The following is a 141,253-nucleotide window of genomic DNA, read 5'->3' as shown; positions in this document are numbered from 1 at the left end:
GACTAAGGTCAGCCACCCAGGTGCTCCCTGCCTGTGTGATCAACCCAGAATAAAAGTCCTGCTCACTGACGCTCAGGTGAGCTTCCCTGGTTGGCAATACTCTGTATGTGTTGTCACACACTGTTGCTGGGAGGATTAATTGCTGTCCCTATGGCTCCACTGGGAGGGGAAAACTGGAAGCTTGTGTCTGGTCTCTCCTGGACTCTCTCTGTGCACCTTTTCCCTTGGCTGGTTTTAATCTGTATCCTTTTTCTGTAATGAACTATAACTGTGAGTACAATAATTTTTCAGAGTCCCATGAAACGTCCTAGCAAATCATTGAACCTGAGGGTCTTGGGGACCCTTGACACAGCATCTCAAACTCAACATGGCCCAAATTAAATTTCTGATTCACTCCCTCCCCTCTTCTCTGAATCTGTTCTCCATCAAACCTTCCCCGTGAAAATAAGTGGCATCATCTTCCTTCTAGTTGCTCATTCCAAAAACCTAGGGGTTACACTTGCTGAGTTTCCCTTGCATCTCAGATCCAACCCATCAGCAAAACAGCAAAGGCTGTTGCTGCAGTATAAAATATTTACCGAAAAGTGCACATATCACAGGCATACAGTGTGCTGGGTTTCACAGTCTGAACACACCTGTAACTAACACCTAGAACAAGAAACAGAACTTTACCAGCTCTCCCTCCCCCGGGAGTCCTGCATTTCAAGTCATTAGACATTACTCAGGAAACCACGACCTCAACATCTAACAGCATAGATTATTTTTCCCTGTTCTTTGTACTTCATATAAATGGAATCATCCCGTATGTGCTCTTGTGTATCTGGCTTCTTTTGCTCAACATTTTGCAAGATTCATCTACATTGCTGCGTGTAGTTGTAGATAATGCATTCCAATTGTGATGTGTATTTTGTGGTGTGAACACGCCACAATTTATCCATTCTCCTGCTGAGTGTCAGCTGGGTAGAATTTAGATTTTGACTATTATGAATGGTGCTGCAATGAATATCCTTGCCCATGGCTTTTGGTGAACACATTTCTGTTGGGTATTTATATCTACACGTGGAGTTCCTAAGTTGTAGGGTTTGTATATGTTTTGCTTTAGTAGATACAGCCAAAGAGATTTCCCGAATGGTTGTACTGATTTACACTGCCAGCATCCACGTACGTGCACAAGAGGTCTAGTTGCTCTTCCCATCAACACTTGTTACTTTTTACTTTCTAATTTTATCCATTCTCAATCAGCAAATTTACAACAGCTTCCTGTGCTAGCACTAGATTTTAGTACAAGTTGCCACAATCTTCTAACAAGAACATCCCATTTGGCAGCAATTATGCCACACCTTCTTGTTACTTTCCTGGACCCAATGGTTCAACCATCCCAGAACAAACTCTGGGTCACTGGAAAGATGGTGCAAGCAGAATGCTCAGCAATGGGAAGGCTCCTTGGAACTCTTGCCTTTACAATATTAATAACAGCTTACTACGCATCAGGACCAAACACACATTTGACCAAATATTGAATGGCTGAGTATTTGGTCACAGGCAAAAATCACCATCATAGAATGAACTTTAGAAAATATAAGAATAAATCTAAAGTTCTACCAGAACCTTTAAATTTGTATCACAATTTTATTTTTTAAAAATTTAGTAGCCAGTATAATTTAGTAGCACAGTCAGCTACTAGCTTGCTTCTCTGGCTACTCCATTGCCCATTTATGATACCAAATGGCCAATGAAGGAACAAGACTTTTTTTTTTTGGCTGAGGAATATTCGCCCTGAGCCAACATCTCTGCCAATCTTCCTCTATTTTGTGTGTGGGTCGCCACCACAGCATGGCTACTGACAAGCGGTGTAGGTTTGCACTTGGAACCAAACCCAGGCTGCCGAAGCAGAGTATTCCGAATTTAACCACTAGGCCACGGGGCTGGTCCTGGGAACAAGACATTTTTGACCAGCTCTGCGGATGGTGATATGTCACCAAAATATCAAGCTTTTGTTCCTTGCTAAAAGTAATTGACTAAAGCAGAAGATTTCTCTCCTCTTCAACTCACAAGCTGAAAGATCTGGTTGGTGGTGATGATGCTATTTCATTGAAATGATCCCACAAAATGAAACTTTGAGCACTGCTAGAAAAAGCTGCTTTTGGGAATCTTTTCAGTGGCTGGCTTACGATTGATGCTCTCCGTTTTCTGTTGTGGTCACGCTTTGTCAATCATCACCAATTCTTGCTGCATTCTGCTTTTGCAATAGCTTCCCGTTATCCGTTGCTGAATAATAAGCCATCCAAAATGTAGTGGCATAGAACAACAGCTGTTTTGTGATACTCATAGATTCTACAGCTCAGGAATTCACACAGGGTAAAGGAGGGATGGTTTGTTTCTGCTACACCAAGTCTGGGCCTCCACTGGGATGATATAAATGGTTGGGGAGTGACTCAAGTGGTTGAAGGCTAGAATCATCTAGAAGTTTCTTTACTTATATGTCTGGTGCCTGGGCTGAGGTCATTTGAAGGCTGGGTTCAGCTGGGGACTGTTGACGGGAGTGCGCACACGTGGCTTCTGCACATGGCTTGGGCTTCCTCACAGCGTGGCAGCTGGAGGATAGCTCTTATTTGGAAGCTCAGGGATCCAAGAATGGAAGCGTCCCATGAAAAGGAAGAAGTTGCATGGGTTTTTATAGCCTAGCCTGAGAAGTCACCCAGCTTCCCTTCCACGATGCTCCCTTGGTTCAATCATTTCCCTTGTACGACACTTTTTATTGGTCAAAGCAGTTACAAGTCTTCTTGGATTCAAGAGGAGGGCACGTAGTAGGTCCATACTTCTCAATACGAGTGTCAAAGAATTTATGGCCGTGTTTAAAAACCACTGCATAATATATATTTTCATTCTTCAGCTGATTCACAGAATTTCAACGTGTAAAACACATTGTATTTTTAAACTCTAGTTATAGCTCAAGTGTTTATCGGAATGTGAATATTCAGACGACAATTTGAATGACGTCTGAAATACGATGGGAACTTGGGCAATCAATATTTGTTGATTGGGCAATCAACAAATATTGATCACTCCCAAGTTCAGAGACGCCAGAAACGACAGGGAAATAGGCAATCAGCTATTTGGTTTTGCAAAGGCCAATTCCAAAATGAAATCCAAATAACAGATTGTGGTGGGATACCCAGGCCAAAATTGTACATCCGTGCATCTTCCATACGAGATCTCCCTGAATCTTCAAGATTTCAAGATCAGGAAGGTTTTCATCGGTATTCCTATTGTGGAGAACAGGAAGTTGCTCAGAGAGCTAAAATTACTTGTCTAAGACTGCACAGTTAGGGCCGGCCCCGCGGCTTGGTGGTTAAGTACACGCGCTCCGCTGCTGGCGGCCCGGGGTTCGGATCCCGGGCGCGCACCGACACACTGCTTCTCTGGCCATGCTGAGGCCGCATCCCACATACAGCAACTAGAAGGCTGTGCAACTATGACATACAACTATCTACTGGGGCTTTGGGGGAAAAAATAAATAAATAAAATTAAAAAAAAAAAAAAGACTGCACAGTTAGGACAGGACGTTGTTAGGTGTACCAGTGAGGGCCTGACAGGAAATAGATGGCAACTCAAACTGAGTCACTGAGGAGCCTTTCATTAGCTATTAACAAAGGCGTTGCCTGTAGGCAGCAAATTGAGGAAACCAGCAAGAAAAGATGAGGCAGTGTCCCCAGGCTTGAATGCCGGGGAGGGGGTGGCAGAAAAAGGGGGAAGGGGAGTTTCTAGAAGCTTCTGGAAATTTCTGGAACCCGGAAACTATAGCTGAAGGAGAGGGCTCCCCACAGAAGCTATGGCTTTGTTAGAAGAACTCAGGGGGCTTAAAGCTGCTCTTTCCTCTCGCCAGCTGATTTCTGAGGTCTCCCGGGAGTCCGGTTGGCTGAACCCAACAGAAAGGCCGAGAATAGGAGGACTCGATGCAACCATGGAAGTCAGGACACCCCACCCCCGTCCCCGAGGCCCACGTTGGGTAGAGAAGGGTGGAAAGAGCGGGTCTGGAGTGGCAATCAGAGAACATGCAGACCCCCTGCACGGACACAGCTGAAGACCCGGCTCCCCAGGCCCAACTGCAGAGCCCGCGCGCCAGCGCGCCCCGGGCGGTTGCCATGGAGACGGGCGCGCTGCGCGGCCCGGCGGCGCGCGAACAAGTGCGCACGCGCGCGCTGCACCGCCCCCCTCGGCCCCGCGCAGCTGCCGGGATCCGGGCGACGCCGGCGCGGGCGGAGGGGGGCGGCCGCCCACCCCGCTCTCGGCCCGGGCAGCCGCGCCCCGGTGGCCCGAGCTGGCGCCTGGCGGGCGGCTGCGTCCCCGCGGCCTCTCCTTGGCCCGCCCGGGCGGTCGGAGGCGGGGCTGCCGGATCCCTGCCGGGCGGCCGAGAGCCAGGCCCGGGGAGGGGCCGAGCGCGGTTGTCGCCGGTTCCAGGACACGTGTGAGCGGCGCGGCCCGCGGTGGGGAGGAGGGGTAGGGAGTGCGCGAGGCCTCGTGCAGCCCAGCCGCGGAGGGCGCCGCACAGGGCTCTGAGTCTGGCCACCTTCCCGGGACTCTGACCTCCTTCTGCTGTCACCTTGCAGGGTTAATATCTGGGGACCGATGCAGCCCGGGTCCACCGCACAGACTCCTTACTACACGTGGGATATTACAGCCACCCGGTGTCCGCAGCCATGGCCATGAACCTTCTGGAAGACTGGTGCCGGGGGATGGAGGTGGACGTCCACAGGTCCCTGTTGGTCACCGGCATCCCGGAGGACTGTGGCCAGGCGGAGATCGAGGAGACCCTGAATCGGGTCCTCTCCCCGCTGGGCCCATACCTCGTGCTCAACAAGATCTTTTTGAGGGAGGAGAATGCCAAAGCTGTGCTCATTGAGGTCAGCGAGGGTGTGAATCTGAGGGCCATCCCCCGGGAATTCCCAGGAAGGGGGGGCGTCTGGAGGGTGGTCTGCAGAGATCCCACCCAGGATGCTGAGTTTTTAAAAAATCTGAATGAATTCCTGGATGCCGAGGGGCGCACCCGGGAGGATGTGGTGCGCCTGCTCCAACTCAGCCACTCGCCAGCCCCCCAGAACCGGAATCAGCCCCCGGAGAGCTGGGCGCAAGCTTTGGGGGTGCTCCTGGGGGCTGTAGTGCAAGTCGTCTTCTACATGGATGCTGAGATCCGCAGCCGGGAGGAAGCTAGGGCTCAGGAGGCCGCTGAGGCCAAGGTGGTAGCAGCCTTGGCTTCAGCAGCAAGGAGGAAAGTGAAGAAGGAAGCAAGGCGGGCTGCTGAGGTGGGCTCTGCCTTGAAGATGGAGAACGGGGACAGCTGGAAAGACGTGGAAGATGAGGGTGACCCTCCCAAACCTTTGGTTTGCAAGGCTGGAGCTAAGACTCGCTCCAGGAGAAAGCAGCAAAAAAACTCCCCCAAGCAGGAACCAGGGCCCTGCAAGAAAGCCAAAGGCAATCGCTGCAACAGCTCGGCCTCCTCGGGGGATCCTAAGGCTGATGGCGCTGCAAATATGGAGATCTCAGAAGATATCAGGAGCAGCAGAAAGCCCTGTGTGAAGCAGGAGGAGTCGGCTTTGAGGAAGCCAGTGGTGAAGTGTGCCTCGAAGGCTCCCAGCAACCCACCTCGGGATGCCCGGTCAGAAGCTGCGAGCCCTGGAGTTGCCTCTGAGTCAGAGCAACATGGTGGTCCGGAGGGCCCACCAAAGAAGAAGGCGGTGGGCTGGGCCTCGGCGAAGAGCCCTGCCCCCGTGAAGAAGAAAAAGAAGGTGAGCTTGGGCCGTGCGTCTTATGTCCTTGTCGATTCAGAAGACACCGAGAAGAAGCCAGGGATTACAAAGAAAGGGCCGGGCTTGAGAAGGGATGCGCCAGCTCAGAAGGCCCCGCGAGACCCACAGCCTGCCAGGTCGCCAGCCTCAACGTCACAGGGTCTGAAGGCCAAGCCAGAAGGCTCTCCTCATGCCTCCAGTGGTGAGAATGACAACAGAAGTCGTTTGGGTTGTGTCAACAGGTGCATGAGGGGGAACGAGCAGAAGTGGCAGGTGGAGCCCAAGGAAGTGGAGGGTCAGGTGGTCAATGAGGAAGACCCCAGTGCAGTGGAGGAAGCAGATGGCACATCAGTTGAGGTTGTAGAGAGCGAGAGCCCTGACCTCGCTCCTAGGAGCCCCTGAAGGCCGACATTGGGGACACCTGTGGGGGCAATTGGCAAAGCAAATGCACCAACCTATGTTATGTTGATGAATGGTTGGGGGGTTGAATGGTTTGGGGTTATATTGTTTGTCAGAGTAGGTGGCTTTGAGGGTGTGGAGTTTTCTGGAGGCCTGGTCAGGGGATAGAAATGTTCAAGGACTTATAAAGTCCAAGGAAGTAAAAAAAATTTCCAAGTGACACCTTTCCTTGCTTCCCCTCTTGAGCTGTTCTAATTTATCCACAGCACCCAGAAAGCTTTGACTGGGGGGACCACCTATACCTGAGGAGTTGGAAGAAGAACAAGGAAGAAATTCCAAGTTGGGAACAAAGTCCTCTCTTGTCATTGAGTGAACCAAGGCTCTTGACTCTTTGAGGGACCCAGTTTGGAGAGATCTGGCTCTCAGAGGTAAATGATACACCAGATCTTAGGTGGAGGAATTAAGGGAAAAGGGCGTATCTCTGTGCTTTTTTCTCTGCCGGGCTGGCTTTTTCTGCTGCCTCCCAGACCCACCTGCAGATGTTTGAAAGTCACTAAGCAGGTTGGGAAAGTTCTAGAATGTTCATCATTATCCATGGGCAGGGTTGCTCTTAGGCTCATCCGTGTTCGGCCTTTCTCCCCCATTCCCTGCTTCCTCTTCTGGATGGTCAGCTGACCTCTGCAGGGCCTGGCATCTTAAAGAGCCGGGGGGGCGGATTTCTCCCTTCCGCCTTCTCTGCGTTTTGACCACAGAGAAGTTAAGCCAAGAGCATCAACGTGGACCTGGCTTCCTTGCTCCTTCTGGTCTTCAGTTTCCCTCCTCCAGTTATCTCACCAGAGGGTAGGAAGGTCCAAGAGTTAGTTTTGGGGAAAAAGCATGTACGCTTAGGCCTTGACATACTTGAGTTTTAGGTTGTGTTGATAAAAATGGTCCTTGCATTCCCATTTGGGGTAAAACCCTCGCAGGACGCCTGCGGGGAAGAGGGGTGATCGGTAGGGCAGGACTCGGGCATTCCTGGCTTCCCAGCTCTATTTCCATCCTGTGGCACCATGCTCTCAACATCTTGGAGGCTGAAGACACTTCTCACATAATAAGAGAGGGAAAAAATTCTAAAACAATTAGCTGGTAATTTCTGTCCTCTGAATAGACCAGAAAATCACATCTCCTGTGTGTGTGTGTGTGTGTGTGTGTGTGCAGGGGGAGGGGTAGGATACCCCAAAATCAGTGGTTTCCAGACTATCCTAGGGAGGCCCAAGCTGTGCTCAGATGTGTAATCAGAATCTATTTTTTCACGTATATAAAAAAAAAAACTGAAAAATGACTATTCAGATATATAAGCCAAACCAGTTGCATAGGAGACTCTCAAAATATTACCTTGTGTTCATAAGTTAACTTGTTTTTGTACAGGTCTCGAATTAATTGTTTCTGCCATCTGTTTTCACATAATGAATTTCTTGTAAATGTGACTGATGAGAAAGGTTAGAAGTGGGAGAATTTCAGTCCCTGCATACCCTGTAACTAACAGTCCGAAAGCAGTTCCCTTTGTAATTCACATGCTCTTGTTATATTGTGATTTTCAGTTGTGTGATAGCAAATAAATGTATTAACATGGCGCCCAGTAATAAGATTCTATCCTAGAGAGTTGTGGCCCTTTATGTTCTAGAATCTCTCTTCTGACTTCAGTTTTTGTGGTAAAGAATGTGAACAGTTGTTAGATGTTGTTAGTGATTCAACTTTGAAAACACATTTCTTGTGACAATTCGTTTCAAGAGCCTGGGTGTGTCCAACTGAAGATGCAGAAAAAAAGAAAATGGTCTCTATGTGCAGCTGTTCATCTGTGCATCATGGTTTTCCTTGGGTTTGTGCAAAACAAAACAGGAATGAATTGGACTCTCAAGATGACGAAAGTCTGCAACTCTCAGCACCTAATTGCAAAATCAGGTCCATAAGGGCTTCATTGTGTTAACAAATTGACACCACGATTCGTAAATGTAAATGTGTATGTTATAAAATAAAGTTCAGCAGATTAAGTATCTCTTGAGTCTCTTTATTTTAGATGGAGATGGCGTGGACTATTTAATTTGAGAAAAGCATTCCCCTGCTGAACAATACACATTGTCCTAGACCCCCAACCTCATGTGGGCTGTTGTCAGATCTGGGTTCAAGCTTGGAGGATTGTCAGTTTTCCCTGAGAGAAGCAGCCACGAAGATGTCTTTCCTCTTTGCCGTATGCCCTTCCACCAATGTGAAAGCCTCTCCCATAGATATTGGGATTTCTAGAAGTTTCTAGAACAGGTAACTGGTGATGTGAATTGTCTGAAAAGGCTAGTTTATTTTTAAAAGCAGCTGGAAGATGAAAACCCTTTCCTCCCCTCCCCTCAGACAGAAGCTGAGGTCTTTTAGCTAAAAAGTCAGTTTTCTCTTGCCCGACCTCCTCTCCTGCTGGGAGCTCCTGAACCAGCGTGGCCACTTCATTGGGTCACCTGGGGACTTGGTTGAAAATGCCATTTTCAGGCACCACCTGCTGAGTCAGGATCCCTTGGGGGTTGTATCTGTACTGGGAATCTGTACCTTGAACAATTTCTCCTGAGAATTCTGATGCGCCCATAGGTTGGAGAGCTCTAGAGGGAATAATTCACACTTGAGGAAAGGGAAGGATCCTTAGGGGCCAAGACTGGGGTTGATTGAAAAGTGAAAGGAGATTGTCAGGGCGGGAAGATGCACAAGAGACCAAAAGGGAAGCTGGAGTTTGAGGACAGGGTTTGCTCATCGAGTCCTGGGGTACCGCATGTAAGGACCAGGTAAAGGCTTACTTAACGGGTCCTCCCCCCCCCGGCCCCTTCTGTGGGAAAAGCTGGATTTGGCCAAGATCTTTAAGTACCTCTCAGGATGTAGTCACTCCCTCTGGTTACACCTGATCCCTCAAGAAAGTCTGAAAGGCTCATATGTAAGCAGTGATGAGGACTGTGATGGAATATAAAGCAGGAGAGGGGCAAGGTGAGTGTGGGTGTGTCTGTGAGAGACAGAGCTGGCCATTTTATAGAGTGGTCAGGGAGGGCCTCTGGGAGGAGGTGACATTTGAACAGACTTGGAGGAGGTAAGGGAGTGAGACAAGCAGCTGGCTGGTGGCACAGCATCCGAGGCAGAGGGAACAGTCAGCACGAAGGGCGGCAGGAGGATGCCTGGTCTGTTTGAGAGAGTGAGGAGGCCGGTGTGGCTGGAGCAGAGGGAAGTGAGGAGGAGCTGGAGAGATGAGGTCAGGGCGATTTTGGAGGCTGATCGTGCAGGGCCTCGTGGGCTTCAGAAAGGATGGCTTTGGGCTTGAATCTGAGTGAGCTGGGAGCCATGGGAGGGTTCTGAGCAGAGAGTCCTGAGCCGCTTAGGTTTTCAGAGGCTCCTTCTGGCTGCTGGTGGGGAGGAGGTGAGAGCAGAGTTGGGAGCCCAGAGAGGAGGTGCCTGTCATAGTCCAGGCCGGAGGTGATGGTGGCTACACCAGGGGGCCCTCGGAACCTCTAGAAAAAACTGCCCATTATGGTTGCTGGGTAGCATATAGGTCTAGAATAAAGACGAGGTTTTATTGATTTATTTATCCGCCTTTTTTCCATAAAAAAATAAAAATTTTATATGCTATAAAATGCACAAATCTTTAAGTGAATTGTTTGATGAGTTTTGACATAGCACCTGTATTACCCACATCCTTAACAAGATAGAGAACAATACCATCATTCCAGAAAGTTCCTTCATGCCCCTTCCCAGTCAGTCCCTGTCCCCACCTCTCAGAGGTAACCACTGTAATGACTTTTTCCACCAAAGCTTATTTTTGCCTGTTCTGGGACTTCATATATAGGGAGTCATACAGTGTATAGTTTCTTGTGTCTGGTTTCTTTCCCTCCGCATAACGTTTTTAAGATTCATGCGTGTTGTATGTATATTTAATTATTTTTTGAGTTCACTACTCTTTAAAGTAAAAAAGTAATACACGTCTATGTTAAAAAAATTAAACAGCAATGAAGAAGAAGCCTCTTGGTTCTGCTCTCCCCGCATCCGTTCCCTTTTCTTCCGGTAATTTCACCCATTTCCCTCTGGAGACCAGCACCTCCCTGCCTCAGACCTTCCATCTGACACCATCACCCCAGTAAGGTCCAGGGGTGTCACGCGGTCAGGCCAGCCAATCAGAGCATCCCATCTGCCAAACCACAGCCATTTGTCCAATGAGACTTCTAGAAATTTTTTCTGGAACTCTTGGGAATAAAAGCTCTCTTTCTTCTATACGCTGGAATGTAAGCTTGATGCTGATGGAGGCCATCTTGCCTCCACATGGCAGGAGATGCAAAGGCCCTGAGGAAGGAGTATTTCTGGTGTGTGGGAGGCCACTGTAGCTGGAGCAGAGTGAGCGGGAGGAGAAATATCAGGAGATGAGGTCAGAGAGGGTAGGCTTTCTGAACCCAAGGCAATACGGAGGAAAGCAGAGCCAGAAGAGAGAAAGAGAATATTTCTGTTTTTTTTATATTTTTTATATTTATATTACATGAGAACCTGGATCCAGCCATGCCTGAAAGCCAAAACTCTTGGACTTTTTGGTTACATGAATCAATAAATACTTTATTTTTTCTTTTCTTTCTTTTGCCCCATCCACCTCTTTACAGCAATCTGAATTAGCTAATTTCATACCTGAAATAGTTCTGATTAATGAAACTACGGAAAGGAGTACAGTGAAAACTAAATCACCTTTCCATCCCAGACTCCAAAGTTTTAGTGGTTTCTTTTGTATCCTTCCAGAGATGCTCTGTGTAGATAAAACATTTACACTCAGATAAATTCCTTTTTCACACAAATGGAAGAATGCAATACACATCTTTCTTAACCTTGTTTACTCAACATATCTTGGAGAGTGTTCCATTTTTCATCATCTGGCTGCAAAGTGTCAGGGGTAATGGCTGCCCAGATGTTTGCATCCAGCTGCTCAAAGAAAAGCCTCTGGAATCTGGCTCCCCTGCCACTCTAAGCTCTGTTCTCTCTGTGTTGGTTTTATTCTCAGGCCAGCCTCTCCTGGTGACAAAAGTCACTGCAAGCACAGTAAAGCTGTTTGATCCTTAGAGTTCCTAGTAAAAATGGACGTGTTTTCTGATGGTTCTAGTCAATATCCCAGGGAAGACTTCTGATAGGCCCAGTCTGGATCACATGTCTAGCTCCAAACCAGAATGGCTAGGGGAGCATATGACCTGATTGGCCAGCCTGGGTCACATGTCCCTGTCAGAGTGGGTGTAAACCCCTTGATTGACAGCCAGCCCCTCCAGACTTAAGTGGAAGAAGGGAGGGGCTGGTCTCCAAGAGGAAGGGGTAAAGAGAGCACAAAGCAGTTACCGAATGACTGCTGTAGAGCCTCGGGACAAACCTTTAGTCCCCCAGCTTGGAGTGGAGGCTTGGAGAGACCCTAAAGGGCATCCCCAGAAGACGGGCTCGGGGGGGAAACAGCCTAGGGTAGTGGTGCCAACCTGCTGAGGTTGAATCCCAGCTCCTTTCTCTGATTGTGTGACCTTGGGCAAGTCCCTTCCCCTCAGTTTCTTCATCTGTAAAATGGGGCTTATTATGTATCAACATCACTGAGTCCCTCAAGGTGGGGAGACACAGTCTACAGTAATGGGTAAGGGTGTGGAGTCTTTAAAATCTTTTATGACAAGCACCATAGCTAGAAGGAAAAAAAAAGAAATGTTGTAAACAGGGGTTGGCATTGGGGACAGGGCCTAGGAGGTGGGGCAAGACAAGAATTTATTTTATTTTTCAGTTTGCTCCTTTTTGGTATCTTTTTCATTTTTCACCATGGACATGAATTCTTTTTTTCTTCTGTAAAATTTCAGTAGAGCTGTTATCTGAGAGGTGGGGTTATAAGCCATCATTTTTCCTCCTCAATATTTGTCTTCTATAACCTAAAGAACATTGGCTAAGGTTGCCAAGATAACTCATTTTTCTAGAGGCTTGGGATAAAGATTCTGCTTTGAGATGTGAACATATATTTGATATTGTGTTAAATGTGTGTGAATTAGTAAATTAGTAGCTTTATGATACCTTGATTTTTAAAAAATTGCAGTAAAATACACATAACTTAAAACTTACCATCTTAACCATTTTTAAGTATACAATTCAGTGGTATTAAGTACATTCACATTGTTGTGCAACCATCACCACCATCCGTCCACAGAACTCTTCATCTCGTAAAACTAAAACTCTAAACAATAACCATTATTCCTCATTCTCCTCTCCTCCCAGCCCCTGGAAACCACCATTCTCCTTTCTGTCTCTATAAATCTGACTACTCTAAGTACCTCCTATAAGCAGAATCATACAGTATTTGTCCTTCTGTGACTGGCTGGTTTCCCTTAGGATAATATCCTCAAGGTTCATTTCTGTTGTAGCATGTGTCAGAATTTCCTTCCTTTTCAAGGCTGAGTAATATTCCATTGTATGCGTATACCACATTTTGTTTATCCATTCATCCATTAATGGGCATTTGGGTTGCTTCCACCTTTTGGTTATTGCAAATAGTGCTGCTATGAACTTGGGGGTACAAATATCTCTTTGAGTTTCCTGCTTTCAATTCTCTTGGGTAAATACCCAAAGTACAATTGCTGGATCATACGGTAATTCTATTTATAATTTTTTGAGGCACTGCCATACTGTTTTCCATTGTGAGGCCTTGATTTTAAAATCCCAGCCTAAGTGTGCCCTCTTCTGCAAGACTGTAGAAGCATTGGAGCTGGACGGTGGCAGAAATTCTGCAGCCCATCTGCTGCCCACCTACTCCCCTTTCACTGTGATGATTATGAGTGAACCAGGAATAAATTTTGCTGGTATAATCTGGCATTAAAGATGACTTTTGTGCTTACTGTAAATTTGAGATGTTCTCCAAATACCCTTTGTTTGTGGGAAAGAATGTGAGCAGTTGTTAGATAATGTTAAAAATCCAACACTGAAACCATAATCTACCACTATTTTCCAACCCTTAAGATCTGTTAAATTTAAGCATTTCCTGTGATTGTAGGGCAAACGGTTTAACATTCTTATGCTGGAGTAGCCAAGAAAATTCTAGAACAGACCAGAAAAGAGGATGGGCCTTGTGGGTTATTAAAAGATATGATAAAAATATGTTATGAATCTACAATAACAGAGCAGTAGAACAGAAGAGCAGATCCAGAAATAGACAGATTTGGGAAATTTTGTTTGGTGGTTTTGCAAATCAGTGGGAAAAGAGAGATGATTGAACAGATGGTGTTGTGGCAGCAGGGAGAAGGGGGCTAGTTTTCCTTATAAGAGATAAATTATAAATAGAGCAAAGAATAAAATATAAAAAATAAAATTATAAAAGTTGTAGAAGAAAATATACATGAAGTCATTCATCATTCTGGTGTGAGAAAGGCCTCTCTTTCTGTTTTTTTTTTTGCTGATGGAGATTCGCCCTGAGCTAACACCTGTGCCAATCTTCCTCTTTTTTTTGCTTGAGGAATATTAGCCCTGAGCTAACATCTGTGCCAGTCTTCCTCTATTTTGTATGTGGGTCACCACCACAGCAAGGCTGACGAGTGGTGTAGGTCCGTGCTAGGGATCCAAACCTGAGAACTTGGGCCGCCAATGTGCAGCACCCCAGACTTAATCACTAGGCCATGGGGCCAGCCCCCAAAAGGCCTTTCCTTTTTTTTTTTTTTTTTTGTGAGGAGATTAGCCCTGAGCTAACATCTGCCAATCCTGCTCTTTTTGCTGAGGAAGACTGGCCCTGGGCTAACATCCGTGCCCGTCTTCCTCCACTTTATATGGGACACCGCCACAGCATGGCTTGCCAAGCAGTGCGTGGGTGAGCGCCTGGGATCCAAACCGGTGAATCCCGGGCCACCGCAGCGCAGCGTGTGCACTTAACCGCTTGTGCCACCGGGCTGGCCCCAACAGGCCTTTCTAAGCAGAATACAAAACCTAGAGGCCAAACCAAGGAAGAAAATTAATTCATCAACATAAAAATTAAAAATCCTCTTGCGGCAAATGTTACTATAAAGAAAAAGACAAATGACACACTTGCAAAATATTTCCAATATGTATCATAGCAAAGAGCTCATTTTTTAACTTGATTAAGAGCCAACTCAAATTAACAACCAAAAGATGAACAACCTAGCGGGAAAATGGGCAAAGCAAGGGAACAGACAATTCACCGGAAAACTATTATGAATGACTGATAAATTACGTGAAAAGTAAGCCAACCATCCTCATCCTGCAATCAACGCAAACAAAAGGAGATTGCATTTGCCACCCGATGGGCAAACCTTTTCACACTGTGCACCCTCCCTGCTGGCAAAGTGTTAGGGAAAGGCACCTTCACAGAGCATATTCATTTGCTTAAATTGATGCCAATTTTCTGGAGTTTTTATTGATATTTGCCAATTACAACTAACATTTTCAAAGAACACCGTGAACGCGTGTTACTTTTACAAAATATCAATTTGGTGGTGCTGCTTGGGTAATGAGAGTATGCCACGTATTTTTTTAATTTGCTTTTTTATATCCCCCCACCTTAAAAAATACAGCACTGCAGGCATTTAAAAGCACCCAAACAAATTCGTTATTCAGTCCAAACAACGTTAGCCGGTGTGGTGGGGTTAAGTCATTCTCCCGCAGATAATGCAGGAATTTTTCCTATCCGTCTCTGCTTATCGATTTGCACTTTTTGTGACAGAAGGAGTCATTGGGAAGATTAGAGAGCTGGGCTGGTCTGTGCTGCAGCTCACCACAGGACGCGTCCCGGGCTGTGAAATTGCCCCAGGAGTCCTGGGTCTACCCGGAGCATCTGTCCCATTCAATTAAACCTCAGGCGCGCGGCTCTCACAGATCCCTTTGGTCCTGGCTCTGGTCTAGGCCTAACGGCCATGTAATAGCAAGAGAATGCATGGCAGGTCTCAGCGTGACAACATGGTATTAGGGATCGTCTCAGTGCTCAGTGTAAGATTTGGCGCCTCTCCTGCAATTTCTGCAATTTTGATGACCCAAGTCAGGAGTTGTTAGATTTTAGTGGTTCTGTTATGAGACCACGTTTCCTGCATCTTCACTTTCAAGCTTCCGGCTCCATTTACTTTAAGTGTATCCTGGGTTTGCAAAACGAGCTGTTGAAAAATTGTTACCATCTGAGAGATATGGAAATTTCTGGAAAAAATTGTACTGGGTAGGGGTTACCCCATAATCCAAAACAATGTATGTAACACATAAAAGTGTAAACATACTTTACATATTTTAATTCATTTAGAAGTAGGGAGTCTGTGCTTGTAGCCCCTGAAAAGAAAGTGGGGAAAAAAAAAAGATAAACCAAACTGGGGAAAAAAAAGATAAAGCAAAAAAAGATAAAGCAAACTGGGAAAAATATGAACAGCATCTATAGCAGACATGGGCTAATTTCTTTAATTTACCAAAAGCTAATACGAAATAATAATAAGAAAAAGACAATCTGGCAGAAAATTATACAAAGGGAGGCAGTTTAGAGAAAACAAATCAAAATGGCTAATGAGTGTGTGAAAAGAATGATGCTCAACCCCATTCCTATTTCAAGAGTTAAAATTAAAAGCAATGAATTATAGTTTTTCACCAATCGGAAATTTCAAAGTTGGGTAAAAACTCACAGCTGGTGAGGCTGTGGAGGAATGGGCAATCTCATCCATGGTTGGTAGGAAGGTGAATTTGTCCAATTTAGAAATAATCTAAATGACTGTGATTTCAGGACTGAGTAAATCAATTATTGGACACTCTTATGATGAAACACCATGTGCTGATGTGAAAGGATTCCTAAGCTATCCTATTAATTTAAGGAAAAATTCAGAAGCATGCACATTAAGATCACATTTGTCTAAAGATGAAAAAGATTTGTACATAAATGCTGGTATAGGAATAATTTATTTCTCTGGAAGTAACAAGTAAATAAACAGTGATAAGAAACTGTCGCTGTTGTTACTTTGGGGAGAGGGACTGTGGGAGGAGCAGCGATGAGGAGAGTCTCATTTTTATATTGTGTCTATAAATACTCTTTGAATATTCCAGTCATGAACAATAAATAAATTTATTATTAAACTATTAAATTATTATGTAATTAATTGATTAAAGTAACTAGAGATATTACACCACTTTGGAGAACTATTTGAAAGTTTCTTAAAAAGTTAGACACACCCTTGCCATATGACCCAGACATTCTCCTAAGTATATCCTTTTTTTTTTCTGCTGAGGAAAATTCACCCTGAGCTAACATCTGTGCCAATCTTCCTCTATTTTGTATGTGGGTCGCCGCCACAGCATGGCTTGATGAGTGGTGTAGGTCCACACCTGGGATCCAAACCTGTGAACCCAGGCTGCCAAAGTGGAGTGTGCAAACTCAACCACTACGCCCCTGGGCCGGCCCCACTCCTCCTAAGTATTTACCCAAGAGAAATGAAAACATATGTCCACCAAAGATGTGTACCTGAAGGTTCATAGCAGCATCTTGCTCATAATAGCCTGAATCTGGACACAATCCAAGTGTTGCACCACATTTTAGTTATCTATCCATCAGTTGATGGACATCTGGGTTGTGTCCACTTTTTGGCTGTTATGAACAACACTGCTATGAACATTTGTGCACAAGTGTGTGAGGACATATGTTTTAATTCCCCTTGGATAGAAACTTGGGAGTGGTACATCCATTCACTGGAATATTACTCAATAGTACAAGGGAATGAAGTATTGAAACCCACAACAATATGGATGAATCTCGAAGGATTTCCACTAAGAGGAAGAAGCCAGACACAAAATACACCTACGTACTTGGTCAGTTCAGGCTGCTCCAACACAGTACCATAGACTGGAGGCTTATAAACAACAGAATTTATTTCTCACAGTTCTGCAGGTTGGAAGTCTGAGATCAGGGTGCCAGCATGGTTCCAGGGAGGGCCCTCTCTGGGTTGCACACGGCTGACATCTTGTATCCTCATACAGCAGAAAGAGGACTAGGCTCTCTTTTATAACAGCACTAACCCCATTCATGAGGGGCCCACCCTCATGACCTAATCATCTCCCCAGGGCCACACCTCCCAATACCATCACATTGGGGCTTAGGATTTCAACATATGAATTTTGGAGGGACACAAACGGTCAATCCATAACATTACTGTGTGATTCCATTTATGAGAAGTTTTAGCACAGGAAAAGCTAATCTACAGTGAAAAAAATCAGAACCATGCCTGCTTCAGTTGGGGAATGGGTTTGACTCTGAGGGGGAGTGGTGGAACGTTCTGCGTCTGGGGTTGAGCAACAACCCCAGTGTACGAATGTGTACAAATTCACTGAATCATAGAATGGGTGCTTTTCACTGCATGTAATTATACGTCAATAAAAATAATTTTAAAAAACTAACCAGGGGGCGATTTTATTTTCCTTTACAATTCTGTGCACTGAATAATTAACAGTCAAAACCAGAGCAATGTTATTACTATGTTTATAGTAATATAGACACTAAAGCCACATCACTGATGGGGCCAGTTTAATGCATTTTGGGTGCGATTATAGATCTTGTGGTAAGCCAGCTTCAGCCTGCTCTGCGACCTCTGATCAGTGTGCTGTGGATTAGGACCGTTGTAGCCAAGCATGGGTCTGTGTTTAAAATTCAAGCCAGATGCATCTGTTCTCGTAAAATGACTGGCATGTGATTTATGTCTCAAGTGTGTGGCTGACACATTCAGTTCAAGGTCAGGGAACTTAGACGGGGTGTATCGGGGAGGCTGCTGGGTCCGAGGTGAGGGTACAGCAACTCTCCACCTCAGAGAAGCTCTTGAAGTGGGTTTTCCTATTGGAATCTGTGACCTTTGTGAGGGGAATGTATTCATTTGTTGGAGGATGTTAATGATTCAAGATGAACCAAATTCCCCATACTTGACTTGCAAGTGTCTAGATTGGTTTAATCCAACCACATCCTGACATGAAAAGGCAAACCATTTAAAATCTGCTACCTTCTGAGAATGGCCAGAACACTCAGGAAAACGGAAATTAACGGGGGTGGGTTAGCCCTAGCAGAAAATGAAGTGGGTTCTGAAGCTGCAAATCACTGTAGTTTGCTCGTGAGGAAGAAAGAGGCCAACAAGACAGGGGGGCAGAAAAGTGAGTCCAGAAATAGAACTTCATACATCCGAGAATCTAGACTCTGACTGTGGTGCTATTTATTTTAAATTAGTAGGGAGGAAAAGGGATTTTCTAAACATAGCTGGTGCTTAGAAAACTGGCCAGCCATTTGGAAAAAAGGACCAAAGTCGGCTTCTGTATCTCTTTCTCTGTATCCTCAAAACACCTTTCAGATGGATTCGAAGATGTAAATGTAAGAATGAAATCAATAAACGTTTAGATAAAAACAGGAGTGACTTTACTCATAATTGCAGAAGCAGAAGGCATTTCTAAGAATCCAAAGCCCAGAGATCATAAAGAATGAGGTGAATCAACCTGATTCTATAAACATTTAAATCCTCATAAAGAAAAAAATCCAGAAAGTCAAAGACAGATTACAAACTAGGGAATATATTTACCACACGGACAATGACTCGAGATGAATTTCTTCAATTTATGAAGATCTCGTAAACATAGAATAATTTGGCAGGGATCTCAATAGGGAATTCGCAGAAAAAAAAAAAAGAACAAACAATCGACAAAGGGTTTACTTGTTTAATTTATCAAACGTTTCTATAATACGATGAGCTAAGCACTCTTCTAAGCATTTTCCTAATATTTACTTATTTAAGCCTAAAATAAAATGGAGAGGGAGGTGCTATTATGCTCCCTATTTTTATAAACGAAGAAACTCATCTGTAAACTCATAGCCCTAAGAAGTCAGTAACCAGTCCAAGGTCAAGCTGTTGGAAAACGGTAGAGGCGAGATTTGGACCCCGGCCTGCAAGCCAGGCTCTTAACCAGGACGCCACACTCCTTCTCCAGCTCTCTCATGATTAAAACAAGTGCAAAGCCAAACAGCTATGCGATCTCATCATTCACATATCAACTTGGCAAAAATGGAAACATCCAGGGACGCCCAGAGCTGGTGGGGGTTTGGGACACCCGGCTATTCTTAGCAGGTGTAAAAATTGGTACATCCTTTGGAGGGCGACGTGGTTCTAGCCATCAAGGTTTAAAATATACCCGTCAAAAGGTGCTGAGACGTGCCAGGGATGCTCGTTAGAGCATTTTTGTGAAACAGGAGGAAACTGGAAACTGTCTGGTTAACTGATTTATGAGACACCTTAGAAAGAAATACCATGCAGTCATCAGAATGAAACGGATCTCTGAGTGCTGATTTCCAGGCCGTATTTTGAAAACCTTTTATTGAAAAGTAAGTGTATCCTAAGTGTTCAGCTGGATGCGTTTTCACAAACGAAACACACCTGTGCAACCGGCCTCCGGATGAAAAACCAGAACACGCCTAACGCTCCTACCACCAACCTCTATTCAGCGCCCTGCCCCTCCCCCACCCTAGCCCCCATCCCCGCCGGACTTGCAGAGGTAAGTTCTGGCCAAGCCATACATTTCGGTGAACAAACCATATTGCAAAAAAGAGATGTGATCCCTTTTGTTGACTACTTTAAAAAGGAATAATAATACATTGATATCTGTTAATAAATGCATGCAGATATATTTGTTTCAGGAAGGTACAGGTATTTTTTTTTTACAGTGATTGCCCTTGGGTAGGCTGGGTAGGGTGGAAGGCAGGTGGAGGGAGTGCAAGGTTGGGGGGGGAGCTTCAGGGTTTATTTTGGTTTCCTGTACTTTGTCAGTTTCTAACTATGGACTCATACTATTTTTATTCTTTGAGTCGTAAATATTCAGCCATAAAAAGGAATGAAGTACTGATACACGCTACGACCTGGCTGAACCTCAAAAGCATTAAGCCAGGCACAAAAGGCAACAGATTGTATGATTCTATTTACATGAAATGCCCAGAATAGGGAAATCTATAGAGATAGAAAGTAGATGAGTGGCTGCCAGGGGCTGCATGGAGGGAGGATGGGGAGCGACTGCTTAATGGACATTTTCTGGGGGCGCGGGTAAAGTAGGGGTTCTTCTTTATACCTTCCCTTGCATAAAAAAAGCCACCAAGCCAAAGACGTGTGTTAGATGTGGAAACCACATTACCTCCCCTGCCAGCTAAATTAGCTCTGCCGCTGATCTTGAAAGAAAGCTTTTCTTGTCATCTTTAGATGTGTATTTGAGTTTTTTAATCAACGTGTTTTTGGTTACGAGAGTTTTTAGCATCCCAAGGGTCAATTTAAAAAATTCCAGCCTGGGCTCATCCATTCTTTCAAAACTGGAAAAACAAGAAGACTTGCAGGGTGTACAAGTCTGGACACACTCAAGTTAAAGCAGGGCCGTGGGGCTCCAGCCTTGGGGGGAATGTTCTGGAACAACTGTGAATGTCAATGATTACAGTCCACTTTCATGCTTGAGGCGAATTCCAATGTTTCTCTTGTGACTTTCACACTTACACAAAAAATGTGAGCAATTAGAATGTTCAAGATCAAAACTATGGAGCAAAAATTTCCTGCCACTGTTTTTTCAAGACTCTGCACGTGCTTAACTGAAGCCTTTATTATGAGTGCAAGGTGAGCTGTCTTAAAAACTGTCAACAGGTGAGAATAGAGAGGAAAAAATCTTAAATAAACAACCAGGAAGCAGAGAGATAGGTCAATAATGAAAGGGGATAGGCTCTGATAAACATTAAAATGTACGATGAAACTACAATAATTAAAACAGTACAGTACCGACTGAAGCGTGGGAGACTATCAAGTCTGGAAACAGAGCTACATAAATATACAAATACAGTTTACGATATAGGTGCATGGGAAAGATGAATTATTCAGAAAATGATGTTGGGACAACAAGATACCTATTTGGGGAAACAGAAGCCATCCTTGCGTCAAAATCAATTCCAGACAATCAAAAATTTATACAATGAAATGAGGAGCTGCAGAGGGAAAGATGGGTGGATAATTGAGCATCTTGGAGGAAAGGAAGCCCTTCAAAGCTTGCGTGGACTTTCAGAGTGGAAAGATCTGGTCACCCTCCTATAAATTTAGGCCAAAGCTGGGACCCAGGGCAGGGGTCCAGTCTCATGTAACCCAAAACCGTCAAAGGAAACCGGCTTCTTAGCTACTGTGACCACAGAAAAGTTAAATTTTTGATACGAGAAAAAAAATCACGTGAGGTCAAAAGATAGTGACAAGCTGGGGAAAAAGACAAAGGCTTCATACCTCCCCTTACAAAAAGCTCATATCAGTGATCAAGAAAAAGAGGAACAACTCCTGAGAAAAATGGTCAGAGACACGAATAGGATGTTTACAGAAAAACTATTATCAACAGCCAGTCAACACAGAAAAAGATGCTAAACCTCACACTTAATTAAAGAAACGCACAGCAAAACCAGTCATCAGATAAGGATGGACGTAGAGATCAATGGGATAGAGCTGAGATTCTAGAAAACAACCACGAGATACTATGTTCCAGGTATCTGATTGGCAAAAGTTCTAAAAAGGTTTAAAACCCAGTGCTGGCAAGGACGTGATGAAACAGTCCTACCCACTATGGTTGGGAGTGTGAACTGGTCCGAGGGCAATTCGGCAACAGTTGTCACATTTTCAAAATGACTTTTGTTTGGGGTCCCAGTTTTCTCTAACAATATACTCTCAAATATACACCATGGTACACGTTCGAGAAATATTAACGGTGAGCATTTGTAAGAGTGAAAAATGAAAGACCTCCAAGGGTCCATCGATAAGAAACTGGTTAAATGAACGGTGGTACAAGTGTGGGAGGATGGGACCCTCTATAGACATTAAAAAGAAAGGTTTAGATGTCTATGGCTGGTGTAGAACAACCTGGAAAATATTTTAAGTGAAAAATACCAAGGCACAGTAGGGTACATGGGATCATCTTTGTATAATTGAAAAGCATTATGCAGTTACAAATGGCAGTATATGCATCAATTTTTTTTCTAGAAGGAAAACCAACAAACACCAATGAAAACATTGAACAACAAAGAAACCATCAACAACAATGAAAACATTGCTTGAGGGGCGGGGAACTGGGTGGGAAATGAGGGAGAGGAAATTTATTACTGTCTCTCTCTGCAACTCTCACGTTTGCTAACATTATTTTCTTAGAATGCCAACGTGGCGAGATAGTAGGACATTTCTCACTTTCTCTGTACTTCTTTGCATTAAAAAACAACGCTGTACTTAAAGAAGAGTTAAATTACCCCCAAACCACACTCACAGATATTGCTAAGTTCACCAGGTTTTTTTCTGCCATTCCTGGAAGCGTTTCCTGCCATTTCTGAACAAATGTTTGCACTTATAAAGCGTCTTTGTTTTGGAAGGTGTCCCTCTGTGGAGGCTGGTTAGTTTTAAAAAACTTTTGGTATGGGCATGTCTGTGCCTGAGAAACTCTCCCAGCTATTTCTGCAAAGCAGATGCACTGTCACGCTCAACTCGATGACAAGTAAACCTGGGGCCCAGCTGCCGTGGAAAAGCTCCAATTCCTGCAGAATAGTTCTATTAAAGCCAGTGAATGTGTAACAACTGGGGGCGTGATCATGTGCCATGGGGGACGCAGGCTGAGTGCCTCACCGTGACTTTGACATTCAGGTTAGGAGATGCGAACAGCTGTGGGTAGCCTCAGTAACCTAACTAAGAAACAAAAACTCCCCACCACCCCTTTGTCCAGCTCCTGGAGATGAACATAGGAGTCCAAAATAAACTGTTGCAAAATTGTTACCATCTGAGATCAACAGAGAAACTTGTACAAAGAAGTGTAATTCGTGGTGGGGGCAAGAGTAAGCCCTATCAGACAGTAAAATGCATTATAAACGTATACTATTCCTTACAGTTTGGCGCCCCCAATACGAGAGATTTTCGGTTTTGATGAAGGCAACGTTGCAAATTCGCAGACAAGCTAAAGACCAAGCAGCCAAACCTTTCTTTGGAGAGCGAGGGAATAAAGCTGGATTCCTATGTTCCTTTCACCGAGATAAATTCCAGATGGATCAAAAATTTAAATGCAAACCATGAAGCCATCAAGCGTAAAAAGAAAATGGTGAATTAATATATGCTCGTAGGAGTGGAGGAAATATTTTTCTAAGGAGAAAACACTCAGAAGCTATGAGGGGCAAGCTTGATACATTTGAATTTTAAAGCTTGTATATAAACAAAGAATCATAAAGAAAGTTTAAAAAGCTGACAAACTGTGAAGGCACATATTTGAAATCATTCCATGAGTGTGTTCCTTTCTTCCTCTGTTTCCCCAACCTTTTAATTATTGTATTTTTCTTGAACATTATTGTATATTTCTTGAACATTGTTAAATGTGCTGATCTTTCTTTTCAACAATGTTTTGGCTCGTGTGACCTGGTAACAGTTTTTAAACAGCTGCCTGTTCTAATCTCAGTTATGAAGATCCAGAAGGATTCAAAGTGGTGCAGTGGGGGAATTTTTTTTTTTTTAATTTCTGAACGGAACTGTGAAACTCTTGTCATTTCTTGCCACAAATGAGAAAGTCACAAGGGAAATACCCTGAATTTGCCAGCACGAAGCCATCGAGAACAGCAAACCCTTGTGTTCACACTGGTTACCTGGTCATTTGTTGTTATTAAGCTCTTATGTCACCAAGGCTGAATAAATCCTTGGCAGGTGCTCCATCATTTCTTGGAGCCTGAGGAATGTGAGTGGTGGCAGCTGCCGAATTGGGCAATCTTACGTGCAAGGACGTGCCCGGGCCAGGATGTTCGGATAACAGCTATAAGTGTCTCCTTCAGCAACAGATTTACAAGAGCAATCAAACCTGCAGAAAAAGAAAAAAAAAAAAAAGAAAGAAAGAAAAAAGAATTACTGTGACTGCAGCCAACAATGCAGTCTTGGCTTCTAACGCATTTTATTTTTAGGTCGTGGTGGTGTGGTTTTTATTTAATAAGGACCCATATAAAGAAGAAAATCGGAGATGACCCATAACCTCACTGCCAAAATAGCCCTGTGGACATTTTAAAATAAGGTATGCACAGTGGTAGACATTCAAATGGTGCAGAATTGAAAATAGAAAGGCCACCCCACCCCACTTCTCCTCTGCCTCCCCACAAAGCTGATGACCATAACAGGGTCTCACTTTTCCTTCCGAAAGAGAAAAAATATTTATGTATATGCCAGCACATCTCTATGTATATATGTGCATGTATTTGTGTGTATGTATATGTGTCTACGTGTGTATATGTTTGTGCATATATGTGTCTAAATGTATGTATTATGTGTGTATATGTGCGTGCCTGTATGTGTGTATTTATTTATTTATTTATTTTTGTGAGGAAGATCAGCCCTGAGCTAACATCCGTGCTAATCCTCCTCTTTTTGCTGAGGAAGACCGGCTCTGAGCTAACATCTATTGCCAATCCTCCTCCTCTTTTTCCCCCAAAGCCCCAATAGATAGTTGTACGTCATAGTTGCACATCCTTCTAGTTGCTGTATGAGGGACGTGGCCTCAGCATGGCCGGAGAAGCAGTGCGTCGGTGTGCGCCCGGGATCCGAACCGGGGCCGCCAGTAGTGGAGCGAGCGCACTTAACCACTAAGCCACAGGGCCAGCCCCTAGTATGTGTGTATTTAAATGTATATCCATGGGTGGATATATGCACATGTAATGTGTGTGTGCATACATGTGTATATGAATGTATGTATATATATGTATGCATGTGTGTATATGATTGTGTATATACTGTATGTGCATATATGTGTGTTCAATAAGAGCAGAAGCAGCAAAGTCTCCCTCAACTTAGCCTCGGAAGTTACACTACGTCACTTCCGCATGCTGCTATTGGTCAAAACAACCACAAGCCCCGCCCAGAGTCAGGAGGTGGGAAACAGACTCGCCTCCTAATGGGCGAGGTCACGTGGCAAAGGGGCGTGGGCCTGGGAAGCGCAATTCATCAAAGGCCATTATTTTAACAATCTACTCCAATTAATTGTTGTAACATTGTCAGTGCCTGACAAAGTCGAGTGATAGATTCAAGAGTGTTTATTATAAACGAAACAAATGGACGAAGTGCATACATAAAACAGAAACGAGAGAGTGCCAATGATGAGAGTAGATCCCAGAGGGGGTTCATGAATAACTGAGTTCTCTGCATCAACGTCCAAAATTAAAAACAAAATTCTCTATTTCTCTTTCATACTTCATATACCTGGATCAAAGATGATTTATCATGGATGGTATGGTTGATTTTGAAGTATTTCCTCCCAATTTGTTTTTTGAATTTTTTTTCTTGTGAAATTTTTGTTGTACATTATTGTTTTTCAGTAACCATAGAAATGCATCCCTCCACCCCTTGTGCCCACCCCCTTTCCTCCAAATTTTGAAGTAACAAACGACATTCTGCTGATAATTTCTAATAATTTTTCTTGAATAACTCGTGGCTTAAATGCAATGAAATAACTAAATATTAAATACAATTCTTAATGGTTTTTATTTTATATAATGTTTTGAATGCTAGGACACAATAATTCTAAAAGATGAGAGTCGTAATAGATCACAATAAAATCCAATCTCTGTTATTTGTTCTTTTATTATTTTAAAAATTAGTTTCAGCTTTGGTTGGCTCAAAAAGGGTATAATGTTCTTCTTTAATGTGTATGGCCACCACATTTCTAATACTCGCACCTACTTCTCTCTTTAAATATGTGTAAGCCTTATATAGTTGTTTTGGTCACAAAATCAGCAGCTTTCACAATAATTGTTTATTATTTCAGCATTTTGCTCTTGAAGTATAAATTATTCTTTTATATTTCAGCTGCAAAAAATTTCAACATTTAAAGAACATAAGGAGATATTTGCTCCTAGTTACTCCAAGAACGCAGTTATAAATTGGACAGTGTGTATTCAGATAATTATGGCAGGTGGAAATGATCTGCCTGGTCCCTATCAATGATGGGGTTGGGTGGATGGTCACCCACTCAACCACAGCATCTCTGATGCCACTGGGTTCGGGGAGGCAGAGATGGCTCCTTGGCTCTCCAAATAGTGAACCCAAAGGCTAAGGCCAAATCTTCACAACTTCCTGAAATAGACCATGCTGATCCTGTTGTAAATCTCATTGTTTTCTACCCTTTCCCCAAGGGGTTTTGTCTCTGAGCTCTGTCTCTGTTGTTATGTGGAAATCTCATTTTTTAATTTTCAAATTCTGGAAAGCATTGTGAAAGAGAAAGAAATGACTTTCTTTGTCTCTTCCTCTTTCTTGATGATTGGAGTTCAAATGTGATGACTGGAGCTCACGCAGCCATCTTGGGCCATGAGGGGGAAGCCACCTGATAGAGAATGGCAGAACCACAAGTTAGAAGGAGCCTGGATCCCTCATGATTACGGAGCCACTTAGCAGCCCTGAACTGCCAGTCTTCAGCTCTCTCTCTCTCTCTCTTTCTCTGATACATTAAGTATTCATATCTTTCACTTGAATAGTGAACTAAATGCGTTTTCTTGCCATGTTCAAGGACTTTTATAGTTTCCAAAAGAAACATGAAAAGGCATTATTTGGGCTGTGGGATAATTTGCAAATTTCTTTATACTTCTCTATATTAAAAATGAAACTAGCAACTTGATATCAACAATCCAAAGAGGCTTATGCACCCCTACGTTTATTGCAGCATTATTCACTATAGCCAAGAAGTGGAATCAACCCAAGTGTCCATCAACTGATGAGTGGATAAAGAAGATGTGGTGTATACACACAATGGAATACTACTCAGCCATAAAAAAAAAGACAAAATAGTCCCATTTGCAACAACATGGATGGACTTGGAGGGTATTATGTTAAGTGAAATAAACCAGACAGAGAAAGACAAACACTGTATGGCTTCACCCATATATGGAATATAAACTAACAGACAGAGAGAACAGTTTGGTGGTTACCAGGGGGAAGGGAGGTGAGGAGTGGGCACAAGGGGTGAAAGGGCACATTTATATGGTGACTGACAAACAATAATGTACAACTGGAATCTCACAATGTTATAAACTAGTATGACATCAATTAAAAACAAATGAAGCTAGCATTTAAAAAACATTTTGATGGGGCCGGCCTGATGGTGTAGTGGTTAAGTTTGCGCACTCCGCTTCTGTGGCTCGGGGTTCTCAGGTTCGGATCCCGGGCGCGCACTGACACACCGCTTGTCAGGCCACGCTGTGGCGGCGTCCTGTGTAAAGTGGAGGAAGACAAGCATGGATGTTAGCCCAGGGCCAGTCTTCCTCAGCAAAAAGAGGAGGATTGGCAACAGATGTCAGCTCAGGGCTGATCTTCCTCACACACACAAAAAAATACACATTTTGATTACTTATCTTGGAAGTCAGTAGACAAACAACACAAACACCAAAATTAATTGAATGCTGAGGTTCGCATGAGATCACAACTGTCGTCCGTACCCCTGGCTTCCAAATCATGCTCATCAGAACTCCTCATTGTGCTCATTGATTGTTATGTCTAAGGGTCAAAATTGTGAATGTTCAATAAATTCAGAGAACCGCACTAATGCTTCCAGGCCTTAAAAAAACTGATTGTTGGATAATGGCTGTCTATTGTTTTGAAAACAATTGGAATGTCTTAACCCTAAGGCAGCCCACTAGGAATCCAGTAGATTGTCCGGGTACAAGGAGTGGGTCTTATGAAATGCTTATGGCTAAGTGGGCAGACAGACCTATGGGGTCTACCGTTGTGAAAAATTTCCCCAAGAATTCTCAGCAGCCCAGTTTTCCTTCCAGAGGATGATGGAAGGAACTGGGTCTGTGAACCATCAGGAAGGCTTGTCTAGGTCAAGGGGTTGGCAAACTTTTTTTTGTGATGGGCCAGATAGTAACTATTTTAGGCTTCGGGGACCATACGGTTTCTGTCGCAATTACTCATTTCTGCCCTTGTAGTGCAAAAGCAGCCACAGACAACGATATGTAAACAAATGAGTGTTCCAATAAAACTTTATTTATAAAGACAAGCAGTGGCCCATAGCCTACCAACTACTGGCCTAGGCAATGCTTTAATGGAGTTTGGCAAGACCTTGGAGGAGCAGAAGAAAGGTTTCCACAAGGATCTGGTCCATGCTGGAGAGGCCAGACTGGCTGAGCTCGTCTCTCAACCAATGGCCGTCCTGCTGCCCTTGGTGACCAGTATGGGGTGGACGGTGTCACACAGAGGGGACTGTAAGCTACTCAGTCACACCTGCTGGCTACACCGCCCCAATGATCAGGTTCAAGGCCTTTCTTGGTTATGGCTGTGGAGAAGGTTCCAGGTCACCAAACTCACAATGACCTCCCTCAAGGACCAGGTATCGAGAAGGGCCCTAACCAAGAAGAGCACCTCCCAGGGGTATTAGTTTCCTGGGGCTGCCATAACAAAGTACCGTAAACTGGGTGGCTAAAAACAACAGATTTATTCTCTCACAGCTCTGGGGGCCAGAAGTCTGGAATCAGAGTGCCGGCAGAGCCGTGCTCCCTCTGATGGCTCTGGGGGAGAATCCTTCCTGCTGTCTTCCAGCTCCTGGTGTTTGCCTGCCCTCCTTGGCTGTGGCTGCGTCACTCCAGTCGCAGGGCCGTCTTCTCCCTGTGTGTCTTCACATCGTCTTTCCTCTGAGCCTGTCTGTGTCTGTGTCCAAATTTCCCCCCTTTATAAGGAGGCCAGTCATACTGGACTAGGGCCCACCCACATAACCTCATCTTAACTTGGTTAAACCTGCAAAGACCCTGTTTCCAAATGAGGTCACATTCTGTGGGACTGGGGGTTAGGACTTCAATATACATTTTTTGGTGGGCACCATTCAACCCGTGACAGCAGGGAAGTAGCAAAGCCATTTCCTCTGTTTCCTTGTTCCAGGCAGGACGGCTTGGGGAGGCCGTCAAGACCTTCTAGGTCTTAGCTGCAGCCACTGATCACCCCTCATCCTTCACCTCGCAGGGCGAGGCTGACCTGGAAGTCTGAGGAGGCAGCCTGGCGCTGTGATTAGGACTTATTTCCTAAATTCCAGACTTGTAGGTTCCACTGGCTTCTCATCAGCCCCGTCTGGGTACCTAACGGACATGTCACACCCAACAGTCCAAAGGGAACACATTATGTTTCTCCCTAAACCTGCCCTCTCTCACCTTTCCCACGTCAGTCTATGGCAACCCCACCCTTTGGGCTCAGGCCCAAAATACGGGAGTTATTTGACTCCTTGCGTCCTCCTGTATGTCACACAGGATCCGTTAATATCATCAGCTCTACCTTCCAGATGGACCCAGAATCCATCCACTGTTTACCCTGCTTGGCCTCCCTCACTTCCCACCTCCCTGCCTGCTCATTGGCAACCCTGATTCCACCCCACGGCGTGGGACGGCCACATAAAACACAAGATGCCCAGAGAAATTTGAATTTCAGACAAACAATTTTGTTTGGTATAAGTATGTCCCAAATATTGCAGGGGATGTACTTATCACTAAAACGTTATTCATTGTTTATCTGAAATTTAAATTTCACTGGTCATCCTGTACTTTTATTTAGTATATCTGGCAACCTCTGGCCCCTCTGTGGAAGATTCCCCACCAGCAGTCAGAGGACTCCTGTTAGCACCTAAGTCAGATCACAGCCCTCTCTGTTCAGAACCCTGGCTCCTAACTCCCTCAGAGTAAAAGCCCAAGTTCTCATCATGGCTTCCTCACTCTGCCTTCTGTTTAACAGAGTGGCCCAGCTATTTAACAAAAGGCCCAGCTACCCTGGCCTTTTGTTTTCCTTGATCGCAATAGACACAGTCCTGCCTCAGGGCCTTTGCACTGGCTGTTCCCTCTGCCTGAACTGCTCTTGCCTCAGATAGTTCCATGACTTACCCTTTCATTCTCTTTAAGTCTTTGCTGAAATATCACCTTCTCAATAAGACATACTCTGACCACTCTACCAAAAAATACCCCCCTTCTCTCCACCTCTTACATCCTTACCACTTCTCACTTTCTCACTTACTGTATCATTTACATATTTCCGTTTTTTGCTTATTTGTCTCCTTCTACTAGAATACAAGCTCCATGAGGGCAGGAATTTTCGTTTAGTTTCTGTTCACTGCTGTATCATAAGTGGCCTAGAACAATATCTGGCTTGTAGTTCAATAAATATTTTGTGTGTGTATAATTAATAAACGGAGCTAAGACTCCTTGAGTTTGGATTCAAGTTCTTGCTCACTACCGGTATGACAATTGCCAGTTTCTCTTAACCTCTCTGAGCCTCAGTATCCTCTGCTGTAAAATGGGGATAACAGCACGACCCTCATAGAGTTGTCATGGAGATTAAATAAGTTAATTCAGGTCAAATGGCTTGTATGTAGTAAGCATTATGTAACTTTTTATTATTATAATCAGTAGTAGCATTGGAAATGCCAACAGATTTAGTAATTAGGCATCATTTGGTGGCAAATAATAGAACTACAGTTCAAATTGGCTTAAGTCAAATAAAATTTTTTTTATAAAGGATTTTATTGGCTAAGGTAACTTGGGGATGGTTGGCTTCAGGCATGGCTAGATAATGTCCTCAGAATCTGTCTCCTTCTGTCTCTAGACTTTCTTCTGTGTTGGCTTTATTCACAGGCAGGTTCCCAGCAGCTCAGGGCTCCTGTCTTCCCAGATTCATCCAGTATAAAGAGGAAAGACAGCCTCCCTCTCAGTCCCTCTAGGGTGAGTCTCAGGTTGAGTTCTGCTTGACTGTGAGGGGGTCATGTGCTGACTCTGGGACCAGAGATGGAGTCAGTGCCATGGGAATCCCGTGGAAGAGATGGAGAGAGGCATGGCTTCCTGAGGAACACGAAGGTAGTGTTGCTAGAAGAGGGATGTTGGCTAGCTGAACATCACATTTCACCACATCATCACCATTAGTCTATTATTTGCAGTTGTGTCTTATATTATTATTTCAGGATTATGAAGCACAGCAGAGACTAGTAGTTCTGCAAATCTGTTTCCTTGTTTTGCTCTTCACACCTTTGGATGACACTTCCCAGCCTTTTTTTTTTTTTGGTGAGGAAGATTGGCCCTGAGCTAAAACCTGTTGCTAATCTTCCCCGTCCCTTTTTTTTTTTGCTTGAGGAAGATTGGCCCTGAGCTAACATCTGTGCACATCTTCCTCTATTTTATATGTGGGTCACGGCCACAGCATGGCTTGACGAGTGCTGTAGGTCCGTGCCTGGGATCCAAATCCGCATACCTGGGCCACTGAAGTAGAATGCATGAACTTAACCACTGCAACACCGGGCTGGCCCACTTCCCAGCCTCTCTTGCATGTAGGTGTGACCATGTGACTGAGTTCGAAGCAGTGGGACATGAGTGGAAGGGAAATGCACCACTACCTGGGCTGGCCGATTAAAACTTCCCACCCATGGCCCTCTATTCTCTTTCCTCTTTCAAGCCCACTGGACAGAGATGACCCTGGGATAACCTTAGAAGCCAAGTATTGAAGATGGGAGAGCCAGAAGGTGGAAGGAACCCAGGTTCCTGAATCACACCTTGAAGAAAACCACCTGCAGATCAAGAACAACCATGACTTTACTTGAGCAAGAATCAACTTCTATCATTGTTTGAGCCATTTGACATTTGGGGGCTTGCTTGTTACAGCAGCTAACGTGACCCTGACTGACTAATACACTGGAGACATGAGGTCTCTGGTTTCCCCAGGCAAAGTCTGCCTGATAGAGAGACACGCACTCCTTCCCCAGCTCTGGACAGTGTAGCCACAGGCACGTTCTGGTGTAAAATTCACGGAGTGTCTTTCCAGGGAAGACTGACAGCAACCACCTTCCCTGTGTACTGATCACATCAAGTTAAGAGGCTGCCTTTATTGGGCTGTTTTACTTTTAAACTACAGAAGCTCAGGCTTCTGTAAAAAGAAGGAGAATTGGCTCTTGGGAATACAGTGTGGGCAGAGCCGTGTGGTTTTACTGTTTGTCTGTTTGTTTTGGCACCCAAAGGGCAACTGGGAATTCAGATGCTTCTCTGAGTCTGTCCTCCCTGCGTGTCTCTGCCTGTTGGTTTTATTTTTTGAATCTGAGACCAACTTTGTCTTCAGGAGGAGATCCTGGCACATTCTAAGCTCACATTCCCCAAATTCTTATTTTTCCAAAGAAGAATTGAGGCTGTCTCTCTCTGGTCTTAAGGTCTGAGATCTCACACCCGTCCCCTCCTGTAATCCCGTCCTGATACCTCCGACAACTGTCTGTGCAATGTTGAGTATCATCCCATGTTTCTCTGGGCCCAGTTTCCCCTCTGGAAGTAAACCAGCAAAGAATGTGTTTGACCGCAAGTAACAGGAAACAATGATGCAAAAAAATAGGTACTAATTTTTCTTAAGTAACAAAAATCTGGAAGAAGGAGGTTTCAGATATTAGTTCAATGACATCTGACGTCTCAGGTTCTTTCTGTCTCTCTGCCTCACCACCCTTAGCATGTTGACTTTCATACCTGTCACCTCATGACCACAGAATGGCTGCCACAACTCTGACCATCACACCCACACTCAAGGCAGGAAGAAGGGAAAAGCCACAAAGGTTTACCAGAAGCCTCCCAGCTGACTTCTGCTTTCATCTCACTGGCCATCATGATGTCATGTGACTGTCACCAGTAGTAAAGGATGCTGGGAAAATGAGTCCCTGACTTTCAGCCTTGGAGGCAGAGGTGGGTGGTAAAGAAGAGGGCTGGGACTGGCGGTTGAGTTACCATAGTAACCACTGGAGTTCAGTGTCATGAACGAGATGAAGAAGGGGAGAGTCTGAGACCAGGAGGAAACAGAAGGTCCTGGGGGGATGAGGTTGATTCCTCTTCCTGGGGTGCGGAACTCACAGCCTGGGGGACAGCCTGTGGTAAGCTGTGACTCTGGAATCTTCTACGACTGGGGGAAATAACAGCAATAATAATGACAACAGTAATAATTAGCATCCAACATACATGCCAGGCACTTGCTCTACAAACACAGACTCATTTATTGCTCCAACCAACCCTACTATTATTCCTATGATTAGACCCACTCTTACTCCCACAGTGCATGCCTGACTCAGCAGCCAGAGGGAACCTGTTAAAACAGAAGTCAAGTTATGTCCTGCCACGGCTCCTGCCTCCCTCCGAATAAAAGACAGAATCCTTGCCATGGCCCCAAAGGCCTCAGAAAATTTGTCCCTCCTACATTTGCCACCTCTCTGACCACATTTCCCCCCCTTCTCACTCCTCCAGCCACACTAGTCTCCTTGCTTTTTTCTTAAAAACTCCAGGCAAGCTCCTGCCCCAGGGCCTTTGCACTTGCTAAACCTTCTGCCTGGAAGGCTCTTCCCCTCACATCCACAGGACTTGCTCCCTCGCCTCCTTCAGGTCTCTGCTGAAATGTCCCCTTCTCCACGAGATCTCCATGACTCAGTCCACCAGCTCTCTTGGTTCCCATTTGTTTGCTACACAGCACTTACCACCGTCTGAAACCACATAGAATTTACTCATTTCTTTTGTTCTCTCTCTCTAGAATGGAAGCTCCCTGAGGCCGGAGTGTTTGCCTGTCTTGTTCATGCTGCATCTCCAGCACTTAGAACACTGCCTGCAACATCGTAGATGGTCAACGAATATTGTTGGATAAACGAATGGTTTATCTCCATTTTGAAGGCAATGAGAGCTGACGTCTCTCAAGCACTCACTGGGTGCCAGCCACTGTCCCAAGCACAGCCAGTGTATCCATGCATCAAATCCTCATTATGACGCTGTGAGGATTTAGTTAGCCCCAATTTACAGATTGAGAAATTGAGCCTCAGCGAGATGAAGAAACTTACTCTACCAAGTTTCTGCTACTGTAACAAATTACCACAAACTAAGTGGCTTAAAACAACCCGCATTTACGGGGCCCTGTGGCGAAGTGGTTAAGCTCGCACACTTTGCTTTGGCAGCCCTGGCTTCACAGGTTCGGATCCCTGGTGCAGATGGACGCACCACTTGTCAGGCCATGCTGTGGCAGCGTCGCATATAAAGTAGAGGAAGAAGGGCATGGATGTTAGCCCAGGGCCAATCTTCCTCAGCAAAAAGAGGAGGATTGCATCAGGTGTTAGCTCAGGGCTAATCTTCCTCACAAAAAAAACCCAAAAAACAAAACAAAAAAACCCCACACATTTATCGTCTTAAGTTCTGGAGGTGAGAAGCCTAAAATGGTTCCTTCTGGAGGCTCCAGGAAAGAATCCGTTTTCTTGCCTTTTCCAGCTTCCAGAGGCCGCCTGTATTCCTGGCTTGTGGCCCTTTCTTGCATCACTCAATCTCTGCTTCCCTCCTCACATCTCCTCTGACTCTGCCCTCCTGCCTCCCTCTTTTCTTTAAGGACCCTTTGGATTGCATTGGGCCCGCCCAGATAATCTAGGATCAGCTCCCCATCTCAGGATCCTTAACTTGATCACGCCTGTGAAGTTCCTTTTGCCACATGAAGCCACATCTTCCGAGGATTAGTAGGGAGCTGTCTTTGGGGGCCCTTATTCAGCCAATCACAGCTCCTAAGGTTACCTCCAGCAGAGAAACCACAGCGCGTGGATTCAAACTCAGGTCCTGCTGACTGCAGAGCCCCCGTCTATCCGTTACGGCCACGACTGCAGGAGGGGACCCGCCACAGGCCCTGCCGTCTGTGTTGCTCTGAGGGAAACTTCCCGTGCAGCCTGGGAGGCCCTCCAAATTCCCTCCGGCCCCATAGCTCCCCACTCCCGCCACTGGGCTCCCGTTCCTGGAATGGAACTTGTTTCCTTTGGACCTTGGCCTGCGAACACCCTTCCAGGCCTTTCCCTCCCCCTCAGCCTGGGGACATGCTCGGTTCCCCGAGCTGAGCCCATGCCGTTCCAGGTGGTCAGTTGGAAGGACAGACAGACCTGTGAGCGCCAGTTTCCAGAGCTCAGACGGCACGGAGGATTTGCAGATGGACTGTGGGCTGGGCATGGGACCACCTTCTCCTTCTCTTCGCGCAAAAGCCATTCCTTGCCACGAGGCAGGAAAAAGTCGAACAGCCAGCCTCTTGGATTTCACAGAAAACCCAACACCGCAAACCTCAAGCGCGTAACCCTCCTGTTTTTCTAGAAAGTTTTCCTCTCCAACTGCCCCCACTCAGCCCCAATCCCCAACTGCTGATCTCACGTCTTCCTTTACTAAGAACAGAGGCCGGAAGGACGGGGAGCACAGACAAGGGTCATGGGGTGGAGTTTAAGAGCGTGGATTCTGCAGCCCCGCTGCCCAACTTCAAGAGGCCTTGCCCTTGCCGTGTGACCTTGGGGAGGCCGCCTCCCCTCTCTGTGCCTCAGTTTCCTCCTCTGCAAGATTGGGATGATAATCATAAGAGTACCTACCTCGGAGGACTGTCATGCAAATAAAATGAGTTATATTTGCAAAGTGCTTAGAACAGGGCCTGGCATGTAAGTTTTTCTTAAAAAATAAAATAAAATAAAACTGTTTGCTTTTTTAGCATCCTACTGTGAAATCCATGTCTGCCAGAGTACACTTGGCCTCTCTCCTCCCCTGAAGGAGGTGTTTATTCTCCCATCAAGAGCCAGTCCCTTCTCTGCCCTGGGACCCCATCTTCCTTCCTGGGGTGATGGTTCTGTCTCTCCCGCATCTGGTCCGTTTCACTGTCTCTCTTGCATCATTTCTCGTTTTTTAGAAGCCCTCCCTGACCCCACCTCCAGCTACCACCTGATTCTTCCCTCTCCTCTTTGCAGCAAAACACCCCTAGAGAATTGTCATCCTCGGGTTTCCGCGGACACGCTGTGGTCTGATTTCTGTCCCCACCTCTCAAACGGGTGGCCCTTGTCAAGGTACCAGGGCCTCCATCTTGTAAACCCAACACAACGGCCGCTCCTCTGCCTCCGTCTACCTGCTGCCCCCTCCCTGTAACCCTCTCCTCTCTGTGCTGCTTAATTTCTTATTTCGAAATGATTTCAAACTTAACAGCCACATTGCAAGTCCAGGCCCAAGAACTCCTGTAAACCTGCAACATTCTGCCACATCTGTTTGACCATTTCTCCTCCTCTCTCTCTCTTTTCTCTTTCTCCCTCTGTTATGGGCTGTCTCTCCTCCAAAAAAGATGTATTGAAGTCCTAACCCCCAGTACCTCAGAATGTGACCTTAGCCGGAAATAGGGTCATTGCAGACGTAATTAGTTAAGATGAGGTTATCCTGGAGCATGGTGGGCCCCTACTCCAGTATGACTGGTGCCCTCATAAGATGATGGCCACGTGGTGACAGGGATCGCAGCTGTGCAGCTGCGAGCCGAGGCACACCGGGATTGTCAGCAAACCAGCAGAGCTAGGACGAGGCCCGGAGGATTCCCCTAGAGGGTTCAGAGGGAGCAAATTGATTTCAGACTTCTGGCCTCCAGAACTGTGAGAGAGTAAATTTCTGTTGTTTTAAGCCACCCAGTCTGTGGTACTTTAAATCAGCAGCCCCAGGAAAGGGATACACCCCACCCCCACGCCTCTCTCTCTCTGTATATGTATATATACATATATATATTTTTTTCTGAACCATTTGAAAGTGAGTTGCATGCATCATGCTCCTTTACCCCTAAATATGTCAGTGTTTACTTCTTAAAAAAAGACGGACATTCTCTTACACAGCCCCAGTAGTCATCAAAATCAGGAAATTGAACATTAACACCACACGGTTATCTAATTTTCACAGTCTATCCTCAGTATCGTGATAGCCCCATTCACTGTTTTTCCAGCAGCTGTATTTTTCTCGCCTGGGATTTAACTTGGGATCATAATTCACATGTAGTCGTGGAATATTTCTCCTCTCCTTCACTCCGGAGCCGTTCCCCATCTTTCCTTGACTTTTGTGACCCTGACACTTTGACGAGTCCAGGCCAGTTATTTTCTAGAATGACCCTGGAGATGTGAGTTCGTTTGATGTCTTCTTGCGATGAGATTCGGGGGCGGTGCTTGTGGCGGGAATTCTCCAGAAGGGATGCTGGGTCCCCCTCGGTGCATCGTGACAGAGGCCACGCTTTCAACTATGTCGCATCGCCGGGGGTGTTCCCTCTGATCACTTGATTAAAGTGGGGTCTGCCAGGCTTCTCTGCTGTGACTCACTACTTTTCTCTTTGTAAAACCTTTCTTTGCTTAAAAACAAAAGAAATCATACACCTTGCTTTATTATGTCAGCAATATGTCTTGAGAATTTCCACATAGCATTTCATAGAAAGGGATTCTTTCCACATTGGCACAGACAGAACTCTCTCCTGATCTTCTCTTACACGTGCATATGTTCCATTATGTGGTTGCACCACGATTTGCTGAACAGTCCTCTGTAAATAGGTATCTGGTCTAATTCCAATCTTTTGCTGTTACTCTCTTTGCTTTTCAAACACATGCCCTTGGGGTTCTCCCGCCCCCTCCCCTCCTGTGCAATCTCTTTCCTTGAGTCCTCCTCTTCTGCCTGACACTGATCCTCCATGAGGCCTAGGGGCTTGGTCCTGGGCCATTCTCTGCCCTCCCTCCACACCCTCTCTCTAAATGATCTCATCCATCCCCACGGCTTAAAATGCCTCCCGTGTGCCAATGACTTCTAAATTTATATCTCCACCCCATCGCTCCCCTGAACTCCAGGCTTGCGTGTCTAACTCTGGATGTCTGCTAGGCGTCACAAATTTAAGACCTCCAAAAATGGAATTCCTAATCTCCTGGCTCGTTCCTCCCTAAAGTTTCCCCATCACAGTGACTGGACCCACCATTGTTCTCGTTGGAACCAGAAACAGAGTCATTAAAAAATTTTTTTTATTGAGACGGAATTCACATAAAATTCACCATTTTAAAGTGTACATAAGTGTCATTTAATACACCCACGATGTTGTGCAACCATCACCTTCATCTAGTTCCAAGAATTTTCATTACCCGCAAAGGAAATCTTGTACTCATTAAGCAGTCACCACCCACCCCCCAATTCCCTTTTCCCTCAGAACCTAGCAACCACTAATCCACTTTCCATCTCCATGGAGTTATCTATTTTGGATATTTAATACGAATGGAATCCTACAACATATGGCCTTGTTATCTGGCTTCCTCCACTCAGCATCGTGTTTTCAAGGTTTACCATCTTGGACAGGGAGTTCAGTGAGCCTTCAGGTAGCCATAGTCTCATCCAGCACTTTCTGCCACCGCATGGGGGATCCCAAGGACTTGCCGACTGAGCCCTTCTCAAATTCTTGACTTGCAAAGTCGTAACCCAAATGAAACAATTGTTTTAAGCTGCTCGTTTTGGGAGGAATTTGTTGCACAGCAAGAGTAACCAGAACAAGAGTGCTACGTGGTGCTTAAGCAGTCGACTAAACAACTGTCTGCTCTTTTTCAGGACTCAGACAACTTGCCTAGTTGTCTACTTGCCTGATGGTGACTGGAGACTGAGGGAGCAGGGTAGACAAACGCCATCATTTCTCATGACCTTCAGCAAGGCACCAGCCCCAGGATGGCTAGAACCCTGTCCCAGACAACCTTCCTGCAGAGCAGATGCGGAACATCAAGGAATGTATATAACCTTGCTAACAATGCCCTTTTCACTCTGAGCCAGTGACCTGAGACCACGAAGTGTCAGATCATAACGAGTCTTCCCGACAGCCAAGAAGCAGAAACTTTGAGTGCCAGGCCCAGACTCCAGGAGCACGACTTATGTAATTAGATGGAAGGAAGAAATGAGAGCATAAACGTTAGAAAGGAGGAGGTGAAACTACTATTTAGAGATGATCTGCTTGTGTACCTGCAAAGGGAATCAACCCGTAATTAATTCAGTTCAATATCAGTTCAATTCATATCAATATCAATTGATATCAATCGAATCAAAATTGATTCAACGAAATAGGTTGCCAACATACAAAGAACTGTTTTAGAAAATAATGGAAGAAAAGACCTTCACATTTATGCTAGCAATCACAAAAATATAACAAAAATATCTTGGAATAAGCTTAGCAAGAATAGCACAGGATCTAGTCAAAGCAAAATGTAAAATGCTACTAGGGGTGGGTATAAAAATGATTTGAATAAGTGCTTTTGGATGGGAAGATTCAATATGGAAAAATTGAATCCAATTTCTCCCCAAATCGGTCAATTTAATCCAGTCTTAATTAAAACACTAAAAGGCTTTTTAAAATTAGACAGGTTGATTTAAAAGTTCATAAGACAAAAATATGAAAAAGTCCAAAAAAATTCTGAGAAATTAAATGAGGACCTCTTTTGTATATGAAAACAGATAATAAAAGTATAGTTTTCAAACAGTTTGTCTGTTGACAGAAGGTTCAACAGGACAGATTAGGGAGGCCAGAAATACATATGGGCATTTATATCAGAACAGCAGAACTTCATTTATTTGAAGAAAAGATGGACTTTTATCCATAAACATAGGACAGATGAATAGACATCTGGAAACCTATAAAGTTGGATCCCTACTAAAATACTAAAATACAGTCCAGGTAGATTGAAGATTTAAGTGTTAAAAAATGACACATTAACAGAAGGAAAAAACGGTGAATTTATTTGTAATCTTAGAACAGCAGAAGTTTTGCTAAGCGTGACACAAACCCCAGAGGCCATGAAAGAAAAGATTGATATATTCAATCACAGAAAACTTAAAATTACCTACAAGGCATAACGTACCCTAAACAAAACCCCAAAACAACAAACTTGAAAAAACACTCTTGACGTGTGGTTTCAAGCAATACGTTAATTTCCTTTGCTTGTAAAGCTCTCTAGCCTTCAGTGAGAAAAAGAAACCCTAATTTAAAAAAAATGGGTGAAAGATCCAAACAGGAACTTCACAGAAAAAATAAAATATTCAATAAATATTGGAAATGATGCTCAATCTTGTGATTAAAGAAATGTCAATTACAAACTAAAATTTTAGCCTGTCAGATTGCAAAGATTAAAAAATTAATAATGCTATACTGTTGAGAGTGGGGAACAGGCATCTTCCTACTCCTGCCAAAGGCAGATTTGGATGCAACCTTTCAGGAGCACAATTTAGCGAGAGGGGTTCTGTGTGGGGGTGCCGGAGCAGGGCTGCCTGGGTTGGAGTTCTAGATTTGCTACTTATTAGCTATGTGGCCTTGAGCAAGTTGATTGTTCCTTACGTGCCTCAGTTTCCTCATCTGTAAAATGGGATAATAATAGTACCTCCCTAAAGGCTTATTGCGAAGATTAAATGAGTTAATAGGATCAGGAGCCTGGGGCCCTGATGGAGCAGGGATTGTGGAAATGGAGAGGGAGTGAATTTAGTTGCATATTTAGCCAAATTGTGTTGAGTGAGCATCTGCTATAAGCAGGACCTTGTTCTAGATCCTGGAGACACAGCATCCAGCAGGATAGACCCCCCAGCATGGTTTCAGGCCCCCTTATCCACTCCCAGAGTTCCCAGCACTACCTTTTATATATATATATATATAGACAGGATTAGTTGCTTGGAGCCCAAAAACATATATTCAGAAATCTGTGTTTTCCAACTCTGGCATTCTTACCTGACCAGCAGTCTCCTACAAATTCTCTGACCTTCAGTTATCTCATTAAACCTCCCCTCCCTGGGGGTCCCATCTCACCCAGAGAAAAGTCCCAAGTCCCCACCAGGAGCTACAGAGTCCTGCCATCACCTCCCCTCTCCTGCCACCTGCTTTTCCTCCAACTTTCTCCTTAAAGCTCCCTTGTTCCCTCTGTCCCAGTCACACTGGCATCTTTGCTATTCCTGAAACACACCAGGCAGGCTCCAGCCTCAGGGCCTTTGCACTGGCTGTTCTTTCTCCTTGGAACACTGTTCTCTGGAATATTCACATGGTCACTCTCTCATCTCCTTCAGGTCTTTGCTCAAATGTCTCCTCCGTGGAGCCTTACCTCAGCACAATGTAAAAAATTACAACACCCCCCCATACACCCACACCTGTGCCACACACACTTCTTCTCTCTGTCCCCCTTTCCTGCTTTATGTTCCCCCCAAACCACTCATTATCAGCACGGTGACATATTATTTTTGTTGACTTGAAAAGCCTCAAAACAGGTTTATTCGGGAGTAGCTAGAAGAATTGCAATTCAGGATGTGCACGCTATGGCTAAACCACAGGCAAATCCAGGAAACAAAGGAGAAGAGCTGCTTTTAATGAGAAAAAGGGGGAGCAGGGAGGAGCTGTTCTAAATGAAAGTCCACTGGGGGAAAGTGGGTTCAGGGTGGCAATGGCTTCTCATTGGCTGAGCTGTGGCATTTCTCATTGGCTGAGCTGTGGCGTTTCTCATTGGCTGAGCTGTGGCGTTTCTCATTGGCTGAGTTGTGACATTTCTCATTGGCTGGGCTGTTGCTGGGTGGGGAGAGAAATCTTCCTTCAGTAGTAAAGTAGTTTTACTTCCTGTTGGTGTAATTGATGATGTGTGATAGGGGTGAGAACTCCCCCTACAGGCCTTCTCATCTCCAATTTAGTTAAGGTTTCTTTTATTAATTTCCACAATATCTTTCTTGTCTATTTTGTCTCTTCTCTGTCTGCCCAACAGAATGTCAGCTCTTAGAGGGCAGGGAATTTTGCCTATCTCTTTCATTGCTGTATCCCCAGCGCCTAGAATCCAACTAACAAGTAATTTATTCATGACATGTGGTGCAGCTAGTATACGAATTTCCTTTATTTGTAAAGCTTTCTTACTTCTCAGCAAAAAAGAAACCTCAAATTTTAAAAAAATGGGTAAAATATGTGAGCAGAAAATTCACAGGAAAAAATTAAATTAAATTAAAAAACTCACTAGCTGTGTGGCCCTAGGTAAATGATTTAACCTCTCTGGTTCTCCATTTTCCTGACTATAAAATACAGGAGCTGTTCAATAAATATTTGTTGAATGAATGAGCAACTGAATCAATAAAACAATATCTAGCTCATGGACTGTTGTAAAAATTAAATGACTTAGTACAGATATAGGGCATAGAATATTGCCTGGTGCATAGCATGCCCTATGTAAGTGATAGTAATGGATGCTTTAAAAAATAGTATTACTGTTGTGGTTATTATATACATCCTTCAAGATTCCTTCCAGTATCACCTCCTCCAGGAAGGCTTCCCTGATGAGGCCAGACAAGATCAGTTGCTCAGGGCCCCCAAAGCACTTTATCAGTTCTCAACTTAAACTTCCCAAAATATGTCCCAATTAGCATGCTCTGTATTCTACCCCCTACACCAGGGATCAGAACCCACCCTTGTGATAATTATAGGGTTGCTCTCCCTGGCTGTAAACAAGCTGGCCTGGCCTAACCACTGGAGTGAGCACCTAAAAGCAGAGCCTGTTTCACTCACTCAAGTATGCCCAGCACGTCGCCTGGAGCCTGGAACAAGGAAACTTCTGAGTCAACACTGGTGGTTCGAATAAATGAACCTTTCTGCCGCCTGCTTCTCAAGTTGGCATGTGCATATGCCCAGGGGTATGCAATGGAGCCCCAAGGATTCATAAATCCACGGCAAATTATTTTTTTCTTGGCAAGGAACTTGCTAGAAATATCTTTATTACAAGTCTTTTTTTCCACAGTTTTATTGAAAAATAATTGACATACATCACTGTATTAGTTTAAGGCTTACAGCATGATGGTTTGATTTACATATATAGTGAAATGATTACCACAATAAGTTCAGCTAACATTTATCTTCTCATATAGATACAATAAAAAGAGAAAAGGGAAAAAAGTTTCTCCTTATGGTGAGAACTCTTAGGATTTATTTTCTTAACAGCTTTCCTATATATCATACAGCAGTGTTAGCTATAGTCATCATGGTGTACATTACATCCCTAATGTTTATTTATCTTATAACTGGAAATTTGTATCTTTTGACCATCTTCCTCCAATTTCCCCTCCCCCCACCCTCCACCTCTGGTAACAAGTCTGATCACTTTTTCTGTGAGTTTTTTTTTTTTAAGATTCCACATGTAAGTGACATCATACAATATTGTCTTTCTCTGTCTGACTTATTTCACTTAGCATAATGCCCTGAAGGTTCATCCATGTTGTCCCAAGTGATAGGATTTCCTCGTTGTTTATGGCTGAATAATATTCCACTGTATATATATACCACATCTTCTTTATCCATTCATCCATTGATGGACACTTAGGTTGTTTCCATGTCTTGGCTATTGTGAATAATGCTGCAACGAACGTGGAGGTGCAGATATCTTTTCGAGCTAGTGTTTTCACTTCCTTTGGATATATTCCCAGAAGTAGAATTGCTGGTTCACGTGTAGTTCTATTGTTAATTTTTTGAGGATCCCCCATACTGTTTTCCATAGTGGCTGCACCAATTTATAATCCCACCAACAGTCATGGCAAATTTCTTTGAACACCCATCACCACACATACATAGCCACCAGATCTTTTTTTCTTGTGAAGAGAACTTTTAAGATGTACTCTCTTAGCAACTTTCAAATATACAATACAGTATTATTAACTATTGTCACCATTCTATACATTGCATCCCCAGGACTCATTTATGTTGTAACCAGAAGTTTGTACCTTTCGACCACTTTCATCCATTTTGCCCATCCCTCACTCCCCACCTCTGACAACTACCAATTTGTTTTCCATGAGTTAGAGTTTTTTTTTTTTTTTTTAAGATTCCACATATAAGTGAGATCATACAGTATTTGTCTTTCTCTGTCTGACTTACGTCACTTAGCATAATGCCCTCAAGGTCCATCCACATTGTCGCAAATGGCAGGATTTCTTTCTTTTTTATGGCTGAATAATATTCCATTGCATATATATACACCACATTTTCTTTATCCATTCATTGACTGATGGACGCTTAGGCTGTTTCCGTGTCTTGGCTATTGTAAATAATGCTGCTATGAACACGAGGGTGTAGATATCTTTTCAAGTTAGTGTTTTTGTTTCCTTCAAATACTCAGCTGTGAATTGTTGGATCATATGGTAGTTCTATTTCTCATTCTTTGAGGAACCTTCATACCGTTTTCCGTCGTAGCTGCACCAATTTACGTTCCCCGTGGCAAATATTTTTGATCGCCAATTTTACTTCACCTTTTGAGGGAAAACTTATCTTTGTATTAAAATGGACAGTGTTAAGTTATGGAGTCGAATGCAAAATTTTACTGTCAAAATAAGACTTCAAAGAAATCTCTATCAAAAAGCTGCTTCCTAATACCGCTAGATGGGAGGGCACGTCTTCCTTCTGTTCTCTCTACTGGAAAACGTGAAAAGCAATGGTTAGTCGAAGGCTGTTGTTTTGTAAAGAAGAGTTATGGTTGTTTATGACCCGTCAGTGCTCAATAGGGAAGCAGGTCCCCTGCGAGTGACACGGGACTAGGAACTTATTATGGGGATCGGACCTCAGGCAATTGTGGGGGAAGCTGGGGGAAGTGCAGACTCAGAAAGGGGTGATGGGGACATCAAAAAAAGTTACTAAGCCAGGTGCACGAGGGTTGAAGGAGGAAAAGTATACGCAAGGTCGGTGTCTCTGTAACTAGTGTTGGGTTTTAAGTCTCTGTAGGCCAGTTGGCTGGGTAGTCGGGGAACTGGAACCTACAAGAACAACCTGGAACCTGTGAGAACAAACTGGAAGCCCCATTGTCTCTTACCACCTCCAGCCTCCATTCCATGCATGGCTTGCAGGACCAGCTGGTGCCCTTCCCCCAGGTCACTGCTCAGGCAGCCGGCCCCATATTCACAGAAGCCGGAAAAGGAGATCCGGTGGGAGCGGGTGGAGCTGAGGTCTGATGCTGCCAACAAAGTGAGCCAACAGGTTGGTGACAACACGCATGAGCCATTGTGGCACCCGGGTCCTGCGCAGACCTTCCCACCGTAATGGCTGTTGATTCATCTCTGCTGTCTAAATCTCGTGAAAATGTCTCTTTTAGACAACGCTAACCCAGAGCCACCCAGGGAAAGGTACTCTGGGCCACATAGGCCCAGCTTAGCTAAGTTGGACAGAACAAAATCACCACACAGCCCAGAGTGGGAAAGCGGCCTGTCCAAGGTCACACAGCAGCTGCATGACAGAACAGGAACTAAGCCAGGTGACCCAATAAGGCACCTTCTTCTCAGGGAACGGCGTGGTGTTTATGAGGTTAAATGTTGGCGCCTAGGAGTCAGGGTGCTGAGGAAGGAAGTCTAGCTTTGCCCTTCACTATCTGTGTGACCTTAGGCAATTAAATCAACCTCTCTGATCCCCAGTTTTCTTGACTATAAAATTGGGGACATTAATAGTACCCATGTCATAGGGTTGTTGTAAAATGAAATGTGTGTGCAGAGCTTTGGTTAGATAACCTAACTTATCGCGACTGATACAGGAGTTAACCAGTAAATGTTAAAACCATTATTCTTAGTAGTAGTATTTGTGGTTGTATTATTATTATCAACATGAATATTGTTAGAAAGCCCCAACCTGGCATCAAAGAGACCAAAACTATTCCCTACTTCCTTCCACATCCGAAAGTAATTTAACTTCGCTAATTGAGGAATCATTGTACACACAGGCTGAAGAAAGGAAGAAATGACATAGGGGAGAAATGACATAAGAGGATCTAGAACATGACACCTGATGGGGAAGGGAGACAAGAAACGGAGTCTGAAGGGAGTTCCCACTAGACTGGGACATCAGTTAGCTGTGAGGGAGCTTGATACAGAAGTGAAGGTTCTGTGTGCTGGGCCCAGGGTGACCTGCTTTCTCCACCATGAGTCAGTGTTTAATTCCTTTATGGAGAATTACTCAAAGATGTTGAAGGGCGAATTAACAAAAGCAGTTCATGGTGACAGTTAATAGTGTAAATTAGGCATCTCAAATTCTAATACCTACAGAGACAAGGCAGGTAATATAGATGCATAAATGGAGCTGACTGTGGGGCAATAGGGGCTGGTGGGGTCTGTGGAAAACTAGAGAGCAGTTGCTCCATCTAAAGGGAGGCAGAAACTTCTCAGCCCCAACAGATTTTTAATTAGGTGAGAATGAGGGTCCATTTTGACAAATTCCCTCATTTTTAAGGGAAACTAGAAATCTGCATTTTCTTGTAAATTTGGAATGTGAAAGTTGGCTATTGATTCAAATTTTTGAAAAGTAGAGTTGGCCAAATAAAACATATCTGAAGATCACTTTCCAGTGTTTAAGTTTGCAGTTGGTGGCCTCTGACAAATATTTCCCTCCAACTAACAATGGACATTCCCCAAGACATTGTCCAGGGCCACTCTATCACCACCCACTCTTTCTCTGACACTGCCCATATTCTCACTGATGTAACACACCTGTCATTCGGTGCTGGCACTCGTGGATGGATGGGGGTGTCATTCTCAGGTGCTGGATGAAAGGTCTCATACAGAGGTCAAATTTGGAGTTCAGGTTGATTCCCAGTTGAAGGACTTTTCACATCCTGGGTCACCCCCAGGTTCCTGCTGGTCCTGCCCTCAAGTCCAAGCATTCCACTCGTCCAGTCTGCTCTCAGGATGACCCAGAGGAGGAAATACTTTGAAAGTTGGGAAAAGTGTCTTTGAAATTTAAAAGAGAGGGAGAAGTTTCTCAATAGATGCTAGGCCAATATTGTGCTGCCTCTGTCGTAAAAATAATCAGTTTATAGCCATGACAATTACAAGGTGTGAAAAAGACAGAGGAAAATGTCGGACACGGTACATACTCATGAGTCTTTCCGTGTAATTGGGCTGTGTTAGATACAAGTTACAGAAAATCCAACTCAGATCAGCTTAAAATAATCAAAGTAATACCCAGATTACATAAAGAATTACAAATCAATAAGACAAAGAAGACAACCTAATAGAAAAACAAGTAAAAGACTTTCACAGATTCTTCACAAAATAGGATATCCAAGTGGCCAATACGCATCTGAAAAAAATTCTTGATGGCATCGGTCATTAGTAATATTCAAATTAAAAACACAACAAGATTCCTCTCTGGTGACACCACAATGAGATACATAGCAGAACTGCCAAAGTGGAAAAGTCTGGCAATAACTAATCCTGGTGAGGATGTGAAGGAACTGAAACCCTCAGATGCTACTGGTGGGAGTGCAAAATGGTACAACTACGTTGGGAAGCTGGGAATCTGACATTATCTACTAAAGCTTACCATTTACCTAGGTTTATAACTGACAGATAGGTACACATGTGGACACCAAGAAACACAGAGCACATAATAGGTGATTCCATTTATATAAAATACAAAACCAGAAAAAACTCATCTATGCTGTTGGAAGTCAGTTTGGTGGCCACCCTTGAGAGGATATAGTGACTTAGGGAAAGCATAGGGCACCCTTCTAGAGGTCCTGATGATTTTCATTTATTGATTTGGATGCAGGTTATCCAACGTGCTCAGTTTACAGATTTTTATTTACAGTTTGTTCACTTCTCATTATATATGTTGTATTTCAATTAAAAAAAAAATTTCAGACTGAGTAAGCTTCAGGGATGGTTTGATCCAGAGGTTCATGATGTCATTCAGGATAGTGGCATGGTTTCTCTGTGGTTCTCTGAGCTCTGCCTTCCAGAATTCACCCTTAAAATGACTTCTCTTATGGTTCCAAGATGGCTTCCTGGAGCTCCCATCTTTATTCCATTACATCTAGGGAGAAAGAGAGAGTACTCCTCCTCATAACCAGTCACAAAAGTCTTCAGCTACGTTCCCGCGTCCAGCCCTTAAAACGATCTCTTGACTTGGGAGATGGAATGCACTGATTGGCTTAGCCTCCAGTTACCTAGGCGACCATTTCTGAGCCAATCGCTGTGGCAAAGGGGCGGGATTATGCGGATTAGTTCAAGCCGTTCAGTGCCCATCCCCAGAGCTGGGAGCTTGGAGGGTGTCAATCCAACCCAAACTTTATGGCTTTTATTCCTGGGGTAGGGAGGGGAGGAACAGACATTGTGAAGGGGATCACATGTGCAGGACATTTCTTTTTAAAAAATTTTGAAACAATCACAAACTTACAGGAGAGTTGCAAGTATGGTGCAAAGAACTCTTGTCCCTCTGAACCATTTTGAGAGTAAATTGCTAACCTGACGCATCATCCTCAATATAATCCATGAATATTACAGTGGGTGTGTCCTACAAACGAGGACTTTCCACAAAATATACTTTTGTTCCCTTTGATTCATAAGTTTTAGATGAGACAAGTCATAAGCCACATTCCTCCACCAAACTTTCCAATTATCTCTTTTTTTTTTAGTTTTATTTATTTATTTTTTTCCCCCAAAGCCCCAGTAGATAGTTGTATGTCATAGTTGCACACCCTTCTAGTTGCTGTATGTGGGACGCGGCCTCAGCATGGCCAGAGAAGCGGTGCGTCAGTTGGTGCCCGGGATCCGAACCAGGACCGCCAGCAGTGGAGCGCGTTCACCTAACCGCCAAGCCACGGGGTCGGCCCTCCAATTATCTCTTTACTTATATCTACATGGACTCATGGATTCGCAGTTTATTCCAGGGGTTAGGATCTGTTACTCCCGTTTTTAACATTGATGCTCAAATTGTCCCAGATTTGGTCAGCGGGAGCCCTTCAAGCTGGCTCCTGTGTCTTTCCACCTGTTCTCATCATTCTTTGAGCATTTCCTTACTTTCTGATCCCAAAAGATGTTCCAGGCTCATTGCGTATCTTCCCTGTCCCCCTTCCCCTGGAATAGGCCATTTTCTCAAAGAAGGGGGGACACTTTTGATGGGGGGTGGCTGACCCCTCACCTCTGAATGACCCCCTCCGACTTTGATTTCGATGCGGCTGGGCCGGGCCACTGACAAAGGCGATGTTCTAGTGGTTGCCATGGAGACGGCTGGGCCGCAGAGGGCTGGAAGCAGTGACGTCACTGCCAGAGCAAGTGCAGCGGCCACGTCCTCTTAGCCCCCCACAGGGCGCTGAGGGCAGCCTCCGGGCCAGTGTCGAGGGACAAGTTGCCCTGCCTGTGGGGTCCCCACCCACGACACCCTGGTGGCAGCAGCCCCAGGGAGATAGTCTCAGATCTGCGGAGATTGCCAGGGCCTGTGAGACCTTTGGAGGCAAGAAACGGGAAGCAGCATCTTCACACCCTTCCTGGTGTGGCCTTGCCCAGGACTCGGGAGCCACAAGCCCGCTGCCAGACGCTCACCTCGGCTTCACTCACGAGTCCCTGGGGATTCCCAAGAGGCCTCTCAGGGGGAGGCTACAGAAGGCTGGACACTGTGCAGCCCTGCCGGCAGGGCCGGGGGCATCCCTGACGGAGCTGGACAAATTGGGCCCTCGAGCCTCTCTCTCACTCAGCCTTCGGGAAGGGATCGTGGCATCCTGGCTAATCTTTTGGATTCCCGAGGCAGCGCAGGTGTCCACGAGTGGGCATACTGCTGCCTCAGAGAGCTGGGCAAGATGCTGTTCGGCGTTGAGGGACATTGCGCTGTTGGAGCGCGGGTGCAAGGCTCTCGAGGTGGACAGTTACAAGTCCCTGATGATCCTGGGTATCCCGGAGGACTGCAACCACGAGGAATTCAAAGAGATCATCCGCGTCCCGCTAAAACCCCTGGGCAAGTTCGAAGTGGCTGGGAAGGCCTTTCTGGAAGAAGAGAGATCCAAGGCAGCCGTCATTAGGCTGGTGGAGGACATCAATTACGCCGTGATCCCCAGGGAGATCAAGGGCAAGGGCGGCACGTGGAGAGTGGTCTACATGCCCCGGAAGCAGGACATTGAGTTCCTGACCAAGCTGAACCTCTTCCTGCAGAGCGAGGGCAGGACGGTGGAGGATGTGGCCCGGGGCCTGAGGCGGGAGCTGTGCCGGACGGTGACGGGCCCCACAGAGCTGCCTGCCTCAAAGTGCTGTGTGCCCGGGCCGGGGGAGAAGCTGGGGCCTGGGGCCACCGCCCGGGGGGACGGGGTGCCACCTCTGGACCTGGCAGAGAAAGAGAGCAAGGCTGGAGATGGCAAGAAGGGCAAACAGAAGCGCAGGAAAAACCGACGACGACACCACGCGCCTGACAAGAAGCCGTGAGTTGACGTGGGGTGGGCGTGGGGGCGGCTGAGTGAGGATGGGAGTCAGCTGAGTGGGTGTGGGTGACGCCTGTGGGAGCGTGGGTACCACTGGAGTAAGTTTGGGGAATGCCACTGAGTGTGGATAATACGAGCGAGGACGGGTATCAATCTAGTGAGTGGGTAACTTTGAGTAAGAATGGGTATCATGGGTGAGCGTGGTAACATCCGACTAGTGTGAGTGAGGGTGCGTATTTTTATCTGAGTTAACTTGCAGGTGACATCTGGATGGGTGTGGTTAACACCTGGTTGAGGGTGGATCGTTCATTCATTCAACAAACATTTCCTGAGTGCCTACAGTGTACTAGGCACTGTTCCAGGCATTGGGGATACAGCCAGGAACAAAACAGACCCAAACCTTGCCCTCGCGGCACTCAGATTACACATGTGAGTAGGTGCAGGTAACATCTGAGTTACTGAATACATCGGAGTGAGCGTGGGTACCATTTGAGAGTGTGGGTAGCATCTGAGTATGAGCGTAATATATGAGTTCAAGTGGGTAATATTTGAGTAGTTGTGGGCAACACTGGAGACTGTGGGAGTAATACCTGAGTATGTGTGTGGCTATTGAGTGGGGGAGGGTAACTTCGGAGCGAGGAAGCGTCTCAAAGACCCGCAAACAACCTCTGACATCCCGGAGGCCCCGCGGGACCAGCTGCGCAGTCGCAGTGGGAGCCGAGCAGCGCGTCGGACTGTTGCCATGGAGACCGCGGGCTGCCCCAGGCGCCCGCGTAAGCAAGTGTTTGCGGGAAATGAAGAGGAGAAACAGGGTCTGGGATTCCAAGGTCTTGAAGAAGGTCCCGTACCGGAGTTGAGGAAAAGCCAAGCAGGAAGAACGTGTCAGGGAGATCCCTGCTCCTGAGAAAGGCCCTTCCCCATCCCCCGTGGCCTGATGGTGGGGACAGCCCCTCTTGCTGGGTGTGTGTCGCGGGGAGGAGGCCCAGACCCCACTAGCTTTGGTCCCTGCTGGAAATCCTGTCATTGCAAAGTCTAGAGCCGTTTTTTGTCTTTTAAGAGGAGGTACCTTGAATGTCCCTCTGGCACAAACTTCTTCGGTTTGGGCCTCCCTGTTTTGCACATGGCGATCAGGCACGTCCACGTGAGCTGCCTGCTTGCCGCGTCTGAGGAACTCACCGCTCTGTGTGACTGTGAAAAGCTGTCACTGTTCTCTAGACGCTGGGTCTCCCCTATGAGGATGGTCAGGCGTGGGACCGTTCTGCTCTGACTGGCACCTGGGATGAGGGTATGGGTCTCCCGAGATTAGATCCCAGAAGCTCTGACTTGCGGGTAGGGGCGCGCTCCACTCTCTAAAGAACAAAAGGCCAGACGTCGAGGGAATGGTCCAAAAGGAGGTAAATAAGTAACAGGTCACCTTCAAGGGTTAGCGATTAACACATTCACCTTGAGTCCCCGAGTCTATAAGCTGAGTGCCCCGTGATGGTGAAAAACAACAACACAATCAGGTAAAATCCAGAACATCCGTGGATAGACTGAGCTCTTGTTCAGGGGCTTCTGTCCTGTGAATTTGCCAACTTCCAATAGTTTAGGGATCTGCAAAGGTTTGAGCTGAATTTCTTTTCAAAAATGTAATTTACACGCGCGCGCGCACACACACACGAGGCTCAGATTCTTACCAAATAAATTGTAATAGTGGAGACCCCCGCAATGTATTACTGTGGCGGGCATCAGTCATATCTGTGAATTCCAGCGTCCGACCACCTTTCTCATTTCTGCAAGGCTACCCCATTTTGCCCCTGTAGCAGAACCAAAAGTGGAGGTTCTCTCTCTACACCCCCAGCTTGGCAGAGGGATGGGGCAGGCAAGGGACCCATCCTCAGGCAGTGAGAAACTCCTGTTAGGTCCTTGCATTTCCAGCAGGGGTCAAGACAGAAGGAATTTTTAGAGTTCACATATGCGTTGACTTAAGCTAAAACCTGGAAGACTGATTGCGGTCAGTTCCCCAAGCTGGCTCTCTACCATCAACATCAGCATCCTTTTCTGTTCTGCAGTGGTTGGGATGAAGCTTTTCCTGCCATCCTCACGCATGTATTTGAACTTGCAAGTGCATCCATGGTCTAGAGTTTGTAGCTCTCTATTGATCTTTTTATTCCTTGTAAATTTCCAGCATGGGCACACCCACTCACAGAATATCGAACTACTGCAGGCATTGTTTCCTCCGAGTCTGAGCTTGAGTTACTGCTACACAAACCCAGGCACATTTGTCTGTGGGATGCTGTTGCCCCATCAAGGCACAATCGTTGTACAGTAACAGGGGACAGTGTGACATTTCTTATCGTCATATTGCAGTATTAAAACTGCATTTGTGCTTATTGTGGGTTTCAGGTGCTTCCCATACAGCGTTCATATTGGTGATACACGATGTGAGAGGTTGTTCAGTGTCGCCCATAAAATTCAAATCTCCTACCATTTCTCTTTAGAGTTTTTCTGGACCAGTTGAAGAGTTTCTTGAGATTGCAATGCAAGCTGTCGTTCCAAGCTACTTACCTGTGTGAGTCAAGATATCACTGGCATAGCAAATCCTAAATGAAAATTCCCAAGTAAATTGGATGTGCTGCCTGATGGAACGCACAGCTGGCCTTTGTAATCCCCCGATTTCCAAAGTGGGTTCCGTTAAAACTCTTCATTGTTCTTTGTGGTGGATGCGATATTGTACAAATATGAACTTAGAAAATAAATGGATGCTGATGAAATCATCGTCTGCTCTTTGATATGTTGGGGAATCCGCGTTAGATTTAATTTGGAAAAACAATCTACTGCTAAAAAACATTCTGGAAACCACTTCCATGGGCTGCCTGAAGTTATCCAGGGCTGTATTTTGTTAAAAAGGGGTGTTATCAGATCTTATGGCCAAGATAACTCAAAACACACAGCTTTCTTCTGTCCCGTGGGCTTCCAGTGGCCGATGGGAAGGATGAAATAATTTGTCTGGAATAAAAACAGTAACAGCTAGCCTATGTTCCAGGCACTGTGCAAAGTCCTTCACACTCGTTAAGTCATTATATCTTCCCAACCCTTGAGGCCTGGCACTATAGGTCCCCAACCCTCAGGCCACATGTGGTTCAGAATTGAGAGAGTTTTGGATTTTAGAAAAGTAATACAGTGGCTATATCTTATATTGTACAATTCACCTCCCAGGAGGGTTTGGGCAGCTCCCGTAAGCAAAACCATTAGTGTTCTGTAGGGAAATGTAGGCTATTAACATGAAGTGAAATAAATTAAGACCATAAATAGCCTCATGTCAGTGTAGATCTTTCTTGCAAATGGTTTTGCTTTTTTGGTGCAAGGCTTTCAGAGTTTTTTGGATTTCAGAAGAGGAGACAAGTGATTGTGAACCTGTACTATTATCATGCTCCATCATCTCATTCTGTAGATGAGGGAAGTGATGCCCAGAGAGGTTAAGTGGCTTGCCTAAGGCCATACAGGAAAACTCAAGAGAGATTGAAACTCAGGTCTTTGTGACCACAGTCTGTACTCCTGACACAGGGCTGGGTCTCTCTGGGGCTGGGGACAATGCATGCTCTAGTTCTGATGGAGGCTTAGAGCAGAAGATAATGGAAATTCATATAAATGCTTATTGAGGGCCGGCCCCGTGGCTTAGCGGTTAAGTGCATGTGCTCCGCTACTGGCGGCCCCGGTTCGGATCCCGAGTGCGCACCGCCGCACCGCTTCTCCGGCCATGCTGAGGCCGCGTCCCACATACAGCAACTAGAAGGATGTGCAGCTATGACATACAACTATCTACTGGGGCTTTGGGGGAAAAAAAGGAGGAGGATTGGCAATAGATGTTAGCTCAGAGCCGGTCTTCCTCAGCAAAAAGAGGAGGATTAGCATGGATGTTAGCTCAGGACTGATCTTCCTCACAAAAAATAAATAAATAAAAGCAATGACCATGATTTAAATAAATAAATAAATGCTTATTGAATATATAATATGTACCAGGCACTATTCTAAGCATTTTACATGAACAAGTAATTTAATCCTCACAATAACACTCAACATTGTGAGGTAGAAACAAATGATCCCATTCTCCAGATTTGGAGACTGAGGCACAGAGCCACACAATTTGCAAACAGTGCCAGGATTTAAATCAGGCTCGAGTCTACAGAGGTAACCACTAGGCAACACCATCCTTCTAATAATCATGCCTTAGATTTATTGAGCGTTTACCATCCCAGGTCCTGTGCCAATGGTTAATTACATGGTCTCTTTGACTGCTCACAACCTCCCCATGAGGTAAGTTTCATTATGGCCACTATTTTGCAGATGAGGAAACTGAGGCTCAGAGAGGTGAAGGGACTTGCCCAAGGTCACACAGCTCCAGAATTTCAACCGAGGCAGCCTGGCTCCAGAGCCCACACACTCCACCACACAGAGGGTTCGTAAAGGGGCAGGGGTCTGAAAGAGGGGTTGGCACAGCATGAAGAGAAATGGTCTCTTGATAAGTGCGGGAAGACTACCCCTGTGACCCCACCAGCAGTCCTTGCTGAGGGGCAGGGATTCTGACTGCAGGCTCTGAACCCCTCCGTGACCAACATATAATATGTGATTCCCATGAGGCTGATGCTGGTGATTTCCCATGTGTCCCCAGATTGTCTCTCTGTCCTTCTCCTATGCTATGTGCCCTGGGAGGAATACGTCTATGGACTACATTACCCAGGCTCCTTTGCACCATGACTTCCTGTTGGGATCAGCCAATAGGAGGTCATGGTGGGAGAATGGAGGGCGGGAGGAGAGAGAGGTCGGGATAATTCTTCCCTGCTGTCTCCCCGGTGGGCTCACTTCGTTTTCTGGCAATGGCCGTATCCGTCTAAGATGATAAATTTGTCCGTGTGGTTACCCCTCTGCTTACACACCTCCTTGGCTTCCATTCCTCTTCAGAAGAAAGTCCAGCATCTTCGTACAGCCCACTGCCCGGTGCCTGCCTCAACCCCACCTCGCAACACTCCAGCCACCCCCAGACACCCACCCTCCCGCCTTGAACTTTCACCCTTGTTGCCTCTGCCTGGGACGCTCTTAGACCGCTCCCACTGACTCTTACTCACCCCTCAGGCCTCTTCTTCTAGGAAGCCTTCTTGGGCTCCCTTGGGCAGAGTTCAGTCCCCCTTATATGATCCCCTTTAGCTCCCCTGTATTTTCCTGGCTTGGTGTGTCTCTCGATGGTGATTGATTTATTTGTGTACATCTTTGTTTAATGTCATGCTTCCCTGCGAGATTGCAAGCTCCCAGAGGGCAGAGCCGGGTCTGTCTCATCGCCTGCCGTATCCCAGGACCCAACACTGTGCCTGGCACATAAGAGATGCTCAGGAAATCCATATAAATGTGTGTGATGGTTTAAATATACGTTTCATTATGATTTAGGTATGGTAAGGCCAAGAGATCAGAAGATGACTGCCATTGAAAAGATAGATGGTATATTTGCAGATCCCAAGAGAAGGGGGCATGCACGCTGTCGGGGGGCCACACAAGGAGGCATGGGGGGGGTGGGACGGGTCAGGAGGCAGAGGCAGAGGGAGGGGGGAAACCATGGGCAAAAGCCTTTATTATGGTTTCTGAGGGAAGGAGTGGGTGAGCAGGGGTAAGCAGGCTTAGGATTGGCTAGTTTGAATAATTTCAGCAGGCTCTGGGGCACAGAGGCTGTCCCTAGCTGTCTGGGACCCGGCCCCGGGGTGAGCAGAGCAGGCGGATGGCGGCCTGGAGCATGAGGGCAGAATAAAGGAGGTGGGTGAGGGTGTGGGCTCTGGATTGTTGCCTTAGAGGAACACACTCAAGGGCGAGTTGTTTACTATATCTAGGAATTGCCTGACCTTGCGAGGGGCAGTCCCTCCAGCGTCAGCAAAGCCCCAGATGTCAAAGACTCAGAATGCAAAAAATAAAAGAGCTAGTTAATACGGTGATAAATACATAACATGGATAAATATCTATGTAAGTGAATAGTGGAATTGAATCTGAAATTCCTCTAATTGGTTTGCTCACTAGGCGACCTACCAATTAGAGGGCTTCAAAGGATTTGGAGCTGTACAGACAGACCTGGCTTCAAATCTTGGCTCTGCTGCCAATGAGCTGTGTGCCTTTGTGAAGGTGACTTCACCTCTCTGGGCCTCAGTTTCTTTATCCGTAAAGTGGGGCTAATGATACTCATACCACGATCCTTTGCAATAGGGTGAGTGTACACTTTGTGTTAAAAACATAGGCTCCGGAATATTCATAGCAGCTTTATTCCTAAGAACCCCGAACTGAACAACCCAGATCTCCACTGTCAGGTGAATGGGTAAACAAACTGTGTATTCACACAATAGATTATTACAAAGCAACAAAAGAGAATGAACTACAAATAGACACAGCAGCATAGATGAATCTCAGAATATCATGTTGAGTGAAAAAAGCCAACAAAAAGGATGTACACTGTATGATTCTTTTTATATAAAACTCTAGAAAATGCCACACTCTAGCAACAGAAATCAGATCAGTGTTTGGGGGTAGGCAGAAGGGGGCTGCCACAAAGGGCACGGGGAACTTTTTGGGGTGATGGAAGTGTTCTATATCTTGATCGGGGTGGTGGTGACTCTAAAACTTACCACACTGGACATTAAAAAGGGTACATTGTATAAGATGTAAAGTATACTTTCAATAAAAAGTATTGAACTTTAATGGCCACGTGTTGCTGTGATGCTGAAAGCTATGCCACCGGGATTTCAAATACCAGCAGGGTCAGCCATGGTGGACAGGTTTCAGTGGAGCTTCCAGACTAGACAGACTAGGAAGAAGGACCTGGCCACCGACTTCCAAAAAAATTGGCCGTGAGAACCCTATGAATGGCAGCGGAGCACTGTCTGATGGAGCGCCGGAAGGGGAGAGGACGGCGCAGAAGGACCAGGCAGGGTTCTGCTCTGCTGTCCACAGGGTCGTTAGGAGTCGGAATCTACTAGACTAACAACAAAACCATCGGATCACTCTGGTGTGAGGCTGGCGACGAGGGACAGGCAGCAGACAGAGTTCTGCAGGCTGGGGTGGGGGCATTTTAAAACACTTCCAAGGTTCCCATCACCCATAACTGATTCCTGGGGTCAGGACACTGCAGAAGAATGCTTTCACTTCAGCGATAATTATTCTTGAGAGACAAGATCACAGAATAAAACTTGGATGTTTTTCATTTGGAGTCTTTCTCATTGGAGTCTGGGGAATTGGTGGCCACACGGGGTTGGGGTGTGTCTAGATTTGTTTCCTGTGGCTGCTGTAACAAATGACCACAAACTGGATGGCCCAGAGCAACAGCAATTTATTCTCTCATGGCTCTGGAGGCCAGAAGTCCAAAATCAAGGTGTTGGCAAGGCTGAACTCCCTCTGAAGGCTCTAGGGGAGGATCCTTCCTGGCCTCTCCCGGCTTCTGGTGGCTCCCGGTGGAGGGCTTGTGACTCCATCACTCCCACCTCTGCCTCCGTGGTCACATTGCCTCCTTCGATTCTGTACATCTTCTCCTCTGTGCCTGTACCATCTCCCTTTGCTTCTTTCTTATAAGGACACTCCTGATGGCAGTTAGAGCCCACCCAGATAATCCAGGGTAAACATCTCAAAATCCTTAATTCCATCTGCAAAGACCCTTGTTCCAAATACAGTAACATTCTCAAATTCCAGGGATTCAGACCTGAAATCTTTGGGTAGCCATGCTTCAACCCATTACACGATCTCTCTGAGAACCCCCACCCCCATCCTTTTAAAGGTCCCTCTATTTTGCTAAAATTGGAGAAACTCTAGTTTCCAAGCTGGCTCCTTTGCAGGTCCTAGGATATTTCCAGCTGGCCAACTTCCTCTGGGGATGTTCATTTCCTCCCCTGCCCACCCTACCAACCACCACCTCTGTCAGAGTCACTGGGGGAGATTTTTTTTTTTGGTGAGGAAGTTGGCCTTGAACTAACATCTGTTGCCAATCTTGCTCTTTTTGCTTGAGGAAGATTGGCCCTGAGCTAACATCTGTGCCAGTCTTCCTCTATTTTGTATGTGGGACGCTGCCATGGCAAGGCTTGATGAGCGGTGTGTAAGTCCATGCTCGAGATTCAAACCCACATACCCTGGGCCACCAAAGCGGAGTGCATGAACTTAACCACTACACCATCGGGCCAGCCCAGGGGAGATTTTTTTTTTAATGCAGTACCCCATCCCCCACCCTAAGATGTTCTGATCCTGTAGGTTGGACTCTGGAAACTAATTTCTAGAATTCTCTCCAGTGATTCTAATGTGCAACTGTTTTGAGAATCATGACTTTAGAGAAATGCGCCACGTGAATGAATGAATGAATGAATGATGTCCTCAAATACATGGCTCCTCTAATTGCTGGCTTTGCCTCCATACTCAACAAACAGCCTTCAGATTTGGGATGGGGCGGGGAGGCGGGCAGGGGTGACCCAACTATATGGCAGAGTGTAGACCACAGTGCTGCTTCCTGCTGTATTTGCTGAGGACCTACTGTGTGCTGTCAATTAACCTTCTGGTATCTGGTCCAGAGGTGGGGACAATTTATATCCTGTCCATTCTAGACAGGGATCTGATTTCTGGATGTTGAAGACTGAGGACAAATCTGGTGACTGTGCCAAGGTTACAAGTGTCACCTGGGAGAGAAGACTTCGGGGACTGCCCACCCACCTTGCTCCCCACTCCACCCCACCTCAGGCAACTGGGCAAATAAAGGAGGCTTCCAAGGGTGGGGTTGGAATCTAGGGAACCCGAGTGAGTCAAAGCTTGGCTCTGCCATTTCCTGGCTGTGTGACCTTCTTTGGCCTCAGTGTTTCTCATCCGGAAAATGGGAATAACACTTGCTCAGGAGGGGGTGTATGGATTAAAAGAGAAAATGCACAGGGGCAGGGGCAAAGTAGATGCTCAATAAAAGTGAATTATCATCAGTGTTATGACGTTCCAGGCTTGTGGACACACACAAAGGTGCAAGCTGTCACGGAAAAAGAAAACTGCGATGGATCTGCATGCACTGATTCAGAAAGACTTCAAGACATGCTATTCAGGGAAAAAAGCAAGTTTTCTAGCAATAGATCTAGTGCAAGCCCCTCATTCATTCATCAAATATTTTGAGCACCTACCCATGCTGTTCTAGACGCTGAGAATTCAGCGGTGAGCCAAACCAGACAAATATCTCTGCCTTGGTGGGGCTAATGCTCTAACAGGGAGAGACAATAAATAAATAAGAAAATACCAGGAAGTGATAAGTACTGTGATGAAAATAATTCAGAATGATGTGAAAAATCCCCAGGGGGTAAATTCTAAAGTTACTAAAATATACTAATGTAAGCATTTGTTTTTTCCCTGAGAGATATTTAACTGTGGCTACTTTAGCGGGAGAGGCTGGGGACTTGCCGCTGGGGGAGGGAGACGTTTTTCATTGTACACCTTTCTGTAACTTAAGCATTTTCTTCGCATATGTGTGCATCACTTTTATTATTATTATTATTGTTTAAAATGGCAACCAAGTGGAGCTGGGTAGAGAGATTAGGGCCAAGTTTTGTTTTCTTCCCTCAATCTTTTCTGATTTTTCGTTTCTTTTAAACAAATAGAAAAGCAGGAGGTGTAATTATCGTGGTTTTTTTTTCCTAGGACGGCTAGAGAAAGATCTTGCCCGCCAGCGATCTGGGAATCTCAAACACCCCCAGCGGAACTGCTCAGGGGTTGGCAATTTTTATGAGCATGTTGAACATTTGAGGTTTTCATTTCTAGGATAATCCTTCCTTCTCCCACCAAAAAAAAAAAAATCCTTTTACCAATATCTCATCTGGGAGGTCTTTCCTGCTTGGGAGGTGGTGTCTTTATTTCTCAGACCTGGATTCTTTAGCCAGAATTTCTCAAACGGGTGTCCTAGGGACTTTTAGTTTGGGGCCTCTGCGAAGCAGCTGTTCAGGGAAGCAGATTTTGGGGATCAGGCGGAAGCAAGGGATAAGAAGCCGATAAGAGGCTCTGTCCCGCCCCCGCCCTCCGCCAGCGCCCCGCAGTCTCAGAGAGGACTCGCGCCTAGCAACGCGTCTCCTCGTTGCCATGGAGACGGTTAGGAGGCGGGGCGAGAAACCGCGCATCAGGGAGGGGCCGGGTGGCGGGAGGCCCCGCGGGAGCTGAGTGCGGGGGCTGGGACGGCGCCTTGAGAAGGAGGAGGAGAAAATCCAGTGAAGCCTGACGGCCCAGCTCTGCAAAAACGAAAACAACCCGAATGAGCCGATAATTGTGCAAAGGCCTCCCTGAGGCCTTAACCGCCCCTCACCCCCCAAGCATCTCCCTTCCTTCTTTTCCTCTTTCCCTTCCCTTTCTTTTGTCTCCCATCCCTCTGTCTCTAAACATCTGCCTGGTTCCTTCAGGAGTTAAATAAAACCACACAGCGTGAGTTAAACAAAATTATACGTGTTCATTTTCATCCCTTATATTAAAGTCATCAGTGTACCTGTTTTGTTGTGGTGGTTGGAATTTTTCTTTTAACAGTTGTATTTCACTATAATTGGCATTTAAAAACTACCCTGGAAAGGGCTCATGGCACAGAAAGGGTTAAGGATTCCTGGGCTAGAGGGCCCTGGAGAGGGTGGAGGCCACTCTTTGAGTTTAGCGGGGAAAAGGGAGGCAGAATGACCTCTCTAAAAAGGTGAGATTGGAGCAGAGAGAGATTGCCAAGAGGCGATGCGGCAGAACATTTCTGCGTGGAGGGAACAGCATGTGCAAAGGCCCTGAGGTGGGGGACAAGCCTAGTGTGTTGCAGGAACAGCGAAGACGAGGCAGGTGTGGCTGGAGTGGAGTGAGCGAGGAGAGGAAGAGAGAGGGAAGTGGCGAGATCTTGTAGGGCTTCGTGGACCATGGTGAAGACTTTGGCTTTACTCTGAGTGCGATGGAGGATTTTAAAAAGAGTAGAGACAGATCTGACTTAAGTTTTTGAACGATCCCTCTAGCTGCTGGGTTGGGGATGATGTAAGATGAGAGTGAAGGGCACCTTACCCTCTATCTCTGAGGATTCATAACAACAGGACTGTTCAGCACATCGCAGGATGTCTGGTTCCAAGGAAACCCTCTGTGCAAGTTAACTGTTATTATTACTCTTACTCTTGCCTTTGTTGTTGTTGGTTTTTTTGTGGGGAGATCAGCCCTGTGCTAACATCTGCCAACATCTGCCAATCCTCCAATCCTCCTCCTCTTCCTCTTTTTTTTTTGCGGAGGATGACTGGCCCTGGGCTAACATCCGTGCCCATCTTCCTCTACTTTATATGGGACGCTGCCACAGCATGGCTTGCCAAGCAGTGCGTAGGTGCGCGCCTGGGATCCGGCCCGGGAACCCCGGGCCGCCGCATCGGAGCGGGCGCACTTAACCGCTTGCGCCACCCAGCCGGCCCCTGCCTTTGTTGTTGTGCATGTCTTTGCTGAGCTGGCTGCCTCAGAGTCACCTGGGAAGTTTTGCAAACTCTGGTCCCATGTCTTAGAGATCCTGACCTGCTATATCTGTGGCTGAGTCTGAGGGCTTTTCGTTTAATTTATGTGAATTAACATTTTTGATTGCTAAAAATCCAAGCAATGCAAAAGAATATAGAGTGGAAAGCATATGTCTCTGCCGCCTCTGGGAGTCCGCAGTCCCCTTCCCAGAAACAGCCACTGTGGGCAGTGCCTGTACATGTGACAAGCACATGTGCACACCTAGGCCCTACACACACACACACACACACACACAGACTGTTTCAGATTCAAATCCAGATTCCATCCTCCTTGGCCGTGTGACCTTGAGCAAATGATTTTATATCCTCAGCTATAAAACGGGAAGGATCAACATATTACCTGTCTCATAAGGTTAGGGGGAGGATTTCATGAGTTAATTCATAGAAAGCTCTTAGAATGGTGCCTAGGACATGGAAGTGCCCTGTAAAACATGACTAGCCTTCTTTTTCATAGCTGCGTAGTATTTCACTATCAGATTAGACCATAAAATTGAATCAGCCCCCCCCATGAACAATTAGGTTCATTCATTGGCTCAAAAATATTTATTGAGCACGAACTTGTGCCAAGCCCCACACTAGGGGCTGGTGCACTAAGACCCTGGTACCAATTTCTCCCCCCAAATGTATGGGGTAGGTACATAGGAATTGCGGGTACCAGAAGTCACGCGATTTTAAGTGGTAATATGTAGCGTGTATGGCCTTCAAAAGGACGGCCTTATTAGCACACCCACCTCCGGCGCTTGGCTGGAACCCGCACGTTTAGGGTGGCAGGTTTGGGAAAGGATGAGAAACGACGGTCTGTGTCGGGAAAGGTGCTGACGTGGGCCTCGGAGCGCGTTCCGCTTGGAAGCGGTGGCCCCAGCGAGGTCCGGGGCGCGGCCACACCCCTGTGCGGGAGGGGAGTGAGGGCGCCCCGAAGGGAGTGGACAGCCCCCCTGTCAGTCTTCCCGAGTCAGGAGTGTAAGCTGAGAAGGGGGAAGGTGGGCCTCGTTGGAGAAGGGCGAGGAGGAACTTCCTGCCCGCGCGCGCTCCTCGGCACTGAGCGCGCGGGCTGGGAGGCGGGACGCGCCTGAAGGTCAGCCTGGCCGGGGGTGGCAGCCTGTCTAGGGGCGGGAGACCCTCCTGGGGGCTGGGCTGCGGCCTCCAAGTGCTTCGGCCATATTGAATAGCCAGCCGTCTTTGTCTGCAAAGTCCTCTCCCAAGTTCCAGGCGCGTCCCTGGTGCCCGGGGCAGGAAGAGCCACGGGCAGCCCGTGCGCCCCACCACGTTGGCAGCTCGCGGTGGGCTTGGAGCTCAGGACTGACCTCACCCCGGCTCACGTAAGCGTCCTGGGAATCGATTCCCACCAGCCCTTGGGGGGAGCCAGACTTGGTCAAGACCGGACTGGCTGCAGGCAGAGAAATTGGGAAGTGTTGGTTCATCCCTGGCTGGGGAGGCGAGACTTTCCAGGCTGCTCTGCTGGGACCTCACTCCCACCCCCAAGACTAGGGGCTTCGTGTAGTTTGGGCTCGTGGCCCCCACCCCATATTTCACCCTGGAGATCTTAAAGACCCTCGAGAAGAGCCATGTGGGGGGCTGGTTCCCTTGGGGCTTCCTCCCCTCCCCCGACTGCCTGATTCTCTGGAGCGTCCCCGATGTCTGCAAAGACGTGGATTTGGACGTCCTCGTGGACGCCTTGAAGCCCGTGGGGACCTTTAAGAAGATCGGCAAGGTGTTCCGCAGGGAGGAGGACTCCACAGTGGGGATGCTCCAGATTGGGGAGGACGTGGACTATCTGCTCATCCCCCGGGAGGTCAGGCTGGCCGGGGGCGTCTGGAGGGTCATCTCCAAGCCCGCCACCAAGGAGGCGGAATTCCGGGAGCGGCTGACCCAGTTTCTGGAGGAAGAAGGCCGCACCCTCGAGGACGTGGCCCGCATCATTGAGAAGAGCACCCCGCACCCACCCCAGCCCCCCCCAAAGCCGAAGGAGCCCCGAGGGAGGAGAGTCCAGCAGATGGTGACCCCGCCCCCCAGGCTGGTCGTGGGCACCTACGACAGCAGTAACGCCAGCGACAGCGAGTTCAGTGACTTCGAGACCTCCAGGGACAAGGGTGACCAGGGCCCCAAAAGCCCGGGATGCCGCAGGAGGGTGCGCAGAATGCCCGTCAGCTACCTGGGCAGCAAATTCCTCGGGAGCGACCTGGAGAGCGAGGAGGACGAGGAGCTGGTGGAGGCCTTCCTCCGGCGAGGGGACAAGAAGCCCAGCGCCCCACCACCCCGCCGCCGCGTGGCCCTGCCCGTGCCCGTGTTCGACAACAGCCCGGAGCCCCAGCTGTCCAAGGCGGACAGGTGGCGGGAGTATGTCAGCCAGGTGTCCTGGGGGAACCTGAAGCACAGGGTGAAGTGTTGGGCGCCCAGGTCCAGCCCCGGGGTGGGCGAGGCCCAGCAGGCCTCAGCCAGGGTGGAGAGGGAGGGGGCAGCGGCGCTGGGCAGCGCCCATCACGTGGGGAGCGCGGGAGACGGGCGGGTGCCTGGGACCCCCCCAAGGCGATGGAGGCCCAAGATGAACTGGGCCTCGTTCCGGCGGCGCAGGAGAGAGGCAGCCGCATCCACAGCTCAGGTGGCGGAGGCTGCAGAGGATCAGAGGGCGGAGGCTGCAGATAATCAGAGGGCGGAGGCTGCAGCTAATCAGAGGGCGGGGGCCATAGGTGTCCAGAGAGCAGAGGCCCCAGCTGTCCAGAGGGCAGAGGTTGCAGATAATCAGAGGGCAGGGGCCCCAGCTGTCCAGAGGGCAGAGGTTGCAGATAATCAGAGGGCAGGGGGCCCAGCTGTCCAGAGGGCAGAGGTTGCAGATAATCAGAGGGCAGGGGGCCCAGCTGGCCGGAGGGCAGAGGTTGCAGATAATCAGAGGGCAGGGGCCCCAGCTGTCCAGGGAGCACAGGCTGCATCTAATGGGGCAGAGGCCATAGCTGACCAGAGGGCAGAGGCCCCAGCCATCCAGGAAGCTGAAGCCTCAGCTGCCCGGGGGGCCACGGGGGCAACCTCAGGAGCCAGGACCCGGAAACAGGTCAAGACAGTGAGGTTCCAGACCCCCGGACGCTTTTCATGGTTTCGAAAGCACCGGAGAGCCTTCTGGCACACTCCCCGATTGCCAGCCCTGCCCAAGCGAGTCCCCAGGGCAGGCGAGGCCAGGCACCTCAGGGTGCTGAGGGCCGAGGCCAGAGCAGAAGCAGAGCAGGGAGAACAAGAAGACCAGCTGTGAGGTGAGGGCGGGGGGCCGCGGGGCACCCCACCACCTGCCTCTCGCACGCTTGTCAGAGATGCTCTCTCTGCCTCCACGCTTGAAGATGGAGGTGGGGAGAGGGGCAGACAGCGCCCCTCACATCTCCACCCAACACTCCCCTTTCTTTTCTTGTTCAAGTTTTATCTTTCATGTGTTGATTTTTTAAGTACAGACTCCTGTAGTAATCCAAAGAATGTAAAGAAAGAAACCCACCCAATGGGGTTGCATCGCCCACGTTTTTAACTTCCTCAAATGCAACCCTAGGTGCTCAGCTTGGAAAAGGGACAGAGGTGGGGGAGAAATGCTCCTTGAACTTGGCACAAGCCAACTTGCAAATAAAAACATTTACAAACTGACTTCTTGACTTCGGACCTGGCCACTGAAGAAACCTCCGGGGTGCTTTGGTCACGCCCTGGTGTCGTGTCTACTCCCACTCTCCATGATGCTGACACTCTGCCAGCCATCCCCACGCCCCTGGGTTCTGCCGGCTAGGAGTCTGGGGTCTGCGGTTCACACACCTCACCCGACCCTGATTCCCAGGTACAGAAGAAGCATTCCGGAAACATGTCCAAAATGCAGATTCTGGGGCCCTTCATGCCAGAGCTGTGGATTTGCTTGAGCTGGCTGTGCAGCCCTAGAATCTCTGTTGATCACGCCCCACAAACATCTGGGGCATCTTGGCCCCTGGACATGTTGAAAATCATTGCAATGGGAACAGGCCCCCAAGGCGGGTTGTGGTGTAGCACTGTGTAGGGTCCTGTGACTGGTGCTTGCCATGGGGAGAGATCGGGTTGCTAAGGCCCCGTGGGAGCTGGGGGGCATCTCTGTATTGTCTTGCGTCCTCCCCCCCCCCCACAGCCCCATCAGTGAACAACAGACCAGCAAACGGCCACACCCCAGCCTCACAGAAGGCGGGAGAAAAGGAAACTCACGGAGGAGGGAGGGCTGAAGGCCATCTCTGTCCTCCTGGCTGTGACTGCAGTCCTGGCCTGAGTTTCTTCGTTTTTTCTTGGAACTAAAGAATTAAAGGTCCCCTCTGGCCCCACCCCAGAAGTTGTCCCTGCCAGGGCTGCTTGCTGTGTGACACCGAGAGCCCCTTTGCAGTAGGTGAAGGTCACAGCTCATAGGGCAGCAGGAAAGAGCCCCCAGTGGGATTTAGAAGAAAGACAAGGTGTGCACCCCGCCTGGAGGGATGAGCTTGTTGGGGGGCAGGGGAATAGCCAGGCTGGCTGGGGCCGTCTCTGGAGTGGCCAGCGAGCTCTCCGGAGGCCAGGCTGCTGGTGGCAGTGGAGGCTGCCCACGGCTGCTGTCCATCTGGGAGAGCAGTGACCTCATGACCGTGCGGGCCTGGCCAGTTTGGGTTGCTGGAAGGTGAAAGGAGATGGGAGCAGAGACGCTCAGGGAGACTCAAGACTTTGGGCAGATCTGTCCCCCAGCTGATTCTGTTTGTCCCTCCTGTGCCCAGCATCCCAGGCCCGAGCGTCCGGCGAGGCCCAGGAGGTGGGTAACCTGAGACGGTACCAGGAATTTCAACATTATTTTTAATCCAAGGGGGTTTCAAATGGCGCCTGGAGGGCCTGGTCCCCAAAAGCAGCCTGTTGGTGCCTCCTGGGTTGTGGTTTCAAACGTGCCAGGATTTTCAGCAAGGTAGCCCCCAAAATCCAGAGTTTTGGCTCCAAACCAGACCTTATCTAAACCGGCCCAGCCTCCCCTCATCATCACCAAGGAGAAAAACAGACCACAGATGTGAAGGGGAGAGATGCCACCTTGTGACAGGTGGGGACTTTCTGGGTCCCCATCCCAGACCCCATGGTGTGTGACAGGAAAAGAGGAAACCATTGGGAGGATAAGGTGAGGAGAGATTTTGGAGGAGGGATTTGGAGCCCAGCTAACCCCTCACACTGCCACTTACAAGCTGTGTGACCTTGGGCTGGTTACTTAACCTCTCTGCACCTCCAATTACTCCTCTGAAAGGGGGATCATAATAGAGTTTTCCTCCCAGGATTGCTGCGAGGACTGAAGAAGACGCAATGTGCTAGTGCTCACATCAGCGCCAACAGATGGCATCTCGTCTTATTCCTGTTCTCTATCAGTGGCGGCCACTTCTTTAGCAGACATCTCAGCCCTGATGGGGACCCTAGGGCTGCGGTTCCCGGTCCCGGCTGCCGTGTGGAATGACCTGGGAGCTCTCAACACCCCATGCCCAGCCCGCCCTCTCGGAGATTCTCACAGGACGGTACAGGGTATGGCCGGAGCACCCAAAATGACGATTCCAATGTGCGCCCGGGCTGAGACCCGCTGCCCTAGGCGTCCAGGAGATGAGCAGACCCACAGCGGGGGCTCTCAAACTGGTCCCGCATCACAATCACCTGGGGGGCCTTTTAAACCACAGGTTGCTGGGCCCCGCCCCCAAGTGATGCTGTAGGTCTGGGGGGAGCCTAAGAATATGCGTTTCTATCAATTTCCCAAGTGATGCTGATGCTGGCGACCCCGGGGCCTCCCTTAAAGGACGGCTGCCCTACAGGAAAGGCCCCTTTCCGCAGCCTGGCGGTCAAAGGCGCGGCGCTCTGGTGCTGGAGAGCGCAGGGCACGTGCTGGCGCACCCCGAGCGCTGGGGAGGCGCCCCTTCCCGGCGGTCCCGGAGCGCCCCCTGGCGGGCCCCGCGGGCGCCGCGGCTCCGCTCCCCAGGGGTGGGCGCCGGGGTGGGGGCGTCGTCTACCCCCCCGGAGCCCTCGCTCTTCCCTCCGGGGAATCCTGGGACCTGGCCACACTCTCAGGAGTCTCGGGACACCCTTTCCCCACTTGGGCGGGCCGAGGGGCCGGGACAGGTTCACCCTGGGGTGGGGGGCGAGGTTGGGGAGGGGATGGGGCTTGGAGCCGGGGCGCCTCGGCCTCACGCCTCCTCTGTGGCCGCCCGCTTCCCCCGGCCTCTTCCCGGGCCGCCGCCTCCGCCTCCTCGGTCCTCGGGCCCCTGGGGGCTCCGCGCCCCCCTTTCCACGCGGACCTCAGGGCCTTTACGCGGCTGCTCCTGGGACCCGCGGCGCTGCTCCCACGCCCCCCGCGGCTCACTCCCGCCATGGGGGGGCGTTCTAGCACCTTCCTCCCCGCGCGCATCTGGGTCTGGTTCGCCAATTCCGTCCGTCAGTCATTCGACAACTAGAAACTGAGCAGCCACCGCGTGCGCACCTGCGCTGGCGCGGGGACGCGGCGGGGACAGGATGGACCACGCTCCCGGCCCGGGGGCGGCCCTGCTGCCCCTCACCCCCCCACTCCACCCCCGGGTGGGACCCTCGGCCTCAGCCGCGGCCCCGGTTCCTCCGGCAGCTGCGGCGCTGGGCCGGCCCACGGGCACCGGCGGGAGACGGAGGCGGGAGGGGGACACGCTGAGGCTGCTCGGGCTGTGGGGGCGGCAGCAGCGACGCCAGCCAGCGGCTCCTGGGTCCCCCCTCAGGCCGGTCGGCCGTTCCTGGAACCTCGCAGCGCAGCACCCTGGGCTCAGCACCTCCCTGCGGGGAGCAGCTGCTGTGTTCCTCGTCTTTGGGACCTGACGACCCTTTCTGCACTTTGCCTGCAATATCCGTGTCCCCAGTTCCCTCTGTGAAGCCCCGTGACACGTACAGTCAGTGCGCTATTTAGAAACATACGCGAGTCGTGTCAGGTGGCGGTCAGAGCTGCGAGAAATAAAGTGGGGAGGTGCAGGAAGGGTTGTGTGTTTAACAGGGTGGTCGGGGAAGCCCTCCCTGGGAAGGTGACATTTGAGGAAAGAACTGCATGAAGCCAAGGACAGACCCGTGCAAATATCCTGGGGAAGGGCCCTCCGGACAGCGGGAACAGCAAGTGCAAAGGCCCTGAGGCAGGAATATGCCCCATATGTTCCCTGAACAGCAGGGAGACCTGGTGGCTGAAGCCACGTGGGGGTGGTGGGCAGTGAGGCAGAGGGAACGTGGGGACAGAGTGCATAGACCAGTGCTGTCCAGGGGAACTTTCTGTGATGATGGAAATGTCCTATCCTCGCACGGCACAGTAGGGTAGCCGCTGGCCACTTGTGGTTCTCGAGCACGTGTCATGTGGCTGGTAGGACTGGGGCTGCCCGCGCAGCCATCAGCAAGTCTGATAAAGAATTAGTCAGCGGTTGGTAGCTTCCAGACCAGCCCCCACCTGACAGTGACTGTAATGGTGTGTGCCTTGTGTGGAGGGACCACTGTGAGCACCAGGGCAGTGCACCGCCCCCTGCCGGGTGACTCAGTCTTCTCCTGATCAGCCCCAGCTCACCCTGGGCGGCTTTCCTACACCCCACTCTCCCCCTGCCCTGGGGTTTGGGGGTTCCCAAGGGGGAAGGGGGTGTCCAGTCACAGACTCTGGAGTCCCACGGGACGTGGTTTGAGTGAAGACAGATCGCCTGGGTTCAGGTTCCAGTGCTGTGTGACCCTGGGCAAGTCATCTACCCTCTCTGGGTCTCGGTTTCCCCATCTGTACGATGTGAACAGTAAGAGCGCCTAAACTTGCGTTAAAACCATCTGAGCGTCATAGTTAAAACCTGGAAGCGAGTCAAGCGTCCATCCACGGATGAATGGATAAGCAAAATGTGTTATATACCTACAAGGGAATATTATTCGGCCTGAAAAAGGAAGTTAATTCTGCAATATGCTACCACATGGATGAACCTTGAGGATGCTATGCTAAGTGAAATAAACCAATCACAAAAAGACAAATACTGTATGATTCCACTTATATGAGGTACTTAGAGTAGTTAAAATTATGAAAACAGAAAGTATAGTGGTGGTTGCCCATGGCTGGGGGGAGGGGCGAATGGGGAGCTATTGTTTAATAGGTAGTTTCAGATTTACAAGATGAAAAGAGTTATGGGGCCGGATGGTGGTGACGGCTGCACAAGAACGTGAGTGTATTTAATACCACTGACTGTACACTTATAAACGGCTAAGATGGTAAATTTTATATGTGTATTTTAACTTCAAAAAAATTAAAAAAAAAACCAAACAGCCCGAGCGGTTCAAACGGTGCTTGGAATATAGTCAGAGCTATAGCAAAATTAGTTATTGTTATTTTTCTAGGTAGCGTCGAATCCCACCTTCCCAGCCTCAGAGGTGACCAGATTCAGCACTGAATGGATCTGGGCACGTAATTCCGCGCGGCTCGTCTGCGCGCTGTAACCAGCCGTCCTGGAGCGCCCTCTGGTGGGGACCGCGGGGGCCGCGGCTCGCAGGCTGATGCCGCGTCCCTGGTCTCCCCCGCGGGGGGCGGCGGGGAGGGGGTCGCGTTCTTCGTCCCGGGAACCCTCATTCCTCCCTCCAGCTTTTCTAAGACCTGGTCACACACCCGGGAGTCTCGGGGCGCCCCTTTCCTTGCCTGGGCGAGTCGAGGGGCTGGGACAGGGTCAGCCTCATGGGTGGTGTGGGGGGTCGGGGTAGGGGTTCCGGGGCGGGGCACCAGGGGCACCGCGGCCTCAGCCTCGGGGATCCGGTCTGCCCCGCCCCAGGACTGGAGGGACGTAATGGGAAGGGCCAGGAGTCGGAGGGACCCGGATTCGAGCTCTTCTTCTCCACCTCTCTGAGCCTCAGTTTCCTCATCTGGGAAACGGGCGTGAAAACCTGCCTTCGTCCTGTTCCCCAGTGTCAGCCCCGGAGAGGCGCCGGGCCTGGCTTCCTCTAGCTGGTGGGAACGTGAAAAGGGTGTGGAGAGCTAGGTTAGGAAGCAGGGTTTACATAAACCTACATGGATTTCGTTTAGAAGACTAGTTTTAGTCTGAGATCATCTCCCACCAATTGTGGTTTCCTTTCTTCACATGGGTTTTATTATTGTTAATTTTAGGCCACAGGGGAAGTTAGTGACCTGGTATTTGGGAGTCCCCAATACGCGGGGATTATACTGACGGAGACATCCAAACTTTAGGAGCCTGCTCAGGACGTGCAAAGGCCCGGGGGCGACTCCCCATAGGGTTGCGGGGAGTTTTGGTAGTTTCCAGGTGTATAGGAGGCTCGTGGCAGGCCATGTCACAATCACGCTAACGCACACCAGCTCACACACACCCACACAATCTCACACACACAGACCACCCTCCCCCACCTCCGATCCTTGCCCCCCACACAAGCCCATTCTCCTTTCCCAGGTTGGTGCCAAATGGTCTTTTCTGGTCACCTTTGGTAGATCCGGGCCTGTCCGAAGGGGCAGGACTTGCTGTGGGCATTGGGAGGCCTGGACCATCTACTTCCCTCCCCAGTCTCGCCCCTTCCCATCAACCCTCAACAAATCCGACTCTGCCCCTCTCCTGCTCAGAACCTACCATGGCTCCCCAGTGCCCTCAGAACAAAGCCCAGCTCTCTACCACGGCCCGGGAGGTCTGGAAAGGTCTGGCCTGTCCTCCGGGTCTCATTCCAGCCTCAAGCGGCTGGACTGGATCAAGGTCCCCTCTGGGCGGCCACTTCTGTCTCCCCCACTGAACTGTGAGCCCCGGGAGGGCAAGTCCAGGACTGTCACGTCATCTAGGGGTCCGCAGCACCACCCAGCACGGAGAAGGGAGAAGTTTGTGGGACGAAGGGAGGAATGAATTCATTCTAGGTTTACACTTTGATTCCATATTCCTTTGCCCTGAGCTGTGACTGCTGTGTCCAGCAGAGGGCGCTCCCACCCAACAAATATTTAATTTGCATCTGCCATCTCCGGCATTGAGAAATTAACAACAATCAACGTCAATCAACAACTGCTAATTCCGGCCCTACTGCGCGCCAGGTCTGTGCTAGGTGCTCCACACACCTGGTCTCTACATCAACAGCTCGAGGACATCCAGCAAAGATGGATGAGGAAAGCGAGGCTCAGCAAGTTTGTTTAATTTTCCCAGGTCACAAAGCATCTAAGCGGCAGATAAGCGTCCAGTCCCACCTTCTGACTTCATAGCTCTTTGCTCTGTTCTTTGCCAAGATCCTCCAAAGAGATGGTGTGACCAGGTGCTGGTCCCCTTGATGAGGATGGGGGCAGTGCTTGGAAAGGGGACCTCCAGCCAGGCAGCCCTCCCCCCCACCCCCACCCCGACAGGGCCTGCCTGCTAGAGGGCAGATCCTTCAAAGCCTCAGACGCTGGCCTCTGTAATTCTCACAGCAGCCCAGTGATGACGACTCTGTTATTATGCCCATTATACAGATGGGGAAACTGAGGCTCAGGGACGTTGGGGGACTTGTCCAAGGTCACAGGACATGGAGGTGACAGAGACATAAAATACCTTACAGGAGGCCATGGGCCAGGGCAGGACACAGAGGCCTCGAGTGCCAGGATGAGGAGAAGGAAGTCCTTCCTGGAGAGGAAAAGGCAGGCTTTGTAGGTCTGCACCAAAGGTTCAGGGCAGCCCAGGGAACCTCGAGGTCTCGAAAATTCTTTCTTTTTTTTTTTTGGTGAGGAAGATTGGCCCTGAGCTAACATCTGTGCTTATCTTCCTCTACTTTGTATATGGGACACTGCCACAGCATGGCTTGATGAGCCGTGTGTAGGTCTGCACCCGGGAGCTGGGCCTGAGAACGTGGTGCCGCGGAAGTGGAGTGTGCGAACTTAACTACTACGCCACCGAGCTGCCCCCTCGGAAATTCTTGTTTTAAAAGACCCTGAAGGATACAGACTGAGGAAAAGGGAAGTAACTGTCAAATTGTGCAGTCAAATTGTGCAGCTATTGAACAATCTAGGTCCTTTATGGAGCCTGGAAAAAACATGGCTTGGTAATATTACTAAGTGAAGAAAACAGCCATTGGTGAGAATATGTATACAGAATAATTCCATTTTGGTTAATTAAAGAAATAATGTCATAAAGCCAGCATTTATTGCCTGCTAACAACATGCCAGGAATTGTCTAAGAATTTTACACGAGCTTTTGTCATTAATCTCCATAACTCTTATGATTCCCATTTTACAGACAAAGAAGTTGCACGAAGCCCAGGAGTGGCAAAACGAGGTTGCAAACCCAGGTCTTCTGACCCCAGAGCAGAAGCTCTCAATCCCCGGGCCCTGGGCGCAGAGCCCCAGATTTGTTCTGTGCGCGGCTGTTAATGTTCCTGTCGTTTTTCCAGGCGTCTCCCCAAAAATACCCAACGGTTTTGTTTATTATCTAGTTAGGTCCTAACAACCTGACAAGTACTTATGTACTAACACTTTGGCAGCCATTTGAAAAAAATATATATATATAAAGAAATAGTAATATTTTTATTTCATTCTTAAGCATAGTTATTTACCAACAGGACGTGTGTGCCTGTTGGGCACTGCACAACTTCTCAAACCTTGGGATTAGATTGAACACCGTCCCTCTCATTTCCGGTTCCGCGTTGATCGTCGCGCAGGACCCGCTTTTTATTCCTGCCACCAACGACGACGCAGCATCCCCAAGATGTGACGTCATCGAGAGGACCGCCGGGGAGTTGGGGTGGGAGCTAACTACCTGAGCTGGTAGTTCACGCTGTGTCCGACAGATGTCGCTGTGTTTCCCTCAAAAATTCAAAATCTCTCTTGGCTCATCGTTTGGGAACCCCGGTGCTGGTGCTTTTAAACATGTGGACAGATAACCGACAGAGGAGGTTTCTGCGTGAAGGCGCGGGTGGTTCAGGAAGAGCTGGGTAAATATATGTAGAAAACGAAAATTGATCCCTAATTCACGCTGCCTACAAAGGTGGACTCGAGAAGCTCTATGCTAGAGAAAAACCATAATGTTCGGAAGACCAGGACCCAGAGAACTGTCTTGGTGAGCTTGGGGATGCGGAGCAAGGAAGAAGTACATCTTAAACAAAACTTGGAAAATATAAACCATTAGGCAAAACGTGATTGAAACTGATTATATCAGAATTAAGAGTTTCTGTTAACATGTCACTATAGACAAAGACACAGAAGATGGAATAAAGTCATGGCAAATTCCTAAACGAGGGGACTACATGATGAGAAATGTACACGGGACTCGTGCAAATCGAGGAGAAAAAGAAGGCAAGCACGATAGAAAGATGGGCAAAAATACGAACAGGACGTTTAGAAGAGGGGACGCATCAAAGGCTCCTCTGCACGTGATTAGATGCCCAAAATCATTAAGATTAGAGATACACAAAATAAAGTAACACCGAGCTATCACTTTACACCTGTGAGACTGGAGAAATGCGGACGCTGGGTAATGCTATTAATATACCCATTTTCCAGATGAGAGACCTGAGGCTTGGTGGGGAGAAACGCAGGGGGGTCTTGCCAAGCCCACACAGTTGGGCAGTGGCAGGACAGGAAGTAAACACAGGCTGTCTCAGACCTCAAACCCCAGACTCTGAATAGCTGGTCAGGCAGCCTTTGGCAGCACCATCCCTGCCATTCATTCACACAGTCATTCATTCATTTATTCTTCTATCAATCCATCCATCCATCAAACCGAGCAGCTGCCGTGGGTGGATATGGTTGTGATCAAGATACACCAGGTTCCAGCTGACAATGTTAATCACACACACAGCTGTTTAACTACAGCTGTTTAATTACTTCCTGCCAACTCTATGGACTGTTGCATGACTATTAAAAAGGAGGAGCTGTGTGCCAAAGCACTGACCTGGCACAATAAAGTCATTTGGACGGTTTCCCCAAAACGTAAAAATAACGCCAAGATGTTTATTTTGTAGATTCTGCATATTCCTGTCAAGTTTTTAATTTTATGTATGTGTACAGGAAAAAGATATCTGGCAGAACCTACATCAAAATGTTAGCAGGGTTCCCTTCCAGGCTGGGACGCTTATGCGGGTTGTCAGCTTCACCCACATATTGCTGCATAACCACCAGCCAGAGCTTAGCGGCTTCAAACAGCAATGATTGCTATGACCCAGTGCGTTCAGTGGGTGGCTCTTCTGTTGGCCTCACCCGTGGCTGCAGTCAGCTGGTGATGGGCTGGGGCTGGTGGCCAGGACACCTGGGTTGGTTCTCCTCCATGTGGCCTCTCTCCCCCCAAGTGGTCTTTCATGATTCAGTAGTGAAGTTGAGCTTCCTTCCAAAATGGCGGCTGGTTTCCAAGGGAGCAGGAGTGAGAGCTGCCAGGCCTGGTAATGCCTAGGCCAGAAGTTAACACAGCCTCACTTCAGTGCATTCTATTAGTCAAAACAAGTCACGAGGCCCTCCCAGAGTCAAGGGGAGGGGCAACAGGTTGTCCTAGTGGTGGGAGGAGGGACACGCACTTACAGGCAAGGGACGACTTGTTAGCAGCCATCTTTGGAGGCAATGGAACCCAGTGTCTTCCTTTCTGTATTTTTGGGGGCATCTGCACTGGGCAAGTATTACATTTTATGGTGGGAAAGGTATTTCTTAAATAGTATAAAAAATTGTGGGAAGAGGTTGGCTTGAATAAGAGTCATAGACACAAATAAGAGTTCCGACCAGAGGACACAGCTGTAGGGTCATCCTAAAGAAAATATGGAACAGAATCTTCTGTGAACACGTTCACTTCTTCAACAACTTTTTTCATAGACAGTTGGTAACCAAAGGATATCATGGAATAAAAAGATGGACCCAAAGGGGTACATTTGTTTAAAAAGAGTCTTCTGTTGATTCTGCTCACCTGGAAGTCCAGGGTCTCATTCTTTCTAATCAAATTATTGCATTTTATGGTTCCCAAGGCATTCATTTTAAGTTTTGCATAGAGACTGTAAGAAAGTATTTGCTGACTGAAGCCCGAGGAAAAAATAGATCTGAATTTCTTCAGGGCTGGCAGGCTGCGGCGACGAAGCGTATTCCACCGCAGAAAAATGACAGTGGCTGAGTAGTCTCCGTGCTCCCGTCCTGCAGGTGACTCGCCCCAGAGCAGCCTTTCCAGTTTGCATCAGAAGGTGTGCCCGAGCGTGCAGGAGGATTTACAAGGAGCTTCGTGAGTGCTGGTTCCCGGGCTGACACTCAGAAGGAACTCTGGGGTGTCTGACCGAGTTGGGGCAGATGGTTTGTTACTTGCATCTCTTATTTGCATTTTTACAGATATTTCAGATCAGTGGCGCTGGGCCATGACTGTCACCGCAAATTTATTTTTTGCCCTCCTTCATTTCTCCAGCTACCATGGACTATTTTTAAATGTTCAGTTGGGTTTCATTTTAAATTTTATGGATTCTGTGCATCCCCCCACCCCCATGTTTAATATTTATATCCAAACGAATGCAGATAGACAGAGCACGCTGTGCCGAATATTTTTTTTTTTTTTTTTTTTTTTGTGAGGAGATCAGCCCTGAGCTAACATCCGCCAATCCTCCTCTTTTTTTTTTTTTTTTTTTGCTGAGGAAGACGGCCCTGGGCTAACATCGGTGCCCATCTTCCTCCACTTTATATGGGACGCCGCCACAGCATGGCCTACCAAGCAGTGCGTCGGTGCGCGCCCGGGATCCGAACCAGCAAACCCCGGGCCGCCGCAGCGGAGCGCGCGCACTTAACCGCTTGCGCCACCGGGCCGGCCCCCGAATATTTTTTTAAAAGCCTAAAAAGAAAATAATCTATAGAGATATACAAGACCCAAATTCTTGAATTAAGCTTTATGGGGTGAGGGGTTTGAGGCAAGGTGAGGCCAGACTGGGCCAGTTAGTCCTTGTGGGCTCAGCTAGGGGTTTATCCTGAGAACACCGGGGGCCATGGAGTTGCCTAGAACAGGGGAAGGGCACCATCAACCCTCCATCTTGCAAAGGAAACTCGGCCAGGGTGGCGGTGGCTGAGCCCCACCTGGGGCCAACGTGAGGAGACAGGAGGGCAGCCACCTAGACAGCCAGATGGGAGCCACAGTGCAGGTGCATTTATTTAGTCCATTCACAGTGGTGTGCAACTGTCACGTCTATCTAGCTCCAGAGCATTTCCATCACCCCTGAAGAAACCTCGTACCCATTAAGCTCAGTCCCCATTCTCCCTTCCCTCCAGCCTCAGGCAACCACTAATCTTTCTGTCTCTATGGCTTTGCCTGTTTCTGGATATTTCGTGGAAACGGAATCACCATGATGTGGTCTTTTGTGTCTGGCGTCTTCACTTAGCACAATGTTGTCAAGGTTCACTGTTGTAGCACGTGCCAGACCTTCATTCCTTTGTACGGCTGAGTTAATGTTCCATTGTATGGAGCTAGCACACTTTTTAATCCATTCAGCCGTGCCGGACAGTTGGGTTGTCTCTGCCTTTTGGCGATGGTGAATAGCACTGCTATGGACATCTGCGTACTAGTTCTTGTTTGAATACTTGTTTTCACTCCTTTGGGATGTATACTAGGAGTGGAAATTGTTTACCCTCGGGAGGAACTACCATATGGTTCTCCGCAGTGCTGTGCCATCTTCCCTTCCCGCCAGCAATGCACGAGGGCTCCCGTTTCTCCCCGGCCGCCTGTCTTTAACGTACAGGCTGCAGAGCACGAGGCCCCTGGAACCTGGCGCTGCCCCCTTACTCGGCCCGAGCTGGGTGCTCGCCTCACCCCTCCTGGCGCCGCCCGGCTTCAACTGCTCCTGCCCACGTTCGCGTTCAAATTCCTCAAGCTGGCTCCCCTTCACCTTTGTGCCTACAGCCTTGTGGTTACGGTCACTCTGGATTTAGGCAGCCCTGGATTCGAATCCTGACTCCGTGCTTACGCTGTGTGCCCCGGGACAAGTAGCTTCGCCTCTCTGTGCCTTTTTCCCCCATCTGTCACACGAAGCAGCTGTTGAATGCAGGGCAGCAACAGGACATGGAGAGCAATTTGGCACATGGATCACGTGATGATTAGTTCCGTCCAGCACACCCGCTGTGCCAGGGGCGATTCTAGCACTGAGGACAGAAGTCCCTGCCCTCAGGGGCTGACAGGGCCCCTGTATTGGGGACACAGGCAGGGAACATGACCAGCAAACGATACAGCGTGTTGGAAGCTGGCAGGGGCTCTGGAGGAAGGCTGGGGCAGGAGCGAGACAGGAGTGCTGGAGGAGGGGGTGTCGCCATGCGCCTTCTCTGAACAGAGACCTGAGGGCAGGAGGGAGATGTTTAAGTAGGCGAGAAAGAGCGAAATGGAAAAAGACAGAGCAAGTGCTAAGGCTCTGAGGCAGGCATGCCTGGAAGGTTCCAGAACACCAAGGAGCCTTGTAAGAATCTGGCTTTTACTAAGACGAGGCCACAGGACGGTGATGAGCAGAGGAGGAACCCGCAGGCTCAGTTACCCCATCTGTCAGGGGCAGAGCTGTGTGTGTGTGTGTGTGTGTGTGTGTGTGTGTGTATGTGGCAGGGCAATCTGTCACTTTGGCTGCCAAGCAGCTGATGTCCCCTGACAGGTGGGAGGCAGGTGTCCCCCCCGTGCTGCGGAGAGTGGGGAATCTCTGCCTGTCCATGGTGGCCAGGGCTTGGGCCTGTGACCTAATCACAGCCAATGACAGATATGGGGGGGCAGTACATGAGAGAAGACAGCTTGAAAGGGACCAAGAGAAAGGCAGACACAGAGAGAGAACCCCAGGTCCCGGCTGCCTGCGAGTCCTGGCTCTGTCCAGTGGGGCAGCCACCTAGGTCCACTGCGGCCGGCGGGGGCAGGAGGCTTCTGAGACCCTTCCCAGTTCTCTGGCCTCTCCTGTGCAGTCATCCCTCACTCTAGCAGGCCCTCCTTGGGTGGTGGGGGGTCTCAGGCCCCCACATCATGCCCATGACTCCAGGGACCCCCGCATCCGCTCCTGCCCAGACCCCAGGCCCTCTGGTGGCCTGTGACACCATCAGACATCGCGGTGTCTACACCTGACCTCAGCGTCTCCTGCACCCCTACCCGTGCGCTTTCTGTGTCCCCAGCCTGGTGACTCTAACCAGGGTGGTGTCCCCCATCTCAGCATCCCTGGCCTGTTTCCACGGGCATCTCCTGGTCAAACTCCCTTTTAGAAGTTAGATGTTGTTTTTTTGTTCAGCTAACTGCCCTTAACCTCAGACCCTGACTCCTGTGTGTCCCTACTGATTCCTTCAAACGCACTGACTCAGAGATCTCGCACCCCACAGGGGCTCTCCCTCCCCCTTACGTCCCTTCTGCGCCCCCACCCCACCTCCACCACGTTGATCTGTTTATAGTTTCAGTTCTTGTTGTGGCTAAACTTTTTCTTTGTTCCTGACTTTTGTTAGGACAATAAACTTGACCAAGATCTTGATCACTGTACCTTCCGCGTCCCTCGCAGCATCTCCTGAATCGGCTTCTATTCTCATTTAAAAACTTCCTCCGATAGCCACTTGGAAAAAGAGAAAATGAGACCGGTCTCTCACACCATGGACGAGAATAAACACCAAATAGACCTGTGATCTGGAAGTAAAGAATGAAATCGTACCAACACGGGAAGAAAACCTGAGGGCCTTTCCCTGAAACCCGGGGGCGGGGGAAGGTTCTAACTCTGACTCACTCCCAGAGGCAACAAAAGAAAACCCAATACACTTGCTTTCATGAAAATAAACTTTGGCATGGCAAAAACACCACCAGCAAAGTTTGAAGATAAAAGATTGGGCTATGATAATGTGGGAGATCAAAATTGGCCACCCTGAAATATGTCTCTTTACCTTATTTTCTCTGATGGACATTTGACCTCCCCCACTAACTGCCTAAAGGAATTTAACTCTGGGTATGGACAGACTGTCAGGGTCCTCACTAAACCCATTCTTACTGAATTTCTATTTACCAAATATTTACATTTGTAAAGGTATCTCTCTCTGTGTAGTGGGAAGAGGGGGGGATGACCTTATCTGTGGAAACTCTTATCAGGACGGAAGGAGAGGCCTTATATCTACATACTCTTGCTTACTATAATTTCTGTCTCTCCAGCCACATTCTCTATAGGTGGCCCTGCAAAGAACTATCTGACAAACACTTACATTTCCCTCTCCATGTAAATTGTCTTCTTCCCTTCTGAAATCCCAAACCACACCCACCCCCCTAACATCCTCCTTTGTCTTTAGCTGAAGATAGTATTTAAGATGAAAATCTCCACCATTTGTTGAGAAACGCAGTGTCCCTGGTTTCTCCCATGTATACATGTTATTAAACTTGGTATTGTTTTCTCCTGCTAACCTGTCTTTTAATGATTTGGCCAGCCATGAGAACCTTAAGGGAAAGGGCGGAGGGGGATTCTCCCTCTTCCCCAACAATAAACTTTATGTGTTTTTACCACAATTATTAAAAAAGATAGACTGGGAGAAAATTATTTGCCACATTTATCACAAATACAGGGCTGTTAGTGCATCACTCACGTACTGTTGCAGCTGCAGAGCCACGCCCAGAGTCTAATCACGAAGAAACATCAGACAAATGCCAAACAAACCTTCTTCAAACAAAGGAGATGGGGAAGGAACGTATTCTTCACAGATGTCAATGTCATAGGACAAAGGGGCTGAGGAAATGCTCCAGATTAAAGGGGACTAAAGAGAGGGGACGAATAAATGTAACACAGGGCATCACTGGGTCCACTGGGTCCACTGGGTCCACCGGAACACAGGCAGTGGACGTAACACAAGTGTCAGATCAACGTGAACTCTCCTGGTGGATAAAGTGGTTAAAGGACCATGACCTACACGCTGCAGTTTACTCTCAAATGGCTCAGGAAACAAGCGTGTGTGTATATACACACATGTACACACACACACACACAATAGGTGAATCTGGGTAAAGGGTACACAGGTGTTCTTTGTGCCTTTCTTGCAACTTTTTGTTACGTTTAAAGTTTTTTCCAAATAAAAAGCTAAAAAAGAAACCATCAGGATTTTCTGGGGGACGCCAGCAGCGTGCAATCTGGAACTGAGTCATCCTTCACATCTAAAGCCAAACAGCTGACAAATCAAATGCTAGCTGTGGGCCTCTTTCTGAAGGGAAAACTGCATCTCTGGGCTTAAAGTTAATTCCAAGCATCTTGTGATCAACAATAAATTTACTTTTAATCAGAAATTCAAATAACTAAGAAACTTCCTCTAGAAGGGTTGTCAGCATCGTGGTGAGGCCCCGCGTGGCAGGCAGGGCTGCAGTGTCTCCGTCAAGAGGAGCTGGGGGCTGTTTCCCGCCCCTTGAATCTGGCTCCGCCTTGGCGCCGTGCTTGATGGATGGAACGCGGGGAAGTGACCCACTGGGACTTCTGAGACCAGGTCATAAGGTCTTGCGGCTTCACCTGGACATCCGGGATGCTCCCTCGTGGGGCCAGGCTGCCACGTCGTGAGAAGCCCAAGCCACAAGGAGGCCCCGCGTGGGCGCCCCGGCAACAGGTCCCGCCAGCAGCCCGCACCCACCGCCAGGCATGCGAGTGAGCCATCCTGGACGGCAGGCCAGGCCAGCCTTCAGATGCCACGTGGCCACCCATGCTGAAGACTCAAGTGAGAACAGCACAGCCTCGCCCCCCAACCCACGGAACTGAGACAGACGGATGGATATGCACGCGGTGAAAGCCAGTGAGCTCTAGGGTTGTTTGCTGCGCAGCGAAGGACTGTCCTGGCCCAGGTCCCGGGAGGGGCCCTCAGCCCTGGGAACATCTTCACTGGCGAGGGACTTGTTTACTGGGGACCTCGGGCCACTCCAGGTGGCCGATACCGACATGTCACCTATGCTGGGGACCCTGGGCCACACGGCACCGGCTAGTCTCTCTGGGGACTAAGGTCAGCCACGTGGGCTGGGCAGTCAACGTGAGCAACCCCAATAAAGACCCTGGAGACAAGGCTCGGGTGAGCTTCCCTGGTGGGCGACACGCTGCGTGTCGTCACGTGACACTGCTGGGAGAGACAGCTGGAAGCCGGCGCCTGGTCTCCCGGGCTCCTCCCACACGCCTCTTCTCTTTGCTGACTTCAATCTCTGTGTCTGCTGTGATAAACTGTAACCATGAGTATAAGGGCTTTCCTGAGTTCTGTGAGTCCTTCTTGCAAATTAAGGAACAGGAGGGCAGGCTTGTGGACCCCTGGGCTGCAGCAGCAGGTACCCCAACACCCAGCCTGCCCGGGAATGCTGCAGCTTCTCTGGCTGAACTCCACCTGGGGGCCTGAAGGACTCCTCAGAGCACTTCTCTCGGGGAAAATAAATGGTATTGGCACACTGGGCTTCACTCTAAACCTTGCCCACACCCCCCAGGAAGATGGCTCACTGTTACTGCAACGCCGACTTGCTTTAGGGAAGGCAGCCTCCCCAAGGGGCCTCTCTGAACGCCAGAAAAGAACCAGACTGTGATCCCCTCTTTTCTGCCCCCTCTTCCCTCCTGCTCATTTCAACCAGGGGGTCAGAGCACTCACCGACTCCACCCTCCATCCCATGCCACCTGCCCACAGACAACACCCCGGGTCTACGTCTCCCAGGAAAAAGGTGGGTGCAGAAGAGCTCAGACTTGAAAACAGGAACCTCTCCCAAAGGCCCAGTCCAGGCAGAGCAGTGGAACAGGACTCAATCTTCACCGCTGATGGAGAATCAAGGGGGGGTGGTAGGAAATACCTCCGGTCTTCCTTGGTGGGCGGAAGCGTCTGCTTCGTGTGTGATGTAAGAACCAAAGCCAGGCCTGCCCGGGGGGGACAGTGAGCAGCCGACAGGGGGGCTATGCGGAGCAGCCTTAGTGAACACTTGCTGACAGGGAAGGACGAGTTCCTTCCAGCTTCCGTGCTGACCCACCTCACTGGCCCACTCTGCGCTCCATCCCGGTGTGCACAGAATCCAGGTGACCAGGGCTCTCTGTGTCCTGGGTGGCAGGACAACTCTCCCTCAAGAGCCCACAGCGATGGACAGACACGGGTTGCTTGGCTGGTGAGCCCCAGGCCAGGGCCCTCCAGGCTCCAGGGCGCCCCAGGGAGACGGGAGATGAGGGGGTGGGACTTTGTGGCATCCCACCCCTCTGAATCTCCTAATGAAGTGGTCACCTCAATCACAGCAGCTCCACCATCTGAGACAAGCTGACTTACAATAATGACTTTATTTTAACATTTAATTACAGACATAAAATAGCTGGGGAAGGGGGTGAGCCCCAGCCTAGCCCCGCTCTGGGGCTGCCAGGAGGCGGTGCAGGCGAGGCCTCCCTGATGACCCTCCTTCAGGGTCTTCCTGTGGCGGGGGCCCTATTGCTTTAGCGGGGGAGGGGCCATGCAAACGAGGGGGGCGGGGAAGCCCCTGGGCCCCGCCCCACCCCCGAGGCCCGCCTCCCTCCAGAATGCCCGGTAGGCGCCCCAACCCTGCCTCTCCACCTCCTTCCTCTTTGTCCAGGGAGCAGACCCTCTGGCCAGCCCCCGCCCCCTCTGCAAACCTAAAGGGGAATAAATACAAACTTTACAAAGTAAAAGGGGTTCCAACGCTGCCCTGGGCTGGCCTCACATCATCCCTAACTGCAGCAGCGTGCTGGCGTAGGCCATGGGCTTGACGTCGGGATGAGGCTGCGGAACCAGACGCAGGCGGGGCGGCAGAGACAGGCGGGGCAGCTTCAGCGGGAGTGTCTGAGCGCCAGACGCAGAACCCAGCCCTACCCCCCAGAGCTGCTGCGCGCCACGCTGCCCGCCCTCTGACCAGGCCCCTCAGCCTCTCCCTCCCCAGCCCCAGGCCCGGGAGAGCAGGGGACCCCAGGGCGTGACTCACCACTGCTGTGAACTGGTGGAACTGGGGCCGCAGGTCGGAGCCCCGGAGGTGGATGTATGAGGCTTTATTCCCCATCTGGTCGCTGCGGGGACAGGGGCAGAGTAGCCGGTCACGGGCTGGGCGGGGCTGGCGGATAAAGAAGGAAGGGCCGGGCAGAGAGGAGAGAGGGAGGGAGCGAGGAGGAGGCTGGATGGCAGAAAGGCTGAGAGAGAAGAGGGAGACAGAGGGACAGAGCCCATCGCAGACACTGACAGAAACAGACAGAGACGTCCAGAGGCGGAGAGTCAAGGGCAGAGATGGACATAGAGAGAGACAGGAGTGGGAAAGAGGCCAACAGAGGAGGAGAGAAGAATCCAGACAGAAGGGGGCCTGGGGATGGGGGCATGAGAGGAGAGAGAGGGTGGACGCAGAGAGCACACGGGGAGCAGAGGGCCTTCCTGACAGGATGGCGCAGCCACCCGGAGGCCGGACTCTTGCCAAAACCCAGACTCCAACCCAACCACGCCCTGGCTCTAACCACCAGGAAACATGGGGACAGAGGAACGTGGTGCCCGGCACCCCGAGGATGGAATCAGCCTGGTCTGGGGCACAGCCAACTCGGCAGGACAAGGGGCCTGGTTTTATCAACCAAACAGTGGCAAAGGGGGTGGGTGAGAAAGGGACCGGGAACTCGAAGGTCAGGAGACTGGAAGTGTGGCCCTTGTGTGGGCCCAGCCCGGGAGAAACGCACCGAAGAGACATTTATGAGATGTGGGGAAGCGGAACTCTGGCTGGTTCAGGCGACCTTTCTTGAAGGTGTGACAGTGGTATTGTGGTTATGTACGGAAAAGAAGAGCTCTTCCTTTCAGGAACAGACGGGGGGCTCAACGGAAGAAAGAGATGGTGCCTGGGGTTCTTGGGGACGGGGGTGGTCAGAGCTGTGGAGATGGGCCAGAGTTGGCAGCCACTGAATCCGGGTGAGGGGTATGTGGGCATTCATTACACTATTTCATCTACTCTTGTTATCTGTGGAATTTTCTACTATAAAAAGTTAAAAAAGAAACAACCAGTGGGCTGGGAGAAGAGGCCTGGACGTGGGGTGGGGGCCGCACCAGTAGTTGGGGGCAGAGAAGACGGTGACGCAGCGGCCGCCATGCGCCACCTCGTAGCCCTCGGCCTTGACCTCGTGGCTGCGGATGATGTAGTCCAGGTGGTTCTCCTCCAGGAAGGCCTTGGTGACGTCAGGCCCGAACTGGCAGCTCACGCCGCGCTTGCTGACTGAGCGCCCGTTCTGGGGAGACAGGGGGCTCAGCTCGCCCGTCCGGCCCCGCCCGCCGCTCTGTCAACAGCCCACGCCCACCGCCATGGCCCAGGGCACACTGACCTGTGGCTGCGGGTCCGACCAGAGCAGGTCGCACATGGGACCTGGAGGGGAGCAGAGCGGAACGTCAGGGACGGCCCGCCTGCCGGGGGTGGGTGCCACAGGCCCCCTCCCTGCCCGCCCCACAGCACAGCCGGGTGGGGGCTGGGCGGGGGACATCCACCTCGGAGGGGAGGGGGCTCGGGACATGTGAGCCAGGACCCTGAGCCGGCCACAGGCCTCTCGTCTGGATGGCGCCCCAGCCTCCCCGATGGTGACCTCTCCAGACCCCATTCAATCCACTATGGCCCCCTGGCGGCCTGGCTGTGGGGAGCTTTCAACATCACAATCCAGACCGTGTCCCCCTCACGCTCAAAGCCTTCGGTGGCTCCTACCGCCCTAGGAACAAGCCCCAGCTCCTCACCTGAGCCTGGGAGGCTACATGGGGTCTGGCCTTGTCAACCCCTTTCAAGCACTCCCCTGCTCACCCCAAAGCCACCGGCCTCCTGGCTGTTCCTCCCACCTGCCAAGCTCACCCCAGCCCGGGACCCCCAGTGCCTGCCCAGGACGCTCTTCTGCAAGGCAGGCACTCCTCCTCCTCCCCGTCAGCTCTAATGTGGTGTCCCCAGAGAGGCCCTCCCGACCACCAATCACCACACCACCCTATCCCCGCCCTTCACAACACTGCCCACAGGTGTGTGTGTGTGTGCATGTAAATACTGTCTGTCCCCATCACTAGGATGGGAGCCCTAATACATCACTCCAGGGGTCACACATAAATAAATGACCGGTGTGTGCTCCACGCTGGGGACACGAATGCGCCCTTGCCAGCACAGCCCCACGACGGAAGTGCACCGACCCAAGTTACAGGTGAGGAAACCGAGGCACAGCCTTGCTGTCCCTTGCTAAGGGCACAAAGCCCGTCTGGGGCAGGGCTGTGGTGGCAGCTCAGATCTGAGCCCAGGCCCCTCCTCTGCTGGAGACACCAGGGCCCCAAGAGGGAAGGGGAGTCACTCAGCCCATCCCAGCCACCTGAGTCTGGGGGTTGCCGGTTCCGCTCGATCTTCCTGATGTCGTCCAGGGTGACGCCGTCTTCACTGAACAAGCCCCCGTGCATGATCTGGGGTTCAGGGAGGGGACAGCTGTGTGAGGGGAGGCGCCGGCCACACCCCCCACCCTGCACTGCACCGGCACGTCTGCCCACGTGTAGCCCCCAGGGTGGTGAGTGGGGGAGGGCGTGCATGGGGTCCCGGCTGCGTCCTCACCAGCACTTTGCCGTTGATGCACTGGGCCAGTGGGAGCCACTCAAACACCTCGCTGAACAGCTCATACATCTGGGCTGTGTACTTGGCCTTCACCTCGCCCTCGAAGCCATAGATCTGGTTCATGTTGTCCGTCTCATGGTTGCCTGGCCGACAGCAGGACGAGGAGAAACCTTAACACCCCCTGCCCGGCTGCCCTCAGGCTCAGCGCAAGGGAGGACCGCCTGGCGGCCCCAAGCCAGTGACATCCATGCGTCAGCTCGACGGCCCTCACGGGACCCTGACGAGGCACAGACACTGCTGTCGGTCTATTTTTGGGAGGACGAACAGGCTGAGAGCCACACGTGGGCATGTGGCCACCAGGCCCAGGCCGTACTGATGGCCATGGGAGTGGCTGAGGCCTGGGTTCAGCCCTGGCCCAGTGGGCCTCAGGCCCCCTTTTGGAAGACCTGCCGTGCCTTCCAGCCTGGAAGTACCGGGGAGGGGGAGGTCCTGACAAAACTCGGGCCTGCCGCACAGCCCCTGTTATGCTTTTATCTTCCCACACACAACCTCACTCCTCCCTCTCGGGGCTCCCAGGGGAGACACGGAAGCTGCCCGGGCCCCAGGTCTGCTGAGTCACACTGTGTGACTCCTCGGCTGGAGTGAGCTCTTTGCGGCCTCCTCCAGGGAGGCCCACGGCAGGTGCCATCAAGCATGTACCAGGTGCCGGGGGCTGCTGCGTGAAGCCCCTGAACCTGAGGGTCTGCACTCAGGCCCCGGGAGCCCCTACCCAGCCCACCGCCCTCGCCCCTCTTCCTGGTTCTCCCCGCTCTCCCGGCAGCACCTCCCGCTCATCTCCCCCCGCGATGGGCAGGTCCTCCCGGGTGGCCCTCACTCCCTGGTGAGCTTGTCTTCCCAGGACCACGTCTGTCTGTTGAGGAACCCAAACCTCACAGGCCCCTGGGAGCCCCAGACCTCCCTTCTCCCCCGGGCTCCTCATCCTCTGGCCACCCCCGCCTGTCCCACCTCCCCTCTGTTGGTGGCAGCCACAGCCCTCCAGTTGCTCCAGCCAAAACACGGTGTAGCCCCTTTGGCCCCTTCCTCTCTCACTCCTGCATCCAGGCCACCTACAAACACTCTGGGTTTACCTCGAAAAGAGAGCCCAAATCCAGTCACTGCTCCCACCCGGGTCCAGCCGCCACCACCAGCCTCCTTGCTCCCACCCTCAGCCCTTGCTCTGTTCCCCACACAGAGGCCCAAGGGATCCTGTTAACACCTGAGTTGGCCCCTCACCCTCCTCTGCTCAGAGCCCTGTTGTGACCAAAGTCTGCATCAAGGCCCACAGAGCACCATCTGTGTGAGCCACCGTGCAGTGTGCAACCTGCCTGACCTCACAGGGCAGCCCTGTGCACGACCTCAGTGAAGGCACAAAATAAACACAGCTGCAACTAGGGTCCCTGCTGTACAGACAAGAACTTAAGAGGCTCACAGAGGAGAGAGCGACCACCCTGCCCAGGGCCCCACACTGACCCCAGACCTTGCTGCCTCCCACTCACCTCGAAGTAGGTGAAAGTGTTCTGGATACAGGAGCTTAAAGCCGAAAAGGGTGAGGATCACTTCTACAGAGAAGGAGCCACGGTCTACGAAGTCACCATTAAATATCTGCCCTGCTAAGGAAAACAGGGGGGGCCTGCTCCTTCCCCGGTCTCCACGCCCCACGGCTCCTGTCAGCACCTCCCTAGAAGCAAGCACGTCGGCAGAGCCCAGCTTTTGTCTCCTTCCTCACTGTGTGGCTCTGGCCCAGCAGCGTGGCCTCGCTGAGCCTCTGAGTAGGATGCTACTGATGTTCCCAAGCTCGCCTGGTTCTCAGGGAAACTGATGAGGGGGAGACACCGGGTGGTCAGCCTGCTTCAGCTCTCCCTAATACAGGCCCAAAGCCACAGGGGAAATGGGACGTGGACTCAACACTGCACAGGCCTGGTGGCCCCACACAGGGGTCATGTTTCAAGCGATTATAATAACATCAGCAAAGACTTATTTCCAGATGAAGAGAAGCCAGGGCCCACACAGACAGTCACTCGCCCGGGTCACACAGCATGTGGGGACTGGCCCCGGCTTCTCTGATGGCAGAGCCTGGAGCACAAGGCCGGCCTGCCGCTCCACCCACGGCTCCGCGCCTGGGCAACTGCTCAGGCGTCTCCCTTCACAGGGTCACGCCTTTTTCTCTGGCAGGGTTTCCCTCCCAAATCCAGGGGGAGGGTGGGGAGGGCCTGCTCTCCCGAGGAAGGATACGTAGGGGTTGTTCTCCGAGGGTAACCCGTTGAGCTCAAATATGTTGAGGAGGTCATAGAACTGGCCGTGGGTGTCCCCGCACACTGTAATCTTCTCTGTCTGAAAGAAAAGAGGCCACCGGAGAGGGAGGGGCCCAGAGAGAGACGTGGGGAGGGGGCAGAGCGGGGGAGGGGCGAGAGGTCACACGGCAGACCGAGAAGAACCATGCACAAGACACAGGCGGGGGACACAGAGATGAAGAGGGTGGGACAGAGACGGAGAGGCCAGGAGAGGAGGGACATCCAGGGGGAGACACGGAGGGGGAGGAGGGAAGGCAGACCAAGCCAGGTGGGGCTGTGAGTTTCTGAGCTCCATGGCCCCCCAGCCAGGGAGCCCCCCAGCCCTGGCCCCCACCCCGCCCCACAGAGCGCACCTCTTTGAGCGTGGTCTCCACGAGCGTGCTCAGCTTGGACAGGACCTCTTTGACCTGAACCAGAATCTGGAGGGGGGGCGGGCTGTGAGTGGGGCCGGCTGGAGGGCCTGCTGCCCGCCCCGGCCCCCGGAGAGCCTGGACTGACCAGGAGACACTGCTGGGCTGAGGGAGAGGTGGGGAGAGGACAGGAATGGGCAGGGGGGCCCCGACAAGCAGGTGCCGGCTGGGGCCAGAGGTGGTCCCCAAACTGCGACCTGAGGGGCCTCTGCGGCATTTAAGCATCAGAGTTATCTCATGTGAAAACCGAGATTCTTGGCTTCTCTTAAAATAATCGGCATTGTGAAGAAACATATGGATGAATCCTGACGTGGAACATTTTATAAAACAACTGGCCTGGACACGTCTAAACGTCAGTGTCATGCAAAAGTCTCCCCAAGAAGGCATAAGACTGTTCTAGATGAATCTAGATGAATTTAAGAAGGCTGGTCATATGCAATATTTGATCCTTAAGTGGATTCTGGATTTTAAAAAAACAGCTGGAAAGGATGTTTTGGAGGAAATTAAAATATTTGTTTGGAAATGTAGACAATATTAATTTTTTTACTAATTGAAGATTAAAGATGACCTTGACAACTTCATGTATATTTGACAATGTTTCCAGATTTTATGCATGGCCTGTGGACTGCGAGCATTAGTTACTGTTATTGTGTTAAGCTAAATTTCTAAGGTCTAACAACTCAATTACAGTCATGCAGGAGAATGGCCCTATTATTATCCCCATTTTGCAAATGAGGAGCTCAAGGCAGGGAGAGGTGAAGTGACCTGCTACACAGGTCACACAGCTGGGAAGCGGTAATCCAAGAGGGCACCCAGGTGTGGGCAGTGCCAGGTGCTGTGTGTGTACGATCTTGTAGCAGCCCCATTTCCAGAAGAAGAGATACAGGTTTGGGACATACAGGTTATGATACAACTTATTCCCAAATGGTTCAGGAGAAAAAAAAAAAAAAGAAAAGAAAAAAGTGTGTGGGGCCGGCCCAGTGGCATAGTGGTTAAGTTCACGCACTCCACTTTGGAGGCCTGGGTTTCATGGGTTCGGATCCCAGGCATGGATCTGTACACCGTTCATCAAGCCATGCTGTGGCAGCATCCCATAACAAAATAGAGGAAGATGGGCACAGATGTTAGCTCAGGGCCAACCTTCCTCAGCGAAAAAAAAAAAAAAAGAAAAGAAAAACGTGCATGTGTATACATACACGCATATATACATACGCAGAAAGATAAAGTAAATGGGTCAAAATGTTAACCATTGGTGAATCTGGGGGAAGGACGTGTGGATGTTAATTGTACTGTTCTTTTGACTTTTCTGTAGGTTTCACAATTTTCAAAATGAAAAGTTGGGAAAAAAATTAAAGTGTTAAAAAAGTAGATGTCCACTTCTGATCAGAATGTAGAAAGTTATAAAAGATTTCCACTCTCACCCTAATGAGGAGAAGAAGCCAAAAACCCAACAAAATCAAACTTAAAAAAACACCAGCTGAGAGCCGAGGATGCAAAGAAACCTCAATCAAACTGGAGACAGCGACAGGCCCTTCCTCGGGGGAAGAGACCGTGACGGCTTTCACCCTGGAGCGAGGCAGGAGAGCAAGGCCCGCCACCGAGAGTGAGGGGAGCCAGCAGGACGTTCGTGCCGGGTGCGGGTGGGCCTGACAGACGAGAGCCCGCGGGAGCCGCAGCCACAGAACGCTCTGCCCTCACCTGCCGGCTCTCTTACCGGCCGTCACAGGAGGCTGGGCGCAAGGCAGCACGGAGGAGAGAGACCTCCTGAGACACAAAGGAGGGGGCGGGACTGGAGAGCAGAGGACTCCCCGGCAACCCAAAAATCTGGCAGCGAGGCCAAAAATCCGAGAGCTCCGCCGCAGCTCCAAAAGCTGGAGACTTGACAACATAAAGACAGCCCTGGGATGTGGCCAGGGCTCCGATCCCAAGCCCTGCTTGAAGGGTGAGTCCTGATTCCACTCTGAAAACACCCGAGGCCAATGGTGAACCAACGCCAACAGAAGCTGCCCCCAACCCGCAGAGCACACTGACCCAGCCCCTCACACTAGCGGCTGACAGAAGACAGTCCTGCTAGTTCCCGCAGTTCATCTCCATCTCTACTGTTCTTTTACACAAAATGTCTGGCATATGATAAAAAATTATGAGACATGAAGAACCGACAACAGAAGCAGACCCAGGGATGACCCAGATGGTGGAATTACCAGATTTAAAAATAACTATGACAAACGAGTTAAAGGATCTAGTGGAAAAGGTAGACAACATGCATGAACAGATGGGACAGAGAGACGATAACTATTTAAAAAGATAACCATGGAAATGCCAGAAATAAAAAATACAGTCTCAGAAATAAAGAATTCATCTGCATGGTGCCTGGCGCACCACCCGCTCAGCAAGTGTTGGCTTCTGTGACCACCCTTCCCCTGAGGTGCCCTCTGTGGCTGAGGTCAGGCACCGCCAGCGCTGTGGCGCTGTCCCGGGGTCACAGGTGTGCAGCACCTGACAGGTGTGTTACCTGGTAGGCGCATTTCCGGTGCAGCTTTTTCTGGTCCTTGTACCACTGCATGAGCTCCTTCATGAAGGCGATTGTCACTTTGCCCTCCTCAAGCTTGGGCCCGCTGTACTCATCCTCGATGGCTGGTGTGTGAACAGGGGGGACGAGTTAGTGGCCACAGCCACCATGGGGATGGGGAGCGGGGCCTGGCTCCCGGGCTCAGGGCAGACTTGGCTCTGGACGCACAGGTCAGGAGAGGGATGGGGTGAGGATGATCCACTCCCCAAGGCCCGCTCCTTCTGTTCGGTCGGCTCCGAGGCCCTCTCCCTGACCTCCCTGTCTAGTGTGTCCCCCGCTTCAGCACCCCATCTCCCAACTTGATTTTATAGCACTTCACACTGTTAATGCACTTGTTGACTAGTTAATCCTCTCTCTCCCAACCAGAACGTCAGCCCCAGGAGGGCAGGGACTGTTCTGTTCACAGCTGTCTCCCCAGTGCCTAGAACAGTGTCTGGCATGCAGTAGGTGCTCAATAATTATCTGTGGGATGAATGACTGAATCATCCGAGCACCCAGAGGACAGAGACAAATCAGACGCAGGAGGCCCCAAGGGGTGGGTGGTACAGAAGCCAGTAGGGAGCTAGGCCTGGGCAGGGGAGGAGTGGCTCGGCCCCCCTCGCCCGAGAGGAGAACTCAAGCCCCACGAGCAGCAGACGGCAGCCTGGGGACGGGGACCAGACGCCACCCCGAGCCCCTTCCCCCCACCCCCCAGTGTCCACGGGGAAGGGAGAGGGCCCATGCAAGGATGTGGGACGTTCTGGGCTGGGCGTGACGGGGCCCCAGGCCTGACTCACTCATGCTCTCGATGTCCAGCGAGTCCACGACAGAGCGCTTGTGTTCATCGCCCGCGATGGCCCGCTCGAAGGCCTTCTGCTTCACGATCTTGTTGCACTCCTGGTACTTCACTTTGGCGTCCTTGTCATGAGGCTTCACCTTCACCACCTGGGCGGGCGGGGGTGGAGGGAGGGACGGAAAGAGGCATCAACGCTCAGGCCGAGGGGGGCGCAGCCCGCCTGGGGCAGAGGAGCAGTCAGGAGGCGGGGACGCCGAGGCCGCCCTCCGCCTGCCCGGCCCTGAGAGACCCCCGGGCTGCCACGCACTAGGGTCCCCACAGGTGCTCTTCACGACTCTCAGCTCTGACACGGCCCCGTCTGAGGAGCACGTGCTCAGTGCTCAGCCTCAGACTCCTCGCTGAACCAGAGCAGGCGTGAGGACAGTGTCTGCCGAGGCACATTTCACCGATATTATTATGGTGGGGGGACAGAGAGGAAAGGGTGGGCTGGGTCTAAAGTCACGAACAGCCCAGACTCCTGCGAATGACCAACAACTTGCTGGATGACAGACTCCCTGAGCCTCAGTTTCCCCCTCTATAAAATGGGGAGTGATGGGCTCCACCCACCAGGGCTGCTGGGAAGAGTAAGTAACAAACTCGGGGCCTGGTGTGCAGCAGGGCTCGGCAGGGCAGGCAGCACCGAGTGGCGTCCTGTCCCTTGTTCGACCTCGGGCTTTAGGGGAGACCCAGGACAAGTGATGTCCCCGTTTCGTCCTCTGAAGGGAGGTGGAGACTGTGGGCACAGACCCAGGCTGCTGGGTTCAGATCCCAGCTCCGCCCCTCATCAGCTGAGTGACGCTGGGCGGGAGAGCTTGCCCCTCTGTAAGAGGGAGGTGATGAGCAGCTGCTTCAGAGACCACAGCGAGTGAATGAGTGAACCCTGGCCAAGCGTGTGCAGCGGCGCCAGGCACGAATAAACCCCACACGAGCGTCGGCTGCTCTTCACGGCCCCGCCATGGGCTGCTGAGCTGATAAAAGGCACTGGGCACGTGGCTTTGCGACCCAGTAAGTGCTCAGTAAAAGGAGCCCGTCTCCTCCCCTCTCTCCACCTTCTAGCCGCTTCCTACAAACTCAGATCCTCCAAGTTCAGAAGCAGACAGGGCTGGAGTCCGATCTCAGCTCTGCCACTTACTTGCTGGGTGACCTTGGGCAAGCGACTTCACCACTCTGAGCCTCAGTTCAGTTACCTGTGACTGTGACTGTAACTGTTATTAATGGACCCTGCCGGCCCCCCCAGGAGTGGGCCCCCACAGCTCCTGCGCCAGGGGCAGAAAGGGAGGTGCCAGCGCTGGCCCTCGGGGTGAAGCTGCCCCCTGGTGGACGGCCCGGCAGAGGGAGTCAGAAGCCTGTGCAGAGGCATCCGCTAACCCCTGCGGGCCAGTGTGGCTCATCTACCCAGGGAACGGGTGTGCAGACCAGGCGGGGCGGCAGGAAGCTGGGTCTCGGCAGGCTCAGGCTAGGGCACCCTGCCAGGTGGCTCCACCTGGGCTGCGGGTGTGGGGCAAGGCTGGGGAGGGAGGCAGCACCAGACCTTCCCAATGGGGAGAGGTTGCATCTACACCCGGGATAAAGTCTAAACCAGCACTTGGCCTGCCCAGGACGGCCCGCCCGCCTCTCTGCTCTGTTTGCCCAGCCCTCCCCAGCCAGACCCAACTCTCGAGTCCCCAAAGGTGCCAGCTCCCTCTCCCCTCCAGGCCTTGCACAGGGGGGCCCCTGGCCCGGAACACCTCACTTCCACCTCTAACTCGTTTCTAGCAATCCATCCTCTCCTCCAGGAACCAGCCCCCACCCCCATCCACCCACCGAAGGGGGGCCCTGAAGGCGGGGCTGAGGTGTGAACGAATGACCCTGAGAGGATGGGTGAAGCACTGCCTCTCCTCTCAGCCAGCCGCCTGTTCTCAGAGAGCACACAGGCTGGGGTGAAGCACGGAGACACTGACAAGGGAAAGAGGAAGACGAGCAGTAGCAATGGTGGCAGCAGCAACAATGACACACAGCTCATTTTCTGAGCTCTTACTACGTCCTGACACTGGTATAAGTAATTAACTTACTCATTTCATCCTCAGAGCAGCTCTACGTGGTCTTATCACAATCCCTATTTGATGGATGAGGAAACTGAGGCCCACAGAAGTAAAGTCACCGACCCAAGAAGCCAGGATCCCGTTCCCTCCCGGCCGAGTATCCTGACTGCCACCTCCGCTCCCTGCCTGCTGCCACCGTCCTGTCCCCACACTCCCCGTACGCCCTCCCGGGAGGCAGCGTGGGGTAGTGGTCATGAGCGCCTGGCTCTGGGGCCAGGCCTCGGGGGTCTGAACCCAGCCTCCAGGGCAGGCAGCCCCACCCCGAGCCTCCCTCAGCTCCCAGGAAGTGGGGAGGATGCCAGCGCGCCCGTGGAGGGTTGGTGTGAACATTTAACAGCAGGCCCATCACAGGGCCTAGCAGCGAGTGAGCGCTCGTCCAGGGCCTGTGGCTGCTGTGGCTGCTGTGACCCGCTTCCTGGCTGGGGAAGGTGAAGCGGCCCTGGCCGGCTCCCGCCCCTGGGGAAGGGCATCTGCTCCAGCCCGGAGAGGCCTGGCGGGTCCTTCAGGAGCTGAGGCCCGCTGGGTCAGAACTCAATGGTGGACTTCTCTTTAGGAAGTGGCATCTGGATCGTCTCACTGTCATTATCCTGACTGTGACATTTCTCTGTTATGCCAGATACGTCACTGGGGGAACCGCGAGAATGGGATCTCTGTAGCTCTCCTTACAACTGCATGGGAAGCTACAGTGCTCTCAGAATAAAAAGCTGTCTTTAAAAAGTCTATCTTCAGCCGGGAGTGCTCACAGGCAATAATGACAGCGCTTGAGATGGAACACTAACGCACGTTCGCAATCCCTACGCAAAGCTGTGGCGGCTGCAGCTGTGTGGGAACCCGGGATTTGGGGGATTTTAGAGGGTGACACAGTGCCGTGCCACATGTCATACGGCACCCCGGCGGGTCCGAGCGGACCTCGTAATCACACACGCTCTCGTTTCTGCAGCATAACCTGCAGGCACACAACGCGGGAACATGAACAAGAGACCACCAACGGCCTCTGATTAGCTCAGGTCAGACTTTGCCACCAAGTGAGTTGCCTGAACTTAATTAGAACAACTGTGGTGTTCAGAGCGGCAGCAAGAGCCAAGCCCCACGCTGAGTGCTCCCGACCTCAGGGGGCCCACGTGACAATCATCATGATTACTACGACGTACGGATGACAATATGCAGCCCAGAGAGGGGCCGTGCCACCCAAGGGACACCGACCGCGGAGGACAGCCAGGCTCTAGGGCACGCACTGCATAGCCACAGTCCTACGCACGACACCAGGGTTTTCGCCCCCCAGGTCGAGACCCTCTAGCGAATTAATTTAGCGAGCCATACCCAACGTTCCTCTTATGATAAAACAGAAGAGAAGAGAGACCATCGGAGCACACTGCCTGAGCCAAGGGCGAGCACTGTGCCAAGAAACTTTAGCCCAGAACATCACATCCGTCCAGGGGTCACAGCCTAACCTGGTACCAGGCTGTCACTTCCTGGCTGTGGTACCCCGGGGAGTGACCTACTCTCCAGGCCTCGGTTTCCTCATCTGTAAAGCTAGAAGAACCGCCCCTAGTGCGGGGTTGTCAGATCTCAGGAGTTAACGGCGGCATGAAGGTCACAAGCAGCCTGGCCCACGGTGCACGCTCCGGTGACTACCATACACCCACACCTTAGGTGCGTGGGCGCGTGTACAGACGTGCAAGGCAAAACGCACTTCTAACTGACTGTGCTGGGCTACGCTGTGAGGAGATACCCAAATGCAAACCATATCACAAACCCAACCCAAGAAATCCCAGGAAGGGGTGGGGGTGCACACCTGGGCCCGCGTGACCATCTGAGTTCCAACCACAGACAGGCAAGAACACGGGGTGGGGGGGCGGTTCTGAGAAGAGGACCCAATAAGCGGGTGGGGAATCCTGGGGCAGGGGTCCCCCTGAAAGGATGAACTTGGACATGAGGGAGGTTGGTGGGGCATTCAACACGGACGGTGGAAAGGGGAGATCGGTTCCTGCTGAGCGTCTGAGGCCTGGCCCTGGAGGGAGACACACCCAGCTCCCCCAGGCCCCTAAGGAGGCCCTGCACCTGCACACCGCCCTTCCTGTGGGCTGCGGGCTCTTGCCTCAGGCCCCCCAGGGGAAACTGCACCCAGAGCTAAGTGGGCGCCCTACTCTAAACGCGCTGCTCTCAGTTAATCCTCATGGGACACTCTGAGGCAGCCCCGCTGTTCCCCCCATTCACAGATGAGGACACCGAGGCCGCAGAGCCAAAGCACGCGGAGCCACACAGCTCGTAGCTTGGCGTCCTGACCACAGAGCTGGTGCCGCCAACTCCTGCACCTGTGACCTTCAGACTCTGTGACTGTGACTCCCAGTAAGAGATATTTATTTGACATCACATCCAACGCACATCTAGATTCATGTAAAGGAAAAATATCTTTTCACAAAATACATACACACTTCCTCCAAACAACGAACTCTTTTCTTCTTCTCTATTCTATTTGATGGAGACAGAAGTGCTGGACTCAAACCAGTAAGGTGACTTCCAGCCCATGAACAGTTACAAGCACAGACTCTGGGTTTGAGTCCCACTCCTCCACTTCTCTGCCAGGCGACCTCGGGGTGCTGGGGGGGCTTCCCTCTCTAGACCTCAGTTTCCCTCCTGTAAAACGGCCTGAATTCATGCGTGCAGAGAGCTCACAACAGAGCTGGGCCCACAGTGAGCGTGCAGATGAGGAAACTGAGGCTGAGAAAGGAAAAGCCCTTTGCCGGCCCAAGGGCCAGGCCTTTGGCCGCTGAGAGGCAGGGCCTCGGGCTCCTTTGTTCAACCAAGGTCGTGTCTTGGCTCTGCCTCTGAGGCGGCCATTAACTAAGGGGGCCTGGGTACGTCCCCCGTGAAACTCTAGCAGGTCACAGGACAGCTCTGGAGGGCGGGAGGCAGAGACTCCGGATGGGGAGCTGCCCTAGGGCCCGGCCCCTCTGCCCTGTGCCCACAGAGCCTGCTGAAACGGGTCAGAATGGAGGAGGTGGACGGCCCGCAGGCACGTGGGTGGCCCAGGCCGGCAAGGATCTCAGGCTCACACGGGGACTCCCCAAAGCTGCTGGCAGAGCCTCCACAGGGAAATGGGCTGTGACAATTCAAATGCTGGGTGTGGCTCCACTTCAGGCTGGTCCTAAGAAGGCTCTGGATCCCCCAGCCCTCCACGGCGTCCTCAGGCCAGGGTAAAGCTCAGACGTGGTCCGTCCACAGGATGGCTGGAACTGACCAACTCGGACTCATGGAGCAGACGGGGTCAGGCCCCGGTCTGAGCCAGAGCTGTGAGAACGCCCCTCCTCACCTTGGGGCAAAGCTTTCCTGCACCCCAGGAGTGGTGAAGACCCTGCTGCAGACCCGTGCTGGGGGCTCCTCTCGTCTTTTGCCCCGTGCGGCCTCCTCCAGGCCCTTCCCCAACTTGCAGCCCTGCAGAAAAGCCTTGCTCCGTCCAACCCTGACTGTCCCTCTGGGTTACTCATTACTGAGCCCTCTGGCCCCGGTGACCTTTACCCACACCACTCCACCAGAGCCCTACAGCCACCCACGAGGTGGCCCCCCTGCTGTCACCACTTCCCAAGCCCATAAGGACTGTTCTGCTCCTTCCCCCATCCTCCCGGGTGTCGCCCCAGCCCCCTCCTCCATTTTGCCCCTCAGTCTCTAAACTGCCCCCTCCTCCACGCCTTGGCCCCCACCCTGACACAGGTGTCCCCTGGCACACAGCTTGGCGCAAGCCTTCATGTGGCCTGAAAGCCACCGTCCACCCCAGGCCAGTGGCCAGCAGCCAGCCCTGGCAGTCTGACCTGGCTCCCTCCAACCGCAGCCTGTGGCTCTCAGCCCCCCTGGCCGCGCCCCTCCACACGACAGAAGCTGCTCAGGGTGTGGTGAATGAAATGAGAGGAGGAAGTGAGGGTGTGTACGTGTAGGCGGGGCAGAATAATAATTCATTCAACAAACACCGTCTCAGCCCCTGCCGGGTGCAAAGCACCATCCCAACAAACAAAAGCCCCACTCTCAGGGAGCGGACTCTCTGAACGGGGGAGACAGGGGCTGGAGGACCAGGCTGCCCGGGTTCAAACCCCAGCTCTGCCACTTGCCAGCTGCACGTCGATGGGCAGGTGACTTAACTCCTCTGGGCCTCAGTCTCCTCATCTGTGCAATGGGGGCGATGACAGTCCCCACCCCCGGGGCTGCCGCAATGATTCACTCAGCCGCCCGTGTGAAAGGTGTAGAGCAGGCCCGGCGGGAAAGCATGTGCTCTGTAAGTCCTCACTGCCTCGCTGTTATCACCAGAGCAGTGACAGCGAGCGGAGAGGCAGACGAGCAGTCAACTACTGAACTCTTGCTGCGCTCCAGGCCCCCTCCCTGGTCACCTCCTTACAACACGCCCCCCGGCTGCGGTCCCTCTATAGACATCGCCCTATTCCCCTCCCTCCCAGGCATGCGTCCTCATCCGCAATGATTCTGCTGACGTAGTCAACGACACGGTTTGTTTTCTGCCCTCCTCTGAATTATAAGCTCCACCAGAAGGAGGGCTGTGTGACTCTTGTTCAACAACAATAACAACAACAATAATCATAATAGTTAATTGTTCCACAACACTGACTATGTGCCAGGCGCTGTTCTAAACGCTTGAAAAGTAGAAACTCATTTATTCTTCCCCATTTCACAGATGTGGAAAAGGCACAGAGAGGCCAGGTAACTCGTCCAGGGTCACCAAGCGAGCAATGGCAGAGCTGGGCTGTGGACCGGGGCAGTCTGCTCCAGGCCAAGGGGCCTCACAGGCACTTGGTGCATGAGTGAGTGGTGAGTGAACGCGTGAAGGGCCTCCTCACCCCGTCCCTCCAGCTCCAGGAGTGCACGCTGCGGCCTCCCTCCCCAGCATCCAGCTGGCTCAGGTGCTGGGCGCTGGCCCACTCCCCGAGGCCCGCTCACCGTCTCGTAGTCACGCAGGGCGGCCCGGAACTTGCCCAGGGCCATGTTGCTGGCGGCCCGGCGGTAGTAGCCCTTAATATACTTCTTGTCGATCTCGATGGCCCGCGTGGCGTCAGCCAGCGCGTAGCCGTAGCACTCGGTGCGCAGGTAGGCCAGGCTGCGGTTGCCATAGTAGATGGCATTGCTGGGGTTCAGCTCGATGGCCTGGCTGTAGAACTTGATCGCGTTCTCGTAGTCCTTGGCTGTGGAGATGCAGGAGAAGGAGGCGGCATCAGACAGGGCTGGGTGCTGGCCCAGTTTCCCCGTGTACAGACGGGGAAACTGAGGTCCCCGGCTGAGCTCGGAAATGTCTCTTCAGCCTGCCCCCCTCCTCTGTCGTGACCCTCCCACCCTAACCGAAATCACTTCCACGCACCCGCCCACCCACCCATCAGCCCTCAAGGCCCAAAGCTGGGCCACACCTCTTCAGGGGGGTCTTCCTGAATCCTCCCCACAGCCGGGAGAGGATGTGCTACTGAGCGCCAGAGCTGACAGGTGAACCAGCAAATGTGAGTCTGCCCTGAGCCCCTGGGGTGTCCGGCCCCTCAAAGCAAGGAAACAAGTGCAAAGAGGGGCCTGGTAGGAGAACAGGAAGTGGGGGAAGGAGAAGGAACCTACTTAGGCCTCAAGGAGAAGGGGACATCAGTAGAGACCCAAAGAAAGCGACAAACCAGACTGGAGGAAGAGCATTCCTAACAGAAGGAACAGCAGGTGCAAAGGCCCGGGGCAGGTGTGTGTGGTGTGTGTGCGTATCTGTGTGCTTGTGTTCCAGGACCAGTGAGAGGCTGGTGCGGCTGAGGCGGAGTGAGCTGGGGAGGGCGGGAGATGAGAGCAGGGCGGCTGGCAGGACAGATCCCTCGGGCCCTGGCAGCCACTGCGAGGTCTGGACACTGATGTTCTAAATGTGACATCTGGCCAAGGGGAAAAGGCTGATTTCATGTGAAATGAGCTATGGCGTGCCCTGCACTTTCCATCTCACCCCACGGCATCCTCACACGTCCATGGCATTAGCATGGCCTGGAGCTCACTTTGCAGACGAGTCATGGAGGTCTTGTTCAATGTCAAACACCCAGTCTGGACCTGCAGAGCCAGGCTTGGACCCCTCCCACGCGCCCATCTGATAGGCAGGAGACCAAGGCTCCGAGGCTTGCCCGAACGGGGGTACCATGATGTGCCAGGTGTCATGTGGGGCTCTTGGTACACGAGTCCCTTCACCGAACCCTCACAACAACCCCAAGGACGGCCGCATGAGCCCCATTTTCCAGATGAGGGGACTGAGGCTCAGAGAGGAAAAGCCCATGTTGGAGGTCACATGGTAAGCGGCAGGGGGGATGCTGAGCCAGGCCAAGACCCAAATGCTCTCTCACCCCCCACGCCAGGTGGCCTCTGGGTGGCAGCCCGGCACAGGGGCAGGTGGCCTGGGCCCAATCCCCGGCTGGGTTACCAGCTGGGTGTCCTCGGGCAACTTACGTACCCCCTCTGGACCTGCGTTTCAGAGAGTCCTCCCAACACCCAGCTTAAAATGAGAATTCCTGTCCTAACTCTCACTTTAGTTTTCTCCAGAGCCATCCAATAAACCACGACTTTGTTTTCTTTGTTGCTTATAATCCATCTCCCCAATTTGAACCTGAGCCCCGTGAGGGCAGGCGCTCTGTCTGTCTGTCTTCTTTGAGCCCCTGCCCTCTCTGAGGACACAGCAGCTCCCACCCAGCCCTGCCCTCCTGGGGCTCACAGTTCAGTGGGGTGGGGTGGGGGGGACACAGAGCGGTCCCCAGAGAGTGACGTCCAGACAGAGAGTCCCTCGAATGTTTAGGGCCGGGGCAGCCCAGAGAGGATGCTGCAGCTGAGACCTGGAGGATGAGAAAAGGTGAGTCAGGTGAAGAGAATGGACGAAGAGGGTTCCAGGCTCCATGAATGGTTCCTGAATGAATGAAGGAAGGAAGGAATCTAGACAGAGAGACAAACACACTGACACTCGAGAAAGGAGAAGCAGCCAGGTCCTGGGGAGACAGCCAGGACCAATATAACAACAATTCCTTTTGCAGGCTAACATCTGGCAATCTTTCAAATGGCTCCTATGTCCCCGCCCTCAGGAAGCCCTCCTTGACCCCCAGGCTGGGTGGGGTACCCCTCTGGACTGCCCCAGTCCCTGGGCTCCCCTATTCCAGTTCTGCCCACTCTGGGTTGTCACCGTCAGGCGACGGGTGTGTCCCCTAGGACTGTGAGCACTGGAGGGCAGGCTTAGGACTTCCCCAAAACAAGCAAGGGCAGAAGCAGGCAGCCCAAGTCTGACCGACCCTCCCTGGAATGCCAGCGCCTTCGAGGACTCCTTCCAGCCGCCTGGCCGTGTTCCAGAGGCCAGCTAGCCAGCTCTCCTGATGGGCGAGGTGTTACTCGAGTGGCCGTCTGGCAGGGGGTGAGGAGCCTGGTGTCTCAGAGCCTGACATCTGGCTCTGCAGATCCCGACCATGAGACCTCGGCAAACAGCCTCCCCTCCCTGAGCCTCCCCACGCGCATCCGAAATGCAAGAATCACAATGGGCCCTGCCCCATCGGACGGCTGTGAGGGCTAAATGGACTCACGTATGAAACGTGGTTCCAGCAGAGAAAGTGATCAGCAGACACTTGTAAGAGAAGTGAAGACGTGATTAAACGAAGGGAAAATGAGAACGGAGCAGAGGCAACGCGAGGGGCCAGGACTTCACGCATCTACCCAATCACACCGTATCCCGACCCTGTTCTATGTGCTTTACAAACATGAGCCCATTTAATCCTCAGGACATTTCCCATTTTAGAGATGAGGAAACTGAGGCACAGAGAGGTTAGGTCATTTATCCAGGGGTCACACAGCACATAACGGAAGAAATATGGTTGAACCCAGGCAGCCTGAGCTCTTAGCCATGTCTACAAACTCTGAGACCTGGAGATCTTCTTGGGGGTTAAATACTGTCCCCCACCCCATTTTACAGACAGGTGATGAGAGGGAAGAGAGATGAGCAACACTGGGGACCAGGCTCTGCCCCTCAAGGCCTCTGGAATGGGCCTGAACTCACAGAGGTGATCCAGCCATGTGGATGGGGGTGGGCAGTGGGGTCCTCTGAGCCCCTGAGGCCCTTGTGCCCCCCGTCAGGGCCAGGGTGGCTCCGGGTGAGGACCCGGAACGGGTAAAGGGTAAGGACTCTGAATGTAGGCGCCAAGCACGTGGGGAGGAAGGGGGATATCCGGGCTCTGCTGCTCACTCACTCTGACCTTGGGCAAGTGGTTTCACTTCTCTGAGCCCCGCTTCCTCTCCAGAACAGACGGGGTTGCTCCCATCTACCTCCCGTGCCCCAGGGAGGATTAAACATCGAGGTGTACCTGGCCACCACAGGGGCTCAATTACCGTGAGCTGTAATTATTCTTGTTATTGTTATTCCCACAGCCCCGGAGGCTGGGGCTCTGTGCTTGCCACCACCTGCCAGACAGTGAGGGGCCTGGACCAGGAGGGGCGTCGCCTCCGTGCCAGCTCAGTGCCAGGACCCCTGGCTGCCTGCCCAGCCCCAGGGCTCCGGAGAGCTCGCATCCCAGGTCCTGGGGGGCAAGGCGCCCCTCCCAGTGGCTGACTGTTTCCCAGAATTCTTACCTCGCCTCAGCATCACGCCCCATACTTGCTGTTCCTCCAGAGCCCCACTTCCTCGCCAGCCCCCAGCCGGAGACTGGGCCTTGTGCCGGCTGCCTCCTGACCCCGGTACCCCCAATGTCCAGCAGGCACTGCGTTCTGTCCCGTCAGCCTCCTGAACATCTCTCAACTCTATTCATTCACTTTCCCGCCTACAGCCCCGCCCTGCCCCGGTCTGCCCTTCATCCTCCGCCCCCAGGTCTCCCAGCGCTGCCCCTCCTGAGGGGTCTTTTCCAAAGCACAAACCTGACCCTGGCCTCTCCCTACTCAGAACCATCCGTGGCTCCCAGGTCCTCAGCAGCAGGCTCAGGCTCCTTCCCTGTGGCCTCACCGTGAACTCCTCTCGCCTCTTACACTCCAGCCCCACTCACTGCTGGGTGCCGGGCTCGGCTCACCTTCGGGCCTCTGCCATCCTGCTCCTTCTGCGGGCAGTTGCCTCTCCCTCTCCAGGCGGCCGCTGTCATTTCCTCTCCGAAACATGCCTTGAGTCAGTTTCCGTCTCTCCAGCCTGGGTGGCAGCACCACCACCAACCCTCACCTGTCCACCATTCTAGTCTCCTTCCTGGTCTCCAGTCTCGCCCTGGCCTCCAATCTCTGCAAGGCAGCTGGGGGATCTTTCTCAAACGCTAATCAGACCATGTTGCTCCTCTCTTAGAACGTTCCATGGCTCCCTATCACCCTCAAGATAACATCCACACTCCCTGCCCCGGCCTCTAAGGCTCGACCTCCACCTCACCTCTCAGCAGGCCTCCGACCAAACTTTCCCACTCTTCGAATCCGTTTGTGCTTCCATCAGAGGCCGACTCTCCACTAAGTCTCTAGACTCCTTCCACGCTGCCCTTCTCCAGGGCTTGACTGCTGTACGCCTGCCCTCTCTCCGGCAGGATCAATTCTCCCCTCTACTGGACCACACTCTCAGTCTCTTCCATCTCCAAACACAGCAGCCTCCCCGCCCCATTTCTCCACTCCCCTTCAGAACCAAAACGCTTGTCGACATGTGCTGTCTCCAGGTCCATTCAGTCTTCAGGGCCCTCCTGTCTGGCTACCAACCCCATCGCTCCCCAGAAACTACTCTGCTCAAGGCCACCACCACCATTTGTTGAGCCAAATCCAATGGTCAGTACCCGGTGCTTGTCTTGGCAGCATCTGAGCTAGGGCACAGCCCCCACCTTCTAGAAGCACTCTCTTCTCTCCTCTTTCCTGACACCTTTCCTGATTTTTCTTCCACTTCACTGACCACTCCTCTCAGCCTCTTCTTCTTCTGTTCTAAACATTAGAATCCCTCAAGGTTCCGTCCTAGGCCCCTTCTCTTCCAGATGACCTCATCCATTCCTAGGGCATTCTAGTCCATCCATAGGCTGATCATGCCCAAATTCCTCTCCCCGGAGCTCCAGATGGCCCATCTATACACTCGACGTCTCCTCTTGGATAGCTGAGTAAAACCCAAACTAGTTTTTGCAATGACTTCTGAGACCCTACATGATATGGCCCCCATCTTGTATCAGTCTCCCCGCTAACTCAATAAAGTTCCAGCCCTGCCAGTCTCCTTTCATTTCCTACCTCAGGGCCTTTGCACATGCGGCTCCACCCACGTGGAGCCCAATTCTCCTTCTCAAGGGAAATGTCTTCTCCTCAGTAAGGCCTTCCCTGACCAACCTATCTAAAGCAGGCCCAACCCTTATCCTCTCCTTGACATTCCGATGGGGTGTTTTCAAAGCATTCATTACAACTTCTAAGTATTTTATCATTTATTTGTGTCTTTACTCAATGTCTGAGTCTCTGCTAAATTACAAGCCATGTAAGGGAAGGGCGCAATCTCTCATTGGCTGCTATATCCCCCGAGTCTAGCACAGTCCTAAGCACATAGCACGTGCTCAATAAACACGTTGAATTAATGAATGAACAGACGCACCCACATCTTACTCTTTCCCAAGATCCTAAGTCATACTATTCCTGGGACTCCCCCACCTCCACTCCCAGAGCCTCCCACACATCCCTTTGCCGCGTGTAACCCTAAATCTCCTACTTCCTTGTCCTCCCATCTAATGATCTATTCCCCACCCCCACGATCCCCTACGCTATTGGGACAGTTCCCCCCAGCCTGCACCTGGTGCCACCCACCCCAGGGCTCCCCACTCGGTAGCGCCATCACTCCCCCAGCCCATGTCACTACCTGGTAGCGCCCTTTCCAGGTCTCGCCGTAAGCCAGCACCTCGCGGGGTCCCACAATGGGTAATGCCCTCATGCCCGTCCCCCTCTGTCGCCCCTTGGTAGCGCCCTCCCGGGCCCCCCCACGCCCGGTCACTTGGTAGCGCCTGCCCCGCGGCCAGGCTGCTGTCCCGCGTTGCCATGGTTCCGCGCGGGCCCGGCACCCCTTGACCCGGGCCGCTCTCCACGCTCCCTCGCCCCGTCTCCGGGGCGGGCGCACCTTTGAAGTAGTCGTTGGCCTGCGTCTTGAGCTCCTCTGCCCGCTTCAGAGCGCCATCAGCCGGGGGCTCGTCCCGAGGGGGCTCAGCACACTCAGTCCGCTCGCCCTCCGCCATCGCCATGCCGCAAAGCGACCCCCACCCTGGCAACCGCCGCCAGCGGCACCCGGCCGAATCGTCGCGAAGGAGCGCCGAGTGGCGCTGCCGCTGCCGCACAAGTGTCGTAAAGCGCGGGCCCCGAAGGCGCCCCTGGCGCGCCTGCGCAGCGCCCTTTCTCCGGCGAGCGCGCGGAGGACAAGGTGACCAGCGAGCCCCCAGACGGCGCCCTTCCTAGGAGGAGCCAATGGGGAAGGCGGAGAGGTGCGAGCGGGGAAAACAGCCGGTCGTGGGCCCTGTTCCCCAAGTTATCATGTTCCGAGGCCGCAGAAGTTTCTCGGGGTCTTAAAGGGGGATATCCCCGCCGTCTTCTCGGGTGCTAGATGCATTGTAGATGCCGCTGGTGGGTGTGGCTGTTCAGCAAGGCGCCGGACGAGGAACCGGAGCTGGGAGTCTAGCCCTACTGTCAATTCCCCGTGTGACCTTGAACAAATCTTCCCATCCTCTTTAGGGCCTCAGTTACCCTCTCTGAAGAATGAGTGGTTTCTTAAACCAACCGGATAAAGTTCCAACCTGGAGGAGCAGGGTTTCTAAGTTACTAACTGAAGGCGCCCTGGATCCCCTACCCCTGAGCAAGGCTCAGAAGTTTGTTGCACCCATTCTCCTTTCTCCTTCCTCACTCCCCAGCTTTCCATGGCTCCCCAGTGCCCTTAGGAGAAACTCTAAACTCTTTCTGATGACCTAGGAGACCCTGAATAGTCTGGGCTCAGGCGACATCTCCAGATGCCCACCCGCAATCCCCACACACTGTACACCCTTCCAGACCATCCTTTCCAAGCCCTCAGCCGATACTCATGCTGAACAGTAGCTCTGAATCCTTTAAGGGTCTGCTCCAGCTCCCCTCCTGGAAGCACAAGCTATCCCACCCCCAAACCTTCTTGTCCTGGCAGTGTGACCCCACCACCTCCCACCACGGCCCACAATCACTCTAGAAGGCAGACACTAGCATCATCTCCATTTTACAGATGAGGACACTGAGACTCCTAGAGATTAACACACTTGCCCAAAGTCACTCAACAACAAAGTGGCCGAGCCAGGACTTGAACCCATCCTGCCTAATTCCTCTGCTCTTAATTCCTGCTCTACTGTCTCTGTATGCTCCAGAGCCCACCTTGTGGGTTAGATTTTTGAGATGTTTTGGTGTGTATGTGTGGGAAGGCTGTCGTAATGGCTTTGAATCCTAGATTTGAGTCCAACTCAGTCCTTTCTTGCTGTGTGACCTTGAGCAAGTGATCATCCTCTCGGAATCGCAGTTTCATCCTCTGTAGAATGGGGATAATAACCATGCCTATTGTATAGGATTAGAGGAGAGTTTGATAAGATCACGTGACTAAAGTGTTTGGCAGAAGGTTTAACACAGAGTAAGTACTTTTTATATCCACTCCATTATAAATACTCAGAGTGGGACAGAGTACCTAGAGCTGTGATGGGGTGAGGGGCGCTCAGGAGGTTGTGGGAGGACCTCACCCAGCTGGGGCAGACAAGGAAGACTTCCTGGAGGAGGGCATGTCCGAACTAAGATTTGAAGTATGAGCAGGAGATAACCAAGTGAGGAGAGAGAGGCATTTAAAGCAGAAGGAACAGCACGTGCCAAGGCTTGAAAGTGGTTTTCCTCCTTTGAAAAGATTCCTACGTGGTACATAGGAGAGGTGTTATGAGGGTGATACACAGAGATGTGACAACAGGCACACCCACCAGCACATGAATCTGTAAACAAGCGATCTCTCTCTCACACACACACACACTCAAGTACAGAGAGTCATGTCACACAGAGACATCAGTACACAGAACTATAGTGTCCAACAGTCCCATACATGTACACAGAATCACAACACCACATAGACATACACAGGTACAAAAAAAATATCACACCACCTTCCACACTCAGGAACACAGAAACCTAAAGTAACCAGAAACACACATAAGGCAGAATCATTTCACCCAGATACTAACACACACATGTAGAAGAAAGTACAACCCCCCACAGGTTCACAGAATTATGTCACCAAGACACACACACATACACAGAATGACATCACCACACACACAATGTTGCATAGACCCACATAGGAACAGAGTCTCTCTCTCTCTCTCACACACACATATACACACACACAGAATCAAAGTGACATGGACACCCAGTCACCCAGTGTACCCACACTCCCTGAAGCGACCCCACAGATGAGTCAACACACAGAGCTCTGGCGCCAACCAAGGCGAGGTCTTTATGGTGGTATAGAGATTTGTGGGTTTCAGAGCTAGCATGGCTGAGCCAGTCCCTTCCCCTCCCCCAGCCTAGCACAGTTCTCCCCACTGAGGGCCCGGGTTACCCCCTGAGGGAGGGAGGGGTCAGACCCTTCTGCCCCCATAGCACCAATCTGGACAGGCCATCCCCTGATAAAACAGAGTGAGAACAGCCTTCCAAAACGGGGGTAAATCGGGCTGAGAGAGGGAGGCCTTTTCCTGTGGGAGACCAAGAGTAGCACCATCGTAGAAAGGGGGTTGGGGGTAAGGGGGACACATAGGTGGTGGTGGAGTACTCCAGGTAAGGAGTCCTGGCCTCTCTCCCACCCTGTGATGTGCATATAGGGCTGTGCGTGTCCCTGTGCGGCCGAGGAAGTCTCTTGGATTGTGAGGGAGCCCGAGGTCCCCCAGATACCTGGGGTAAAGTAAAGGTAAGTGCAGATCTGGAGGGCTGAGGTGGGGAGGGGAGGGGGGTCCTAGGATAGAGAAATGTTAGGGATATGAGATTGAGAATGGAGAGGCTTGAGCACGAAGTCCTTTAGCAGACGGACCTGGAGGGTAGGGTTCTAGAATGGGAAGACTTAAGATAGAGAGTAGGAATTGGGAAAGGGTGAGTGGGAAGCCCAGAATAGAGTTAGGAGGGAGGGGTCTGGAATCAGGGAGTCAGAGGTCATAAGATTCAGAACCAGAGGAATCTACAGGGTGAGGTCCAGATTCTAGAATTGGAAGCATGTGGAGGCTGCGTTCTAGAACCAAAAGAATTTGGATCTGAAATCAGAGGCAGTTAGAGGCAGTTAGAGGCTGAGGCCTAGAACCAGAGGAATTTATAGAGTAATGACTAGAATTCGAAAAAATCTGAAGACTGAGTTCTAGAACCAGAGGGATTTTGGAGTCATAAGATCTAGAATCAAGAGTTGGGAGTTGTAAGGTCTAGAACCAGAGAAATTTATAAGGCAAAGTCTATCATCAGAAGATGTTTGAAGGCTGAGTTCTAGACCCAGGGTAGTTTGGAGTCAAGATCTGGAGTGAGGGGGAATTGGAGATTGTGAGGTCTGAAACCAAGGAGATTTATAGGATGGTCTGGAATCAGAAGACATTTTAGGCCATGTTCTGTAACCAGAGAAAAAGGAGGACATCAGATCTGGAATCAGAGGGCTCTGGAATCAGAAGACATTTTAGGCCATGTTCTATAACCAGAGAAAAAGGAGAACATCAGATCTGGAATCAGAGGGTCCTGGAAATTGCAAGGTCTAAAGGCTGTGTAGTCTAGAACCAGTGGATGGTAGAGGTAATGAGGTCTAGAGCAGAAGAGAACTGGAGCATGGTGTCTGGTTCTAGAAATACTGGTTATCAGATCAAGACATAAAACTCATTTTACTTCTTTTTGATGGGATGTTCCAGAGAGTAAGTTCTAGAACCAGAGGACTCTGGTGTTTGTAGGCTCTGGAGCCTGAGGGAGTTGGAAGTTGTGAGGCCTAGAACCAGACAAATTTGGAGACTGAGCAGTATGGAAATAGACAGAGTTGGAGGTTGAGAGGTCTAGAACAAGAAATAGCTGAAGATTGCAAGATCTGGCATTGGGGGTTTGGAGGATGCAAGGTCTAAGCCAGACCACATTGGAGGTTGTGCAGTCTAGAACCAGAGAATGTTGGAAGTTGTGAGATCCAGAACCAGGGAAGACTGGGGATTACACAGTCTAGAACCAGAGCAGATCTGAAGCAGTGTTCTCTAGAACCAGAGGAGGTCGGAAGTTGTGTAGTCTAGAACCAGAGAAGGTTAGAGGTTGTGTGGTCTGGAAACAGAGGAAGTTGAAGGCTACACCTGGCATAGGAAGACCACCAATGAAGTCAGTGTCCAGGTGAGGCTATGGGAAGCAGAAGACCAGAGTGGAGGGGGTGGGCAGAGCTGAGTGGCCGCTTGGGAGGCTAAGGGCTCAATCAGAAGTCACTGGCCCAGAGGCGCCCCCCCTCCATTGACACCTGGAGGGGGGGAAGATCAGAGCACCACATTCTTATGGACCCCAGGCAATTCATAGCAATTAAAAACATATCATGAACACAACAAAAATAAAAATAATAATAAAAGAAAGATGGATGGAAAGAAATGTGATTATGGTTATCAATACTCCCCAGAGCCCAGAAACACAGATCTGAACCCCAACCTCCCCCACCCCTAATTATCCAAAATAAAGCCAAGAGAGTTAGAGAAAGGGATGAGGTAACCAGCATGGAGACCCCCAAGGGAAGTCCTGAGAGGAGGAGGAGGGGGCCAGGGGCCCCCTCCCAGAGGTCACTGAGCTGAGACCACCCCAAAGAGCCCCCAGACGGGGGGGCAGAGGGGTGGGGGCTGAGGTAGGCCCGAGGCGGGCGAGGGCCACTGAGAGCAGAGAGGGAACCCCTCTCCTGGAGCCCCCATCCTGTGCGTTGGCTGCCGGCTTGGAGTGTGGTTGAAGGTCCTTTCTGGGGAGGAGAAGGGAGATGGGAAGAGGGGCTGGCTCAGTCGGCCTGGGCCAGGCCTGCCGCTGGCTGGAAGTGGCTCCTGGGCTGGGCGGTGTCCTCATCCTGGTAGGGAGAGAGCAGAGAGGGGCCCAGGCCTGTGGGGGAAGATGGAAGGTAAACCAGTGAAGAATCATCACCCCAACCTGTCTTCCCTTCCTGACAGTTAAAAGCATGGGTGGTGAGGCAGGCAGGCCTGGACTCAAATAGCAGTGAAATCCTGGGCGAGTCTCTGAATCTCAGGTGTCCAGGGTGTTTAAGGCAAGAGTTAAGAATCCAGATGCTGCCCGAGTTTTAATCCAGGCTCTGCTGTTTACTTGCTGTGTGACCTGGGGCGGGTGACTTTACCTCTCTGTGCCTCGGTCCCCTCATCTGTAAAATGGGCTAATACCAGTACCTCCCCCCCAGGGCTGTTACGTGGAGTCAGTGAGGGAATCCATGTCAAGTGCTTTGAACAATAACTAGCCCTGGTGAGTGCTCAGTACGTGAGCTGGTGTTACCCGAAAAATAGGGATACTTACACCTGCCTCATTTATGAGAATTCACTCATTCAAAAAATATTTATTGAGCACCTACTGTGTGCCAGGCACGGGGGACACGGCAGTGAACAGGACAGATGAAGCTCCCTGCCCCTGTAGGGCTGACATTCCAGTGAGGGGATCAATGAGGTCACGTCCATAACAGATTTAACACAAAGCCTGGCCCAGAGGAAGTGCTAGATAAATATTAGCTCCTCATTTACAGATATGTACTGAGGGGCCTGCTTTGTGCCCAGCTGCTGCCCAGCCTCACAGTAGAGGACAGCCATGACCAAGACAGGCCTGGCCCCTGCCCTCACAGGGCTCACACCCGCAGGGAGAAGACAGCCGATATCTGTCTTGATCCAGTGACACAAACACCTATATAAATATGGAGTGTGATGAGTGTTATGAGCCATGAGCTTAGGAAGTTAGGGAGGGCTTCGTGGAAGGAGTAATATTTGATCTGAGATCTAAAGGATGCAGTAATTAGGTAAAGGAGAGGGAAAAGCATTCCAGGCAGAGGGATCAGCACATGCAAAGGTCCTGAGGCAGCTTCCTCAAGCAAGATGAACTCAAAGTCACCACAATGCCCTACAGAGGCCCTGTGCAGTCTGCCCCTCACCTCTCTCCCCTCTTCTCGCTGCTTCAGCCATACTGGCCTTGTGTTTCCCCAAATAAGACAGATACCTTCCCACCTCAGGACATCCACATTTGCTGTTCCGTCTGCCTGGAATGCTCTTCCCCCAGAAACCGTCATGACTCACTCCCTCACCTCCTTCCGGTCTTTGCTCAAATGTCACCTTTTCAATGAAACCACCCCTGATCATACTATTTAAAACTGAAATCCCCCATCCCAGAACTCCTTTTTCCTTTGCGTGCATTTTCTTCCCAGTAGCACTGATTTTCATCTCTGGCACTCTTTATTGTGTTTGTTTCTTTGTTCCGGCCTGTCTTCCTCACTAGAATGTCAGCTCCATGAGGGCAGGGATTTCCATGTATTTAGTTCACAGTGGTGTCTCCAGCTCCCAGGTCAGTGCCTGGCACTTACTGCGTGTTCAGTAAATATTCGTTACGTCTATGAAGGAAAGAATGAATCAAAAAGACAGTGACTGTGGCTGGAACGGAGGATGTGAAGCAGTGTGGTCTGAGATGAGGCAGCGGTCAGGCCCTGCAGAGGCTTGAGTCTAAGGTGAGGAACTTGATCTTTCTCTGAAGGGCACTAGGGAGCCATGGAACAGTTCTGAGCAGAGGAACGCCAGGGTCAAATTTGAGCTTTGGAAAGATCCCTCTGGTTGTTGCCTGGAGGTTTCAAGGGGAGCTATGGCTATGGACAGTTGTGCTGGAAATGATAAAATAACAATGCAAACGAGCACAGCAGCTTGCCTCGCACCCTGCAGAGGGGCTGTGGAACCAACATCGCCACAGGACCGACAGTGATGGAGCATTTACTACAAAACAGGTCTTGTGCTAAGCTCTTCCTGTGCAGCATCTCCATGAGTCCTCAAAACATCTCCTTAAGGTAAGAACTATTATAACAGGCCCCAGTCGACAGAGGGGGAAAACTGAGGCTCCGGAGCAGAAAGTATCTCCCAAAGCCACACAGCTGGGAATGACCACGGTGGGACTCTACCCCAATTGGTTCAGGCTCCAGAGTGTAATCAGATGCAGGCTTCAGGAGACCTAGGCTAGGCTTCCGCCCCAAGGGGCAGCTTTGGCTAGCCCCTGCCTCCCTTAGAGCCTCTCTTTTCCCCGACAGTTCCCCTGAGAGGGGAGAAGAAGGGAGGCCTGTTTCCACCAAGGTCACATCTGTGCACTGACAACCCCCCGCCACCTTCAGGATCACTGCACTCCTCTCTCAACCATCCAAGGCACCTCTCAGGGGTGAAAGGAACCCAGAACCTCTGTATACCCAGGATGCTACTCACCCAGGGGCTCATTCAGTTCTAGGAGATGGGTGCTGGGATCCTGCTGGCTCCCTGGGGCTGGTCCTCCTGTCAGAAGGAAACTCTGCAGGACAGAAACAAAGCTGCCACCACCATCATCACCATCACCATCATCATCATCATCAATATCCGAGGAGGCAGGATGGTGCAGTGGTTAAGGACACTGTGGGCTTCAGCAGTGGCTTATCAGCCATGTGACTTTGGGCAAATCACTGTCCCAGACCTCCTCTGTGTGTCCCTCCAGAACCTCATTCTCCCCTTCTTCTGTGCCCTGGCAGGCTGACCTGGGTGTGTGCACTCCATCAATGCACAGCCTTGCTCTGTGTGTTCCTGTTGGGTTCACGTAATGGGAGATACCAGCTGGCAGGAGAAGGAAGAGGAGGGGCATCGGATCTTCTAGCTGCTTCCCTGCTGGGTTGTCGTGGGTTGGGTGTGCCCCTCCATGGAAGGCTTCAGCTCTTAAAAGGTGGACCCTACTCTGTCCAGGATCCAGTATCTACCCCTGCCCTGTGCCTTCAGCCCAGGGAGGGTGCCCGCTCCCCATGTTGCAAGCCCCAGGGCGCTGCACCAGCTCTTGTTGATTCCTACATGCTGCCCACACATTAGCCAACAGTCCGTTATTAAATTCTCCTTGAGCTGGCCTGGTGGTGCAAGCAGTTAAGTGCACATGCTCCGCTTTGGCGGCCCGGGGTTCGCAGGTTTGGATCCTGGGTGCACACTGATGCACCGCTTGTCAAGCCATGCCGTGGCAGCGTCCCATATAAAGTGGAGGAAGATGGGCACTGATGTTAGCTCAGGGCCAATCTTCCTCAGCAAAAAAAAAAAAAAAAAAAAATTCTCATCACCCCATTTGAGCATGCTATCTGTTTCCTGCCCAGACTCCAATTGATACAGTTGCTTAACCTCTCATGTGTCAATGTATATAATAATAATAATATTTCAAGAGTGGTTGTGGGGATTAAATAATTTAATCATACAAGGCACTTGGTGCAGCAGTATCTGACATGTGGTAGACACTCAATAAATACAAGCTGTTGACATTATCAACAACACCCCTCGTGTTCAAACAGCCCTGTTCAGAGTGAGGAACCAGAGATGCTGCTCTGGTTTGGTTTGTTTTTATTCCAGCATCTATCACCTGCCCGCAGAGGATCAGCTAAGGGCCTGATTTCGTTGGATCTTGTGGCCGTCCTGTGAAATGTAACTATCCCCACTTTCCAGATGAGGAAACTGAGGCTCAGAGTGGTGATGTCTCCTGCCCAAGGTCTCACAGGTACTAGGCAGCAGTCCTGGGACTTGAACCCAAGTCATTCTGACTCTGATGTCTGTACTCTAATAACGTCTAATAATGATGTCTGCTACACTAATAGTCCAAGGCCAAGACCTGTTCTAGGTTTGGGGGGGAGCCCCATGGGAGCAGAGAAGATCCCTACAGATGCTAACCCTTGTCGTTTCTCCCCTTACACTGCTTAATTTTTCTTCCTGGTACTTACCACCAACTTACATATATTTGCAAAGCCATTGCATACCCATTACCTGAACCAGCAGATCAAGGTCCTAGGCCCAGCAGGACTACTGACCGTCCATTTGACCTTCAGCCAGCCCCTGCCCCCTCTTGTTTTCCCATCTATAAAACAGTAGGTTTAAGCCCACTAGGTTCTGAGGGCCAGAGAATCCCACAAGTCCCCATACATACCAGGCTGAGGGGAGGCAGCAGGAAGTTTTCGGGTTCTGGGCTGGGGGATCGTTTGGGGGGTCTCAGTCCCAGCAGCTCCACCCCCTCGTCCTCGTCCTCTGAGCTCTGGGCCAGGGCCCTGCGGGAAGACAGGCAAGAATCTCAAAACACAGCAAACCTGGGCAGGTGTGGGCACCAGTGTCAGAAGTGATGAGCATTCATTCACTCCCCCAAGCACCTATTTATTCCTTTACTCACACCCACCAATCCATCCATCCACCCATCCATCCACCCACCCACCCACCCACCAATCCATCTTACCATCCTTCCTTCCTGCCTCCCTCCCTTCCTTCCACCAATTCATCTTCTAATCCAACCATTCATCCATACATCCAGCCATCCACCAATCCAACCACCCGCCCATCCGTCCGTCCGTCCATCCATCCATCCATCCACCCACCCACCCACCCATCTACCAACTAATCTATCTTCTGATTCATCTATCCAATGATCCACCACCTGCTCACTCATACAACCTCCATTCATCTATCCTTCCATTTGTCCACCAATCTATCCATCCACTACCCACCCATCCATCATCCATCTACCTACCTACCCACTATATTCATTAACTTCCTCTGTCCCTCATTTAATAAGTCTTTATGAGGCACCCACTGTATATCTAGCGCCAACCTGGGAGCCTTGGGAAATACCGAGATATATCCATAAAAGACTCAAAAGGACAGTAAAGAGCCCACTCTGGAGACTAACTGGGCACATGCCTGCGACGCGGAGAGCAGAAACTTGAGTATTAATAATCTAACGTCTTTGGAGGGGGGACACGGACGCTCTGAAATGATGAAATGATATGCAAAATTGTGTGTCTGTGTGTGTGTGTAAATTTTCTTGGGAAAGAGTCCATAGCTTTCAACAGATTCTCAAAGGTGTTAGGAAACTTAGTTCTAAACAGTTTCTCTGACACTATGGCAACATCCTCTTATACTGGCTAGATTTAAGTATGTTCCCAAGGAGAGGGCCTGGTTGACTGGTGGGATTTGGATAAACAATGAGAATAGTGGAGGGCACTCGAGAAGGAGGGCACAGCCTAGGCAAAGACGTAGAGATTGGAACAAACATGGGATGCGCTGGGGATGCTGTGGGCCTGGGTGGTGCAGAGGTCAGGGTAGGAGGAATGATGAGGGATGAGGCTTAAATAGGAGGCAGGAGCAAGACAGGAGTCAGGGACTTTCTCTCCACTCCCTTTATATCCCCCTCTACTGTGGCTCACCTCTTCCGAGCCCCAGCCATGGGGGAGGATGCAGAGGGGTCCCCTCTGGAAGGGCTAGAGCAGCTTAGCCGGGGGTCACTCCCCCAGCGGGGCAGCAGGGAGGGCTCAGGGGTTGGGGGCGACAGGCCGTGGAAGCTCCGAGCGCGGGGCCGGGGGACAGCCCCTGCTGGTCTGTGGTAGGCCCTGGGTAGCTGCTCGCTGGAGTTGAGCTGGAAGTCATCATCCATGGAGATGTAGGGGGCCAGCATCTCCAAATCCAGAGCATCGACGTCCTGCAGAGGGCAGGAGGGAGTTAAAAGGCTGAGCCTTGGCCTCAGGTGGGCCTGGGCTGGAGTCCCAGCTCCACCACTTCTGAGTTGTGTGCCTGGGGTCAAGGGTCTGAGCTTCAGTTTTCCCATCTGTAAAATGGGTATAAGGACTCTGTGGTAGCCAGTTGCCAAGATGGCCCCCAAGGATCCTCACCTCTTGGTGTTCACGCCCTAGTGTAGTCCCCTACTACAGTGACTAGGGTTGAACTTGGAAACCGTAAGACATTGAGGACATGATGGTGCGTGACTTCCAACATCAGGTTATAAAAGATGCTGTGGCTTCCATTTTGGTGCCCCCTCTCTCTTGGATCACTTGCTTTGGGGGAAGCCATGAGGAGAGGTGCACATGGCAAGCAATTGAGATCTCTCGCCAACAGCCAAGTAAGTCATCTTGGAAGTGGATCCTTGGTCCCAGTCAAGCCTTCAGAAGACTGCAACCCTGGATGACATCTTGACTGCAACCTCATGAGAGACCTTAAGCAAAAGCCACCAAGCTAAGTGGCTCCCAGACCCCTGACCCTCAGAAATTATGCGAATAATACAAAATTGTGGTAATCTGCTAAGTTTTAGGGTAGTTTGTTATCCAGAAATAGATAACAAATAAGATTTTGATACGGAGAATGGGGTGCCGCCATAACAGATACCTAAAATATGGGAGTGGCTTTGGCACTGGGTAGTGGGCAGGGGCTCGAAGAACTTTGAAGAGCCTGCTAGATAAAGCCTAGATTGCCTTGAACAAACTATCAGTCAAAATCTGAGCCATGAGCCTGCCAGCGAGGGCTTAAAGGGAAGTGAGGAACATGTTATTAGAAACCAGAGGAAAGGGGAGTTTTGTTGTGTAGTGGCTGAAAGTTTAGCAACACTGTCACCTGCAGTTTTCTGGAAAGTAGAAAATGTAACTAGTGAGCTGGGTGATCTAGCTAAGGAGATTTCCAGGCAGAGTGTTGAAAGGGATGCTTGATTTTTTTTATCCCTATGTGGAGTAAAAGGCAAGAGGAGAGAGAAAGTAAAGGAATGAATGTGAAACATGAAGGATCTGGGACTTGAAGGTGTTGAAAATTCTCAACCTCCTTGTGTCCCAAAGCATTAACTTTACACCAAAAAGAGGTTCGGCCTTTGTTCTGGCTCCTGGGAGGTAACCTCCAAACCCTTGGAATTTCCTGAGAGACTGGTGCGTCTTTGCTACCCATGGTGGGCCCCTTGGACCACACCTGAGAGTTTATGCTAACAAGATGACTCAGGATGGAGGCTGGCCATGCCAGAAAGGCCAACCATGTGATTAGAGGGTCGGAGCTTCAGGCTGTGTGAAATCAGCTGACCTCCAAGGAAAGTGTGTGTGTTGGGGGAGATGGAGATCAAGTTCAACTACATGGGCAATAACTCAAGCAATCAAGCCTACATAATGAAACCTCAATAAAAACTCTGGACACCAAAGCTTGGGTGAGCTTCCTGGCGTGGCAATACTCCCCACGCGTGTTGTCACACATCAGTGCTGGTAGACACATATCTGGGGACATGGAAGCTTTGCATTTGTGACTCTCCCAGTCCCAGATTCCACCCTATGCCTCTCTTCCTTTGGCCATAATATCCTTTTGCTATAATAAAACTGTAAGCATAAGTCTGGTGCTTTCCTAAGTTCTGTGACTAGTTCTAGCGAACTATTGAACCTGAGGGAGTCCATGGAAAACTCTGAATTTGTTGGCAGCTGGTCTGAAGTGAAGGAGGCCCTGGGGTCTCCAAAACTGCGGCTGATGTCAGAAGTCTTGGGCAGACTTGGCAGTCTGGAGGACTGTGCCCTTCACCTTGGGTTTGGTTGACTCAAGGAACTCCCCAGAAGGCAAATGATGCTAAAATTAAGACATGGTTTCTGTGTAAAGAAGGGCATTCCACGAAAGTATGGTCTAAAGCCAGCTGCTGTGTTGTGAGGACACTTAGGCAGCCTATGTGGAGACCAATGTGGTGAGGAACTGAGGTCTGCCAACAACCATGTGTGTGAATTTGGCAGTGGATCCTCTAGGCCCAGGTGACTGTAGCCCTGACTGAGAGGTTGACTTCAACCTCATGAGAGGCTCTGAGCAAAACCCATCCAGCTAAGCTACTCCCAGATTCCTGATTCTCAGAAACCGTGTGACATAATAAATGTTAGTTGTTTTAAGGTGCTGAGTTTTGGGGTAATTTGTTACACACCAATAGATAACTAATACATCAGGCCACTGTCATTTATCTGACCACTCAATCAATCATCAAAATATTATCCATCCATCTATCATTCATCCAATGAACCAACGGTCTATCTATCCAACTACTTATCCAAATATCCATCATCCATCCATCCATCCCTCAAAATATCTGTCTAAACATCACCTATCCATCTATCCACCATCATCCACCTAATGAGTACAATGGTCCGTCCATCCATCCATCCATCCATCCACCCACCCACCCACCCACCCACCCATCCATCCAAATATCTGTCTAAACATCACCTATCCATTTATTCATCATCATCCACCTAATGAATACAGTAGGCCATCTATCCATCCATCCACTCATCCCCTTAACCATCACACCACCCCTCTCTGAAGCTCAGATATGTCAGCCCCCAGAGCACAGAGGTGAAGACTGTTCTTCCACACTGGGCCTTACCTGAGCTATATCTAGATCGGTCTCCACTGCCTCAAGGTCTTTCCCAGAGGCAAAGACTTTGTGTGCATTCTCCACGTCCACAAGTAGTTCATCTGGGAGATCAGCCTGTGGGGAGAGAGAGTAGAGACTTAAGGAAATCTAGAGCCCAGGAGATGTCAACAGTAAGACAGTCTGGACATCTGAGCTCAGAGATAGAAGCAAGGGTCAAATGTCAGAGAGCTGGGACACCGAGGGGGTCAAATAGCAAACGCAAATAAGTTCTGAACCCAGGTGTTCAAAAGTCAGAGTGCCTGGGGACAGATCGATAGGGCCAGCATCAAAGCTTTGAAAGACCAAAGTCTGAGGCCAAGCTATTTAGGTCCTCTGGGGTTAAAGGTCTTGGAGTCTGGAAGACAATGATGCAGACTCCAGCTGTCCCAGGGGAAAAGGCTGAGGTCAAAGGTCACAGTCTATTTCTCTGGTGGAGAGAAGATATTTTGGGGGGGCATAGGGCGGGAATGAGGAAGGTCAACACCAGATAATATGGACCCCTGAGTCAAAGGTCAGAATAAATAGTAACCACTAAGGTCTACTGAGCCAGGGACCAGGCCCCTCCTAAGTGCTGCTCATTAACGATCTCATTGAATCCTCACAATAACCAATGAGGTGGCTACTTGTTATTATCCTAATTTTACAGGTAAAGAAACTGAGGCCCTAGTGCCCAGGGTAACACAACTGGTGAGTGACAGACTTAGGATTTGAACCCAGGTTTCTGTAATTTAAGACATTAGATATTCTTGACTCTTTGAGGTCCAAGTTCAGAGATCCTGGATGCTTGGTCACAAGCAAGGAGGGGGTCACCCGTGCCAGTCCCAAGTTTTGGTCCAGATAACAGTTGAAGAATCTAGACTCTAGGTCTTAAAGGAACCCCAGATCTCATCTCATCTCAACCTTCCCACTACACAGATGGAGAAACTGAGGCCCAGAGCACAGCAAGGTTCAAGCCAACGGCCAAAGCAGCCTGGGTCCTGAGGGCCCAAGAGGGAGGGACTGCTTACTGGAAGAGGACTTTGGGGGCGCTGTGCGGCTGGGGGTGCGCTGGGGGTGGCAGCTACTGAAGTCCCGTCCAGGATAGGTGCCAGGAGGCGACGGAGGTCAGGGCTACAGAAACGACGGGGGTCAGCGGCCAGGGTGGCCTCGCTCAGGGTAGGGGGGTGCAGGAAGGCCAGGATCCGGGGGCCAGATGCGTCTGTAGGACACATAGAGATGGGGAGGACACACAGGATGGTCAGGCAGGGCTGAGGGGCGGAGCCCTCCACACCAACCAGAGACAGCATAGTTGACATCGTCAACAACCAATCAGGGGGGTCACTGTCACAGTGCTGGGGAGCTGGGTCCTGGAGAAGCCCTGCTGGGCCAGGTGCTAACCCTTCAGTTGCCAGATGGTGGCGAGGCCCTGGGGGTCCTAGGGGAGGGGCCACCGTGGGGTGAAGGGCACACAGTGGGCTCAGGACAGAAGCAATTGCCCAGTGGTGGGGAAATGTTTTAATACTTAAAATCAACATGGCTGGACCAGGGCACATGACTGGCTCAATTCTCCAGTGGCACAGAACAGCATTCGGCCGTTCGGCTCTGGGGGGCTGGCATGTTATGAGAAAAGACTGGCCCAAGGCCCTCAAGGAGGTTCTAAGGTCCCTGGAGGTCAAGACGTGGCCCCAAGTCAGTTCTGAGCCAGAAAAGGAAAGGATACCAGTGACCCCCACACCACTCCCAGGAGCATGGGCTGCCAGCAACAGCTTGGAGAAGGTGAGGCCTTCAAGAACAAACAGGGAGGGAAGCTTGTCCAATGGGGGACAAGGAAGAGGTAGAAAGGAGCCAGACTGGGGAGGGTCAAGGTTGCTGGAAGCCAGAGCAGTGAGGTGGGAGCAGGGAACAAGCTGAAGGGGGAGGGCAATGGGGAGCCATAGCAGGATTCAGAGCAGAGAGCGACAAGACTGAAACAACCATCCCAGGGACATAGGAGAAGAGGGAAGAGAGAAGAGCATTCTAGGCAGAGGAAACTGCATGTGCAAAGGCCCTGAGGCATGAAAGAGTCTGGCATGTTCCAGGAGCACTAAGGAAGCTGGTGTGGTTCGGAGAGTAAGAAGGGGAGGGAGGCGGGAGTCACGTCCTGCCTGATGAGCCACAGTAAGGCACTTGAGCTTTCTCCCAAGTGTCCTAGAGACACAACCCCTCCCAGCCCCAGCCCTGCCCCATACCAAGGCTGTCCCCAGGATTAGGGCCGTCCTGAGAGGGGATACCCCGCTGAATGGGTCTGCGAGAGTGTCGCTCCGTTTGCTCCAGGGACAGCACCACTTCGGTCTCTTCCACCCGGCTGGGGTACAGGGCAGAAAGGGGAGTAGGAGTCAGGGAAGGTCCTTGGCCCCAGCCCAGGCAGCTCCCTCAGATGATGCCCTGTCTTTGGAGGCAATCTCAACCAGGGCTGGAGGGCATTGTGCTGAAAATAATTTGCCACATTTACTTGTTTCTATTAAGGATTTAATATTTATTGAATGCTTTTTATTATAACAGCATTTTAAAGAAAGTTAAGTGTGTTTTCAAGATCTTTCTTTGGAAGGAAAGAGAAAAAAAGAGTTGGCATTTAGCAAATCCGGGTAGAGGGAGGAGACTGGGGGCGGGGGGAACCACGGGGCAGAGAGAGGGGGAGAGTGAAAGGGGTAAGAATTAAATATTTGCTTTATAAATATTTACTTAGAAACAAATTCTTATAAATGTATTGATGAAGAATATATATTTAACATTCTTATGTTACCAAATATGAAGAATTCATAGGGATATATTTTAATGAATAAGATTTTATTTATGAAGATTCTATTCACAGACATTTTTCATATTCAAGGGAAGAGATTTATAAATACATCCTTCTTCTGTCCCCTGAGCCTCCCCTCTCCCCAGTCTCTAGCTGCGGAGACAACCCAAATGATCACTGGGCAAACTGGCTCTTGGAGAATTGGTCTGGGGCTCAGGACCAGCCCTCATTTGCATGACTCTCTTCAGGATGGAATGTGGGTGGTCCTTCCGCCAGCTCTTTGAGAAGCTATGACCCTTTCCCACCCTCACCAAACCCCTTCTGGGCTGGAAACATCCCAATTTAGGTTGGACCAAAGCCACCCCATCCCCTTTGAAAAACACAAGCACACACAGTCACACACGTACACACACGCGGTACACACAGGCACAAACAGGAACACTCATATATGCCCAAGTGTATACACGGACAGATAGGGGCACGTACTCCATCCACTCATGCTAGCACATGCATACATGCCACACGGAGTCCACTCACTCGTTCATTCCACAAACACTTCCTAGAAGACCAGTACTGCTTAGTGGTTAAGAGCAAGGGCTCTGCAGCCAGTGGCCTGGGTTCGAATCCCAGCTCTGCCACTTATAAGCTGTGTGACCTTGAACATGTGGCTGAACCTCTCTGGGCCTCATTTTCCTCCTCTGTCAAGAGGGAATAATAATAGTACCTCCTCCTCAGGTTGTTATGAGGCTTAAAGGAGTTAATATATGTAAAGTGGGTAGAACTGTGCCCAGCACAAGGTGAGCTCTGTGCAAGTATTTGTTATTACAGTTTATTGAGCAGCTCCTGGGTGCTAGGCAGTTCTAGGCACTGGAGATTCAGCAGTGCCCCGCATAAGTGAGTTTTATTTTTGTGAAGCAATCGCTCACTGCACTGAGGGAGGCTCAGGTGTGGAAGGAGCGGGGTTTTCATGCTACAAAGTGTAAGCACCTGAGCACACACGAATCACCACACAGCTGCACACTACACAATATGTACCCAGCGCGAACGATGATTCACACCATATGTTCCTCATTTCACTGTTACTAAGTAAACTATTCATTCCTCACCCATGTTCTGCCAGCAAAACTGAACTCTCCAGGCCTGCTCTTTGCTTAGAGTGCAAAAGATTGAAATCCCAGGGCTGGACCACAAAAAAAGCAAGTCATAATGAATAAAAGGAGTTTCCAAAAGTGATGGGGGCAGGTCCCCTCTCCTTTGCAGTAACAATGGAGAGACCTCTCTCCATGTCTACAAGTTATTCAAAGAGTCTGATTTGAAAAGGCATTAAAATGAGAACTTTCCAAAGATGACCAGTTTTGTTTTCCTGTGCAATGTAAAGACTCATACAAATATTCCTGTTACCGACCTCTGTTTTCTAATAGAATCTGTCCTTGATCAAAAAGACCTGGGAAAACCCCTCAAGCTTTAGAAATTGATGCCATGTCCTGGAAGATAATCTTCAAAGAAAAGCCGTAATTCTCTCTGTCTTATGTGACAATTTGCTGCTCTCCTCACAATGTTGTCATGGTGAAAAACTTCTAAAATGCACGATGGGGAGGGAGAAGCCTATGATTTACCACTACACATCCATTAGAACAGTTAGAATTAAAACTAAACAAGACAAAACAGACAATACAAAATGCTGGCAAGGATGCAGAGGAACTGGAACCCTCATACATTGCTGATGGGAACTTGAAATGGTACAGTCGCTTTGGAAAACAGTTTGGCAGTTTCTTAGGAAGTTAAATATACACTGACCATACGACCCATCCACTCCACTCCTAGGTGTTTACCCAAGAGAAGTGAAAACATATGATCTCACAAAATCCTGTAGGAGAATGTTTACAGTAGCTTTTTCCGTAATCACCCAAAATAGGAAACAGCCCAACTCACCAGTCCTCCAACTGGTGAACGGATAAACAAACTGTGGTCCATTCATATTCATACCACAGAACACCACTCAGCATTAAAAAGGAACCATTGATACACATCACAACATAGATAAATTTTAAATATTACGCTAAGCGAAAGAAGCCAGACTCAAAAGGCTACACACTATAGGATTCCACGGACATGACATTCTGGGAAAGGCAAAACTCTAAGGTCAGAGAACAGGTTAGTTGTTCCAGGGACTAGTGGTGGGGTCCATCACGAGAGAATTTTTTGGGGGTGATTAAACTATTCTATAGCTTGATTGTGGTAGTGGTTACACAATTCCATACATCTGTCAAAACTCACAGAACTCATTCAAAAAGAATGAATCTTCAATATGTAAATTACACTTCAATTTTTAAAAAGCAAAAAATAAAATTCCCATGATTCTGCTAGGTTTCTTATTTTAAGTTGAATACAGAGTCCTTTTAATTTCAATTAACAGTATACACATCCACGCACATTTGTGTGTACATGCAGACACGTCCCACATACATGTACACGTGCACGCTCCCTCACACACGTGTGCACAATACACGTGCAGGCTTGTGCGCGCACACACACACCCCCGTCCACACACATGCAGACCAGACCCACGCACACAGCCATCCCAGCCCCTCCCACTTACCTGATCAGGAAGTGGACGCAGACGATACTCTCGGACTGGGGGCCGCGGCCCCCCGACACCACTGTGGCCTGGGTCTGGGTCCACAGGTAGCCACCACTCCGGGCCAGGAAGCGATACTGCCCTGTTACTGCCTGGCCCTTGCTCAGCACTGGGGAGGGGGACATGGAGGGGTCAGGGCCACAGAAGGGGCAACTGGGGAGAGGAGGATCTGGGGGCAGGAGGTGGGTATGAAGGGGCCAGGGAAGAGAAGGTTCCTTGGGGCTTGGGGAGCAGGGAGCTGGTGTTGGGGTGGGGAGAAGGAAGGCTCCCTGGAGTGTAGGGACCTGGGGGCTGGTTTAGAGTGTGCGGGGATAGGTTCCCTGGGGAGCAAGGAGCTGGTGTCGTCTGGGGCCATGCAGTGCCAGCTCCAGGCCCAGGGAAACGGACTCCGAACACGTACAGGTATGGATGCTCTGACCCACTGCGTCCGAGTCCAGGGCGTGGATGTACTCGTAGGCGGAACAGCCAATCAGGTCATCGGGGCTGTAGCCGGCGACCTCTGCGATCCTGGGATGGGGGCAGTGAGGCCTGCTCAGCTCAACTGGCTGAGGTGGAGGGTGGGTGGTGGGAAGGGGCGGGGGACACAAGGGAGGAAGCCAGCAAGACAGAGAGGGACAGGGTTGCAACAGAGACAGGGAGAGAGTAAGACGGAGAAAAAGAAATGTGGTCGGTTGAATAATGGTCCCCAAAGATGTCCACGTCCTAATTCCCAGAATCTATGAATATGGCCACTGGATTATCTGAGTGGACCCAATGTAACCGCAGGGGTCCTTATAAGAGGGATGCAGAAGATCAGAGTGAGAATAGATGTGGTGATGGAGGCAGAGGCTGGAGTGATGTGCTTTGAAGATGGAGAAAGGGGCCACGCGCCGAGGAACATAGAAGTCTCCAGGAGCTTTTAAGGCAAGAAAACGGATTCTTCCCTGGAGCCTCCAGAAGGAACACAGCCCTTGATTTTAGCCCCGTAAAACCCATTTCAGACTCCTCACCTCCAGAACTGTGGGAGAGTGAATCTGTGTTGTCTTGAGCCACTAAGTTTGTGGTAATATGTTACCATAGCAACAGGAAACTAATAGGACGGGAGAGAGAGGGTGGAAACGGAGGAGGGAAGAAAGAAAAAGAGAGAATGAAAGAAATAGGAGAGAGGAAGAGAAAGTCACAAAAAGAAAGAGAAGAATGAAAAGAAATAAGAAGTAATAATGATGATAATGATTAAACAAATACACATTTCTCTAGTGCTTGGTACCAGGCAACCCACTGAGTGCTCGGAACGACCGTTTGAAGTAGGTTCTGTTATCATTCCATAGGACGGATGAGGAGAGTGTGGCCCAGAGAGGTGAAGTCATTTGGCCAAGGCTACACAGCCAGGATTTAAACCCACACAGTCTGAACCCAGAGTCGCCTGCAACTCCAGGATGAGAGAAGGAGGGAAGACAGAAAAATGAAGGGAGGAAGGCAGGGAAAGAAGGGCAGAGGGGAGAGAGGGAGAGAGAAAGGGAAGGATGGAGGGAGAATGACTATAATGACAGTTTACCGAGGGCCTACTGCATGTTGGACACTGTACTCCCTGCTTTACAGGAATTGACTTGTTTAAGGAAAGCAACAGAAGGACCAGGAGAGAGAAACTACGAGAAAGACTCTGAGAGAGACACCATCAAAGATAAAAAGACCCACAGAAAATTCAGAGACAGACAGACATACAGAGACAGAGAGAGATGGAGTCAGAGAGAGAGAAACAGACCAGAGAGAGAACTCGGGCGGTGGCAGAGGGAACAGAGTGAGCGAACTCGGGCAGGAAGGATGTGGGGGAGTGGGGCCGGCCGGTGGGCAGCTGGGCAGCTGGGCTCCTGCCCACCTCTCGTCACAGTAGGTAAACTTCATGTCCAGGCTGTGGCGGCTGAGGAAGGCCCCCCGGCCCAGCGGAGGCTCCAGGCTGCCCGGGTGAGGGATGGCTTCACAGATGAGCACCAGGCATTGCAGCGGGGGCTCCAAGGTGGGGCTGCCAGCTGGGGAAGGCTGTGCAGGGGGCTTGTAGGCCCGCATGTGTCCAGAGCAGTGCAGCACCTGGTGGGGGCGGAGCAAGGCGGTGCTGCACCTGGGCCTGGGGCCGCCCACGGGGCTGGGAGGCATGTCTCTGCGGCCCCACGGGGAGCTGAGGAGAAGAAATCCCTGAGGACTCCAGAGGCCCAGCTCAGAGAGCTCTGAGGACCCCCAAACCTCAACCCCATGCAGACCCAGCCTACAGAGGTTCTGATGATCCCCAGATTCCAGCCCCATGGAGGCTCCAGGCTGGGGGCTGAGGGCCCCCAGCCCCACAGAGATCCAGCCTAAGAAAGGATACAGGACCCCCAGGCCCCCAACTCCACAGATCCCCCCCCCAATCTCCTAGACACCCAAAGGACTCACTAGACCCAGGCTGAGAGCCCCACAGGATCCAACCCGCTGGACTCCAACCCGCTGCGAGAATTCTAGGGCTCAGGCCCAGCCCAGCAGGCCCCCAGGCCCCTCGCCCTCCTCAGGCCAGGCCCTGCCCACCTTCCAGGTGGCCGCCTTGAGGTTGAGGGTGCGCCCGCGGCTGGTGAGGGTGCTCTTCATGCGCAGAGAGAAGCGGCGCTCCGTGGGGGCCTCTGGCTTCTTTCTGGACAGGCCTGGGGAGGGCCACGGGGGTGGGGTGGGAGGAGCAGGTCACCGGGCGGCTTCGGACAGAGCCCAGTTCTCTCCAGCACCCTGGGGACTAAAGTCTCCCCAGCTGCATCCCCAAAACTCAGACCCGGAACCAGAGAGGGGCCGCCAGGGGTGGGATTTGCTCCTCAGACCTCCCAGGGCAGGGCTGTGCCCCCTGGGACTCCCGGGCAGGGCCGTGTCCTCCTCTCCCCATTTTTCTCAGTCCAGTATTCCAGACGAGGGGGGGAGATGCTGAGAGAAGGGTGAAGCCGCAGTTTCTGTAACCTGGGGACAGAGGCCTCCAGGGAACTCACCCTGCGGGGGGGGTCAGGGCGTCCTGGAGCTCCTCTTGGTCACAGGGATGGATGAAATCAAAGATACTGTGTCCGATGAGCTCCAGCTGCAAGGCAGGGAAGCAGAGGGCGTGTCTGGGAGGAAAAGCACTCTTACCTGGGCCTCTGACCCATTTCCTCCTTCCCATCCTCATCACCCCTGCCCTAATTCAGGAGCCTAGATTACTTCACCAGTCTCCCTATTCATTCATTCATTCATTCCTTTCTTTCTTCAGCATACTATTTGCAGGCCCTCTTCTAGATAGTGTGGGCACAGCAGTGACCACACAGACAAAACCCCTGCCTCTTAGAGCCTACTGGCTAGCTGAAGATATACAATAAACAAACAAAAACAAAAAGAAAACAACACACATATATAAAACAATATAATAAGTAATATGAAGAAAACGAAAGCAGAGTGAGGTGATGAAATGATGGAATGCTATCTTAGAGGCAGTAGTCACAGACAGTTTCTTTGCGGAGGCGACATTTAAGCAAATTGCTAAACAAAGCCAGTGAGGTGGTCTTGTGGTTCTCTGGGGTAGAGTGTTCTGGAAAGCGGGAACAGCACGTGCAAAGGCCCTGAGGTGAGACCTCCCCGCCCATTCAAATCCCGCCCGTTTGGCAAGCTGAAGAGCAACCCGTTGTTTCAATTCAGGAAGTGAGGCTGGTGCTGGGAGGAGGGGCCACAGAAGAAAGGGGACCCACAGAGCTCACAGCCCAGTGGTGATGCTGGAATAGAGGCTGAGTTCTCCCTCCTCTGACGGCTCCGCTTGTAGCTGGATTTGAATCCTGGCTCTGCCACTCCCGAGCTTTTGGGCCTTAAGACATTCACCTCTCTGAGCCCAAGAGCTCAAGTTAACAGAGATATTGGTACCAAGAGCCGGGTAACGAGGCAGGAAAAAGGAACAGATGCCAGCTATGGAGGCCATTTATGGGAAACAGATAAAAGAACGGTAGCTGTCTCAGGGGGCTTGCTGTAAGGATTAACTGAAACTAGTTCTGCTCCCTCAGCGTCCCTTGTCTTCCCACCCCCAAGGCCCCTACTCCTACCCCTCTTCTCCCACCCAAGGCCTTGCCTTGGGGATCCTTGGGGATCTCCCAGCCTCTAGTCTCACCCGCTCCAATTCTATTCTGTGCAGCACCCAGAGGGATCTTTCTAAAATGTAAATCGGACTCTATCTCTCCCCTGCTTAAAATCCTCCCATGGCTGCCCAGTGCCCTGGCAATAAACCTTCTAATTTGGCCCTAAAGTATCTAGCCCCTGCTGACCTCTCTAGCCTTTTTTCTCTCACCTTCTCCCATTGCACTCTGCACCTAGCCAGGATAAATATCTTTATTTGCCCCAAATGCTCTGTTTTATCTCACCGCTGGGTCTTTGCATATTCTGTTCTCTCGGCCATGTACATTCCCAGTCTTCACTGGTCCCATCCATTCCCCGTATCCTTTTACTGGCTAAGTCCTTCAGGTTTCAGAACAGATGTCTTCTCCTCCAGGAAGCTCTCCACTCTCCCCCAGGCTGGCCCAGGTGACCGCCATCCCCAGGTTTGCACAGCCCCCTAGGCTGCCCCATCCCAGCCCTGACCGTTCTGAGGCTTCCTGTCTGGTGACATGTCTGTCTCCCCTCTGTACTGTGAGCCCTGTAAAGGCAGGGCTAAGGTGGTCGCCTCTGCATCCCTGCACCACCTGCACAGAGCCAGGCACAAAGCAGGCTGCTCCTCTCACCTGGCTGAGGCCCAAGTGTTTGCTGACATTCTCCGACAGGTAAGCCATGTCTCCCTCGGCGGTTAGCACCATGACGAAGCCCTCCAGGGCCTTCAGGTAGCAGGCATCCAGCGCTTCTCCCCCTGCTCTCACCTGGTTCCACTCCCCTGGTGTCCAGGCCAGGGTGGACGGGGCGTCTCTATTCAGCCGTGGGCCTGCCCTGGCTAGCCCCCCTGTGCCTTCCCTCACTCAGAGGAACTTATGGGTACTCCCAGGTGAGGCGGGGCACATCCCAGTGGCCTGGAGTCCCAAGGAAGAGGGCAGGGCCAATAATGATTGGAATTCTAAGGGAGCAGAGCCTCCCAGAGGGACAGAATTCTAAGGAGGTAGGGGTCTCCCAAGGGAATAGAATTCTAAAGGGTACGCCTCTCAAGAGGACAGAATTCTAAGGGGACGGAGTTCCGAGGGGTCAAAATTCTAAGGAGCTAGGGCCCAGCAGAGTCAGAATTCTAAGGCAGCCAAGCCTCCCAGGAGTTCAGAGTTCTTGGGGAAGGACTTTGCAGATGGGCAGAATTCTAAAGAAGTATTGACTCCCAGGTGACACAATTCTAAGGGGGCAGAGCATCCCAGAGAAGTAAAATTCTATGGGACAGGGAAGTTTAATGGGCAGAGCCAGTCAGAAGATGACTCTACTTTCCTCATAATAAAATATTTTCAGGGTCCTGGGATTCCAAGGTGTGTGTGTGTCAAAGCCTCCTGCAGAGTGGAATTCTAACTGGTGGGAGTTCTAGGGGATCTCTACTAAAGGGACAAGCGACAGAACTCGGCGGTTGAGGAGGGGAAGAGAGACGCTCTCAAATAATTAAAAATTGGGCAGCGAAGCCTCCCAGGGGTATTCATTAAAAGGGAACGGGGCCTAGCCAGGAAGGTCTCCCAGGGCACCAAATCCTAAGAGTTGAGGCGCCTCCTATTCCTCAGAGTCCTAACCCTAAGGAGGCGGAGCTTCCCAAGGGCGCATTCGAAAAGGCGGGGCCTCACAAATGATAGACTTCTAAGGGGGGCGGGACCTCCCTGGGAACTGGGCTCCGACTGGCCCGGAATTAGAAGGGGGAGGGGCCTCGGTAGGGAAGCGGACCCCAGGGGGCGGGGCTCCGGCGGGAAGACGTCAGGAGGCGGGGCCTTGCCGGGACTAGGCTTCCCGGAGGCGGGGCCTCCCTGGGATGTAGCTTTCCGAGGGCGGGGCCTTGCCGAGGAGGGACTTCCCGGGGGCGGGGCTCACCTGCGGCGCAGAGGCGGTGCATGCGCAGGTAGCTGATGGTGAGGCGCATGATGGAGGCCTTGTCCAGGTGGGCGCTCACCCCGCGCGCGAAGGGCAGCGTGTGCGCCAGCTGGTACAGCACCTCGGTCTCCTGGCTGCGCCGGCTGCGGGCCGCATCCCGGGACTTCTCCTTGCGCAGCTCGGTGCTCGACCTGCCGGCATGGGCAGCGTTCACGGGCGGCGCCCCGGGCAGGGAAAGAGGTGCACGGGACAAGCACGTGGGGCGCTGCCACATGGGGCCTGGGCTCACAGAGAGCTGGGTCGCGACTGTGCAGGCCTCGCTGTGTGGCCCGGGCGAGTTTCCGGAGCCCTCTGGACTGGACCTCGGAGGGTTATGTTCTGGAGCCGCTCCTAGCTTCGGGTTTTATCTGTCCCCACGCCAGCCCATGCTGCCCTCCAGCGCCTCACTCCTCTCCGAGGCGTGCCCAGAGCCGCTGTGTCCCCTCCCTGACTTATCTGCTGTTTATTCCCCGGGCTTGGGACGCCTGGGGGCCAGGGAGGCCTCCTGCTGGGGTGGGGGGGGGGTGGCTGGCCGAGCTGGCCCAGAGCCAAGGAAGGGAGGGAGCATGAAGAAGATGCCTGCAGCCTCCCAGGCCCTGTGCCCTACAGCTCCCAGAACCCCCTCTCCTGCCCTTTCCCCTGCGCAGCTGAACTGAGTCCTCAGAATCTTGGAGCACAGATCTCAAAGTCCAATGACCCACCAACCGGGGCCCTGTCAGGGTGATAGCAAACTGACCGGAGGATTCTGTCTAGCCAACAGCTAACTACTCAACCCTGCCCTTTAGTCCACTTCAAATGGCCGAATTCTGCACGTGGGGTGGGGGTGGGGGGTAGGATGAGTATCATTGTGTCAGAAATATCTGCCACTTATCCATCTTTTTACTATTATGTCAGTCCCTGTGCCACATCTATAACTTACATTAACCCATTTGGAGCTCAGACAACCCTAGAACGAAAGTAATAACAGTATCCCCGTGGAACAGATGAGGAAACCGAGGCACAGAGAGGAGCAGTGTTTGCCCATAAGGAGTGAAGCCAGGGTTGGAACCCTGGTCTGCCTGAAATCTTCAATTTTCTCTGTTCTGTGGCCCTGGGTGTATCTCCAGGTTTTAATGCTTTTCCCTATTTCTGCCACTGTCTTAAAAGTCAAACTCCAGGTCTGTCTGAATCCAAACTCTATAGTTTTTGGGAAAAAAAAAATTATAGAGGATATTACATATAGTATACATAATCTGATCTATATTTATAATATTGATAAAATATTAATAAGCAGCTATGTTTGCTAAGCATTCATGTGTCTGGCACTGTACTTGGTACTCTGCCTGTGTGTACTCATTCAATCCTAGGAGACCCTAGGCGGGAGGCACTTTAAACGTCCATTTCACAAAGGGGAAACTGAGGCTCTGAAAGGTGAAGTCCTTTGCCCAAAAAGTCACAAAGCCAGTAACTGGGAGAGCTGGGATTTTAACCTAGGTATTGAGGGTCCAAAGCCTTTATTCTTCGAGTTCCTTCTTTGTAACCTGTCCCAGGGAAGGAGAACTCTAGGAGGGGAGGCTGTCTCTTCCTAAAAACCAGAGGCCATTTCTAGGGGCTGGCATCAACCTTGCCCCCAAGCAGGAGACCTACAGCCCCACCCAAAGGCCCGATAGGGAGAGGCAAGGAGACGGTCTGGCTGCAGAGGGAAACAACTCCGCAGGGCAAGTAGGTGGGAGGGACAGAAGAGGGCAGGCTGGGTGGAGCGGTGGAGGGAGCCAGCAGTCGCCCCCATCTCCTCCCTCCTGGCTGGTGGGGGCAGGGGCCTCCAGTCCCGCTCTGCCCAGAGGACATTCCGTCCTGTCCTGTCCCAGCCCTGTTTGTCTTCCTGCCCAGAGGGTGGGGGTGGGCGGGTCTCCCTGAGCTGGGGGCCCGGACTGAGGGAACGGGGAGCGGGAACAGGAACGGGGGTGGGGCCGGTCCCCCCACCTTCCAGGCAGCTGGCCTCTGTAATCCTCTGTGGCAGACTTCTCCCTCCATGGAAGGAGCCAGCTGGTGGCTGCAGCGGGACCCTCCTTCCAGCTCCCAGCCTGATGTTCTTCTGACAGGAAATGTGGGCCTCTGGCTTGCCTCACGGACACCTGGGTCTCTGGCCTTTCCCTTTAAACAGAGTAGGGGCTAGTTCCTCTGGTTCAGGGTTCCCATCTCGACTCCATTTCTTATTAGCTGTGTGACTCTGGACAAATTGCACAGCTTTCCTGTGCATCATCACAATATAACCTCATAGTGTTGTTTTGAAGATTAAGGAGCTTCTTGGGCACTGGAGAAACCCGTGGGCTCTGGTGGTAACCCCATGGTGTGGCGTGTGTGTGCAATTACATACATGACTTGTACACAAGCACTTTGGGAAGAAGACTAAATAATAGTGATCGTAATAATAACGATGGCTTTGGTGTATTGAACACTCATGGATCTGGAGACCCCATTAAATCCTTTCAACAACCCTATGAACCAGGAGAAGCGGTCTCCCTTTCAAAGAGGCAGAAACCGAGGCTCTGAGCAAGGGCATCTCTGGCCCAAGTAACCCAGCTGGTAACCCAGGCCCCCACCAACTATGCTCAACGTGTCTCAGTCCCACTGTGTATCTACTTCTGCCTAGAACTCTGACTTGAACACAGCTCATTGCACACCTATGGGGTGCCATGCCCCAAAATCTGTTCCCTCGCTGCTCCTCAGCTTGATCTGGTGCAGGGAAGGGGAGGTATGACCCCCATTTTCCGGGATATGAAACTAGGCTCAGAGAGGAGGTCACTGGCACAAGGCCAGACAGCCACGAAGTGGGTGAGCTGGGATCTGAACCCTGACTTTGGGGCCTGTGCTCTTAAATGCCATGCCTTGGCAGGGTGCCCACCCAAGAGGCCCCTGCCTTGTCCCTCCTTTGTCCAGTGGCCTCACTCCTTTCTCCTTGTCCCACTTCTGCTGCCTCTGGTTTCCTTAGCTGGCCAGTCTCCCCAGCTGGCCGCATGCCCAGCCCTGGTCCAGCCCCCTGGCACTCTGCCCAGCTTGGGACGTGCGGCTGGAACCCTGCCACCCTTCCTCTGTGTTCCAGCAGAGTACAGGGGGTGGGGCCAGGGCTTGGAGGCCCCAGGGTGAGGCCTGGGAATGGGGACTGGGGCCTGGTGCCCCCCCAACCAGGAGAAGGAGAAGCCCACTCTTCCCCATCCTGAAGAACTTGCCCCCTGTGAACAAAGGCATGGAGAAAGTGGGGAGACCCTGGCCCACATTCAGGGCTGCTCCTGGGCCTCTCTTCTGACACTCAGCTGGGTATTGGGGGTCTTGCAAAAAATGTTGAAGATTTGGGGGGGCTTAGGCTGTATCTGGGCAGGCACCCCTGTTGGCACTGAGAGGCCAAAGGCAGGTTTTGGATTTGATAAGAGACTTAGGGTGGGGGGTCGGGGGAGTCTCTCTGCCCCCAACTCTGCTCATTCCCAAGGGCATGGCAATCCAGTGGGGTGCCTGTACCCAAAGTCCTATCTAACCTGGGGGGGCGCCTGGGGCAGTGTGCGCATCAGGAACTTCCCAAGAACATCCCTGCCTGGGGTGGGATGGCAATAAGCCCCAGCTGGAAGGAACGAAGTGGGTGAGGAGGTGTGGGGGACCCACTCACCATCTCCTAGGCCCCTGCTGGCCCAAGTGCCATCCTAGGGGCGCAGGAAGGGATGGAGTGTGGCCGGGATCGGGTGCGAGTTATGAGTGGGTGGCGCTCGGGGCTCCATGACACCACAGGAAAGGGCTGGCCTTGGGTGGGGAGGGGGGAGCGCCCCAGCTCAGCCAAGAGGGGTCCCCACCCAGCCAGAAGGGGGCGCTGGGAGGGGCTGGGCTGGGCTGGGGGCTGGCCCAGAAGGGGTGGGATGGAGTTCCCTGGTGGGCCCACAGCCAGAGACTGGAATAGAATTGGGAGGGGGTGGGGGCTGGCTTGGGTGGGTGAAAAACATGGGGGTGTGGAGGGATCCAATCAGACCTGTGAAGCCAGAGAGGAGGGAAGGGGGTGAGGCTTCCTGGACACCTCAGATTGGACAGGGGGAACCAAGGGTCTGTGACATTTTCCAGGGTCCCATGAAAACATGGCCAGATAGGACCCCCTGGCAGTGGATGCAGAGCACAGGTTCCCCGCCGCCCCAGCAGATCTGCACCTGCTGAGAGGTGAACACAGAAACCCACCTTCTGCCCAGGATGACCCCACTGGGCACTGTGGCAGGGGGTGCTCCCATCACCGCTTGCACTGGATCAGACATAGCCCCCTCCATGGGGTCTTCCCCAAATAGGGCTGGGGTGGGGCCCCCCCCATCCCACTGTCACAGGGACTGGTGGGGGTGGAGAAGTGAGATAAAGTGCTAGACTTTGGGAAGTGGGTCAGACTGCTTCCCTGTTATTAAGGGGGTGACCCTACCTTCCAAAAGGATACAGAAAGCCCCTGGGAAGTGTCCCAGGGGGCTTCTGACAGGGGATGCCCTCTGCCTATTTCTAGGGCACTCAAGGTTTGGGCGACTGTGTCAGGGAGGGTCCAATTAAAGGAGATCTCTCTTCTCTGGAACTCAGGAGCTGACTCCCCATTCCAAGGGACTCTCTAGATCTGGGAAGGCTCAATTTGGGGGTACTTCATACCCCCTAGGATCCCAGGGGTCTGGTGGCAAAGAACAATCTCAAGTCTGGGGCTTCGGTGGCCCAAAGGGTCTATCTGTGGAGGGAGAATGCCTCGCAGAAGCCCGGGAACTGCTCGAAGGCAACCACCCCCAATTCCGTGGGGACCCCGAGTTTCACCCCCAACCAGGAGGGGAAGCGAACCCGGAGCAACATGAAATCGGGGGTCACGACCCCCGAAGTAGCTCCTGGCTGGAGGGGCGGGGCAGCCGGGGCCGTGGGGAATCCCCCCGCCCTGCGATCCCCTGGGGCGGAGGGTGCGGCAGGGCCGTGCCTCCACCCGGGCGTCCTGGGGCGGCGGTGGCTTGCACCCGCGTGTCCCCCACTCGGCTCAGGGGTCCCCGGAAGGAGGGCCCCCGATCCCCATCCTTCCTGCCCCCGAGCCCCAGTACCTTGCGCGCTGTAGCCCCAGCGCCATGGCTCGCCCGTCGCCGCTCCGGAGCCCTCGGAGGCCCCCAGCCCCCAGCCCCGGCCGGGGAGCCCCCTCCCCAGCTCCTCCCCCGCCGCGCGGTTGGCTGCGCCGCGCCCGGCCCGCGGCTCCAGTTGGGCGGCCCGTCCGTCACTTCCGAGAAGGAGGCGGGACCAGAGACGGAGACTTGGAGCGCGGGGCGGTGCGGGGGGGATACCGTGAACTACACACACACGCCCCCCAGCCACACCCCTTGCCGCGGGCTTAACCCAAAGCAGCGGCGCCCGCGCGGTCCGCGGGCCGCGCGCTCGGGCCCAGCCTCTCCCGCGACGTTCCGACACCAATACTCTTCGGAAGACACCCAGGTCACTCTGTTCCTCACGCCCAGCCCCCGCCCTCTAACCCCACCCCCGTCTCACCCCTCCACAGTGGCGCCCCTCTGACCACCAGTCCCACCCTCTCCAAGTCGCCCAGCCCTGCCTCCTCTATCTCCTCTTCCTTATCCAACGAGTCCCCCGCCTCCTCTCGCCACCCCGCGACTCCCAACCGCCCCGCAGTTCCACAATCCCCCCCCTCTGCACCCCACCATTCCCGCTCAGTCCCCATCCGTCCCGTCCCTCCATCCCGTACCCCCACTCCTGCCGTCTGGCACCCTCTGTGCCCCGGCGCCACCTCCTTGCCTCTCTAACTCCCTTTTCAGGTTCCCACTGTTGAATGATTCAAGTTATGTCAAATAAATATGTAAAACTCCATCACACCCACTTTTAAAAGGAGCAGAGACAGGGTATCTTTCCACCAGTCGAGTAAGAAGGGAAAGGGACCAGCTCACCAAGGAGTGGCGAAAGCATTACAATTGGATAAGGAACAGGGAGTGTGTGTGTGTGTGTGTGTGTGTGTGTGTGTGTGTGTGTTGGGGGTGGGGTGCTAAGGCACAGCGGACCAACATTCTGGATGCAGCTTCGAGCAGGGAAGAGGACACTACAGCAGAAGTCTGTGGGTTTTGCCCACCCCAGTATCCCACTCAATTTTCTTTTGGGGAACCTCTCAGTCTATTTAAATTGAATAGGGCTGGCCGTAACCCTCCCCTCACCAGCTCCAGGCACATAGGATCCAGACCTAGCCAATCAGTTTATTCTGTCTCCCTGGTCACCGTGATTGCTTCAGGGAAGGCATGTGACCTAATCTAGCCCAGTGAGATCCAACACTGAGACATTTGCTGCAACTCTCAAGAAAGAGATTCTTTATTTCTGCTGGAGTTGCCAAGCTCACTCTGTCACCAAGAAAGGAGAGGTTTTATGAGACAAAAGTCGTTACAGAGGAAAGCAGAGATGAAAGTTTGTGAAACACAGTCTTGACATCCAGCACATGCTGGATCCAGCCATACCTGAACTCCACTTTAATCTTGGAACCATTATGGTGTTTTCGGTTGTTCCTGTTTTTAAATATTGCTTTATTCATTTACTTTGTGCTTAGATTCTTTTGAGTTGATTTCAGCTGCTTGCACCCAAAAGAATTTTGATAAACAGAGAAAATATCTCCTGAGACTCAGTGTGGAGGCAGGCAGAGTGTGAGAAAATGAGAGGCCTAAATTACAAAGGGCTGCAGGGGAAGCAGTCTCCTGTCCACAGAAGCAGGGTCTATCCGAGTCATAGCAGATAGCTAAGCTGAGGGATTTACAGTGCCCCCCAGAAACTGGCACTTGTTAAAGAAACGTTAAAACAGAAATAAAATTTACATATATGGATGCACCAGGCATCTATGATCTAGGTTAGCATTAAACCTCACTTGGTGGTTCCTGGCAGCTAAGGCAATAGGGGAGATGTGTTTGTTGAGATGGTTTCCGATTTTTGCTACAAGGATATGTTCTTGTTTGTCTGGAGAGACAAGTTTTGTTCCTGGAACTGAAGTTTAGGGGAGACCTTTTTTTTTTGCTGAGGAAGATTGGCCCTGGGCTAACATCTGTGCCCATCTCCCTCTACTTTATATGGGACGCCACCACAGCATGGCTTGACAAGCAGTGCATAGGTCCGCGCTCAGGATTCAAACCTGCGAACCCCGGGCCACGGAAGTGGAGTGCACGAACTGAACCTTTTTATTATGAAAATGTAGAGTGTTCGGAGCTGCCAGGAATTGTGGGAGCTCGGTGGAGGCGCCTCACCCAGCCCGTGGGGGTTGTCAAGAAGCTTTCCTAAGAAGAAAACATTTGAATGGAGACTTGAAGGATGAATAGGAGTGAGGCAGGTAAAAAGAGAGCTAGGGAAACATATTCTGGGCAGGGAAGAGCAGACAATGGCTTAGAGGCAAAAGAGAGCTTGGTACCTTGAGGGACCTGAAATGTGGATTGTGGCTGCAAACTGGAGTGTCAAGAGAGGAGGTGGGAGGTAATGGTGGGGCGGTACATGCAGGTGAGATCAAACCGGGTCTGGAAGTCATTAAAGAAGCTTGGGCAGTCTCCTGGGAGCACTGGGGAGCCATGGCAGAGTTTAGAGCAGGACAGGAACACGTGTACCTTATAAAGATTCCTCCGGTTGCTGTCTGGAGAGTGATGATGGGGGTGAGACTGGAGGTCAGCGCACAGGAAGAAGGCTGGGGTGCAGAGCTGGGAGGAAAGACGAGATGTCTGGGGGCCGGCCCAGTGGCGTAGCAGTTAAGTGCACGCGCTCCGCTGCCACGGCCCAGGGTTCGCAGATTCGGATCCCTGGGCGCTCACCAACGCACCGCTTGTCAGGCCATGCTGTGGCGGCGTCCCATATAAAGTGGAGGAAGATGGGCACGGATGTTAGCCCAGGGCCAGTCTTCCTCAGCAAAAAGGAGGAGGATTGGCAACAGACGTTAGCTGAGGGCTGATCTTCCTCACCAAAAAAAAAAAAAAAAAAAAAAAAAGAGATGCCTGGGCCAGGGAAGGGGCCGTGGGGGTGAACGAGAGGGGACAGATTGACAAGATATTGCAGCTCACCCATATATCGACATACCAACAGATCAATGTGGAGAAACAGTGGTGCACCCATACATGAATACTACTCAGCAAGAAAAAGAAATGAACTGTTGATCCACATATGACGTGGATGGACCTCAAAATCATTATAGTGAATGAAAGAAGCCAGACGCAAAAGAGAAGATACAATGTGATTTCAATTATATGAAGTTCCAAAGGCTAATTTATAGTGGAAAAACAAATCAAGACAGTGGTTCTTTATCTTGATAGAGTTTGCGTTACTCAGCATTTGTCCAAACTCAGTGAATGGTACTCTTTAGATCTATGCATCTCACTGTATGTAAATTTTACCTCCAAATAGAAAATACGAAGAGTAAACAAATATTGATAGACACGCTCAAGGACTTAAGGGACAGTATACTGATGTCTGCAACTTTTATTGAAATGCATCAAAAAATACGCTGGAGTGATGGATGGATGGATGGATGGATAGAAATACGATAAGGTAAATACAGCAAAATGTTGTTGGTAGAATCTAGATGATATGGTATAAGTTCACTGTAAAATCTGTCAAATTTCCTGTATGTTTGAAAATGCTCATAATGAAATGTTGGAAGAAACAAGAAATATTGAGGAGGCAAGAGGGACATGGTTTGGAGATTTTTTTGATTATCTGGTTGTGGGGATGAGAGAGTTTGTTTTTTTCAAGTATGTTCTGCTTTGGGCAAAGGGAAGCCTTTGTGTTTTCAAGGTGAGTTGGGGTCTTTTCCAGTCCTCCTCCTCTTTCCCACCGCTGGATCTATTTATCCTACAATACACCCACCGATTCATTCATTCATTCATTCATTCAATTTATCCAACAAATATTCACAGAGTGACAAACACATTCAAGGCACTGTTGTAGACACTGGGGATACAGTGGCGAACAAGACAGGTAAAGGTTCGTGACCTGCCCTTGTGGAACTTACACTCCAGTTGGGCAGAGAGACTATACACAAGAAACGTAAGTGGAATATATAGTACGTTCAACTGTGATAAGTGCTAAGGAAAGATGTAACCCAGAGAATGGAGATGGATAGTGATTTTTTGTGGGGAGAGAAGCTGTAATTTTAAATGGTTTGGTCATAAAAGAGCTTAATGAGAAGGTGACATTGGAGCAGAGACTTGAAGGTGAGGGGGAGCCCAGTGGATTTCTGGGAGAAGAGTGTTCTAAGCTAAGAGAACAGCAAGTGTAAAGGCCCTGAGGTTGGACTTGCCTGGTAAGTTCAGGGATCAGCGGGGAGGCCAGTGTGACTGGAGCAGAGGGATGGGTGGGGAGAGTGGGAGATGAGGTCAGAGAGGTGATTGTGTTGGGGGGATGGACAGTGGTGTAGGAAGAACATGTAGGATGTGTTTTTAAGGTTATGTGTGGACTTGGGCTTCTACTCTGAGGGAGATGGGAGAATGGGAGGCTTTTGAGCAGGGAAGTGACATCTGAGTCAGGTTTGAATGAAGTCCTCTTTCCCCTCAGGGAAGCTCTCTAGTTTACAAAACCACTCCAATGGGAAGATTTACTTTGCTCATGAATCTGCAGTCTAGGCAGGGCTCAATGGGGATGGCTCATTTCTGTTCCACTTGGTGTCAGCGGGGGTGGCCCCAAGGCTGTGGTCTGGAAGGATCTGAAGCTTCCTCACTCACCTGCCTGGCAGTTGATGCTGCCTGTCAACTGGGACCTCACCTGGGGGCTGTGTCTGCAGCATCTACATGTGACCTTTCCCTGTGGCTGCTTGGGCTGCCTCACATTATGGCGGCTGGGTCCCAAGGGAGGCAGAGAGTGAGCAGAGAGACGGGCAGAAGGCATGTCTCCTTTGTGACCTAGTCTTGGAAGTCATGCAGTGTCTTCTGTCTCATTCTTTTCATCAAGGCAATCACAAAGTCCTGCCCAGACTCCAGGGGAGGGAAATAGACGGCAACTTCTTGGTGGGAAGGGGCAAGATTCCCCAAGGAAGAGCATATGGGACTGGAAATATCACTGTGGCCATCTGGGGAAAAATCTGCCACACTCTTCACAGGACAATGTCCTGGAGCTCTGCCTGTGAACAGCACCACGGAAGTGGAGTCTCACGCCTTGGGATACTGGAGAAAAAATGCTTGTTTTATCAACAGGGAAATAGGGTTGAACCACACAAGCCCAGAGCTGTGCACACACCCACTTCTGATAAGTCGGCGTCTCTGGCTGCTGTCGCCTGTGCACTTGCTCAGACGTTTTACTTGTGATGCTCACCTCTGCACGGCTCACCTCCCTCCTGCCCAAGGCGAGGGGGAATTGCTCCTGGTCTCTCTGCCTCTTGTGATCTGATTTTATTTCCATTCTCCCTTCCCTTGACTCTGACTCCTAATAGTGTTTTTATGAAGGCCAGCCAGCATTCCTGGAACACTGCCAGGGGCAGAAAGTCCCTCCAAACTCAAGCCAAGGTCAACCTGGAATTAGGTGATGGAAATAAACAGCACGATTCCTAAGCATCATGCACGGGTCCTGTGCACGCCCGCTCTTACTGGACCATCAAGACAGCCCCATTTGGTGGGTTCTATCATTTTCCTGGAGTGTTGCATTTATGATCCAGGGCTCTGGTGCCAGCCTGCCTGGGTTCAAGTCTTGGCTCCATCCCTTGCCAGCTGTGTGACCTTGGGCAAGTTACTTAACTTCTCTGTGACTCAGAGAGTCATATAGGAAAAGCGCATTTGATAAAAAATAATATCCCCCGTGGTAGATTGGAATATTGTTTCCAAATCTCCCCTTCCTCCTTGTCATAGAGCTATACATCCATGACTTTACCAAGTGATTTTGCAGGCCCCCCCAAGTAAGTCAATACATTCCCTGGCCCACTAATGTTGACCCTGGTCATGTGAGATGGGAAAGAGTCTATTGTCCTCTCGCAAGCATAAAAAAGAAACAACCAAACTTGATGTGCCCGCTGGTGGAAGGACACAGCACCTATGAAATATTTTCACCAAAATAGTTGAAAATGAATGTGATTAAGCTTCCAGATGTAACTACCAGTTTACAGGAAAGACAATGGACAGAGGAACATGTTCAACAACACCACGAAAAAACAACCAGGCGCATATAGACTGTGGGAGACTCCAGACCAGCGTCGTCCGATGGAACTTT

At 50.8% G+C, this 141,253-nt stretch overlaps 5 protein-coding genes and 1 long non-coding RNA gene across 8 annotated transcripts; 4 read left to right on the top strand and 2 right to left on the bottom strand.

The window, feature by feature from the left end:
* The first annotated feature begins 4,317 nt into the window (after positions 1-4,317).
* Positions 4,318-8,212, top strand: PNMA8A (PNMA family member 8A). The gene is made up of 2 exons (XM_058530993.1): positions 4,318-4,468; positions 4,611-8,212. Exon 2 carries the CDS (start codon positions 4,701-4,703, stop codon positions 6,186-6,188), a length of 1,488 nt encoding a protein of 495 aa, XP_058386976.1. The 5' UTR covers positions 4,318-4,468; positions 4,611-4,700; the 3' UTR covers positions 6,189-8,212.
* An 11,410-nt stretch (positions 8,213-19,622) lies between these two features.
* On the top strand, positions 19,623-50,187 carry PNMA8C (PNMA family member 8C). The gene is made up of 2 exons (XM_058530719.1): positions 19,623-19,721; positions 49,084-50,187. The coding sequence occupies exons 1-2, from the start codon at positions 19,623-19,625 to the stop codon at positions 50,185-50,187; spliced, it is 1,203 nt and encodes a 400-aa protein (XP_058386702.1).
* Positions 50,188-62,768: 12,581 nt separating this feature from the next.
* Positions 62,769-65,779, top strand: CCDC8 (coiled-coil domain containing 8). The gene has a single exon (XM_058530992.1). It carries the CDS (start codon positions 63,450-63,452, stop codon positions 64,944-64,946), a length of 1,497 nt encoding a protein of 498 aa, XP_058386975.1. The 5' UTR covers positions 62,769-63,449; the 3' UTR covers positions 64,947-65,779.
* Positions 65,780-82,821: 17,042 nt separating this feature from the next.
* Positions 82,822-105,527, bottom strand: PPP5C (protein phosphatase 5 catalytic subunit). Its single transcript, XM_058529671.1, has 13 exons — positions 105,367-105,527; positions 99,243-99,484; positions 92,183-92,330; positions 91,350-91,471; positions 88,781-88,846; positions 88,369-88,467; positions 87,633-87,738; positions 86,098-86,240; positions 85,865-85,952; positions 84,857-84,897; positions 84,585-84,763; positions 83,494-83,575; positions 82,822-83,294 (listed from the first exon to the last, which is right to left on the bottom strand). The coding sequence occupies exons 1-13, from the start codon at positions 105,485-105,487 to the stop codon at positions 83,232-83,234; spliced, it is 1,500 nt and encodes a 499-aa protein (XP_058385654.1). The 5' UTR covers positions 105,488-105,527; the 3' UTR covers positions 82,822-83,231.
* A 2,535-nt stretch (positions 105,528-108,062) lies between these two features.
* LOC131397051 (uncharacterized) lies at positions 108,063-113,929 on the top strand. Of its 2 annotated transcripts, XR_009216717.1 has the most exons (4): positions 108,063-108,195; positions 111,791-111,969; positions 112,178-112,299; positions 112,537-113,929. It is a non-coding gene; the product is annotated as an uncharacterized LOC131397051 (long non-coding RNA). The 2 variants fall into 2 exon arrangements; XR_009216716.1 differs by lacking the exon at positions 112,178-112,299.
* Positions 110,183-135,192, bottom strand: HIF3A (hypoxia inducible factor 3 subunit alpha). 2 transcript variants are annotated; one of them, XM_058529670.1, is made up of 15 exons: positions 135,151-135,192; positions 130,046-130,236; positions 128,788-128,933; positions 127,057-127,130; positions 126,602-126,725; positions 125,922-126,130; positions 124,467-124,573; positions 124,028-124,175; positions 120,878-120,993; positions 119,678-119,868; positions 118,641-118,745; positions 115,687-115,958; positions 114,420-114,537; positions 112,706-112,787; positions 110,183-110,357 (listed from the first exon to the last, which is right to left on the bottom strand). In XM_058529670.1, the coding sequence occupies exons 1-15, from the start codon at positions 135,174-135,176 to the stop codon at positions 110,260-110,262; spliced, it is 2,007 nt and encodes a 668-aa protein (XP_058385653.1). In that variant the 5' UTR covers positions 135,177-135,192; the 3' UTR covers positions 110,183-110,259. The 2 variants fall into 2 exon arrangements, with proteins under 2 accessions (XP_058385653.1, XP_058385652.1); XM_058529669.1 differs by lacking the exon at positions 135,151-135,192 and having other exon boundaries at positions 130,046-130,499.
* Between the last annotated feature and the right edge of the window lie 6,061 nt (positions 135,193-141,253).

Source organism: Diceros bicornis, chromosome 34 (genome assembly GCF_020826845.1).
Source record: "Diceros bicornis minor isolate mBicDic1 chromosome 34, mDicBic1.mat.cur, whole genome shotgun sequence".
Lineage (NCBI taxonomy): Eukaryota > Metazoa > Chordata > Mammalia > Perissodactyla > Rhinocerotidae > Diceros > Diceros bicornis.
Note: the sequence above shows the minus strand (reverse complement) of the source record. Positions and strands in the feature narration are given on the sequence as shown.

What these genes read in the sequence shown, in the direction of transcription:
- HIF3A (XM_058529669.1), bottom strand. Translation starts at nt 130,319, where the DNA reads ATGTGGCAGCGCCCCACGTGCTTGTCCCGTGCACCTCTTTCCCTGCCC. An exon ending in GCCCCCAAAGTCCTCTTCCA is followed by an intron (nt 118,746 to 119,677) that starts GTAAGCAGTCCC and finishes CTCTCCCCACAG; the next exon opens with GCTGATCTCCCAGATGAACT. An exon ending in TGCTGCCTCCCCTCAGCCTG is followed by an intron (nt 112,788 to 114,419) that starts GTATGTATGGGG and finishes TCTGTCCTGCAG; the next exon opens with AGTTTCCTTCTGACAGGAGG.
- PNMA8C (XM_058530719.1), top strand. Translation starts at nt 19,623, where the DNA reads ATGAAAAACCAGAACACGCCTAACGCTCCTACCACCAACCTCTATTCA. An exon ending in TCCCCGCCGGACTTGCAGAG is followed by an intron (nt 19,722 to 49,083) that starts GTAAGTTCTGGC and finishes AGCCCCCCACAG; the next exon opens with GGCGCTGAGGGCAGCCTCCG.
- CCDC8 (XM_058530992.1), top strand. Translation starts at nt 63,450, where the DNA reads ATGCTCCAGATTGGGGAGGACGTGGACTATCTGCTCATCCCCCGGGAG.
- PNMA8A (XM_058530993.1), top strand. Translation starts at nt 4,701, where the DNA reads ATGGCCATGAACCTTCTGGAAGACTGGTGCCGGGGGATGGAGGTGGAC.
- PPP5C (XM_058529671.1), bottom strand. Translation starts at nt 105,487, where the DNA reads ATGGCGATGGCGGAGGGCGAGCGGACTGAGTGTGCTGAGCCCCCTCGG. An exon ending in ACCGGAAATGCGCCTACCAG is followed by an intron (nt 88,847 to 91,349) that starts GTAACACACCTG and finishes CCCCCCCTCCAG; the next exon opens with ATTCTGGTTCAGGTCAAAGA. An exon ending in TCCACCAGTTCACAGCAGTG is followed by an intron (nt 83,295 to 83,493) that starts GTGAGTCACGCC and finishes CTGGTTCCGCAG; the next exon opens with CCTCATCCCGACGTCAAGCC.